The 144179-nt window shown below is 40.0% G+C and overlaps 1 protein-coding gene and 1 long non-coding RNA gene across 2 annotated transcripts; one reads left to right on the top strand and one right to left on the bottom strand.

The window, feature by feature from the left end:
* Positions 1-32549: 32549 nt before the first annotated feature.
* Positions 32550-42981, bottom strand: tbx3 (T-box 3). The gene is made up of 7 exons (NM_001032353.1): positions 42091-42981; positions 40485-40752; positions 39533-39679; positions 37989-38065; positions 36319-36476; positions 35390-36042; positions 32550-34490 (listed from the first exon to the last, which is right to left on the bottom strand). Exons 1-7 carry the CDS (start codon positions 42480-42482, stop codon positions 34080-34082), a joined length of 2106 nt encoding a protein of 701 aa, NP_001027524.1. The 5' UTR covers positions 42483-42981; the 3' UTR covers positions 32550-34079.
* Positions 42982-60382: 17401 nt separating this feature from the next.
* On the top strand, positions 60383-133865 carry LOC116406820. The gene is made up of 2 exons (XR_004219814.1): positions 60383-60494; positions 132102-133865. It is a non-coding gene; the product is annotated as an uncharacterized LOC116406820 (long non-coding RNA).
* Positions 133866-144179: the final 10314 nt, after the last annotated feature.

The raw sequence follows: 144179 nt of genomic DNA, 5'->3' as shown, positions 1-144179 counted from the left end.
AAAGTACCCCAAGGCTGATTTGAGTGCCTACAAAATCTCATGGCATGCTGAAATGACTATTATAAGTCCTTACCCATTTAATGCAATTGCCAATATGTATACAGTATCAGCTAAATGAAAGTAATGGCGCCCTCTATGTCAAAATGCATGGTATAGTCCAGGTTTCCCCAACCTTTCTTACTCATGAGCCACAGTCAAATGTAAAAGACTTGGAAAGCAACACAAGCATCATAAAAGTGCATGGAGGTGCCAAATAAGGGCTAAGATTGGCTATTAGTCAGCCTCTATGCACCCTATCAGCTTACAGGGGGCTTTATTTGGTAGTAAATCTTGTTTTTATTCAGCCAAAACTTGCCACCAAGTCAGGAATTCACAAATAACTACCTGGTTTGGGGGCACTGAGAGCAACATCCAAGGGGTTGGTGAGCAACATGTTGCCCCTGAGCCACTGGTATAGTCTAATCACTCAGCATTTATGGGGATACTTACTGCATCATATACAAATAAAGAATTTCTGCTGCCTTCACTGAATTATCCAAACACTCATTATGTAAATACAAATACGTCCATGAGATCCACCATAGACCATAGTTCATATTAAAGTGATCCTCATAGTGGAAAATATAACCATAAAGGTCCAACAATATTGTAAGTTATGTTAACTCTAAGATTCACCCTAAGAACATTCAGTGCACACACACATATCACTCCAACAAATAAATGTAAAATCCATTGCAGAAAAGGATTCACATCTCTTATATACCATTCCATCATGGGAAATCCAGTCTGCTTCATTATATCTGACAAAACATGTTTGGGCAATTGCCTGGCCGACCCTGTAAATCCTGTGCCTTTAAGTTCCTCATTAAACCCTTTGGAGACATCCTTTGTAATCATGCATGGTATCAAACATCAAACAAAATCAAACATGCTACGTTAAAATAAAGCCAGCACTTAAAGAGCCAACAAATACAATATTGCACAGAAATAAGTGTCATGTGAATGCAAACGGATGTTTTTCATATACCATTTTCATATACAAGGATCTGTTATCCAGAAACCCATTATCCAGAAAGATCCAAATTACGGAAAGCCTGTCTCCCATAGACTTCGTTTTAATCAAATAATTCAGATTTTTAAAATGGATTTCCTTTTTCTTTGTAATAATAAAACAGTCTTTGTACTTTGCCAACTAAGATTTAATTAATCATTATTGGAGACTAAACAATCCTATTGGGTTTAATTAATGTTTTATTGATTTTTTTTAGTAGACTTAAGGTATGGAGAGCCAAATTATGGAAAGACTGCTTATCCGGAATACCCTTGGTCCCAAGCATTCTGGATAATAGTTCCTATACCTGTACTGTATTCATATTCTACTGATGAAAACGTGATTAGATATGGCTTATGGCAAGCAGCGGCAGCAGAGGCATTCAGCCAGGCGGCTTATGCTGAAAGACACACGTGCACAAACATTTCATGATGGTTTTTTTGTGTTAGCGCCAATGATCATTGCTACAAACTGTCAAATGCTCAAAGCAACGAGACAAGTTGTTTGCTTAATTCCAATAGCCCTTCCTGTGTGATTGAAAACAGGTACTTGATAGCTTTAAAATATGCTACTTGTGTACATGCCCATGGCAAGAAGTCAAGGCACATGATTAGTTGAGTTTACACCAGACACATGCATCTACACTTGGGCACTTAAGGGGAAGTGAAGAGCCTGAGAAGGTGAAAGTACTGACATGATCATGGCTGCTCTCCATTCAATGTCTTTGTACAGAAATGACAGAAGCAGCAAGCGTTTCTGGCAGTTCACATGTTAATTCCGAGTGTAATTTATAATGTACACATGTGATGATGTTTAATATCTGGCAGTAATTTCTTTGGCTCAGACAGTATAACTACTACTTTCCTAGCATAGATTTTTTTTCTTCTTTTTTTCTTTTTTTTTTTTTACAATTAACAGAAGCAACCTTTAGAGAGACCTGCCAAAGTCTATAAATCAGATACATCAAAGCTCGCAGGAGCCATACACTGTTCAACTCACTTTGTCTATGCAAGAACTTGCAGCTCCTGGAATCTTTCTGAGCAAGGAATCCCCTGCTTGTTACAGCAACTTCCATCATCAAATGTGTGTGTGCAGAGCTATATACCTATAGAAATAAACATCACATTATGTGATTGATACATAAATGATATTGGTATTTTTCATTAAGATCCAGCGGGTTACCTGCAAAAAAAAGGCAGGCAACCTGTGGATTGAAGGTAGGATCTGCGGGTCGTGGGTCGGATTGTGGGTTGTATATTTATATATACAAATTGATTTCTTATCTTATATTATCTTTATTTTACTCCTTTAAACATTTTTTTAAAAGTTCTTCTGGCCCTCCCACTTCTGATGATGTCACTTTGGGTTTGCAGCAGCAACAGTGTCAGACTGGCCACCAGGATACCAGGAACTCCCATTGGGCCCCGGTGTCAATGGCCTCCCTGCTCACCCAACATTTGGCCTCGTATGCCTATACCATGGCCATTACTCAATTCTATATAAGGAGAAACAAAAGAAATGGAGGAAAGGATATATAATAGTATGTAAAAAGAAGTCATTAAGAGACTAAAAAAATTAGTAAACAGAGAAGGGGAGAGTGGGCCTAAGGTCTAAGGTTTTCTGGTGGGCCCTTGGCATCCCAGTCTGACACTGAGCAGCACCACTTTTGGTTTAATCAGGGTCGGACTGGGATGAGCGGGGCCCACCAGGGCTGCTACCTCAGGTGCCCCTACTCGTCCCCAGGCCCGGATTTGTGACAAGGCCACAAAGGCCTGGGTCTAGGGTGGCATAAATTTAGGGGTGGCATGCCACCCAGCCACAAGTAAAAGTTGCTCCCATACAGAGCACTGGGGACTGGACGCGCAAAAGTCTTCAGTTTGTCCCCTCTCCAGTGCAAAATGTGAGCGAAAAGGAAATGCTCCTGCACATACACGCAGTGGGCAGGGGGGTGCGGCGAATGGGGCAGCCTCTGGCCCACTCACCCACTGCCAGCCTCTTCCCCACCCATGTGTGCACCTTATACTTGCTTTTACCCTCGGGGGAGGGCAGGGGGAATCAAGAAGGAGGGCAGGCAGGGATCGGATCTGGGTCAGTGGCCAGGGTTCACCAGGTGTCCAGCTGGTCCAGTCCAACCCTGTATTTAATGGTAATGAGTTGGGGTTCTGGGTCAGGTCCAGGATTCAAAAATTGGTTTCATGCAGGACTCTAACACACACATATATATAGAGGGATATACAGTATTGAATATATTTAGTATTACTGGCGTAATAGTAAAGGTTTGTGCAAGTGGTGCTTAATATGTCAGTTCACATGTAACATGGCGTCAATAAATGCAGTGCACATGTATCCATGTAATTCAGTTTTATTAAGTTCTTTCCAGGAAATATAGGGTTATTTTTTTTCCTCAGCAGGGAAAATCTTAAATCATTATTCACTGCAGGACTGGTTCATGTATAATCTCAAACCTTTCACCATATCCATCCATCAGCCTTAAAACATCCCCATGAGGGCTCTCCCCCACCAGTTCCTTATCTGTCCAACTGAGACATTAAGGTTGGGCAAAAAAAAAAAGTAATAAATAAATAAAAGACTCACTCTGTTGTGCCAGGAAAATGAGTGGAATTTTTTTAAGAGTTCTGAGATAGACCAAGCTCATCCATCACAATTAAGAGTAGACTCTGGCCAACTTGCTTCATATGTAACCCATTCACTGACAGAAGGACCTGCAGCTTGCTGGCTAACTGATAGGCAGGCAGATAGACATAAGTTTTGGACAATACTACAACATTAGTATTAGTGTTTTCTCACATTTTCTTAAGAGCTCTGGCACACGGGGAGATTAGTCGCCCGCGGCAAAACTCCCTGTTCGCGGGCGACTAATCTCCCCGAGTTGCCGTCCCCTGCCATCCCACCGGCGAACATGTAAGTCGCCGGCGGGATGGCACACGCGGCGGCGCGATTTCGTGCAAATCGCCGAAAAAGACTCGCGAGTATTTTTCAGCGATTTCCCGAAATCGCCCGCCGCGTCTGCCATCCCACTGGCGACTTACATTGTCAACTCGGGGAGATTAGTCGCCCGCGAACAGGGAGTTTTGCCGCGGGTGACTAATCTCCCCGTGTGCCAGAGCCCTAATTGTCATGTAAATTTAGCTTACAGATGTGTGAACATACACAGTAGCCACACACGCCTTTGGACATTGTAGTGGTGTAGCATATTGGCAATTTTAGAGTGCCAAGAGCTTGAAAATAATGTTTATAATATCTTCTCAGTTTTAGATTTCCCATGCTATTTTGACTTTGTGGTTTTCTCATGTCTTTTATAGGGATGTAGCGAACCTCAAAAAAAAAGTTCGCGAACCTGTTCGCGAACTTCCGCCGAAAATTGCGAATATTCGCGAACTTTGCGAACCCCATAGACTTCAATGGGAAGGCGAACTTTAAAACCTAGAAAACCCATTTCTGCCCAGAAAAGTGATTTTAAAGTTGTTTAAAGGGTGCCACGACCTGGACAGTGGCATGCAGGAGGGGGATCAAGGGCAAAAACCTCTGAAAAATTGACACACGCCGTTTTTCGAAATGATCGGTAATTTTGCGACTTTTTCGTATTTTCCGGCGCTTTCGTAAAGTTATCGTAAGTTTTGCGACTTTTTCGGAGCTTTCGTACCGTTATCGTAAGTTTTGCGACTTTTTCGGATCTTTCGTAAAGTTATCGTAAGTTTTGCGACTTTTTCGGAGCATTCGTACCGTTATCGTAAGTTTTGCGACTTTTTCGGAGCATTCGTACCGTTATCGTAAGTTTTGCGACTTTTCGGAGCTTTCGTAACGTTATCGTAAGTTTTGCGACTTTTTCGGAGCTTTCGTAACGTTATCGTAAGTTTTGCGACTTTTTCGGAGCATTCGTACCGTTATCGTAAGTTTTGCGACTTTTTCGGAGCATTCGTACCGTTATCGTAAGTTTTGCGATTTTTTCGGTGCCGGCGAACCCAAATTGCGAACATCACGAAAAGTTTGCGAATTTGCGGACTTGCGAACACCCGATGTTCGCGCGAATTAGTACGCCGGCGAACAGTTCGCTACATCTCTAGTCTTTTAGTCTAGCCGTTTTCTACTGTTTCTTGGCATTAACCTGAAATGGTGTTGCTGAGTGTCCCACAACTAATTTTGGCTAGTATCTCATTCTGACCACACTCTTGCCATTGCTGGCCTCATGGTTATTTATGAATTTTATGCTGCCCTCTTCTTGAATCCCTGAGAAACTTGGAAACCTCTCAATCAGCCATAGGTACAATCTACCTCCAATTAGCTATTGGATACCCCAGTTCTCAACAATGGGTCAGTGAACAGGGCTTGTGCTACTTATTTTTTGACTATTCTTTTAACTAGAAAATACCTCTTGTTTATGCTATTTTTTGCTCCTCCAAACAGGACACACTTTAAAAATGAAACTAAGACCACATTCTACTTCCTGATTCCAAAGAGCAAAGTCAAACAAACCAGTAGCCCACCGAGAAGCCTCTGTATAATGAGCTTCTCATTATCTAAAAAGATAATAGGCTGTAGCTGGGTGAAGGGAGGGTTATTTATGCAGAGGTTTCTCAGTGGGCTGCTAATGTCTGACTTTGCTTGACTTTGTTCTTTGGTATCAGGAAGTAGATTGCATGTATGTATGTATTTATGTATGTATGTATGTATGTATGTATAATTTTATTTATAAAGCGCTACTTATGTACGCAGCGCTGTACAGTAGAATACATTAATACAAACAGGGGGTTAATAAGATAAAAGATAAATACAAAGTATAACAATAAATACAAATAAATACAAGATACAGTTACAGTTGCAATAAGTTAAGAGTCAAAGACACAAGAGGATGGAGGTCCCTGCCCCGTAGAGCTTACAATCTATATGGGAGGGTAACTTACAGACACAAATAGGCAAATGTAAGTGCTGTAGGTCACAGTGGGTGACATTACAATATAAGTGCCAGTTCCCAGATCAGGTGCTGGGCGAGTGCTCCAAAAGGTAGTCTTTAAGTTTAGTTTTAAAAAGACTGGGGGAGGATTCTCTCCGGAGGAAATCAGGGAGGGCATTCCAAATGTAAGGGGCAGCAAGGCAGAAGGGTTTAAGGCGGGAAACCGCAGTAGTAGTGGGGGGCGCAACTAAACGGTTGCTCTGCGAGGAACGAAGGAGTCGGCCAGGAACGTACGGAGACACAAGGGAAGAGATGTAGTGGGGAGCAGAGGAATGGAGGGCTTTGAAGGTTAAGAGAAGAACTTTGTAGGATATTCTTTGTTTAATAGGAAGCCACGATAAGGACTTTAGCAGGGGAAGGCCTGAACTCTCCTGGATGAGAGGAGGAGAATTCTGGCAGCAGTATTTAATATAGACTGTAGGGGGGAAAGATGGGAGTTAGGGAGGCCGGTTAATAGCAGGTTGCAGTAGTCAAGTCGGGATAGGATGAGAGCATGCATGAGCAGCCTGGCTGTTGCAGTAGAGAGACAGGGACGGATTTTAGCAATATTGCGTAAGAAAGAGTGACAGGTTTTGACAGTGGAGTTAATGTGGTTAGAAAAGGAGAGACTAGAGTCAAAGATCACCCCCAAACAACGCGCTGAATCGACCGGGTTGATGAGGGTGCCATCAATAGAGATAGAAAAGGGGGGGGTAGGACCAGGCTTAGGCGGAAAGATCATTAGTTCAGTTTTTGTTAGGTTCAGTTTGAGGTGGCGTTGGTTCATCCAATTGGAGATAGCCAGGAGGCAGTTAGAGATTTGAGTCTCAGTTTCAACTGTTAATGAAGGGGTTGACAAATAAATTTGGATATCATCAGCATACAGATGGTATTTAAAGCCAAATGAACGGATAAGATCTCCCAAGGACAGCGTGTAAAGAGAGAACAACAACGGCCCAAGTACAGAGCCTTGGGGTACCCCCACATTAAGAGGAACTGGAGATGAGGTGTTAGCATAGGAGACAGTGAATGAACGGTTAGAGAGGTAAGAAGAGATCCAGGATGCAGCCTGACTACGGAGACCAATCGAATGCAGAATCTGCATCAGGAGGGAGTGGTCAACCGTATCAAACGCAGCCGATAGATCTAGGAGGATTAGTACGGAAAAGTGACCTTTGGCTTTGGCAACCAGAAGATCGTTTGTAACTCTGCACAACGCTGTCTCAGTAGAGTGCGCAGGCCGAAAACCAGATGTATGTATAACTTTATTTATAAAGCGCCACAAGGGTACGCATCGCTGTACAATATTACAGAATACAAAATTACACACAGGGAGGACAAGTTATATAATAAATAAATACAATAAATATATATATATATAAGTGCCATGTGGTATGAGACACAGTAGGAAGGAGGTCTGTAGCTTTAGTTTCAAAATGTTAGAGCAAAACATAACAATAATCAGACATTTCGCAATTAAATAAATAGGCCCAATCCCTATTCATTGCACCAATATTGAAAAGGTTGTATACTGGTGATCACAGCGACTAATCACAATGACGGTCCCACCATAGGTTATTATAAAAGCTGCTGCGACTAATTATGCGCGGTTTTGCGCTGCACGGATTAGTCACTGTGACTTGTTTAAAAGTCGCAGCTACTAATCCCCACGTGGCCACTGAGGGGGCACAGCACAGGGTCAAACCCCATTAATATGATCTGTTTTATGCAATATCTTTTTATAGAGACTTACATTTTTCAGAGGTACAGTTTTTCTTTAATGAGGGCTTGAAAAAATATATTTATAGAAACTACTTGTGTTTCAGGCTACAACCTCTCAAAATCTATGTGGCAGAGTGGAAGGCATTTCAGCAGCGAAACTGAGCTGTATTACAAGTCATTAAGAGGTGATGGAAGAGACAAGAGTCCTTGCTTGTTTTCCCCATGGGCCCAGATTGCAAGAAAGAGATGCTTGCTATACCACTGCACGAGGCCACGCTGTATGTGCAACGTGTGCACCATGTTCTTCGTTAGGTTGGTGAGCATTTCCTACATTTCTGGGACTTAAAGTGCCTTATATCTGATAATCTGTGTAAGAGGGACTTTAATTCCAAGGATCCATCACTTCACAATGGAACAAGGTGAGGGAGGTGTTGCATTGCCCTGTGAGCCTAAAGCCGGCCATACACGTGGCGATCTGACGAAACATCGTCAGATCCGCCACACACCATTCAGGGCTGAACCGGCAGGTAAGGAGGTAGAAACAATAGTGAAGTCGTTTGCACATGGATAGAAAACTGGCTACAGGATCGGGTACAGAGGGTGGTTGTTAATGGTACATTCTCTACTTGGAATAAGGTTCTCAGTGGGGTCCCTCAGGGTTCTGTACTGGGTCCACTTTTGTTTAATTTGTTCATAAATGACTTGGGGGAGGGTATTATGAGTAATGTATCAGTGTTTGCAGATGACACAAAACTCTGCAGACCAGTCAATTCTATCCAGGATGTGACATCCCTGCAGCAGGATCTTGACCAACTGGCAATCTGGGCAGCTAAGTGGCAGATGAGATTTAATGTGGATAAATGTAAGGTCATGCACCTGGGATGTAAAAATATGCAAGCCCCGTATAACCTTAATGGGACTGCACTAGGCAAATCCATAATGGAGAAGGACCTTGGAGTCCTTGTAGATAATAAACTTGGCTGTAGCAAGCAATGCCAGGCAGCAGCTGCAAGGGCAAACAAGCTGTATTAAAAGGGGTATAGACTCACGGGAGGAGGGGGTTATTCTTCCCCTTTACAGAGCGCTGGTAAGGCCCCATCTAGAATATGCTGTTCAGTTTTGGTCTCCAGTGCTCAAACGGGACATTATTGAGTTAGAGAGGGTCCAGAGAAGGGCAACTAAGCTGGTAAAGGGTATGGAAAGTCTCAGTTATGAAGAAAGACTGGCCAAGTTGGGTCTGTTTACACTGGAGAAGAGGCGCTTAAGAGGTGACATGATAACTATGTATAAATATATAAGGGGATCATATAATAACCTTTCTAATGTTTTATTTACCAGTAGGTCCTTCCAACAGACACAAGGGCACCCACTCCGTTTAGAAGAAGGGAGGTTCCATTTAAATATTCGGAAAGGATTTTTTACTGTGAGAGCTGTGAAGTTGTGGAATTCCCTCCCCGAATCAGTCGTACTGGCTGATACATTATATAGCTTTAAGAAGGGGCTGGATGGATTCTTAGCAAGTGAGGGAATACAGGGTTATGGGAGATAGCTCTTAGTACAAGCTGATCCAGGGACTGGTCCGATTGCCATCTTGGAGTCAGGAAGGAATTTTTTCCCCTCTGCAGCAAATTAGAGAGGCTTCAGATGGGGTTTTTTGCCTTCCTCTGGATCAACTAGTAGTTAGGCAGGTTATATATAAGCATTATGGTTGAACTTGATGGACGTATGTCTTTTTTCAACCCAACTTACTATGTTACTATGTTACTATGTTCTACTAATATATCTAGATATGGGGGTCGGTACTGTAAAACAGTGACTGCTTGCTAAAGAACACTGATGCCAAATTCTCTCCCTAAGTGCTCAGTTACAGAGCATTAGCATTCAGGGTTGTTAGTGCAGCCATGCTTTACTTCTTGTGCTAAATTAGCTAAATACTGCAAAGCAGCCTTGCACTTCACATCTGCCCTAGGGTGGCATTAAGTACAGGGCTGCTGCACCTTGAGCCCATTGGCACCCACTAGCTTGCATTTCTGACCAAGGGAATGCCCACATACCACCCCAAGCCCAGCCTTATAGGAGAAGCACAGATATTTGCATTCCACAGTGGAGAGTCTCAGACTGGGCCAGCGGGACACTGGGAAAATACTCCAGTGAGCCCCAGCCCTTGTGAGCCCCACCGACCCTGACCCAATCCTTACCTAAAACCCTGGACCTCACAACTGGGACAGGTGGGCCCGGGGGGTGTGGGCCTCTGAGTTGGCAGCCCTGGTGGACCCTGCTCCTAGTCTGATGCTGACTTTGCTAGGGTGGATTCACTAAAGTGCGATAACGCTTATCGCATGCTTTTTTGCGTTAAAATTGAGACGAAAAAAAACGCATGTTTCGCTAAATTATTATCGCATAACGATAACGCTTATCGCATGCTTTTTTGCGTTAAAATTGAGACGAAAAAAAACGCACGTTTCGATAAAGTATTATCGCACCCTGCTCCTAGTCTGATGCTGACTTTGCTAGGGTTGATTCACTAAAGTGCGATAACGCTTATCGCATGCTTTTTTGCGTTAAAATTGAGACGAAAAAAACGCACGTTTCGCTAAAGTATTATCGCATGCGTTAAGTCGCTTATCGGGTGTGTTAAATAGCGCGTTAATTTTACCGCATTGTGTTAATTCTCACGCAGAAATAATACTAACCCATGATTCACAAACACTTAGACGCGCTAAATATCGCATTAGTCTATGCGAAAATTAACACCTACTTGGGGCAGGCGGTAATTATAGAAAAGTACAGTTCATGAGCTTTTGGCAACACAATAAGGACTTTGCAGTGTGATTTATTCAAGTATGTGTTGGCCCTAGAGTGATGCAGCCTCCAGTTTGCAGGGAAATAGTAATTTTCAAAAAAAGTAGTTTTACGATCGTAATGCTGTGTATGGCTAATATAGCGTGCGCGCGATAAGTAGCGCACGTGCGTTAATTAGCGCATGTGACAAGTAGCGCACTGCGTTAATTAGCGCGCGTTGCGTCAAATACCGCACAAAAATAGTCTTGCGACTTAAATAACGCAAACAGCATCGCGTCTAAATTAACGCAAGTATCCTTTTAGTGAATTGTGTGTTAAGACGCGAAAAATAAGACGCAATAAAAATTTTAATGCATGCAATAAATAGCGCTCGTTTTATCGCACTTTACTGAATCAACCCTCATGTGCATCATCAGCCTTACATTCCACATTGTCTGAACCTATTAGTTCCTGTTAACTTTGCTGTAGAACCTTTTCTGTGTTTTACCACTACAGCTCAGTCACTGATAGCATTGATAGGATGGAAATTGCACTAAAACAAATGGAGGACTAAGGCTGGAAACATAAGTGAGGACTACGCTAAGTCTGTTTGGATAGAATTTGAAGTATCTTACTAAATACCATACATTTTTTCTTGCACCTGATGCATTCATATTTTGGTGTTTGTAATGATCTGTGACGTTTTTTTCTTAGATGTGCGCTAGACCAGACTTGACTTATATAGTACATGGAATTTTCTATTCTCTGATAAACTTCATCTGGAATCTTTTTTAGAATAACGGTCTGCATTTTTGGAACCACTGCTAACAGTTAATCAACTCCTACAATGATAACCTTCCTATAGTAAAGGGGTAGCATTACTTTCAGGAATAATTATCAAAGGACATCTACAGAGTTTTTACAAAAGAGAGGACAGATATAGTGGGACTGCTTTTCTAAACTAGTTCACATAATACGTTTATAAATGGCTAACAATATGCAATTACTTTTGATTAATAGAAGTTAAAACTAAAGCTTTGATTGGTTTTTACTAGTAGCTAATAATATTCTATTCAATACCTGTGCTGGATACAGAACACAATTATCACAGTGTGGTTGAAACTTTGGTCACAAACAGCACTTGCTGCACAATGTAGGGGTAATTATATATCTTTACTGTAAAAATATAAGAATATGAAGTCAATAAAGAGTTCCATAACTAGAAAAAGCCAATACTTTTATACAGTTCATAAAACTCTGAGGGAGATGATTTTAAATTTTTAAATATTTTAAAAACTAGGGGTATTTTTTATAATAGGAAAGTTTCATGAGTAATGTGACACAAATTATATCACTAAGCACCATAATAACTGACGTCAATAAGTATCATTTATAATAATACTATACATTTTACAGGATATCCATTGCTTTTGTATTCTTTAAAAAGATTTCAACGTACCCCATGTCATGTGGGGGTTTACATAACAAAGCATTGAAAGGAAGGGTAAATTGGTGAAGAGATGGTGCTTTAGCTTCAGCATTAATAAAGGAGGCTGGTTGGGGGTGTTTAGGTAACAGATAAACTTAAAGGAACAGTAACACTAAAAAATGAAAGAGCTTTAAAAAGTAATAAAAATATAATGCACTGTTGCCCTGCACTGGTAAAACTGGTGTGTTTGCTACAGTAACACTACTATAATTTATATAATAAGCTGCTGTGTAGCCATGGGGGGCAGCCATTCAAGCTGGAAAAAAGGAGAAAAGGCACAGGTTACATAGCAGATAACAGATAAGTTCTGTAGAATACAATAGTGTTTTATCGGTTATCTGCTATGTGCCTGTGCCTTTTCTCCTTTGAATGGCTGCCTCCATGGCTACATAGCAGCTTATTTATATAAATTATAGTAGACTTTCTGAAGTAAACACACAACTTTTACCAGTGCAGGGCAGCAGCACATTATATTTTTATACACTTTCATTTTTTGGTTACTGTTCCTTTAAAGGGAAACTCTGGCTTCCAAATAAATATGTGTTAAAGAGCCCTGCACAACACAGAAACCCCTACTATACCTATCACTGTAATCTGTTCCTTATATAAATATATACCCTTGTATATGCTGAAATCCAACTACAAAACAGTTCTTCTCTTTCTGCATCATTTAAAATCCTGGCAAGGGACAGGGGCTAAAACATGCAGGAACTACATAACCCACAATGCATTGCAATCCAATATTCCTTTCTGCACAAGGTTGCAAATGAGCAGATCTTTGCCGCTGCCTGGGAATTGATTTCAGACATTGGCAACTTAAGGAATTAGTACATGGCTATGACATATGGCAGTCTCTCAGGCATTGTTTTCTATGTATAAAAAGTAATGTGCATCATAAAGGATTTTGAGGTCCTGACATGTGTACTCTATAGCAGGGGTCCCCAACCACCGGGCCGTGGAACAGTACTGGGACGTGGGCGGCTTTCAAGTGGGCCGCCTCTGTTCCTCTCCGCAGTAAAAATGCGGTGCACACATATAAAGGCATGTTATGTGTCGCGTATATAAAGGCGCGCATAGAGACACAGATAGAAGGCGCGCATGAACGTGAGAATGAACACCGTGCGCGCGCAACAACTCCTGTCAGTTATAGCACAATAATGCATTTTTTAATATAACTTAAGTTGGCCAAGGATCCAAGTAATCCAAGGGTTACTGTAGGGCAGAAGTCCCCAACCTTTTATACCTGTGAGCAACATTTAAATGGAAAAAGTGTTGGGGAGCAACACCAGCATGTTCCAGAGATGCCAAATAAGAGCTGTGATTGGCTATTTGATAACCCCAATGTGGAATGGCAGCCTACAGAAGGCTCTGCTTCTGCTTTGAGGCCACTGGGAGCAAAATCCAAGGGGTTGGGGAGCAACATGTTGCTCACGAGCCACTGGTTGGGGATCACTGCTGTAGGGCCTGCCTTACTAGTGTTAAACAGCTATGCAGTAGGCCTCTCCAGTAGTGAGCTTCATACATAGGGTGCTCATGTTTAAGATTATTTCTTAAATTGTCCATCACTGCTACTAAAAGGACAACAGGAAAAAAGATCTTCCTAACATTGGTCTATCCCACTACAGTTTGTGGGCACAGGCATTTATGTCACTTCACGCCCCTGTCCCTAATGGTTGGGACAGCTGAGGTGCCTATAGATTATCTTATTTTTTGGCCTTTCTCATCTCATCACACATATTCACCTACTGGAGTTGATTCCAGCTGAGAGGCCCACTTCCTCTGTGCAATTGCCAGTGTACAATTTGCTATCCTAATTCTCTGAACTTGCCTTTTGCAAAATCAATTGAAGCCAATAGGCGTTTTTTTTCACTGCATTTTTCCTGGGGCGACTTTTTCCAAGCAAAATACACTGCAGTCTATGGGCATTTTTTGTGGCAACTTTTTCACAGCAAACATTTTTGCAGCAAATTTTTGCTGCAGTTTCACAAAAATTTTCACCAATTCACCAAAATGCTGAATTTGCGGCAAAGTTGGTCATCAATAGCTCATCAATCGAGATATGTTGCCTTAGGTATTTATTCCTTTCTTTTCCTAACTGGAACAGCATCTAATCCCTCACATCAGAGGGGATAAGGCCAAAGACCTATATTTGGAAAAGGATTCTTGGACACTGATGCTGAGCAATCTTCCCCAGCTAAATGGTCCCAGTCAGAAGCAATAGGGCCTCCACTTGCTGTTATGTTACTTATTAGGAAACAAAGAGGAGACCAGTCAAAGCAGTGGACAAACTGTTTGGATCAGCAAAGAAACTCAATGGAATGTTTCTGGCCCATGAAACAGTGGAGATATTCAAAGAGGAATTGAAATCCCTGGTTAGAAAACTCTCCAGTACTAATGGGCTGGATATGTTATTTTCTTATAGCCACACTTATGAGGATAAATCGGACCAAATACCCAAAACTGATGCACCTGTTGCTATTCTCCCTAAACATACTACCATACTACTAAAGCACAGTAAGTTCTTTAAGGTTCCCATGGATTGCAAAATAGAGAAGCTTTTATACATATCTGATACATATCTTAAACACACCTGAAAGCAGTTCATTTCATATGTGATAATACCCTAGGTACTCTCCATCTACTGGAAAGATCCTCTTATTTATCCACTGAAGCATGGAGGGCCCTCTGTCTAAAGATTTGAAAGTTTGGTAATCTTCCCCTTCACAGATAGATCCCTCTTTGTGAGTGAGCTATAATCCATAAATTAAATTTCAGGAAAGGTGAATGCTGCTTCTAACTCTACTACATTCTACATTCCTTTCACCTCCCCAGCTAGACCAGATGATGATACCTTCAGGCTTCCAGAATCTCCACAGCATTGTCATCAATATTGTACACATTCTGGAGTCACAGAAAGTTTTCCTGGAACCTCACAATTGCTGGAGAGGGAAAGAGGACATTTCTTAATTTTTGAAAAGTCCTGGCTGTCTATCTCCACAGACAAGTAGTTCCTTAGCTTAATATCATATGGTTATCAAATGCAACAACATCAATTGATCCCTCTAACACCTACAAAGCTCAGATATTCCTATTCACTATGCAGGATATGGAAGAGAATATCCCAAGACTCACTCTTTTACACCACCTTAGATACCAATATTTTAGGTGTTTTATTCAAGTTTCCAATGAGAATATCATTAAGCATGCTTTAACTGCATCCAAAAATCTCCATAGAACTTGTGTGCACCTACTGGGACTCATGACATCTTCAACAAATAATGTGCCTTTTGCATAGTTTTGCTTGCTGCAACTTCAGTCAGAACTCATGTCTTTTGACTCCAGAATCGCCTATCTGACCAATACAATTTTCCTTAAAATGGTAAGGAGAGGAGTAAATCCTGTCCTCTGGGAAGCCACTCTCAATAAGTCAAATCCAGACACTCACCAAAGGCAGCAGCATTTCCTCCTGGGGGTGGGGGGGGGTGGCATATTGTGAAATAGGACAGTTCAGGCACAAGGGCAGAGACCAAACTTATAAACAGGTTTCTTGAAAAGACTGTTAAGTACTCTTTCACAAGCTAAAGAAGATAACTTCTACCGATCACAGCAGGACCTGGAGAGTTTTGTATGGGGTGTCAGCAGAAATGCAGAATTACCTAAACCTTTATTCCCACCATGTTAGAAGTCTTACAATATGGTGCAGGCTCCTTAAAATGCCAGTATTAAACTCTCAGTTCCTCTAAAGAAGCACCTAGTGACCCATCCATGCTACAACTGTTGATGTGGAAGGAAGGGTGGATAATAATGATGTCTGCAATTTATTTATTTATTTATTTTGGCAAAATAGACTGGTATGGTGAAATTGTAGCACATATTTGTTAAAAATGTTGCTGCTGGCAAAACTGCATATTTCACTACAAAACTGTGCCATAGGCATTTCAAGTTCACAAAAGCCCCAACAGCCCCCACCAGCCCAATAAATAGTGGCTGTCTATGGCATCTTACAGCAGCAATTGTTAGGCTTGGGTTCACTCACCAGTAAATGCTTATCTCTGAGTGGGGCATCACAGAATTTCTTACAAGCAATATTTTTCTGAGGTGGGAATATTGTAGAGAGGTGCCAGGAGACCACGCTTCCCCCGATAGTATGTTGTATACAACATTTAAGAACATTAGCTTATTTCTTGCAGTGGTAATCTGCAACAAAGTTGTCCGGTCATGTCTAATCTCTATTTAGAAAGGATGATCCACACAATATTGTTCACTCTACTATTTTTTTATTAACAGTTTATTGCTACAAATGTCTCTCTGGGTTCTTGGGCTTTTTCCAAATTCTGACTCAGATCAGAAAACTGCCTTGATAAAATGAATGGCAACAGCTACTCTGCTTCCAGCTGGCTTCTGTACAGCTTCTCTGGGGCTGGAACATCACATCATTTTACATACATATTAGTGCATCAATGCAAGTTTGAGTTGTTTCAGTGAATTCATGCACAAGCTGGTAATTAGATTCATGCCCAGATCTCTAGCTTTTAGACTGCAGGGTGAGAATCGATATAACCAATCCATCATCTGACATTGATGTCAGGCATTTATGAAGTAAAAATTAGACTTGTTTAATTGTTTGAGTTGGTAATTCTGAATTGTAAATCCCTAAAAAAGTAAGGAAAAAATATGTGCCATGGCATTGTATTAATGGCAAGAGAAATGTCTGCAATATCCACCCCTACAGTGGCTACTTCTGTTAAAAGAATGTGGTAAAAAGTGATGCTTAACCAGTTATCCTGTATAATCTTAATCCAAGCACATATTTAATATTCTGGATCATTTTAAAATGATAACACGGTGATCATTACATTAATTTTTTTTATGTTACATTTAACTTTCTGTGGGCTATGGATCTGCTTACAACTGATGGACCTGTTTGGGGGCACAGGACATGAAATCAAAAAGTGTTTTTTTGCAGGAAGTAGGGGGACTCGTGTGTAGGACTGTCTAATTAATTAGCAGTTTAAATATTTATTGGTAAAACCGATCTGGGCATTTAGGGAGGCCTTAAAATTAACTTGCTGTGGGACACAGTAACATTTAGTTACACTACATCTTAGATGAAAGAAATGAGCAAGCTACATTTCAATATTGTTTCTTTGTTTTTAACAAAAGGGATACTAAGAATCTAAAAGCTTGTCATGTTGCTGGTTAGCTGTGATGTATAGATATAGCGGTGGCATAAATAAGACCCCTGCAGACCCCCTAATGTGTGGGGGCCCAGAGTCCTGAAGGGCTGCTGATCTGAGGGGACCTATAAGAGCCTGCTGCCATGCCGCCACTACTGCTTCCAGGTCACTGCTGTGTGCACCCGGGAGTGACGTCATGCACCGCACTAATATAAATGATGGGGGTCCCTGAAAGTCCCCACAAACTCTAATTATGCCATTGAGATTTAGTAAGGAGTAGGTGAATTAAAATATGACCTTTGGAATTCGTAAGCATTCTTAACAGTTCAAATATTATCACATTTGTTAATACAGGTATGGGACCCATTATGTGGAAACCTATTATCCAGAAAGCTCAGAATTATGGGAATGCCATCTCCCACTGACTATCTTGAAAAGTATCTTGTACTTCATCCCAACTAATATATAATTAATCCTTATTGGAGGCAAATTTATTGGGTTTAGATTTTTAGCAGTCTTAAGATATGGAAATCTAATTAATAGGAAAAAAAAAAACCTTATCCAGAAAACCCCAGGTCCTGAGCATTTTGCATAACAGGTCCCATACCTGTGCTTAGTTTCCATGTATCTCTTGTGAAAGTCTCAGACCAAATGCAGTTTAAGATGATGGCATGATGCTCCTTTAGAAACTACCCCTGGCGGTGGATTATTTAGCAAAAAGGAGTGCTGGCCCAGAATCCAAGGTTAATAATTATATTTAATGGAGATCATGCAGATTTAATAGTTTATATACTTCATGGGTACTACATGTTCCCTAATTTAGCTATAAACATATGGACACACAACATAAATGCATCAGGTTTTTGAGACTAGTGATATTGCATTCAATATTTATATGGTATTGTTCTTTTAATGTATTATACTTATTTTAAACAGTTATAGATAATCACTAGGTGGCGCTGTGTTGTAAGTTTAATATAACTTTGAGCTTGATAAAGGGCCATATAACTAGTTATATATATGGGGTGCTGGTCCTCTTTCTTCTTGTATAATAACCAATTGAGCAAGCACTCAAGATTGAAGAGTCTGAGTGGGGACTTCACCTCACAACATTTGAATGCAAAAAAGATGAAACTTTTATGCACCATTTGTATTAGAATTAACACATGGTGCATTAAATCTATATTTTTTGCCATTAGTGCTTTCTAGTGCTTTACTATTGACTTTTTTGTGTTAGCATGCAGCTAATGCTTTATTGTAAGGTGAGTGCTGATACTGGGCCAATATACAGTGAATATACAAGTGAATCATCAATGCTTCCTGCTGATTGGTTGTTATGGTTACTGCTCCTGGGCTAACAGTCCCTTCTCTGCTTTTGTTGGTTTATACAGCGTCACTTTCAGTGCTGTGCAGTAAATTGTTCCTATGCACATCTTTTGAATCTGTTTGAAATAAGTGTGTCTAGTTTCTAAGAAAATTTTAAACCTTCAGATACTACTTCCTAATGCATATTTCCATCACACTGTTCACCACATTTACACAAAGTATTTCTTTACTCTGCGCCTCATGCTGTATAAAAAATCCAGCTCAAGGTGCAGAGCCTTTTTACCGGCAGGCACTAGGTGGCCCTGTACTTAAAGAAGAAACAACCTGTAAACTAATATGTTTGTAAATGCCATACTTTTTATACTGAACTTACTACACCAGACTTTATAACAGTAATGATCCCGGGACAGTGTATGACCATCTTGGTTTTTGTTAGAAGTCAGTGACAATGCACATGCTCAGTGAGCTCTGGGCAGCTGTTGAGGAGCTAATCTTAAGGGTCATTGCAAATTATCAAGCAGAAAATGAGGTTTATCTGTCATATAAGATGATGCTACAGGGCTCATTATTGAATTTTAATGCAGAATTGTTCATCTGTTATTTAAATGATACAAGTTAAAAGGTGGGATAGAGTATGCCTACATGTCCCCCTAATACTTCATGAATACAGCACTGAGAAATATAAATAGTGCTGTATTCATCTGAGATGTGCAGGTCTTTGTTCTATATTTTGAAGTGCAAACCTGCACCTATGGGCCTGAAGAAAGAGGCAGGTTCATAAAAGTGAAAAGCATTTACATTTATTAGTTTTCAAGCAGTAAGGATGGTTGGGGAGAGGAGGGCAATGATAGGAGGGGTGGGGAGGGGAGGCTTTTCCCTACCTGGGAGTTCTGTAGTAGATAATGCCTATTAAGCTACAAGCCACAAGCCACAATCACATTACACAGTATGTACAAATTTGACATTCTATATAACCATCACGTTATAATCATTTGAGAGGATCAATTCCCCTATATCAATCCAAGGTTGCCATATATTGTCAAACTTGCTATGGCAGCCCCTGGCTAGGTACCCTCCCCCCTCTCTCGCTCTCTCTCTCTCTCCCTATTTATATGTATATATAGAAATACATTCATGCATACTTTATACACAAACGATTGAGTGTTTCCTTGAGAATTTAATTGTCAGCCTTTTGTAACTGGTTTATCTTTGACACCCTTCAGGCAAAGAACTCTCCCTCCCTCTCCAGCAGTTATCACAGGCCTTTGTACCATTTTCTGCTTGTTTGACATGTTTTTTTGACCTATAAACACCATATTAAATATGTGAATTTCATTCTCCTTGTCCAGACCTGTCACAGCTGCTCCAGTCTGAGAACACAGAAAGAGCGAGGATATATGCACCAGGGCTTGTCAGCAGGAAGTGATTTAGACTGTCGTACAGCAAGTCTGAAATCAAACGCCTAGTACAAATATCCACTGATCTTTCTAATTTATTTCTAGGAATCATAAATTATGTGTTAAATCAATAGACATTGAAATGATTACAAAGCGCAAGACTGGGTGCCAGAAAACAAGACTTTCTAAAAAGTTATGTGCATCCCTCTCCTGAGACTGAGACTCGCCGATCAGACGTCTTTTAGTCTCTGCCTGCTCTAGCTAACCCTCCCTTGGAATTAGACGTTTTATTACTGTGTTGTGGGCCATTGCTCAGAAGTCAAATTTAAAAGACATTATTTGCAGAGGCTGTCATTTTCTTGCATTTCTTCATCAGAGTGGTTGTGTTGTGGTGTGTGTTTAAATGTTGGAAGCCTTTATTGAAAGTTGGGTTGAAAAAAGCAAGAGCTGCACCCATGGTTAGAGCCACATGGGCTACTCGCCTGCAAATCTGCTTGGGACCCACTGCTGCCTTGAGTCAAAGTGAGAAACTTTCCCTTAGGCACCAGTTTATGGCACTTTACCAAGGGGTGTCCCGTTTCCTACAGGGTCAAGGTTACTTTGTAAAGACCCCCCCCAAACCCACCCCCCATGCACTGATGCTTAGTATGGGTTTAGGTTACAGGTAAGAGGGAGGATGCAGGTGTCTCCCTTTAACCAATTATGTTTATAATGATAGGTGGGCTAACCGTGGGTTTAAAAGTGGGCCTTGGAACCTACAAGGACACAACTGCCTATTATTAAGTACCGGAAGGGTATGAAATGCGTAAGGCGGCAATTTGTGGGGGTCTGTATTTTTTAATATGGATATTTGAATAAAGATGTCATTTTTTAAACTACAATTTTGTTTGGAGTTTGGAATACCTTTTGTTAATTACAGATTATAGTCATATATTTATAGAGCTTCATCCTTAGTTGTATGTTTATATGTCCCTTGTAACTGGGAAGTATGGGTGAGTATGGATATGTATGGATGACAGCTCAAGGCCCATCTGTGGTGCCTGGGTTAAATTGTGTAAATGTAGATGCATTGTGCTTCTCTACCAATTTCTGCACAAATCGAACCCTCCTGTGCAAATTACAGTCTTGATGTCATTTTAACTTGTATGTTTTATCATTTTATCATTTAGAACCATCTGGAAAATAGGTATGTGGGTATTTTAAGTTTCTGGCCTAGAGGTCTTTTAACATTCCCAAGCTGATCTGTCCAGTCCCTGCCCCATTACTTCACCCCCTTCCTAGTTATGTCACCACCTGAAGGTTTGATGGTGAGCCCCCTGCTTGGTGGGACCTGGTCAATTGCCCCTTTTGCCCTTTAATTAAAAAGACCATGCCCCAAAGGATTTTAGGAAAAGCCATTTTGATGTAACTGGATCCAAAATGGAGGCAGCTGTTCTGGCAAAAAGCAGTTAGGTAGAGGGTGTGATAAATATAACATTCTGAATGTTTTATAATAATAGATATAACTAAATATATTCAGATAAAGTTTCATGTTTTTACCCCACCATGATTCCGAAGAGCAGCTCAGTGATAAAGAAGATCCTGCAGGTTGTATTGCAGTGGCTGCTCCAATTAGAACAGCAGCACCCAGATGTCATTAATATCTTAAATATCCTATATAAGATGAATACATTCATACAGTACTTTGGGCAGGCTATTGCTACTCTTGCTATTGGCCATGTTTTGCTCTGTGTAGAAAAGGTACAATGCCCAGCAAGCAACTGGATCACATTAACCAAGAGCCACAACAATATTGCACTAAATGGTTTGTTACATAAATATGAGAACAAACAATTCAGCCATGTTCTTTGTTTTGATATTGATTTTACCCAGAATGCACCACTCTCCTCCAGAATTGTAGAGTAACACACTCCCTGCACCTTGGGAGTGCTGTGTCAATCTTGCTGCAAAAACTGTGTCTGTTTCATAAATTTGACTGTGGCACTGATGATCGGGATGTTCCACAGTGTGTGTCACAGGTGTGGGGTCACCTAGAGATGCAACAAGCAGCACACTGTGCGTTATCCTGCAGTGCAGACACATCTGGCTTATCAGAAGTAGAGGAATTCACACAAGCACTTTGGGATTCACACAAGCACTTTGGGATTGAAGGGCACAGTTTTGCCCTCTGCCCACACTTTTGTCCCCTATTTTACTTCAACAAACTAACACTGGCGACTGAATTATACCATGACAACATTTTGTTGTGCTTTTTTTTAAACAATGTTTGAGGAGGCTGCTACCATGCTACACAGTACACTAGGCTGTTGCTCTATAGTTTAAGCCTGACAATGAGGAATATCTGAACAGCACTAAACAACACGCTCCTCTTTGTGTATTAAAAATCCATCTTTATTGAAAAGTCAAAGATTGCCAAGACAGTATACATTTCAAACAATCTCAAGTATTTAAAACTTACCAAATCACATGATCAGTCACATGTCACACTCATGTATTCAAAGCCTAATCTGAAAAATATTTTTCTACAACATTAATCTCTATGGGCCACGACACATTACAAAAGTCACCCACAAAATATAGTCATAGCATGAGCCATCTATTAGAACAAGTCACTAAGGGATTGCTTTAAACTTGGCATGGATGCTCTCAGAACATTGCTTCCTTAATAAAGATGGATTAGGAGGAGAGTGCTATTTAGTACATAACTTGTAGATAATTTAGGATTCAGCCAGAGCCAGATTTCTTTTTTGGGCGCTCATAGGTTGCCCCTTTTCTTCACCCCCCTTCGGACCGCACGCAGGCCGCCCCAAAATTTATGCTGCCCTAGGCCCGGGCCTTTGTGGCCTCGCCCAAATCCGGGCCTGGATGCAGCTTGCTCTTGTAGCCGGCCCCTTAGTAGAGTGAACTGATGAATGCAGTCAGTGTCGGACTGGCCCACCAGGATACCAGGAAAACTCCCAGTTGGCCCAGGTGTCAGTGGGCCCTTCTATCTATTTAGCCTGTTTCATGGTCATTCCCTATTTCTGTATAGGAACAAGGAAGCTTGATGGATGGAAAAATAGTGTATAGTATGTTGAGAAAAGAGACTAGGAGAATAAAGAGTTTGACGGAGGAGAGGAGGAATTAAAGTTTTTAGAGTGGGCCCATGGTCCAGGGTTTTCTGGTGGGTCCCTGTAGTCTCAGTCCGACACTGAATGCAGCTGTGCTATCTATCATCTATCTATCTATCTATCTATCTATCTATCTATCAGTATGTATTCATCATCTCCAAAAACAGCGGCTAAAATTGCCAAAATAGCGGTGCCTTTTTACCTTTAATTGGTGATGCAGACCAACACACATTCAATAACCCATAACGTAAGTTCAAAAGCATTAGACAGGAGCACTCATGGGACCAATAATTGAAAGGCCCATCTGTGGGTGGGGATGTTATTCATGCCCCCTTCCACTACTACTGCAAGGAACGTCACTGCTCCAGGAGCTTCACTGTGCAGCACCTTGTTATTTGCTGGCTGTCTCTGGCTCTTTTTACCTAGCGCTTCCTTTCATCTCCTGCCTGTGTGGCTGGGGGTTAGATTTATTTGTAGGACTCTTCACCACATGAGGCTACTAGAGTAACATATAGATATATATATATTTATATCATTCATATATTTCCATTTGCATTAGATTACATTATATATGCAATTTAAGACACATGGGTCGCATGTGACATCATAGGGTGAATTTTGGTGCCATTGCTCTACTACTAATATATATATATATAGAGAGAGAGAGAATAACAAACGCCCTGTTGTAAAATATAAGGATATTATAAGTTACATGACCATATAAAAGTACAAGGCCAAGGCTGAGTGTTTTTATACAGCTTGTGGAACACCAAGTTGAATTCTAATATCTTCACATGTTTCAACAGGAGGTACATTATTTATTATAATACACAAGTGTTAGTGAATCACGAGCCAGAAATTACATCACTGAAAACTGATAATAAAGATATAATTTACAGGATATTGATGGCTCTTGTGTATTATATTTATATTATTGAAGCACGTTGAGGTTTATGGCAACTTAATGGAATAATAAATATTTTGGATGCTTTTCCAAATGCCATGAGTGCTTTGAGATCAATTGTTATATAGTTATATAGTGAATAAAGTACCCCCTATTGTAAAATATAAGGATGTTATAAGACACCAAAGAGTTCCATGACCATATAAAGGCACAAAGCCGAAGACCGAGTGCTTTTATACAGGTTATGGAACTCAGGTAACTTCTGATATTCTCATATTTTTCAACAGGGGGTACTTTATTTATTATAATACACAAGTTTCAGTGAGTCATGTGACAGAAATAACACCACTAAGCACCAATTATAACTAATAACATCACCAAGCACCATTTCTAAGGATATAATTCAAAGGATATTAATTGTTTTTGTGTATTATATATAAATATATATATATACCTACATAAGTATCTTTTTCAACTCCCAAAGGTGTAAGGAGATCATTTTTTTTATATTATATGCAATTTTTAAAGAAAATAAATGCTAAAGACCTAAAATATACCTACTAATGATATATATTCTGCTACATCAGGAATTTTGCTATGACAAAGGAGAAATAGTGAGAAATTCAACAAGTGGAAGCATCATGGGGCTCAAGTTCAAGTTCATTGCTGTCCTTTGTTCAAGTTCACACAATGCAGCAAAATGTATAGCAGAGAGGCTACATAGGGACTGTGTGATCCCACGGTGCTGGGGCCTCTTGTAGGAGCAACTCTTTGGTGAGAAAAGGAGAACAAAATTATCATTTGCTTGGCATATATATATTATTGGAAACACAGTAGATATATGCTGGAACAGGTCTTTCCAATTAGAAGCTCAAGAGACCCATTAACCTCTTTCATGGCATCACGTTAAATTAAAATGTGTCCCTGATAAGTACAGTGGATAACTGCATAGCATGGAAACGTTGGCAGCACTGGGCTACAGTAAACTTCTGTGTTTATTGAGACTCGTCGTCATAAATATGTCCGGCAGATGGCGCCATGGGAACACGGTTTGTAAGAAGAGAAGCGTCTGTTGCTCTGCGCTTTGGCTGAGCTGCTCTCTGCATATGGAGTTTGGTGACACAATTAGTCATGTTTATTAACAAAAAGAGCCGAGCAATCCTGGGAGACAGTCATATCTCTAACGTGTCGGGAGTGGCTGTTCCTCGGGGTAAATAGGCAACTACTATTCACTTTTCTTTTGAGATACAAATGTTTGCGCCGTGTCTGTGAGTGCTGTGCCTAAGTGCAATTCTGTCGCAGCGTGTTCCCCGCTGGCAGTTTCTTAGGTATAAACCAAAACTCTATAATCGTATTAAACAAACATGGGCCTCCCCGCCCCCCACCTTAAGAGCTTCATTTTCCTTTCAGTTCCATTTTCTCTACCTGTGTACTATCCAGAATTTACTTTTCTCCCTCATCCTCCCTTGTTTTGGGATTTTCTGCTATATTAATAAGTAATGATTCTCTTATTCTACAACTGGGATATATATCAATATATAATAAGTGAAAGTTTTGGTTTAATATCTTAATGCGATATATGATGATAGCACACTCTTCAGTATTTATCATCGGTTTTGCACGGAATCCTGTTTCTCCCCATAGAGTTAAAATGAAAAATAGATTCTTGTTTCTGATGGGTGAAAAGTTCGTATCAAAAGTACAGTTTCTTGGTTTCTTACCCCCAAGGTGCCTCACTGAGAAAGGGATTTTGAAAAAAAAGCAAAACAACTGACCAAAAACTTTGGGTTAACGGTTTGCGATCATTTTTATTTTAAAAAATCGATTTTTTTTTTCTAAAAAGGTAATCAATATCCACAGCTCTCTAAGATTCTTAATTTCGAACGAGATTGACATAATTTAGGTAAAACATCCCGGATAAATATTTTATTGCAGTTACTAAACCGTTTCAAACGTCTCTTAGCAAATCTGGATTTGTAGTCATTTCTTTCTTCAGTTTTCCGACTGCTATTTTTTTCTTTCTATACTGTACATTTACAGCTATTATTATTCTCCTTTATTTATATTTGTATATATTATCTGCAGTATGAATATGCGTACATTTGCGTGCAACTTGCGAGTTTGTTTCGGTTTGATTGCCACAATATGATTTATTTAGAATCCCTAGAAATAGAGGAATACATGGAAGCTGGAAAGCCCTCCATGGCAAAAATATTTGATTCCCATGTAAATAAGACACAAGAGGGGTATTTGGAAGGGGGGGGGGGGGCAATTCATAGGGCTGGGAGAGGTTAGCTTAGTAATTACACTAAGACAACAGGTACCAATACAGCCGGTAGAACAAGTAGTTGGGTGCAAGTACATAGGGCTTGATTCTGTGCCCACTGGACTCACTTACAATCTAGTTTGTGCCTTAGCAGCCATTATCAAGGGACAAATCAGAGCTGTATCTGGCTTGGGTTCTGGAAATCTTTTATCCCCAAAACCCTTTGCCTTCCCAGCTCCAATACTCTTTCTGGAACTGTGTTGGGAAAGTCACGTATAGTGCCATGCCAGTCATGCCAGCACATTTCCATTTAACATCAGCTGCCGCCTCTCCTATTCTACAAACAGGAGCTATTTGACTTCAGGATCCCCTGCGGCTCCTCTTGTGTTACAAAGTGTTCTGTCTCCTCACTTTAACAAGCCCGCTGACTAAGAGGTGTTTTTGTGTATATATATATACACACACACACACAGACACACATACATATATATGTAATTCTGCTGTACATCGGTGCATATACAAATATCCCTGTGTTAATAAAACAATAATACATACATAGATACACATATATAATATGTGGGGGAGTGTGTGGTGTGATTGTGTAAGGGGCTTGCCTATTTGAAGATATTTATAGAGATCTATATAATCCTTCTGGGCAGGATTCCGAGTCAGTGTGAATGAGGTTAACTAATTAGCAGGGCTGGTTAAATAGATTTTGGAGTCCCAGACATGAAAGCGTGTTGGGAGTTTTTATTGGTGTTCGATCCTTATCAGCTCCCAAACCATTTCTGACATTCCCGGGGCCCTGATCTCTCTCACTGAGCCGGAGCCACAGGCCTGTCGCACTGATAGATCGCTGGTGAGGAGCCAGTCTGGGAGATTGTACCCGACCTGCTCTCCTATCTCTCCATCTGCCCCCGAGTAAGCAGCCTTCTGTCCCAACACTGCAAAATAGAGATTGATTGGCCTTGCAGGTTATGGCCTTCCAGCTCCCTGCCCTCTCCTCCCCATTTCATCATATAAATAAAATGATACTTCATAGAAGCAATTTAAAGAGCCCACTGCATGCCTAACATATATTGTTCACATAGGCTTATACAAAAATAGATAGAGTGATATATAGTCAGTATAAAATAGATAGCTGACCTGGTAACTCGATAGATATAGATAGATAGATAGATAGATAGATAGATAGATAGATAGATAGATGATAAATAGATAGATAGATAGATAGATAGATAGATTTAAAGAGGGATACATATACAGCTAAACAATTCACACTAGGCTAGCAGATTTATACAGAATAATGCAATTAATATCTCACTTGCAGTGTGTATTTGGTGAGGACTATGGGGGATGTGCTTCTGTGGCCCCTGTGTCATGCTGGGGGCTGTACTTGCAGCTAAGAGAGCCCACCAGATCATATACCAATATGTACAATGTTTAGTCTATAGTGCAGCTAAAACTCTTAGTTTTCCTGATGTCCTTAGCAACTCGCTGACGGAATTCATTTATTTAAACGAAGAATAAAGGGAACGAAGCAAAACAATTTACCAAACTGTATATTTTGTATATTTTATTCCTTAACTGAGGAGGTTTTACTTGATAACTTTCCTGTCAGATCAAAAGACTAGTTTTAGTATATTAGAAAGATCCCTAGTAAAGCCAGATGTTGCCTGCTCTTATACATTTCAGGGTGCCGCACAGAGCAAGAAAGGAAACTAACTTAGCCCTTAGCTCATTCATATATGTATACATAAACCGCAATTCTTATCCGCTCATAATAATTTCCCTTCGAGTCAAGAAAAAAACTAATAGAAGCTAGTAAGACTAAAAGAAAAATATCTAGTAAATTAAGTAATGGGGAGAGAGTCTCTTAAAGTGATTAATAGATAGATAGATAGATAGATAGATAGATAGATAATTAGATAGATAGATAGATAGATAGATAATTAGATAGATAGATAGATAGATAGATAGATAGATAGATAGATAGATGATAGATAGATAGATAGATAGATAGATGATAGATAGATAGATAGATAGATCCATCCACCAGTATCCCATTTAGAATGACAGCAATGAGATAGTAGGAATTAAGCTGGCCCATTAATGGGAATGTACACTACCAAAATACTGTGCTATAATCTTTGGCAAATTTTCCTCATTAATATCCTTGCTATTAACGTACTATTAGAGAAACATGTAAAACTTCACTGGCTTGTTGAAATAAAGTATATATTTATTTACAGAATGAAGCCAGAAAGAGGCATAACCGAGCTCCCATAAATCGCGGTAAGAATGTAATTATCGTCATTGAAGCAATCATCCATATCAATTATAACTGTCAGTTTGTCCAATCGCAGTCCTTACACAGAAGGAGTCTCATATTGACCTTGGAAAGGTCAGGTAGAGTATATCCAGTCTGAACAGGGGAAATATAGCATTTTCCCAAATATATCTATAAATAATGACACGCCGGCTATTAAATGCAATTATTAGTGTTTTGGTTAAGATTTTGTTTTCCTGTTGAAGGAGGGAATCGCGGATTTCCCAAGAATAACTTTAGTTCCAGAAAAAAATGCGCACGAATAAAGTTGAGATATTACTATTTATTAACATTCCCACGTTTTAAGTTAATGTTAGACACTTTGGTCTATTTATTTTATCAGTTTTGGTATTCATAACAGTTTAATAATATCATAAAATTGTTTTCTTGGCATTGCTAAACTTTCCTGTTTAAATTAGTGCTAATCTTAAAGAAGGAGTAGCCATAGAATTTGCTCCCACTTTGACGGAAGCTTTGTTAGAAAGTACCCTGGAATCTTGGCCATAATACATAACTGTAAATGTACTTTTAAATGTCGAATTTTAGATTCGAAGTAGGAAACAACATCTATAACTATAACATAACGCAAGTAAATATATTTTTTCTAAACGATTCTGATCCCTATTATTCACAAATAAAGTGATAGAATCCATTCGAAATAGCACAGGCCTTTACACTTAACGTGTGAAATGCGCCGGTAGAAGTGAAATGTGCAGCGTTAGCAATAACAGCGTTACCAAAGCTTAAACACTGCCAGTGTGTCCTGGGGAGATAACAGCAGTAACTGTTCAGTAGAGGAGGAGTAAAGAACATTATTATTCATCTCATCAGACCTTCATTATCCTCAAAATAAACATTTCATTCCAGTGACGGTGGTATCAATTTCCTATTAAGTAGAAATAATGTTACTGTTACTATTGCCCCGGTGCAATTGGAGAGGTGAAACTAACACCGAGCAGCCTCCCTATGCTGTTTAACCCCAGACGCAAGTAGCTGTATTTGCCGCAGACATTCGTTTCAGTTGCGACACACAAAAGCCGCTATTAATCTTCTCAACGCTTTTGTTAGTAGGGTGCGTTTTTCTTTAAAATGAAGCAACTTCCCAACTGCATGTTTTATTGTGATTAAGAACCAGGATATCAACGAACAGTGCAGATATTGAAATAAACGTCCGGTGAAGAAAATGTCTAAATCCGACAGCAATTGTGGCGCTAGTGTGCGTGTTGGAGCAGGATAGTCCCAGACAAAATGCTGTGTGCCCGCCGGCCAACCAGTAGGATTCTCCCAAGCGAAGTCCTTATTATGGCCACTAGGTGGCAGCAGCGCACAGTGCAATGTATACAAGTCCTTACCTAGAGCTCGGAGCCAGAGGAAGAGCCATAAAATGATTGTGGGTATCAAGCGAGGCGCCAGGTGAGTAATACTGGGGCTAATCCGGCGATATGGCTGCCTCTCTCACCTCTGCCCAACAGCGCCGCCATAGTTACTCATTAACCTTACTGTATACAAATAAGATGCGGGGAAGACGAGCTTGAAGCCAGTCTCTACCTCCGGGCCATAATCTCAAATAAATCTCTGTTTGTTATTAACCCCGTCTTGGCTGAATACTGACAGAGACTGGAACAGCCCTGAGTCTGGCTAAGTGCTATGTCTTTCATTATCTGTTTTTATTGTTATTGTTTTAACCTTTAACCAGAGCAGAATGACTGGTGTTAACCATATGTGTGCCGGCTCCGAGCAGAGGAGGGCCCTGTAGCGAGTAGGCTGCTCATTAATCCGCCAATGGCTGATGGGAATTTTTTTTTGTTTTATTATTAATGATTGGATGAGTACGCTGCCTAGACTAATAAGGAAAGCGCACATAATTTAACTAGCAAGTTAACAAAATCAATAACACTGCCGGTATCTTTTGCCTGAACTGTATTGCCTGTGCCTTTTATACTTGTTCTATTGGTAGTAACAATGATAGTTGATATGAAGTCCCCTGGCATTCCTTGGCCGTGTACAGAATGACGCTAATACATACATAAGGTGTGGGGGTATCAGGCACATCCGCTGAATATGGGGCAGAATGTGGCCTCTCAACAAATATACTCTCACCCCCTCATGATCTTGTACTGCTTCTGCTAGCTTTATAAAAAACACTGTAAACACAGCCCGGTACTATTACAGATCGTATCCAAATCGTATCTATACAGAAAGGTAGTAATACTTGACTTATTAATGACATTACCAACTTCAGCCGTTTCTTTGCTTTTTCATTTGATTTACATTTTCTATAGAGTTTTGCAATTTACCACTTTCGGTTTTTTTTTTTAATAAATAATAATACCCATATTTTCAAATTGTAAATGGTACAATTAATTTAGTTACTGTACGGTCAGTGTATGCTATATAGATTTTGGCTAACAAATTATTTAGGTTTCACTTCAATATACTCTGTCATTACCTCATCCAAATCAGCCCGGTATGCTAAAGGTTAAAATGGGTGTAACCCTAACAATTAAAATGTTGCCTAATAAAAGAAAATGAAACTCTAAACAAGGTTCTAATATACATAATATATGTTACAAATTAGTAATGGTTTTGAATTCATTTGTAGATCTAACTGCTACTGAAAGCGTGTTTTATCTCTCTTTCTCTCTGCCCTTCTGTGCATTCCCCTGGTGTTACTGATTTTTGAAACAATGTAGCAGAAGCCAGCTGATTATTAACAGACGTATGAAGAATCATACAAGATTGACTTGCATTGTTTCGGGGTACAGGATGAAGAAAGGGAGACCCAAATACCGCTTTTAGTAGCAATTACAACTCACTTTAAAACAATTTTAAACATGTAATTAATATGTATTGGGAAGTTGCTAAGAATTATGTTGTTTCAGTGTGCATTGTTTTATTTCTGGGCTTTACATGTCGTTTAATAAGTAGATACATTAAGATATCGGTAATATATTTTCTTTTTTTCTAATATGCCCAAACAGCGCAGTAAAATGTAGAAATACAAGAGAGCCACCATTAAATGTATGTGATTAATGGCATTCCCATGATTCCCGCTGATCTCACTTTTACCAAGTATAAATCACATCTCAACATACTTGGTGCTCAAAGTCAACACAAAACTCTTCAATTAACTTAGACTCAAAGAACATAAATATATTCGTTGTTTAATTTAGCAGACAGGTGATCTGATTGTATTTATTTATTTTTGTTTCATTTAATGTATTGAGAACCCGAATTCATCTTTTTTTCTTTCTAGGCAACAAACACCGAATAGACAAGTCTGTACCTTTCATAACCCCCTGATTGAGAAATTAGTCATGTTGCTTTTGCAACTTATTGTATATACAGGGATAGGAGGATAAAATAAATGATCCAGTTACATTGTTATCGATAACTAAACCCACATCAGTAAACGCTCAATAAACTGAGTCTATTCATTCATCTGCTTGTTATTTGGGGCCTGGCAGAGGTCCCCACCATCTGAGCCAAGTCCATTCCCTTAATCTGACTTTATGAACAGGAAACATTAAGTCTCCTACAAAATACAGCAATATCCCAATATTTCCTACACTCCACTTACTTTGGGCTCCATCCACACGGATTTTACATGACAAAGTTGCGGGTATAAAGCGACCCAGGCCCGGGGCTAGAGAAGGAAAACTAGTATCATATCACTGAGAAATCCCAGGCGTCAGCAGGAAAGCCCTAAACTAGGAAGGGCCGTTGATTTACCCCCTTTCCCCTGCCCCAATGCTGGGCTCTCATTAGGTAACATATATAGGGGGGAATTGATTTAGATATATACTATTAACCTAAATATGTTTCTGCTCTTCCATTAATATCTCTCCCTATAGATACACTTATGTGTGTGTAATTCTTAAGTTCTGAATTGTGTTTGTTCTATTGGACCAAAGTTACAAATTTTACAGAAACAATCATTTTACAAACATAGGACACATATATAAAAAAAATAAACCTATTTAAATGTCCTAGAACGAAATGCATACGTGTAGGTGTGTAACAATCGTTGGGAAAAATACAATGTATTTCAATAAAAAAATTTATTGAAACTTGGAGACTTTTGAAACAAACAAAAATACAAGGAGAAACGTTCTATCGAACATTCATTACATCATATATAGAGAGATAGATATTCAGACCTTCATATATTATTACTGACACAGCTAGGAGTCAAACTGTGCAGATAACAACAACTAGATTTAACCAAGACAGAGGTATTTATAAACAGAGTAGGTTTTCATTGTGAAACCCGCAGTGCAGAACTGAGATATTTGTATGGAGACTCTGGGATCAAACAAGCAGGTATTTGTGAGTAAACGGACTGTTAGTTCTTGGGCAAATTCTGCTTCAAGGCATTGGATGGGAAAAGTGTCTCTCCCCGTTCAACCTGCCAAGACTGTGAGTTTGTATGTTTATTTTATTTGTCTCATGGTTTTATAAATACAAAAAAAAAACAAACAAAAAAAAAATATATATATATATAAATTTTGTTTGTTTTTTTAATAGTTCAATGAAAATAACACTAATGGTAAAGGAAACAGCTTAACCCATTGCGTGCCTCCTGGTTTACTACTAATACACTGCCGTCCCCTTTGGCACCAAATCGGTTTAACACACACTAAAAATAAGAGCCTTATTTACATGAATATATACATTATAAATAAATTAAATTTTAATATTCAGTATTTTTGTTTTATTTACATAAGATATCAAATAATTACATAAATACTTTTTTTTAATAATATCCTCCCTTTTCGCTTTTTTTTTTTTTTTGCCCTATTCTCTAAACTTGTTATTGCATGAGGACTGTTTAGTCAATAATGAGTTTAGATTTCCCATGAACTAAATGTGTTCTCGTGTTTGTATGTGATTGGTATAAAGCCGCTTTGCTAGAGGGGAGCCCCATGTCGGTGCCATGATATTTCCCAGGCATTGCAGAGCTAACAGGGAAGGATTAGTTTGCATGCAGAAGCCAGTACATTGCTTTAAAAACACAGGCCTGTGAAAAAGACATATCATCCCCTAATGTACACAAGCAAGGCATTATTGTCCCTTTTCTTGCCCTTAATCAAATGTTTTATTTCTAACAGACCCTCAAGTTTTATTCCTTATGCAAGGAAATGATGGTTTATATCACCAGAGATCCTCAGCCTTTCCATATCCAGCTGTTGCTTAACTACAACTCCCAGAATTCCCGGGAGGGTTTTTGCGTGTGTGGGGGAGGGGATGGAGTTTAGTTCAGCAGCAGTAGGGGGGGGGGGGGGGGGCGGCAGAGTGTGGCACTGATAAGATAGATGGGCTGTACACTTGCAGGCCCCTGACCTGTTCCCAGTGCCCGTTAGGAGGCTGTAGAGTGCTAGTGGTATACATGATCCTATAGCAGCTTGCCAGGGTCCAAACTTCTCCCCCAAGTTTGCAGTAGATGAAAAACCTTTGTAGATCCCTGCTTGCAGAAAGTCAAGGATAGGAGGGGCTTTCCTGTACCCAACACAAAGTGCACTGCCAGTCTGGAACTGGAATGAGACCTTCAGAACTGGGCTTAGTGCTTCTTGGGCTCAATCAGGGGAACCGCTCCTTGACCGCTCCTGCTTGGAATCCAGCCCACTAACCAGCCGCTGAATGTTTTGGAGCTCACTGCTCGCTTCCTTCTCTGGGCACAGCTTTGGGGATAAAGAGACTGAACCAGAGGAGAGTGTGGGGGTTCTGCTGCTCAGTTCAGTGTCCAGAGCAGTGGCAGCCGGACTGGAGAGTAGACTCGCTTTGCCATCCAGTGAGTGCAGGGCGGTGGTGAGCAGGCTGCTGCCTTCTGCAAAGGGCATAGGGAACGAGTAGGGGCTGTACCTGAGCCTGGGCCGCACGGCGTTAAGGAAAGGGTGTCTGTGTACAGCAGAGGAGGCTGCGGCTGCCGCGGCCATGTAGGTGTAGGGGTAGGAGAAAAGCCCTCCGAACGGAGACATCGCCAGGCCCTGCAACACAAACACACAGCAACATTAGGAGCTAGGGAGTAGAAATATTACCACACAATAAAGTATGTATGTATGTATGTATAACTTTATTTATAAAGCACCACAAGGGTACATAATAAGGCAGAGTCCAGATTTCACCCCTAATATTACTGAGCCCCAACGTACCTCAGCAGCAGGGTGATTCCTTTCTACTCCTTCCTGCTACTTACAAAGTTTTTACCCTAACCTAAAACCCTAACTATAAACAGTCAGGTCCTGCCATTTATTCAGTATAAAAAATATGAACTTTTGTTTAATGGTGCTCAGTCATCAGTTATAATGGGTGTTTAGTGATGTCATATGACTAAAACTTTGTATAATATCAATTAAATATTTTAAAACACTGCACCCCTGACCTGGTGCCTTTATATTCTCATTGAACTCCCAACATTTTACAAGTATATTATTTCCTATATTGTTTCCTATATTGTTGTTACTATATCACTGTCTATATAATACCTTTATCAATATTCATGTGCCTTTGGGTGAAAAATTAATTTCTAAGGGACTCTTTTAATTTATGTGAACTAAAAGGCATTATGAAGGTAAGAGGAAGGAGAGGATGTGCAGTTCACTATAAGCAAAGATGCTGTTGGGTAGTCACTATACTGTATTAGAGTATCAGTTCACTATGGGCATTTTCTGGGCTCTGTATGTGTTAGTGTCAGGAGCTGCAGCTGGAACCATTGCTTCTCATCCAATATATCTTTTTGCACATTTAGTTATTGGTATAAATGACTGAAATTATTGTTGAATCTTGGAAGAATAAAATCTCAGCCTACTGTGTCAGTAGTGTAGAGAGAAAGGTGGCAGAAGTTCAGATGGGAGAGGTAGAGAATATATATATATGCCCATATTACCTGGGAGGCCAGGACTTGCTGCTGCAAATGGAAGGGCAGTGCAGAAGAGCCTGCCAGCCCTTGAGAGGAAGATGCCATGACGGTAGAGTCTATGCTGTTCACCCCAGATGATGCTCCTGAAACTGAAGCCAGAAGTGGGTTCATGCCAGCAGCCATACTGGAAAAAGCCCCTCCCATTGCAAAGTGACTTGGGTGAAAGAGCAGAGGATGCGAAGCGCCCAGCGGGTTAAAGAACTGCTGCCCAGTGAGTCCTGGGGGGAAGCCGAGGTTCTGCAGATGCCCCTGGCTGAGAAGGTGGGCGCTACTGTCTGTTTGCACAGTGAGAGGGGGGAATGCTTCCTTGGATCGCTGCGACTCCTCTGCTTTATGGGAATCTCTAGCGGGGCTTTTTAGCTCCTCGATGCTCAGGATCCTGCCGCTGCTGCTGGAGCTGATGTGGCCTGGGCTGTGCCGGGAGTCCGGGGAGCTTTTCCCTGTCCTGCTGCTCTGCTCCCTACTCCTGCTGCCCAGATCTGAGTGTGGGGCCCTCGGGGGGCTGGCCAACTCCCTGCAGTCCTCACTGGTTGTAGTGGAGATCTTGGTGGATTCGCCTGTGTCCGGCCCTCCTTCATCCCTACTCTCCTCGTCACTCTCCCCATCACTGGGGGGCACACCTGCAACAAAAGGGTCGGGTTATACACAGAGTCTGGCTCTTACCCACACCACCATGGTTCTGCCTGCCCCTTATCCACATCTTGGCTAGAATGTTCCATCCAGTCATTTTATCCGCCACTAATTCAGTGCTTCTGGCATACAACTTTGGGCAACGTTAAATGGGGCCCAAAGCCTGCCAAGCTTAGCCCTATACCATTCCCCCTGCACATAAAAAGTTGCTAGAGGGTAATTAGTGCAAATTATTGATGGGGGCGCCTGGCAGGTAGGGGCTGTACCTTTCAGGGATGAGGTGCCCACTGCAGGTGCGGTTGGGGAAGAGGTCTGGGCAAAACATTTATAGGCAGTCTGTTCACTAGAGGACTCGTCCGAACTCCCATTATCCTTCTTCTGGTGATCATCGTATGGTCTCATGGACTGCAGTGCAAGCTGTTTCCTATGGCGCAAAAATGTAAAATGCGTTAGTGAATTCTGTGCGTCACGACTCAAATAGTTATATCAAGGCTAATATGGCGTATGCCTTTAAAAGTATATCTTTTTATTTATCTCAAAAAAATCTAAATTTCGTTTAATTTCTCCTTACACAAACAAATCAATATTAGCCTGAGTGGGGCTGGTGCGCTTTTAGTTTAGCCCTGGCGCAGCTTTTATCAATGTAACTATGCAGCGCACAGAGCAAAATGTAACTGAATTATCTGCTCTAATAGAACAAACGCTCTGCTATCTACAATTCTCTGTAGAAAATACACTGTAAAAGATCTTCTGATGTATAAAGTGCACTGTTCTAAGCAACGATCTGCAGAACAAATGCTCTGCACAGGGACCTGCTGATTTAAGACTTCTGATTAACTGCATTGTATCAGCAGCAGCGCAAACGCGCTGCACTGCGCAAAGGCCTGATTCTTTATCAATAAACTGCAAGTTGCAATTATTCGCCGCTGTATTGAACTCTATGGGCTTCCCAGGGTTCTGCAGATGTGTGAATATTCCGTGCTTTCCAGACACACTCATATACACACACTTGTGCAAGGAGAAATACAGAATAAAGGGCAGCATTTAGGATCGCAGGCATGTGAGAGAGTTAAAATGGCAGACAAAGACATTTGGCAGAAGGGATCCAAAACCAACAGGGGAAAGGGCCGATATTGGGTGCCAGTGTGAGAGGCTACGGTATGTCACGGGAAGGTGTCACTCGGACTTTTCCATCGCAGGTGCAGGACATTCTGCTTCTGCTGCAAATCCCCCCCCCCCCCCCCCCCATGTTAAAGTGAAACTTCCCATCTCTCTAACAGAGCGAGTGCCGCAGCCGGAGCGATGGGAAGTTTCACTTTAACTGCAGCTGCGACTGCAGAAGGCTTTTATTAACTTCACCCCAACACACTTATTTTTACAAGCATTTCTATATATAAATATGAAAGCAGAAATGTTTGCGAGTCAGAAGCCTCCATTTCTTCTCCCTTCAGTTTATAACTGCTCAAACAGAGATTTTAAATGGCCATGGCCAAACCTAAAATAACATTTGCCTTCACATTACAAGAGCAGCCAACTCAATTACAAGCTTCCCTCTATTTTGTTTCATGACTTTGGCTTTTAGGAACAGATTTTTTTTTTTACTTGCTTCGTAGCAATAATCATTTCCTCGTAACTTTCATGAGGTTTACGTAAAACTCACAAGATTAAAAGTAACAAATATTTTGTAAAATAAATGTTTTACGGTAACCGTAAAAAAAAAAAACCCCAAACCAGGATTACACAATTCCTAAGCAGAAAGCAATGTAAGCTCAGCATGGCATATACTAATATATCGCCTGGGACAGGCATTCTGGGGCTCTGGCCCTAGCCGGAGTGGAAGGGGTTAACCCTAGAGGAAAAGATGGCAGGGGCCAGGAGCTTCATTCTGCCAACACAAAACAAACAGTAGAGCAGTGTGATCCTGCCACACACTCACCTCTTTTCTCTCCTGCCATTCCCAGTGTCACGGAAGCCTTTGGCAAAGGGATTGTTATCAATTTTTAATTGAGTGATCTGTGGAAAGTAAATGGGCAAACATCACTTTCCATTAACCGGTAACTAAATCGTTTTCTTTCATTGTACCTCCCTGCCCCTAGACCTACATTTCTAATAAACGCCGCATACTGAATTTCTGCCTCCCCTGCTGCTACAAAACGCTGCGATTCTTGGACACTTCAATCGAATGGAACAATAATCATTTAGAAACCTTCCTGCTGAGTATTATAAATTCGATTTTAGTCGCACTCATTCAAAGTAACGATGAGGGACAAGATTCCAGGAACGAAGGAGATAAATATCTTTTTGAGCCTAATGAAGCAGCTCCGGAGGAGGGCAGGCAGGCCCTATTTCATTAGGGAAGGCTTTTTCATCTGTGCAAATACTTTTTGAATTATAACAGGGGGACGCGGATCCTGAAGAGAACATTTGTTTTCATTTATCTAACTTTCTCTGCCCTCTCTTTCTCACTAAATTTAAGGAGAGCCAGGCCCAAATCAGTTGTTTACCTTTATTGAAAACCTCTGACATCGTGGGTCAATTAAATAAAAATACTATTTCAAATAACAGGACACCTAGGTTTTCTATTGCTAATGAATGCAGGCTGAAGTTAATCGTACTGTATATTATGGAATAATTATGCTGCAAGATCAAATTTATATTTTATTTATAAAGACACAGTTTATACATTTTCCATACTTTAGCCTACTTCACACAAAACACAGAGCACATCTCATCACTGTGGAAGAGTCAAAGTTCATCAAAATATTTAATTCTCACACCTACCGAGTTTATGTGTACTATATTTGATCTCACCCTTAAGTAATGTTGACTTAATGTTTAATTTATTTTCTGTCTATGTGAATGATGACAGGATATAATCATTATATTTGGTAGTTAAAAAAATCCACTTTTGTATTTTGAGGTGGAGAAACTACTAAGAATTGCAGAATGCAAGGTTCAAGAATAATAATATAATAATGTGTGCAGATTTAGTGTTCATTTCCTTAACATGTTTTATAATGGCAGAGGTAGGTACTTGTATGTGTATGTGTTTGTATGGGGGTTTATTGACTAATTTTACTTAATATAAAATTCTCCCACAAAAACAAGGCTTCTTTACAGATTGTATAGCTTATTTAAATTGAATCTCTTCAGCAAGGCATAGGAATCAGCTATTAAACAATCCCAAACGTCCATTATCTTGCACATACTTAAATATTAATATGCAGCATGTTATTTTACATCTCATTTTCATGGAGACCTAGTAATGACAGAAGTAGGGCACCTAGTAAAACCAGAATCATATTCTCAGGATACATTGATGATGTTTATTCGTACTTGGTTTGCAAACTGGAGGTGGTAATTAGGATCACATCACTTTTGATTTAACAATGAAGTAACAATGGCAATAGCGGCATACAGAAATAGAAAATAAGGGGGCAAAACCCAGACACATTGGTTAAATCCCTATAAGCTTCTTACCTTATCATTCTGGTATGCAGTCACTGCAATGAATTCTGTCTCAGGAAACACATAAGTTCTGAATGTGCTGTAGGGTAATTTCAGAATGTCATTAGCTCGCACTATGTGGAACCTGGGTTGGTATTTGTGCATGGAGTTTAAAATAGTCTGCAAGGAAAACAGGACAAAATATAAAATAACCCGTTGTTTTCTACAGTGCACACAAATAAAATGATTGTACTGACAGACAACACATCTATTTGATTGTTTTAGGCTTCACAGCAGACATTAACAAAGAGAACAATTCCACACAGTGTTAGTGTATTTATTAGAGGAGAGAGACTGGCAAGTCAGTGCATGAAATATTCCCTTCTGCAACACAGGGTTAAAGTTTGTAATATTTCCATAGGGTTATATAGCTGTACAATAAGAAATGAAAACATAGGCAAGTGAAAGATACAAGCACACAAACCCTCAGGTCCCAACTAGAGAACAGAAAATCTGGTATCACTTATTAGTTCTATCCTCCCTAATCAGCATGCCTATTTTATCTAATTAGTCAACTCCTTTCATCAACCACATTAAGAGGGCCATCAATTTGTGTGGAGTGGGCATTGCATTATTTTTTTTTATCCAACCTGAAGGAAAATATCTTATATAAGATGCACACTATATAAACTACAAGGAGCACACACATTTACATTACAAATTTAGACTTGTGCAGTTGTGATTAACCTTGTTATTTGTTTTATACATTTACAGACTTTCCTAAAACTACAGACTTGCACAAATAAACTGCATCTCAAAGTTACAGTATTAATAATGAATATTATTTACACAGATGCTGCTTAGTCTACAACAAATGTGATTTTTCCTAAACTGATTTAAAAACGGTACATTTCACTATAAGTGACACACAGCAAAAACACATACGTTAAGATGAGAGAAAATAAATACTGATAAAGATACTTACAAATCCATGTTTATCCGAGATATTATTGGTCAGTTTGAGTTTATGAAAAGTCACTACTTTGGACATCCATTGCTCCCCAGTGGCCGGGCTGTCTGGGTGGATGTACATTCGTTTGGGCATTTCGGGGTCGGCCTTTCCAGCCACCATCCATCGGGAGTTATGGAACTTGTACCTGCAGTCATCTGCAGCCACAATGTCCATCAGCAGAATGTATTTGGCTTTCTTGTCCAGACCAGAGCACCTCACTTTAAATGGGGGAAACATCCTCCTACACAAAACAATATATATATATACTTTTTCAATTCCAAAGTCAACACTAGAGCTTTTTTATACAAAATATACACTCCTCCATAAATATAACCAAAAGTGCAATTTACAGGCCCAAAGAGTTGCCCAAGTCATAGATAATCTAGTTTTCATTCAAGAAAAACTCCAGTTGGACGCCGTGCTTGTATGGCTCTTGGATTCCCAGGGTTTGGGGAGCCTTCCCTTCCTCTGGATTCATTTACCTATATACATTCTTATTTTTGTTTGTTTATTGTGTGTGTGGGAATGTTTGCATTGCTGTGAGTTCAGATGGGCCTAATCTATTTTATTCATTACTGATCACTACAGAATGAGGTTTTCATCGGAATTGCCACATTTTATTTTTCTGCTTGTAGTAAACTGCACTCTAACCAGGTGAAGTTTTTGTGTTTGTGTGTAGAGTAGTAAATTTGAGGCCTTTTATATACCTGCTATCAAAAATGCAGATTGCTGGCAGTATGGTTTGACCGTCTTTTTTGAATTATCCGTATACTATCCATATACTGTGACTGTGCGTGTATACACACATTTACAATACGCCACAGAGATATAACCACAAGGCATTTAACACCAGTGATAAGAAGCTGACTTCTTGAAATCGCCAGTATAACATGCCATAAAGTTATTTTGTATCTGTTATAAGCTGCCGAGATATGTTCAGCATTTCAGGAAATATATGTAATAAAGAGACAGAATTCTTCCAACCTTTGGTGCAAAACTTTGACCGCAGCTAACAGACAGGAGGGAGTGGGAGACGCCGCACTCAGGGCCTAAATATAGTAAATACAATTGCAGCAATAAACCTTTATACTGCTGGAAAGGAGATAAACGAGTTGGAATAAAATCATTCGTTTACTAAATGTCAGAAGAAAAGTGACGATTATATGTCACTTCTAAAATACATTGTATTTGTGTTCTTTTACCATTGATATTTGTGCGCCGAAAAGTTTTAACTTGTGTTTATAACCCCAAAATGTTCTGCTGTATTTTAGTCTTGGGGTTAAAGGTGTTTTTTTGTTTTGTTTTTTTTTGTCGATCTGACAAACATATTCCCCAACACAGATTTACATACAAACAAGTAGAAACACACGCATGATGATACATACAAGCATTGCAGTTACTGCAGAGTAAGGAAATAAGGAGTGCCAGGTGAATTGGAAATGGCACAGGAATCTGCAGATCTGTGCAATGATAGTGGCAGAGGATAGTGCACTTCTGTACAGGGGGGCCCCATGGCCAAGTCTCTAGGTGAGTTTAAAACCAGTTCTAATGTATAATGAAGACAAAGGCTGAGACTCACCTCCCAGATTTTGTGATGACCATCTCTGTCCCCCTTTTGTGGAACTGTTCCCAGAGATCCTTGCCTTCCAGGTGGACTTTTGGATCGTCTTCAACTTCTTCTTCTGGTTCAAGGGTTTTAAGAGGCCTCAAATGAGCAGCTGCCTGGTGACCCAAAGATGAAAAGGGGATGCCAGTCTCTGCGGCACCCACTAATTGATCCATGATGGGCTTGGCCAGGGCACCAGGAAGGGAAAGAGCAGCCCCATTGGGTGGCAGAGCCAGAGCTGGAAAAAAGGGAGGTTGGTGTCCAAGAACAGCACTCATTGCAAAGTCTGGTGCCCTGTGGGATAGGAATGGATGGTAAGCCATGGCTGACCCTGAAATCACTGGATCTCTCATGGGTAAATTCATTCACTTGCACCCTTTGGATCTCACAGCTCGGGGCTCAGTCCAGTGTGAGGGATCTTCACGGGCACATTAATGTGGCAAAACCCAGCATTGACACAAGAGACTGCCGGGTTATTCTCAGGCTTTAATTCGAATAGAGAGAGGAAGAAATGCAATTCCCCGCTCAGCTATCCTCCTGCGAGAGTTTCACTTGTGCGGCGATCGGAGAGACTGGGGCAGTCCGTGTTCTCTGGGCAAGCAGCAACTTCTCCGGCAGCCCCAGCGGCTGTCACAGCTCCAGGTAAGGATTAAGAGTGAAGATGCAGATGTCTATTTTGTACTGCACTCTGGTGCTTCCGCTGTTCCCCCAAATGGATTGCTTCCCTTTGTCCTCCTTTTTTTTAATAAATAGCAGCCTCCCTTCCCGGAGAATGTGCCAGTGTCAGAAGAGAGAGCAGAAAGAGGGAGATGGGGTTACAGAGGAAGAGGAGAGGGTGGGAGAGAAAAGACAGAGGAAAGAGACAGTCCCCGCTTCAAGTATCCTGTGTGTGAATGGAGCCTCTCCTTACACCATATCCCAGGGATGTGTTGTGGCAATGCGAGGAGCCCAGACCTACTTGATTGGCCCTTTGACGCTTTCGGACCAATTGTGTGGCTCCATAGGCGGGGTTTTGACAGGTCTACTGGATGGGGACAGGGCTGAGTTATAAAAAGAAGGTGTCGGAAGCTGTAGCGTTGCAGCAAAGCATCACTACTACATAATGCCGTGTGAATATGTCAACATGATCAGATGGGAGGGGACACGGCAGGAAGGTGTAGCGGGGGCTGGAAGAACACAGCCAGCTATTCAGCCGCTGCCTGCCTGGCAGGGAAAGGCACTTACCTCTAGGTGGCTTGCTAGGAAAGGGAGAGAAAACACATGCACCCAGGGGGAGGGGGAGGGCTGTGCGTGTGCACTGAGGCTTTTCCCTCACCCTCCATCTACAGCTCTGGCGCTGCTTGCGCAGCCTCTGCGGCCAACTCCAGCCCCGACTTATCATCAGCCTCTCAGTGGGACTCCCATTTCATCGCCTTGCCCCGTCACAATGGCCGGAAGGATAAGTGCGAGCGGCTCGGGGCATGTGTGGGTTGGACCGAGACCCAAGAACATTCCCATCATCCAACCCATCCCTGTGGGAAGCGGCGCACTGATTGCCCGGGGAGCGCAACCGCCCGCATACCCTGCGCTCATGCCAGCGCTTGCTACCGAAATTGGCTCTGTACTAGTCACTCCCGATCCCCTACATATTTGTCTATAAATATATCGGTGTTAATTAAATGTAGGTGGGAATCCTGTGCCATTCTGTTACTGACCTAAAACTATCGGTCTTTAGGAGTCTGATCACTTAATCCATAAAATCCTACCATAAAATGATGGAGTTATATAGATTTTAAATTGGCTACATTTGCGCTAGTGATGGTCACTGGACCGGTTGAGTAGTGTATAATCACATCGGCCAGACTGCTCTGTATAAAATACAGCGTTTTACATTGCGTCAGTGTGCGATACTGAGGTACATTCCTACTGTCTCTATTATTTTTTCCCAGAGCAAAACTACCCCCCCCCCCAGCCAGGCTGGGGAGAAAGTGTAATTTGCTGGGATAAAGCCTCTAATCTCCCAGACATCAGTGTTTCTCCTTTGCACTAATTCCGTGTGATATCTCACCCTGGGATCACATGCACAGATTGCCAGCCCTGTAGCCTTTCTCTGCCCCCAAGCCTATCTGTCCGGCAATCAAGACATCATTTGTAAGACAACCCGTGAAATGTCCACTCACTGGCTCTGTTGCTGCCTGTATTCCCCAGTCAATTGGGGGGGGGGGGGGTAGATCTGTTGAGACCAGGGGCCCAGCCCAATATATATATATATATGCCTGGGTGAATGCTTAGCTGTTAGTTAACACATCCCGTTTATAAAGTAAAAATCATTTTTCAATTCCCATATGTTAAGGACGCGTACAAAGCAAAACTTTCCCCTTAAGATTTGTGCCTGGGCCCCGCGAAGCCAGTGAGCTGAAAGGGTTAAGGCGAGGGGAGATGGGGAAGCAGATTGTTAGTGGCTGGAGGAAGGCGCAGCATTGTGAGCTAAATGCACTGAGATAGGAGCGGAACATCTGAAGTGATTAGCCCTCCCAACAGCGCATTTTTCACTCACATACTTAAGAGCATTCGGCGCCAGACTGGTCAAGTCTGTTTAGTGGCCTGAGTCTCGGATCACTCTCATTCACCAGGATATATTGTAAGGGAGGGGGATCGCTCTCTGAAACTGGGATCAAGGCGGTGGGAGATGAAGGGGCACATTCTTCCCTTCTCTGTATAGAAGAACAGTTATTCTATCGATAGATTAGATAGAAATATAGATAGATAGATAGATAGATAAAAGATAGAAACAACTGTAACGAGATATATTAAGACAGATACAGAGAAAGGCGGGAGAAAATATATTAATGGTAGACATAAGCAATGAAATACAGATAGAGAGATAGATAGACAGACAGCTAGATGGATAGGTGCTAGTCTTATAGAAAATAGATGCTTGGATTGATTGATAAAAAAGAAGATATAAAATAAAGTGCTGAATGGTAAAAAAGAAGCTGTTAACTAGAGATATACAGACAGTTGGAAGATAGATGATAGATAGATAGATAGATAGATAGATATAGAAATACAGATAGTTGGTTGATAGACTGGTTGTTTTCTGGCACCAGTGAGTCTCTTTTCCAAAGCTCTTGATTATTTAAAGAAATAATTAGGCGCACAAAACTTCCTATCAAATTAGCTATTGCCCACAGCACATAATAAATCAAGGGCAGGCATGCGGTGTTATTTGCTTCACCCCAAAACTACATTTCCCGACATCCACCCCAGACCTAGTGGCCATTGAATAGACCTGTAATTACATTTACTGAGAGTGAAGTAGTGCTAAACTGCGAATGTTTTCTCATTGGAAGCTCTATTGCAGTATGTGTATATAGCAGGGCTCCCCTAGAAGTGTGTCCCAGCCGGTGCCTCTGGCTGTGCATCCCTAATGTTAGTGCAAGCTGGATTTGCACAGCGTGAATAAACACACAGACTGATTGTGTTTGTGTTAGGGGACGGAGGGGGGGGGGGTGAGGGCTGGGGGACTGACAGGCCCAGTCCGACATATAAAGTAAGAGTAACCAATAGACTGACCTGCCAGCTGTCTCCTTGGCTGCATGTTGCTGTTAGTGTACTCAGCACATAAGTATACTGTACAGGGCCACTCACAGTAACATGGGATGTAGCCACTCATTCATGGGCCACAACCGCACATACATTAAGGTTCTAACATTCACTTAGTATTAATTCCCTCCAGCAATTATCCTGATTTAATAAACGTTTGTTTTAATGTCATTGACCTAATGAGGAGTCTTCGTTTGCCCCTGTGATAGAAACACAAATGAGTGGGACCCACCTAATCTTCATAAATAAAATGGTTTTCATAAAACTGCTTCTCAGTCAGAATCCCACTGGGCCCCCTATACCTCCTACCCTCAACCCAGCAGTCACAGGGCCTGCTTCCATCTATAGCAATGCCCTTGGTTCATGCCTGACCCCCACCCCTTCTGTCCCCTCCATTCTCCCCCTCAATATACTAATTGATTTATCAGTTATTTGTTGTATCATGTAAGGCCTGGAGCCAACAGTGCAACCCCCACAGCTACAAAGCAGCTTAGCTGGGAATTCCAGCTACTGAAGCAAAGTTCCGCAAGAAGAGGTCCATTAAGTTTAGAACTATAATAATAATAATAACTGTACGAAGCCCCTTCCTGTGTTAGTTCCCCTTAAGTTTCTATTTGTTGTTCCCTTAGTAAATGGCATTTCTCACGCGTGCCCGTAGCGCTGCGCAAACTCTGACCCCCATAAAGTTGGGTGGGGAAGGGGTGTCGGTTCCCTAATAAGTGACCTCCCATGCACAGCTCTCGGGAGACTCGTATTGTGTCGCATTGTGTCGAGCCTGCACTAATCTGGGATCAAAAGCAGGAAGGTGCGAAGCGGCTTTGTGTCCTGTGCCCGTCCCCACGCACCCTCCAGAGTGCGATAAATCTACACTGGCGCCGACTGTGCACTGGCTGATTAATTTGCAAGCAAACAAAGAAAGATCTGATGGCCATCAATCCTAGTTAAATATTGGCCTGTCCTTCCAGCTACTTGTTAGCCCCCTCCTCCCAGCCACTAGCCAAAGTCCAGAAATCTCCCAAACATGAGCACATCTCTGGCGATGACATCCCTGGAGCTCAAAGCAAACAGGTCATTTTGCTTCTAGGAACAAGTTCACTTTGCAGCGACTGTTGAACAATGCATTGCGGCATGGGAAGGCTGAGGGTGTGGGGATTTGTAGTTTTGCAACAATGAAAACATTGCAACATTTCTCTCTATGGCCGATCCAGAGATGGTTCAATTAATTGTAATAATAATAATAATAATAGTAATAATCACACTACTCTTTAACAGCAGATACATTCACTGGATTGCCTTCTGCTCTATTACAAGTATTTAGTGGGCAGAAATCTTATTCAGCCACAGTCATACAGTATAGGTATATATTCGTGCCATAGCACCTTTCCCCTCATTGTATCTGCCTCGACACTAACCTCTCACACAAGTACACAAACACACCAGCAAATCATTTGAATTGTTAACCCTCTCAGGGCATTATTGGTCAGAACCCTCGGTTATGTAAAACAAAGTGCTTGAAGGGTTAACAATGTTAACCCTTCAGTGCTGACTAGAACTTTCTCTCTAGTCTGGTGTTAGACAAGCAACATTGCCTTTAATCACAGCATAGAGAGCAAGCCCTGTGTCCATTTCCCTATGTCTGCAGTGGTGCAGGAGAGCTTACATTTGACAGTGCAGTTAACCACTATTTCTGGACTATCAAGTATTAATACCATACAAAGAAGACTATAGAGTCCTGGCCATGCTGGAAGCCATAATATTCTCTTGAGCTGCCCATACATGTTACTGATATTCATGCTAGTATTTTTTTTACATGCATTCAAGGGTCAGCACTGTACTCAGATAAATATTTATTCATCTATTGTACATAGCCATCCTTGTTGTTTTGGGGCTCATATGGCAAACTGTGTGCAGGGTCAAATCGAGCTGCTCTGTTTGTTGGCACTAGGGCCAATGCTTATATCATCCATTAAAACCTACAGAGACCTGCCGGATAAGGACTGCATGGGATTTATTAAACCTGGCCTTTTAATTTCCACGATTTTCAGCCACATATGTCGGCAAACTATTTAGTGGGCCCCATGCATGGACAGAAAAGATGTTGGCTCAGTCTGAATGGGGTGAATTGAAATCTTACATATGCCTGTATATGGTCACCTTAAAATTGGGTTTCAATTTATTGCTTTCAGTAGTCTACAGCAGTGATCCTCAACTAGTAGCTCATGACCAACATGTTGCTCCCCAACCCCTTGGGTGTTGCTATCAGTGGCCCCAAATCAGGTGCTTATTTTTGAATTTCTGGTTTTAGTTGCGTAAAAACCAGTTGCACAGCCAAACAGAACCTCCTGTAGTCTGCCAGTCCACATAGGGGCTAATAATAGAACTAATCATAACTGTATTTGTGCTTGTGTTGGGGTTGTGGAGGTCGAGGATCCCCACTCTATAGCTTTAAAGTCAGTATAAACACAATCAGACATGGATTGGTTTTGGGGTAAATATGGCATTGTTATAATAGGCTGTCACCTGACAAATGCTGGCACTAGTACATGTGGTAATTTTGGGGATAATCTATAGAGACTGTTTGGGACACTTTAATACCAAATTTTGAGGTTGGTAAAAATGCATGGTTTAAAGCAACTGCAACAACCCTGTATGATAGCACCCCAAGGGTTCTGAATCCAGTTGGTAAAACACCAAAGATTCATCATATTGAATCCTCTAAGAAGTGGCACTGTCTTTTCAGTCCTGGATCTGTCCTAGGATTAGTATAGAATGGTATATTAAGTCAATGTATTGAAGGGTAAACTACCTTTGGTGCAGAAAGGTCCAAATGTAACACATGTTATAGTTATATTCATTTACTGTGGCCCTTTACTGTGCTTTTGGGAGGGCCCCAAGACAACTGCTTAGAAAACGTCAAATAAAATGAATATTCATGAGAAAGGTATAGTGGATGGCCATGTATCACGTCTCAAAACACTGAATTAGATGGCCTGCTTGCTATGACTTGCTTTGAAAATGATGAATTTATATCAGTTCGTTCATTGTAGTTTACTGTGCTGAATGTATTTGGTCTGGTTACAGCTCTAAAATTTAGAGTCTAAATGTTATTAATGGCAGCCCCCACTTTCCTGTGTTCTTGTGCTTATATCCCAGCTACTGAGCTACAGATCACACAGCACAGACAAACATACTGGATGGTTTCACTTTGTAAACTGATGCAGTATGAAATGCAGAGGTGATTCCTCATATCATGGCTGCCCAATAGTTTTCTGTGGGTCAAGAAAAACTCCCCCACCCAACCCTAACCAGCAAAACCTTAACCCGCACCGGACCCTAACCAGCAAAACCTTAACCCTCACCGGACCCTAACCAGCAAAACCTTAACCCGCACCGGACCCTAACCAGCAAAACCTTTACCCGCACCGGACCCTAACCAGCAAAACCTTAACCCGCACCGGACCCTAACCAGCAAAACCTTAACCCGCACCGGACCCTAACCAGCAAAACCTTAACCCTCACCGGACCCTAACCAGCAAAACCTTAACCCGCACCGGACCCTAACCAGCAAAACCTTAACCCGCACCGGACCCTAACCAGCAAAACCTTAACCCGCACCGGACCCTAACCAGCAAAACCTTAACCCGCACCGGACCCTAACCAGCAAAACCTTTACCCGCACCGGACCCTAACCAGCAAAACCTTAACCCGCACCGGACCCTAACCAGCAAAACCTTAACCCGCACCGGACCCTAACCAGCAAAACCTTTACCCGCACCGGACCCTAACCAGCAAAACCTTAACCCGCACCGGACCCTAACCAGCAAAACCTTAACCCGCACCGGACCCTAACCAGCAAAACCTTTACCCGCACCGGACCCTAACCAGCAAAACCTTAACCCGTACCGCACCCTAACCAGCAAAACCTTAATCCGCACTGGACCCTAACCAGCAAAACCTTTACCCGCACCGGACCCTAACCAACAAAACCTTAACCTGCACCGGACCCTAACCAACAAAACCTTAACCCGCACTGGACCCTAACGGCAAAATGTTGCCATTGTAGGAACAGTACTCACGTTTTCCATCTCCCTATTACACATTTGCGCGTCTCTGGTTCCCAGACAGGCAATCTTGGTGAGTAGGAGTGAACTTCCCCCATCTCACCAACACCCAACTTGAACCACCTGAATTTACGTAAAATAACAGTGTAAAATCTGTTTGGAAGGAAAACTTCTCCATTTATTTTACACAGCTTTTTACACCATTTTTTTGGCAAATTTTATTTTACAGTGTATAATAAATAGGCCTCAGTCTAGAATATTTGTTTTTCAGACTTGAGGCATGTTGAATGCTGAAGCCTTGGCACTGGCACTAAAGGTGACCATACACGTTGAGATCTGGTCATTTGATGAGGTCACCAAACGAACAGATCCCCTGGTATGCCCACCTAGGGTGGGCGATATCGGGGTAATTTGATTGATCAATGTGGTCCCCCATCTGATGGATCAAACTTGTCCGATCGAGATCTGGCCAATTTTAGGCCAGATATCCAATGTTGGACTGGGGTGCCAGGGGGCCACCAGAAAACCTTAGAACTGTGGGCCCAGTATCTAAACAATTTTTACTTCATATAGAAATGAGGAATGACCATGGAATAGGCATCCAATGAACATGTGTGGGTGAGCAGGAGGGCCCACTGACACCTGGGCCAACCGGGAGTTTTCCCAGTATCCTGGTGGGCCAGTCTGACACTGCACATATCTGTCGGATAGGTCCGTCAGGGGTTCCCATACATGGGCAGATAAGCTGCCAAATCGGTCTGAGGGACCCATATCAGCAGCTGAAATCTGCCTGTTTATGGCCACCTTAAGCAAGGTGCAACCAAGTTCTGTTTATTTAAGAACCTTTCCCTAAAATGTTGGTGTTATATAAGAGACCTAGTACAGGCTTACTATTCACTGTTTCCTTTTTAAGATATAGTCTTCTGCAGGATACTGTGTCATAATAATTTCACTAATATATTTCACCCTTTCAATTAGCAGCTAAGTGTCATTTTCGGCACTTTTAACCTACAAGTTTTAGTGACAATAATGCAGCCCCTCAGTTTTAGTTGCACTCTACTTGTTGGAAGGAGCCAATAAAACAAAATACCATCTAAACCTCCCTATAGACAAAATACTATTTTAAAATTAAAAATAGATGCACATTAATATTTGTTGGCACTTGACAGATAAACAAATTGAACATGATAAAGGGTTTAGATGTGCTGTGGCCAGGTGAGCAATAGTCAGCTGAGATGTTTGCAACTAAAGGCTATAGGGGGCATTTCCCAAACAGCAATCACTTGGAGCTCAGGGAACCCCAGGTACTCATCTCTTTCTCAAGTCAAATTTGTTGTAAGGTTTCTGTGTAAAAGTTTGTTTTCCTGTCACTGGGACCAAGATTTTTATATTTGTGTTTTAAGATCTCCTGAAAGCCTTTAATGTTTCCCATTTAGAGAAGATCCTGCATTCCTTCCAGTGCTGTGAAACAGGAGCAATTCAGTTCTGATAGACTTTTAGCAGCCACATTTCCAGTTACACACATCATTATGCTAAACTACATTTACTTTTATTACATTTATGTTTCCTTCAAAGTTTGAGGAACAGCCAGATTTCATAATGGCAAAGTATAGTAAAATGTTGTAAAGTTATTCAAAAGACAGGGAGCTAATGTTGTTACAGCTTGATAAATAGGCCCTTCAGTTTCAATAAGCAGCCTATTGTCTCCAATGCCATCAGAATAAGGCGGTGTCTTCGTGAAGTTCACAATGACCTAGCTAGGCTGGCTTGGCTTCCTAGGTCTATTGAGATACATAGGCAGATGTTTGGCGAGATTGAACCTCATCAACCCCACCCGGCCCCAGACTGGATAATAGTCTAGCAGAAGACACGTCTTTTCCTAATACAGCCGCATTAACTGCTTTACTTCCCACCTTTCTGTGTGTCTGTAAAACCATACCTTCTCTAATCTGGTTAAGACCGGGAAGGGTATATAATATCAAAGCTTAGGAGGACAAAACAGCTCTGCTCATTATTTTAATGGTGTTTATCTGATTTTCTTTCTCGGAAAAGGCAGGATGGGGACTTTCCTCTACAGTTCCTCCTTCCTCCTTTGATACTTATTTTTTTTCCAGGCTGATGTTAAGAGTAGAAAACATTTTAGTGAAATTCATAAACCTAATCTGTTATACAATATATTCTACTCACAGATATTAATTATATAAGTAAAAAGCTTTAGAAGGAGCAAATACACATTGTTTTCCAACAGTGTCAGACTAGGCCAACAGAGAACCTAACAGTGAATGCCCATTCTCACAACAATTAGGCATAGACAGCGCTAAATGTAATAGGTGTCATGTTGACACCTATGGTGGAAATTAAAAAAAGGCTGGAGCTATGTATAATTTTCTTGGCTGGGGCCAAGAAGTAATACATGGGGAAACTGTTATATGTCCCTAGGAGTAAAAGCGGATCTGGACTGGGATTCAAAATAGGCCCTAGCATTCAAAGTACACAGAGGCACAAACAGCCCCCCACCAGCCCAATAAATAGTGACTGTCTGTGGCATCTTACAGCAGCCTATGTGGCCTAAAGGTGGCCATACATGCAAGGTCGCCAAGCAAGCGGATCTTCTACCAATATCCCCACCTACGGTTGGGTGATATCGGGCTAGTTGGCCCTGGGGCCAAATGATCAAATTAGAACGGCAGGTATAGGCACCCACCAGTTCAGGGACCGCATCAACGAGCCAATGCCAATGCAGTCCCTGATCCAATGAAAAATCAAACCTGCCTGATCGAGCTCTGTCTGATTTCAGGCCAGATGTTGGTTGGGCAGGCCCGTAGTTAGTGCCCATACACAGGCAGATAACCTGCCAAATCGGTATTAGGGGCTCATATCAGCAGGTAGAATCGGCCCGTGTATGACCACCTTTAGTAGAAGAGACCCTCAAAGGCTACTATTTCACAGTCATCTTCTTCTTGTAATGCAACAAAACCAACAGCAGCTCACATTATTTTCCTCTGCCGGTGCTTCCTTAAGGTGGCAATACACGTCAAGATCCGCTCGCTTGGCGAGTCGTTTCGGGGACCACATCAACAAGCTGATGCGGTCCTCGATCCGACTGAATTTTTTAACCTGCCCGATTGATATCTGGCCGATTTTTGGCCAGATGTCGGTTGGGCAGGCCCGTTGGTAGTGCCCCTACATGGCCCGATAAGCTGCAGAATTGGTCTAAGGGACAAATATCGGCAGCTAGAATCGGCCCATGTAGGGCCACCTTTGCACTTAATTTCAAAATACATTCTGTCAGTGTGCATAGAAGCCATATAAAACAGATGTGTTGCCTTATTTAGGGACCTAAGGGGGTCACCCAGGTGGTCTGCAAGGATCATTTGTTGCATACTATTGATTTGTACTCTACAGAATATAGTTACAAGTAATAACACAGGAACAGATGGGAGGAAGAATGGAAGTATTTGCTGGACTCTTCACTGACATGCATGTCAGTATTTTTATCCATTAAAGGGATGGTTTGCTCTTGTTAACTTTCAGTATGTTATAGGATGGCCACTAGAAAAGGTTTTTATTTTCACTACTGCCAGGGTTATTCAGAACCAATGATATTGCTTAAAAGTGGTACAACAAGGTAAAGGGATTTTTGACCCTGAGAGAACCATGGAGGTTAAAAAGCTGCAGGGTCTGCTTCCTCTAGAGTTAAGCCCCTAGGCCTAAGGATCATATCACACAGGGAGCTTAATCAGCCTTATTGTTTCCTGTGTGGGCATAAGACACCACTTGCCCTTAAGAAAACAACAAATCCTGTTTCTAGCCAATTACAAGTAGCAACCACTAATCAGCTTGTATGGCTACAATCAGGTTTCAAGCCTTTTTGTCAAAGAGTCTTCACTTGCTTATCATGGTGATCAGCCTGGTGTTGCACATTCGGAACATCACTACTGAACTGACAAATACGCAAACGTTTCTGTCTTGTAGTTGTTTTACATTAGCCCAATCAAAACAATGGGAAAAAAGGATGAAGTTAAAAGAAATATTTTATGTTAGAAATACAAAAAGTGCAAACGTTGAAGAGACTGGTGCTTTATACTATATAGAGTATAGTAGTAGAGTAATCAGTTGTCAGCAAGGGTCCACTTGGACTCGCTGGACTCACAAAGTATATGTATGGTGGGAGATAAGGCAACCAATATCGGTAAAAGCCTTGGATAACATTTGCCTAAAAATTTTGATTGGGCGCCTTTGAAGGTGCCCAAACATCGTAATGTTAATGCTGAATTGTCAGATAGGATTAAAAAATATCTTTGTTTTTACCTGCAAATCTGACAATTCAGCTCTTGACATTAATAGAGTGGATGAACAATCTTTCCAACGACCAATGGTCATGGGAAAGATCATAATTGTAATGTGCATGGCCACCTGTAAATGTGCCTTGAACTTGAGCCTAGATCCAGTTTGATCATGTAAAATGAGGGCTACTAAACATTTAAAGGTAAATTCAGGATTATGAATAATATGGTGGTTTAGCTATGTGGCATAGTTTTATGGCATCTCTCTGTATGAGCTATTAAGCATTTAAGCAAGTTTTGGTGCTTTTCATTAAAACATTTACTAGCTACAACCTCAATGACATCTGGACCTGTGCCCCATAACCTATGAGGCTCTGTTATGGTATTTTGCTCAGTAGGAAGGATAAGGGATACTGTGGCAGACATTGGCAGTTTGAATTGGCCATGCACAAAATGATAATGTCATACAAAATGAAGTTTCTTCATGTTAGACACATAAGATGCATAAGAAAGAAACTAATGTAAAACTGAAATGAGGCAGAAGGTTTCTATTTATGGTTGAACTTCCTATGGTAGTCAGGGGTTTCTGGGACTTGTAGTTAATAAAGCTAGAGAATACATAGGAAAAATCTCAGGTTTTTATACTACTAATTTCATGAATACTTAGGCCAGTGCCACATGGGGTGATTCTCAGCCTGCAGAAATATGCAGGCCTAGAATTATCCCCTACCCTGGGCTTCAGCCTTCTTCTTGCACCTGGAACCACTGCGGCGGCCTGGGCGCAGGCACGTGTTGATATCGTGTCTGAAATGCGAACTCTTGCATTTCTTGACACATAGATCTAATAGTGTCCTTCACTTGCCACACAGCAGCCGGACAAGCCGATGGTATGGCTACATATCACTGCACAAATGCTAAGCAACAAAACAAACAGTGAGACAGGGAGCTAAACAAACAACACCAAAAACAAGAACGAGCTGCTCCCAAGAGCATGTAGGAAAGGATGACCTAGCTGATAAAGATGATTACATTTTTAAAAGTGATTCTTGAATACGTAAAAATATGGTTCCTTGGCTGATGGCTAACTGCTCTGAAATGCCTTTCCACCGGTAACAATAGGAGTAGCCGGTGGAAAGGCCTGCACATTGCTTCGGCTTTCCGAAGTTGCCTTCAGGAGGAAACTGCATGACTTTGAAAAGCCAAACCGATGCGTAGGCATTTCCACAGGTGACTCCTAATGTTGCCGGGTTAAAAGGCATTTTGGAACGGTTATTCGCTCACGGTAGAGATCTATAGCGGCCGACTAACTTGCTCTGTGGGCCATTAGCCTTAAAAAAACATTTTCAAAGCATTACAGTCAGAGAGAAAACACTTATTTTCACATAACTACTGAAAAGGGCTGCAAGCTTATTCTACTTCTTGTATTGTACTCTAACTACAGAATGATGCTATATGTATGTGTGTATAAAAAACTTTATTTATATGGTGTTACTGGAATAGACAAAACTGTACAATTTTGCAACGTAGGAAAGTACAGACAGAGAAGACAAATATTATAATAGTAAATAAATAAGTACAACATTATATAATAGAAAATATTTCAATGGGGGTATTTAATAAAAAGCACTAAGTTTGTTCAGAAGCAGTAACCCAAAGCAACCAGTCAGCAAGTAGAATTTACTGGTCACCTGTTTAAAGAATAATATACTACAAACCCTCCTGTAATGCTTACCAGTGTATGAATGTAACATTTATTTTCCCACGAGTTAAAATATGGACACAGGCACTTCCATATGTATTGATAACATAATGTGTTTATAGGGTCAGTGGCATTTATTTCAACATTTTTAGAAGGGTCTACATTACAAAAAGGGCACTTACTGGGAAAAACCCAGGTATCAACCATTATGAATAATAGTTTCCATACCTGTACACAGGTCTGGACTGGGATTCAAAACAGACCCTGGCATTTCAAGTACACAGAGGCCCAAACAGCCTCCCCATCAGCCCAATAAATAGTGACTATACCGGTGATCCCCAACCAGTGGCTCGTGAGCAACATGTTGCTCACCAATCCCTTTGATGTTGCTCCCAGTGACCTTAAAGTTGGTGCCTATTTTTGAATTTCTGACTTGGAGGCAAGTTTTGGCGGCTTTCGCAATGCCACCCCCCTCAGACCCTGTGTAGGGGGCCCCATCGCTAGTGCAGAGAGCACAGTTGTGCTCCCTGCAGTAGAAGAGCCAATTTCCAGTATAAAAATTGCCTTTTTGCCTCCCTTGGTAACTTGCAGACTGCTGCTGCCTGAGGCAAGTTTCTATACTCGCCTTATGGCAGCATATCCTGATGGGGTCCTGGAGCAGCATGTGATATAGGGGTATGGATGTATTGCAATGGGAAAAATCAAATTATGCGCAGGGCCTACTGGCAATCTGTGAATTCTGGCAAATGCCAGAGGGAATGCTACAAAGTGGCATAGACAGTCACTCTTTATTGGGCCTGTAAGGAACTGTGTAGGCCTGAATATGCTTAAAATGTCAAGGCCTATTTTGAATCTCAGTGTAGTTATGCCCATGGGTGTTTAGTTCTACCGCTGAACTCCCCTCAAGCACAACTATCACAGTTCTCTGAGATTTCATACTCTACTTCAATACAAACATTTTCCAGAAAAAAATATAACATTTCCAAACTACTAGAGCTAGTAAAACCCTTATCAGTCTACTTAACACGTTCCACACCCTTGCACCAAGCAGTTTTACAAGAGCTTGACAATAATAGACAATAGCTATGCACCAGTAAAATCAGTTTCCAACACCTCATGCCTCTATCTCCTTTTCATTTCAATTTTAAATTATTGAGACCAGTTTCCTTATTCCAATTGTTCCTCCGTATCTTGTAATTGTAATGTTTTTCTTGGTGTGCTGTAATTGCTGGCCCTTCGAAACTGGCCAAACTTGCACAGGTATCTGATACAATCTAGTCAGTTTTTGGCTGGTGCAATTTCCTCATTACCTATGATTACCTGGGGCCCTACACAAGGGTGGTTAGTGGCACCATATTTGCCCCCCAATATCACTTAGTTTAGTGTTTGTAATACAAAAAAAATATATAAACATTGGACAAATTTCCATCTGGGCTGTAACCAATAGCAACCAATCAGTAATTGCATTTTTCCAGCCAACTGTAGGTATAACAATGAAAGCAGACTTCTGATTGATTGCCATGGGTTACTGCCCAGGTGCAAATTTGCCCAGTGTTTATAAATTCTTTTGGGCAGGGCCCTCTTCACCTCTTGTATCGGTTATTGATTGCTTTATATGTTACTCTGTATGTCCAATGTATGAAACCCACTTATTGTACAGCGCTGCGGAATATGTTGGCGCTTTATAAATAAATGTTAATAATAATAATAATAATAAATGGCCCCCAGTACTGAGAGTAATTCTTCTGAGTCTTTAGTGGATTTCCTCCTTCCATCCTCATAAATGCAGTAGATGCAGTTATTTCTTCTTTGAGCTTAATCCAAGTACATGCCAACTGTTCTCTTTATTACCTTTTATGTGGAGGCAAGATAGAAACGTTTCTAAGGGGACATTGAGCGTTTTGATCTCCGCTATAGGCCGCTGTTTCAGGTTGTACTCTGCTATTTACCCTTGATGTCAGAGGAAGGTTACCCAAAGCCAAAAGTGGGCATTTTGATCAATGCTATAAGCAGAGTGGGCAAAAATGTGCCAAGAGGAAGAAGAAGAATAGGCCTGTGTAAATAGGATTCTGTCTGGCACTTTTCCCTAGGACAGGCTGCCAAACTCTAGCACTGGCTCTATGTGTGATTGTGAAGGGGACACTTATTTAGTAGAGTTATGATGAATGTTTATTTAATGTCCTGGCCCTGGAACTGTAGCAGAGCAATTAACTGCTATTTTTCCTGAGCATAGGTAATTTTGTTATTAGCTTGTTTGTGTTGGGGGTCATGTCATACCAAAAAGTTTAAAAAAAAATACTCTGGTTTATGTGGCCCTTAATCCTACCCACAGCCCTTCCTGGTGTTTAGCTTGGGGTTTTTCCTATGGATAATTTAGGCATGTGTGGCTTAGGGGATGGTTTGCTCTGGCACATTGGCTGTAAATATCCTGCAGTATGTGTGAGGTCTGCACAAGGTCCATTACACACTTATTCCTACTTAAACTCTCACCCTCATTTGCAGCCCATTGCAAGTCAGAAAAAGCTGACACCAAATAGGAGGCAGTGTTGACACAAGCACAACACCTCTCCCCCAGCACCCCAGTGCTAATTAACAGAGTCCCCCAGAGACTGGGCCGGAGGGACACTAATCAACCCTTTCACTGCCCGGCTAGACTATCCTTCATCCCTTGCCTAGCACAACAATGACATGGGCGGGGTGGTGGAATGTCCTGTTGGAGTATGGGGCAGGATAGACATGAGCTGAAGGGTAATTATGGCTGCTGCAGGGGAATGGTGCATATGGCCCTCACTATCGATCTCTTCCAATTGCTCTGCTTTGCTAAAGTCCGGGGTCTACACAATAGACTGACATTGATCTGCGGTGTTTAGACCTTTGAGCATTCTAGTGTCACCCGAAGGGTTAAAATAGGATATCACTTCTGCCGTTTTATTTTCTCAATGAGAGCATCTGGCCAGGTTAAGCCACCCAGTGACACCCAGCTCTCTAATTTCTCTCTATCCCTGCTGGAGCCCAAACATTGTTATTTTACTAGTATTTTGTTTTTTTGCACTATGTAATCATCCAGTCTATTTCCACGTATTTATATGTATAGCAGGGTATAACGAGGTGCCCCTCCTGGGGTGGTAAAATCTCACCATATCCCCAATATTGCTGGTGTCCCCGGTGCTTTGTCAGTGCAAATTGGGTTGTATTCATATCAGGGTGACCCTCAACTCACTAAAAATCTATATCATCTATCTATCTATTTTACATTTACATTAACATTTATTTATAAAGCGCCAACATATTCCGCAGCGCTGTACAATAAGTGCGTTACATACATTGGACATACAGAGTAACAAATAAAGCAATCAGTAACCGATACACAAGGTGAAGAGAGCCCTGCCCAAAAGAGCTTGCAATCTACAAGGAGAAAGGGTTGAGACACAAGGTGTGGGAATGGGCATGACAGAGTTGTGAGAGGTGTGGCACAGGGTATTGCTAAACTAGATTAGGGTAAGCTTCTCTGAATAAATGTGTTTTTACAGATCTCTTGAAGGCAGAGAGATTGGGAGAAAGTCTGACAGTTTGTGGGAGCAAATTCCAGAGAAGGGGGGCTATATCTATATATAATCTATCTATCTATCTATCATCTATCTGTCTATCTATCTATCATCATTATTATTATTATTATTATTATTAACATTTATTTATAAAGCGCCAATATATTCCGCAGCGCTGTACAATAAGTGGGTTTCATACATTGGACATACAGAGTAACATATAAGGCAATCAATAACCGATACAAGAGGTGAAGAGGGCCCTGCCCAAAAGAGCTTACAATCTACAAAGCATCTATCTATCTATCTATCTATCATCTATCTATCTATCTATCTATCTATCTATCATCTATCTATATCATCATCATCTACCGGTATATATTATCTAAACAGCGACTTAAAGCTGCCAAAACAGTGCATTTTCCCTTTTATTCTATCTATATATCAATTTGTGTCTCTCTATCTAATCTAATCTAATCAACGATCGTGTCATCCTTTCGATCAGTGCCCCCATAGCCAGCGCTAGTTAGCTTATTAGAGGCCATTATGTGTCGGTGTGGGTAGAGGTTGATGTCTAGCCCATAGAGGTTCTGGGAGTTCCAGGCACGACTCTCCTGACAGGGTCTCTGAGTTATTGATGAGCAGCAATGAAGAGCCCCAAGCACAACAGCACTTTGAGCAGATCATCAGCAGATCATTCCCGGCGCCAGTAGGTTTAGGCTGCCCTTAACTAAACAGTTTAAGGTACACTCCTGCCCACTGACTGCCCTTGTTCCTATCACTCTCATGAGGAGGTGGATAAATGATGCCCCAGTGTATATGGCACATAGTTTCATACATAGGTAGCAACTTTGGGAATACAACAGACGCCTGTCCAAGTCAGTACAATTTAATTATGCCAGGAAAATGAATGCCATGTGTGTATATGGTGCCATGCTTAATATCTGATCTTTCCAATACACGATATATTAAGATCTTTTGTCTCTCTTAATCTCCGAGAGGGTGTGTCTCTGAAATAAAAAAATAAGGATATGCGGAATATTTATGAGTATAGGTAACCCGATCATTAAGGCTGTGTCTCCTTCCCAGAGACTGATCAAAGCTGAGATTGTATCTGCTGAAAGCATCCAAGTGTGCAGAGTGCAGCCAGCCCCGGATGGATGGGAGTCCCGCACTCTCTGGCTGCACCCTGCAGGGATACAAGGTAAGCGCTAAGTACCATGCCTCTATCTAATCGCCACATTTGTTTGCTAATTTGCTTTTATCAGTGTATGTGAAAGTGGGAGGGCTGTGGGGGTGTCACTTGTGTGTCACACTTGGCTGTCAAAGTGGAACCGTACTCACACCCCAAAGCAGCGCTTGATATGTATCAGCAGCCACAGCGCTGCGCCCACTCCTGTCTTCTAGGCATTTGATCCAGTGGCAGATGACATGGTTAAAGCAGGTTTCAGATACCATATTGTACTTAGGCGATCGATTGATACATAAGGAGAATGTAGGAGCTTTGCAACAAAGGAAAAGGTTAAAGGGCCATCACTAGCAGAAGGGCACGTAGAATGTAATATAGCCTGCTGTCAATAGCAAAATGACAAGAGCAAGAAGTATTGGCCCTTAAAACTGCTGAACTAACACTCATAATGCTGCCCGGGACACGTTTTCTCAATTTGGTGCCAAGATCAGGTTCCTCTGTGCTGCTAAGTTTCATCTGGAGAGACACAGGCATGTGCATGGGGGCAGGAGTGCTGGGGGGGCAGAAGGGCAGCAGCAATAACACCACAGGGGCATTACATGGATCTGCCAGCTCACTGACTCCATGTGCCTAGCTTAGTACTACTGTATGCGTGCTTTCCTCAGGGACATCCTTGTAGAGAGAGGAATAGATCATTTAGATAGATGATAGGAAGAAAGAAAGAAAGAAAGAAAGAAAGAAAGAAAGAAAGAAAGAAAGAAAGAAAGAAAGAAAGAAAGAAAGAAAATGATGATGATAGATAGATAGATAGATAGATAGATAGATAGATAGATATATAGATGATATATATAGATATAGATAGATAGATGATAGATAGATAGATAGATAGATGATATATATAGATATAGATAGATAGATGATAGATAGATAGATAGATGATATATAAAGATATAGATAGATAGATGATAGATAGATAGATAGATAGATAGATAGATAGATAGATAGATAGATGATAGATAGATAGATGATAGATTGTTAGCTAGACAAGCAGTTTTACACAGACGCATTATATGTTACCAATATTGATATACTGTAAGACTGTATATAATAAAATATATATTGTGAATTGTATTCATGTGGTCCTACCAAAGTGGTCCTTGCCAAGCTTGCTAATTGCTCATCTGGGGCAGATACATAGACACATAAATATAAAAAGTTTATTTGTGAATTTGTGATTAGGAAAGTGAGAGTGGATAGCCACTAGGTGCAGGTGAATCAGAATGGATATGAGCGATTTATTTAGGCATTCCAATAAAGATTAATGTTAGCAGCTCCCAGGAAAGCAGAATGTTACTGAGGCATCATTTCAGAATTATTAGTTATTAGTGGTGTAACCCCGGCGGCCCCGTTGTGGCATTGCGTGCAGCAGCCCTATCCATTAGCAGCCATTCCTCCTTATCGATTTGGCTTTGGGCTTCCCGAGCTGCAGCACAGAAACCAGCGCTCTCTTCCCTGGCACTTACGGGGCTAATAATCATGTCTTGCTTTGATTAATGCCCTCTGCTTTGTGGGTGCCCCACAGTAGCTAATCTCTAGCACTAAATGGATAAAAAACAAAGGAGGTGGGATTATCCCAGGACCCCGGTCTGCGTTTATAGGGAGGCAATTATCTACCTAATGCCATTTGGGATTAATACAAAACTGGGCCCTAATATACCGCACCCCAAATCTGTAAATTTTATTTCCATAAATCTTCTGCACAAATGGGGACTACACATCTTACTTTTTTTACCTAAGTATAACCTTCCTCTTTTCCTGAATATATGCACTGTTTTAGTGAATTCTTGTAGTTTGAAATTAAAAATATGTATCGATTAAAGCTTAGATGTACTAATCATGACTTTTTTTGCCCTCCCGCGCAGTCAATACATTAAATAAAATTGGAATAGGTCAATAGGAATGATTTTTTTTTCTTTTATATTTCAGGACTAAAAGAGTTAAATTGTTTTTTGCAGAGATTTTTCGTTTTCAGACAACTTTTTATGGTAGTTTTCTCAAGTGCTATACGAATATTATATATATGTGTGAGATATAATACATACATAGATCTACACACGTTTGGTTTATATTATACATTTCTCCGGCTATGCTTTTACAGTAATTTCCTTTGGAGTACAAGGACGTCTCATGTCTTTATTATGTTGTGTATCCCATCAGAGAATACCCCAGATTAGCAATGAAAGTGCCCGGCTGATGAATTTATCTCGCCTTATTTCTTTATCTGCAGTGCAGAATGTATCGTATTTAACGAACTTCCATTAGCCGCAATTATTGGGGAGCTGGTATGGTAGATCCCTACTGCCTATACTGGGATTCCTCCTGTCTGTATATAACATTAAATACACATTTGGGCAATTATAGTGGTAACTTTAGCAGGTTCTAACTCTTTTTCTGTAAGTGTCAGTTATTCCCCACCCCCCATCCTCCCCAATAATTTGGGAGGCTTTCCCCCCTGACCATGCGATGACAGATAAGGCAATAAAATGCGAGCAATATATGAGCTTTCAGGCCCCTTTAAAGTAAGCAAATAAGGTGACGTGTTAGTGAGCAAGGCTCCATTACTGGGGGGGCCCGCACGGCTCAGAGCCTGCTGGGGGGGGGGGGGGGGGACATTGCCATTCCTTCCTAGAAATCTAACTTGGCAAAATCTGATCCACGGATTCCCTTTCACTTTATTTATTTTTTCTTTTATGGGGAAATGGAAACAGCTTTTAAAGTGGTTATAAAAGTGCTTTTTATTTTCCCTACAAGTGTTTGAAGATCTCTCCTTAAAAAAAGAAGAAAGATAGATAGAAAGAAAGAAAAAACAACTATTAGTACAGTGAGCAAGTTGTGACCTATTAGCGTGCTTGGGATACCGAGCGCCCCGCAAGCTATGTTTGGGGAGAGACTTACACTGCATTCTAAAGAACAGAAATATAGTATTAACCCTCTTGTTGCTGGAACCCCGGGCCAGATAGACACCTGGCAGTGAAATGGTTAAAACCTACAGTGAAAAGAAGCTCGCCCAACCTGCAGCGATTTTCATATTCTAGGAGACATGGGACAGGCGATATTAATAACTGTGTAATGGTCCGGCTTCCTCCCCTCTCTGGGCCTGGGTGAACTTGTGGCTCCCCTTATCTTTCTTTCCTATGTGTGTTTGCATTCATTAACCACAGGAGTACACTTAAGCTTTCATTTACTTACTCAGGGCTCGCATAAAGCTGTTCGATTACAGTAACTATATTAATATGTTTAACTACCCTGACCTACAGTGACCTGATAGGGTAACAGCTGATACAGCACCAAGGAACTATAGAAAGGGAAGGGTGCTTAGCCTCTTGGGGTAGTCGTGAATTGGTGGGATGTTACATGTATGAGGGGATCTAAGAGAGAGGCTCATTTATTCCTATATTCCTTTTTATCTATATAATCTATCTAGTTTATCTTTATCCAGCTATCGATCTATATCACTTGTTCGTGTTTGTTTGTCTTTATCTCTAATTTATCTATCGATATCCATATCCGTCATTTTGCATATTACGCACAGTTAGTTACATAGATCGGTATGATATATATATATATACAACGATTGTTATTTGTAAAAATAATATTCTTTTATAACACTGCCTGTTTTTTTTCTCATTATACACCTTAAAATATAAAATTTGCCGTCGGTATTTAATTTTATAACAAAATGTATTAAAAGCGCCGGTTAATCAAGCGCGCAATATTACGAGAGAATAAGCCGCAGACGCAGCGCACTTAACAGCATGTTTTTTGGAGGAGAGAGGCAAAACAGATTTTTACTCTTCTGGAATTAATTATTCCATATTCTACGACAGGAAACCTAAGATCTCTAAATCAAAACGTATATCCAGCTTAATAAATTATTAGCTAAACCTTTAGCATTATAGCCAAGCGTTCCTATATACTGTATGCAGTTTCAGCTGTTTGCGTGTATATATATATATATATAAATATATCAGCTTGCAGGTATGCGCAGTGACAGCCGCTGAGCCTTGGGACCTCTGCACTAGTAAATATATCACTGGAAAACATTATTTTAACATACAGAAGGGGAAATTTGGTTTGGAAAAACAGCATCTTGTTCTGCTAAGATTTTAACCTGGAGAGGGATGAAGGGAAAATAATTCCAGTTATATCTCTGAGAGCTGAGTATCAGGTTGATAGAAGTTGCAGCATCTGGCGTTTAGTAAATGTGGCATATATTCTCTTCCTTTCCCAAATCTGCTGAAGTGTCTGAGCACTAATTACAAATCGCACCGATTCAGTTCCCTCCATTTTTCTATATTTTCATTTGTTTATCTTTTAATGTATACAGTGATTTCAGTAGCATGTAATTTCACAATGTAAAATCACATTTGAGATATTTTCTCAATGTCTTATGCATCTCCCACAGCTCTTTACTTTATTACAAAGGTATCTTATCTGTCTTCTATATTCTTCTTTGCCTATTCGGAATTGTATTTGGGGGTCACATGCCAAGCATATTAGCTGTTCTACATTAGTAATATGTGTACCCAGCAAATTCTGTTTGCAAATGTATCAAGTGGCCATTTTGCCCCAACCAGTCATGAACTCTAAACTGGTAACACAATTGCACATTTGCACCAGTGCAATAATCAATAACAAAGACAAGTTGGTTCGTTTGCCATAGTTCAATAATGAAAGCAAATGCCACTTGTCCTACATTATTAATCAAATTATCAGTATGATGTACAACAGTTTTGCACCTGTGTGGGTAAATGAGCCCCAAAGTGACTTTCTTTAAAACATTGTAGTTGCTTTTAAAAAATATTGGGCTGTTGATTTTCCATCCTAAACTTATTATGTTACTTTACTAGCTACATTGGCTAAAATTCAGCACCTGGCTTGTATTTATTACTGACACATCTCAATTACATTTAGCCTAGCATTTTACTCAGTCATGGCATTGATAGAAGGTGATATAAATGAACAATCTCTTTAAAGAAGCACATAAAGTATCATCACTACATCTACAGTATATATCTATATATTTGTGTGTGCGTGCGAGAGCTTGTGTCTGTGTCATGATAATAATTACTGGGCTGTTTGCAAAGAACAGGCGTTAGCAAGAAGGGATCATTTCATATTTGAAAAAAATGATGGCATTAAGTATAGGGGTTATACACTTCAGTGGGATAATTCCTGAATTTGGCATCCTAGGAAATGGTTTATTTGGTTTTAAAGAATAAAATATTAGAAGAAACATGGATATAGCTATTATTATTTTTATTTAAAAGCGTATAAAGTGTGAATCCTTTTAGACCAATCCCCTTCTTTCCAACACTATAAGAGGAGGCAAAATTTCCTAGTCTGCTCTCACCAAGTACTATGAGGCATAACTAGTCCCGCATAAGTGGCTACTTAGTAGCAGCTACTTGTCACGGCTACTAAAACCCAGAAAATACCCTGCCATAGACAATACTGAGAATGGTCTCTGCTAAAACACACATAGAGACAATTATCAGTAAATGATCAGCATTGTCTATTTCTGTAGCCCCAACAAGTTGCTGCTACTAGTAGCTCTGTGTGACTTCACCCTAAAGCCGGCCATACACGCACCATTATTATCGTTTGAAACCTCATTTTGCACGATATTTGGTGCATGTATAGCAGCTCGACAAGATGACCAATATTGCAAAGGCTGCAATATCGGGTGTGTTAAATGATTAACGTAGCCCTAGATCTACGTTTAGGGCTGAATTGGCAGGTGGAGGTAGAATTTCTATTGTTCTACATCAATATCTGACGATTCAGCCCTGAACGTCAATGGAAGGTGGGAACGATCTTTCTGCGACCAATGGTTGCACAAAAGATCATTATTGCTATGTGTGTAGCTACCTTAAGGGCAGCGGCACACAGGGAGATTAGTTGCCCACAATAAATCTTTGCTACTGCAGGCCAGGGGCGGGCCAAGCCGTCCGGGCGCCCTAGGCAACCTGGTCGGCCAACTCCGCCCACCTCCCCGCCCCCCGAACGGCGCATACGCGCCAAAGCACAGGAGGAGGTGCATGGGGGGGCGGGGCGATTAGATCGGTCATTGCCTCCACCACTAATGACAAGCGGCAGAGGCAATGACAAAGTAGCACTAGGGGTAGGCAGGAGAGGCTCTTGCTTGGTGCCCCCCAATCTTTGCGCCCTAGGCAGCTGCTTCTTCTGCCTACCCCTAGTTCCGGCCCTGCCGCAGGCAACTAATCTTCTAAAAATCCCATCCTATCAGCAAGAATGTAAATCGCCGGTGGGATGGCATACACGTCACTTCAGTTTTCCAAAATCGCCCAAAGATTCCTTGAGAGGCAACTTTGGGAAACTGAAGCAACGCATATGCCTTCCCACCAGCGATTCTTGCTGCTGGGATGGCATTTAGGAGAGAATAGTCGCCTGTGGCATCAAAGATTTATTGCAGGTGACTAATCTCCCTGTGAGCCAGTGCCCTTAGGGTGAAGACACACAGAGCTACTAGTAGCAACTACTTGTCATGGCTACTAAAATAGACAATGCTGATCATTTACTGATTATTGCCTCTACGTGTGTTTTAGCAGAGGCAATTCTCAGTATTGTCTATGGCAGGGGATTTTCTGACGTAAAAGTAGTAACTGTGACTAAGTAGCTCCGTGTGTCTTCAGCCTAAGGGCTGTGACACACAGGGAGATTAGTTGGCGCGCAACAAATCTCCCTTGTCGCGGGCGACTAATCTCCCCAAAATGCCATCCCACCGGCTAGAATGTAAATCGCCGGTAAGATGGCATACGCGGTCCCACAATTTGCCGAAGTTGCGGAAGTTGCCTTGAAAGGAAGATCCACCCTTAACTTCTGAGCTGCCTGTGTCTCATTTATAATAAAAATTGATTTTATTGTACAGGGGAACAGACTTGGAAGGGAAGACTATTTTGTGCTGCAGAATCAAGAGACATAGATATATATTGGGTTATGTAATAAAAGACACTAAACCCAGGTGCAGTAGCCTTTAGCAACCAATCAGCAGGTAGCATTTACTTGTTATATGTTTAAAAGCAAACATGTTATTGGTTACTAAGGGTTACTGCTACTGGGCAATTCTAGTGCCTTTCAATACATATAAGGAATAGAGTTCATGTTCCATGTACACTGCTTAATAAGCAGTTGACATTAGTACTTTATGAACAACAACAAGCAGGTCTCCTGGGACACACCATTTGCAGTATTCCGAATGCAATACTCTTCTTGCTGGCACCCATTTCTCTGTAGCCTAAATGCAACTGTAAATGATCACTACAGAAGTTTTTTATGTGGTGGTTAACAAGGAGATTGACCGAAGAGTTAGGCCAGTTTGCTCAACATGCTTTCTTATGCAGTTAGCTACACTAAGGAGCTAAAACCCTACAGAAATAGCTTAGCATGGGGTGTTTTAAAGGAACAGTAACACCAAAAAATTAAAGTGTATAAAACTAACTAAAATATAATGTGCTGCTGCCCTGCACTGGTAAAAGTTGTGTGTTTACTTCAGAAAGTCTACTATAATTTATATAAATAAGCTGCTATGTAGCCATGGGGGCAGCCATTCAAAGGAGAAAGGGCACAGGCACATAGCAGATAGCAGAAAAAACACTATTGTATTCGACAGAACTTATCTGTTATCTGCTATGTAACCTGTGCCTTTTCTCCTTTTTTCCAGCTTGAATGGCTGCCCCGTGGCTACACAGCAGCTTATTATATAAATTATAGTAGTGTTACTGTAGCAAACACACCAATTGTACCAGTGCAGGGCAACAGTGCATTATATTTTTATTACTTTAAAGCTCTTTTATTTTTTGGTGTTACTGTTCCTTTAAGTGGGTGGGGGGTTGAGTAAAATTTATGTATTTTCTGATTGGTTGCACCTATAAGTATCCTACTGCTGCACCTGCTAATGGGTTTTTATGCCATCAATGAGCATAGGACATTCACTTTGTGCAAATAAGCAATTGTAGCATTCGCAGATACTGTGCTGGCTGATACTTGCCTATTGGCACTGCATAACTAAACATGTTTATTAGCCCAATAAATGACAGTAGGTAGGGCAATGCTTTTCCCTAGTAGGCCGGAAAGCACTCAGAATATATTGTAATTGTAGCGCTGCACAGCACATGGAATCACATTTAGCAATCACACTTGACAAGCTATCTGGGTGCCAGCGTGAGTTGTGTGATGCATGTGTGAGCAGCGCCACTCACTCCTACTGCACTTGCAGAAAATATCAGGGTGTATTAGGCCGCAGGCTGATTCCCCTGTGATTTGCTTGTGCAGCCCATGGGCCCAATAAGCCAATCATGTGCAATCTCGCTACATTTCGCAGCTCATATCTGCTTTTTAGGACTTTTAATTTGCAAAATGCCACAACACTATACTGAGTTATGTTATGATTCTTTATGTGGCAACTATTATTAAATTATTGTAGATTAAGCCTTTGTGCTCCAGTGTTGCCTTTGAAGAGCACTGTACAATAGGGAATGCCTGGGGATAGTAACTCCATACAGGAAAGAGCAATGTATAGAAGGACTTTTGTTCATTTGTCCAGACTTCCCTTGATTTTGCTCCAGTGAGAAAGGGTTAATAAGCAGCTGTACCGCTGGATTAGAGCAGGACTTTATCATTAACATTGCGTATTTGCTTCCTAAATGGAACCTACTATTTGTTTGGCATGTTTCTTGGAAGCTGTCAGGGCTGCTTTCATGGCTGGAGATGGGTTAGTGAGACCTGCCAAGTAGTATAATCCATACAAGCGATGGCCAGGCTGCAGTATATAAAATACTGAGCATCATTATACATGATCACCCGCTTAAGCACCTTGGAGCCCAGACAAATCTCTGCTCCCTCCTTAAAAAGAAAAACACATGATTGGGGCTTCTGAGTTGCAGGTTTGACCCCTGTGCTCAAAACTAATACCTTGTAATCCAGTGTAAACAGCAAGAGAGAAGCTCCCCGGGGAGAAGATCTTTCATTACATGTGAGGATTACAAGCAAAGTGGGTGGATCCATGAAAACAAGTTACACTTGGCAGAGGGTGTTTGGCTGTGCCCATATTACATGCAATGTTTTTAGGATTGAATGGAAAGAGATCTTGGGTGTGTAGTGGTGGTATGTACTGTAGGTTACTACAAAAGTAGTGCCAGTTAAATTGCTGCTTGGGCCATGAGTGGGATATAATTTAATATCCTTTATTTTTATAGCACCTACATCCTTTACTTTGCAAAGGAAAAATTGATTATTATGTTGGGTTAAAAAACCCAACATACTGTTCTTCGACTTCAGCTTATTCTTCTTCTTATTCTTAGTGCCCCCAATTTTCTAAATGTTACTCCTCCTACAGTTTTAGGGGTACAACACCCAAACTCCCCACACTTCTTCACCCTATAGCGGAACAGGTTGCTTTTGCTTTTCTAAACAATCCCGCCCCCCGTCTTTTTGTGGCGCTGCTCCGAACACCCCAATTTTTCCATTGACTTTGACAGGGAAGAGTTTTAAACTGCAGCCACACTTACAGCTTTGAAGCTACATCCCCTAAACTTGAATAACATAATAATGGGGTCACCCCGAATGAAACAGCAAAATTTTTTGGATGACCCCAAAGTGGTAGGGGCCAACAACAGCCAATCAAATTTCACCCCTTGACTTTTATGGGGATATTGAAACTTTTCAAATTTTACCTATTGACTTTCAATGGGGAAATTCAACCTGCTGCCATTCTCACAGTATTAACGCCAGGGTCCCCAAACTTTTCACAGTTGGTCACTAGGGGACTGCAGTTTTAGTTTTGAAAAGTGAGCAGAGGCACCAACAGCCAATCATATTTCACCAATAGAATTTTATTGGTTTGATGCCAGGGTGAGTCTGGAGGGGAAAGTAAAGTGAATGGTATGGTCCGATCTTTAGTTACAGGGGGTCATGAAACTGTATCATTATCACCCCCTGTCCCCCTAAAATGGTACGGTCCAACCCACCGTCAAACAAAATGGTATGGTCCAACCCCCCCCCCCAACAAAATGGTATGGTCCAACCCCCCCAACAAAATGGTACGGTTCAAGTTCAGTGACTTCACATTTTTCAACCCAACATGAAGTATGTTCTCGAAGTTCCCTTTCTAGTTAATATCTATCCTTGCTGTAGTGGAGCTTACAGTAGCGTAACTGCAGAAGAAACAGACCCAATGGTCTTGGGGGGGCCTGCATTGTGGGGTCTGCTTCCTCTATAGCAGCTCTCCTTACTGAAGTTATGCACACCCTCTGCAAATATTAAGCCTTGGCCACACATAACTTCAGGCCATGTTAGAGCAAGCAGGGAGGGGGTGACAGCCTATGTGTGCTGGGCCCCTCCAAAAACTTGTTTTGATACCTATGGATACACAACCCCACTGTTACTGTCATCAGAAATCAGTAACTACCAATATATCACAGGTATTAACAGCAGACCTGGAATGGAAGATACCAGCAGGCACTAGCCAAAATTGAATTGGTGAGCCCTCACTGCCCCAATGCCCCTTTGTTAAAATAGCCCTGATAGACAGTCACTATTTATTGGGTGGTGGAGGGCTGTTTGGGCCTCTGTGTACTTAAAACACCAGGGCCTATTTATAGCCTAGTGCAGTTCTGATTAACAGACGCAAGCAATAGCAAAAATGACCAATTCACAGATAAAACCCTGACCATAATTAAACCCCAAACCAAGTTTTTCTCTGTTATATTTTATATTTGCTCCTCTCCTCCACCTTTCACTTATTAATATACAGTTGTATATCAGTACAATGCATACACAGCTGTCAACCAACACCATGTCATGAGGGAGATAATGATCCATTCCAGGCCTTTTAGACCTTCTGATCATTAAGTGTGAAGAGGAATTCAGGCCTAAATAACCAGGACTGGATCATTATCTCCCTCATGACATGGGGTTGGTTGACAGCTCTGATGCACGAAAACTTCAAGGCTCAACCAAAGTGATCAAACTGAACATGATGCAATGTTTGTGAAATTGTTTATTGCATTGTACAAAATATTGCATGGAAAATGACTGTTCTACATTGTAATTTAAAGAATCCTGTGTTTTGGTGTGTGCGAATACCCAAAAAAAATATGATATGGGATCCATCACAATGTGCAAGGGTCCTTAGACATAGACATTTCTTTATGTTTTTGGAGACACAATTTTTGAGGGAACATAATTCTAAGAGTTAACTGATTATATTCTTCTTGGTTGTACCCTCAAGCGTTCAGATCTATTTTAACACAATTGTATTTTTCAAACAAAACATTCTGTGCTTTATGCATTTAATGGAATAGGCTAAAAAATGCACTTAGACACATATGCTAATGCCCAAATGAAATCTTGTTTCTGCCCCAACTTTAGGATAAAGCCACATGGTTTCATTTTTTCAGTATAGGCCATCACAATTAAACAGGTAATTGGCCCATGTATGGAGTTAAACCGATGACCTGTTCAGCCAATATCTGGCCCAAATCAGCACAAAATCTATTGATGGAGCCTATGCACAGATCTATGGGTGTAGATAGGCCCCACTATGATCCAATTTTTGGTCCGCCATGTGGGTGTGGGAACCTTGCTGCAGAGCAGATCACTATTTGTATGTCCCTGGCTTAAATCCCAGAATACTCACAGTTGCTGGTGCAATTTTACAAAAAAGAATTGGGTTAGGGCAGACTAGATTTTAGTAACAGCTAGTTTTATACTAAGCAATTGTAAAAAGAAAATGAAATGTTTCCTTATACACAAAGAAAAAATACGGGGCAAAGGGTCATATTTAAGATTTTGAATACAGTTTGCCACTGTTTACTAGAACATAACCCATTATTTCATTTTTTAGAGTGAATATAGAATTTTCCCCTTTTAATGAATGTGCCTGCATTTATAACTTGTTTTATTCCATATTCATAACTGACCAGGTGTTTTGAGATGCCTAGTTGTTTGTGCATGATCTACATAAATCTATGTGTGGCACAGGGTAGGTTTAAGGCAGGCAGGGAAATTGCCTCTGGCAGCCACTTACTTGGCCATTATATCATTAAAAATTGCGCGTAAATATCCCAAGTGGAAACTGTTGTGCAACTTACACACGGACAAACAGTAATTAAGAATCATTCAGGGAGGAGGGAATTTTGTGTGATATTCACAGTCCTCACGTAAACTCTGCAATACAAATAATTGTACTTGTTTATTCAATTTTGCATAGGTTTTTCCTCCACCTGCACTATTAGCCTAAAAACTGAAAATACAAAAAATTCCTCCCAAGGCTTATTGAGGCTGGGGAATGGAATCAACTTGGCTTCTATGGAGTCTACAAGAATGGTCACATGAGGGTCACATGCTTTTTGGCACGTATTATGACTAGTTGCAGAAATAATAACATCACTTTGCTTATCTGCAATGCTGAAAAATAATGGCACAGACCTTCAAGTCAAGGTATTCAGATTATAATAAACCATAACCCTTGGATCCAGCTGGATCAAACAATTGCTTTTAGGGCACTGACAGAGGCAGCGGCTTCTCTCCTTCAGGGATCAGGGCAGTGTCAGACTGGGATGCCAGGGGGCCGCCTGAAAACCTTATGCCATGGGCCCACTCTCCAAACAATTCTTCATCCACTTCTTACTCAGTCTCTATATTTTCCTAGTTTTTTTTATATTTACATACTATGATCTATAACTCTATATAATTAGTTGCTTTGTTCCCATAGAAAAATAAGTAATGACAATGAATTAGGCCAAATGTTTAGAAGCAGGAGGGCCCACTGACACCTGAGCCCACCGGGAATTTTCCTGGTATCCCTGCGGGCCAGTCCGACACTGATCTGGGTTAATCAAGGAAAAATGTAGAAAAAGGAATTCCCTGGACTAAGCCAGAATGCCCATGGAAAGTGGTTTACATGCAGCAAACACTATTTTTCCAGATGAAAGATAATTTTGGTGATTAGGCGATTACCAGCAGGCAGCAAATTGCTACACGTGCCCCTAGAGGGTCACTCCACCAAAACATTTTTTTTGCATAATGAAAGAAAATGTAATTCTTAGCAAAATAAAGTTATACATACATACATACATACATAACTCTCCTATATACATTCATTTTTTTTAAAAAATGGATGGTTTTAAAATTGTTTGTAAATGTAATTGCTAGTGAAAGCAGTATGTTCCTTCTGCTTCACTGTTTTGAGAGAGCCACGGAACGGAACGGAATACATAAATGCTGCTTTTAATAGCAATGACATTTACAAACAACTCTGAAGGAGCAAGGTGAACCCCCAGTGATTATAACCACTTACTTGATATCCCAGGCCTATACTCCTGCTTTTACAGTTATTTCTGTAGGAGCAGTATACAATGTTTTTGAGCTTCTTTTTTTCTTCCAGGAGAATGCACAGTAGAAAGAAAAACCAAACTATAAGTGCCTAACATTTGGCACCCCCCCAGTGACCTCACCTTTCCTTCTCCTTTAAAGAGACACTGACACCAGAAATGAAACCATTTTTACATCTGTCATAACATTGTCTTTGCATGCTATTTATAATTTTGCCATAAAAGTATTTGTCCATGCTTTTACATTCCCTATCTGATCCCCCATGTTCCTCTATGAGGGGGCGGCCATATTTGTCCAGCAGGAGGCCGTTAGCATTAGAAGCTATAACTGACAGGCTGAGAAGAGACAGTCAGGCTGGCAAAACAGTCAGGTTTTGGGATTTCAAGTAACAATTACTTACAAAAGCAGCCCTATCAGTAAAAAATGATCAACACGACCTATAGGCAACTTTTTATGTAGATTTATATTTTAAAAAGTTGTTTTTTCGTGTCAGTATCACTTTAAAACAACTGGAATTATTGAATTTGTATACATTGGAACGTTTCTTACAACTGCATCCTCTTTTATTATGTAACAAATCGTTTTCCACTGGAGGACACCTTCAATAAAGATAAAAGGATATTTATTTAGTTTATTTCATCCATCACTGGATTTGGATATAAATAAAATCAAAAGTGGTCCCATTCTCCAAAGTGTAGTATTAGACATCTGATAATGGCCCTTGCTATTTGTAGTATCTTGATAGTTATAAAAATATTGAATATTTAATATCCAGTCAGACAAACTGACTGGACAGTAACTCATGGTAACCAATCAGTTATTGGCTTTGTTTAGCTACCTGCTGGTAGATTTTTGAAAGCAAAACCTGATTGGTTGCCCTGATTTACTTCAATAGTACAAATATGGCCAGTGTTAGCAAACAATATCCATTATATGACTTACCATGCTGGGAACAAATAAGCCTTGCAAAGTACACTTGTGGTACTATATAATACACACATTCTTATATTGAGAATTAAATTGCATGTTGAAACTACTTATTTATGTTTTAATATGCTTCATTGTATGCAAAAATTGCAGGCTCTTCCCTGTAATCATTTGCTTGGCTACTTAAAAATTAATTTATATGCCTACTGCTTGACAGCATAGTAAGGGGCCTATTATCATACTGTTTATAAAAACAGTGACCAAACATACCACACATCATCAGGCATCTCTGCGCATTAAACAGCATATTTATCAAGTTGTGTATTGATTTTCAGTGTAAAATCCTGCATAAAAGTGAGCAGAGCAACTTCAGCTGGGACTCACTTAAAGCTTGATTTTTTCCCATTGACTTTAAAGGATTACTTAAGGTCTGAAGTGGTGTAAAATAATGGCTGCAAATACAGTTTTTGGGCAGTGGAAAATGAAACACCGTGATAAATTTGCCATTTATTTTACACAAATTTTTACCCTTGTTTTTGGCATTAATCTTTTTACACAGTATGATAAATAGGCCCCTAAGTGTAGTTGGCAACATACAAATAAATGTGTTGGTGCATAGCCATGCTACCTTTGGGTGGGTTGCAGGCCTGGACTGGGATTCAAAATAGGCCCTGGCATATCAAGTACACAGAGGCTGAAACAAACAGCCCCCACAGGCCCAATAAATAATGACTGTCTATGGCATCTTACAGCAGCCCCTCTGGCATTTGCTAGACCCCACAAATTGCTAGTCTGGGTCTGGTGAGCTGGCAAAACTACATATTCTAGTTCTGGGTAGACTAAAGCAATTCTTGACCACAAAAAGAAAACAAAAAAAGAGAAGTTTACATGACAATGTATCTGTAGTAGCATTTCCTCCATTATTAGGAGTTATTATTTTGTTCTGAGTGCATTGTGCTGCTAAGAAGGTGTGGGACTACACCCTAAATCACATTGCACAGAAACACATCACCAGTGCTAAACATTTTGACATGATTGATGAAACAAAGCCTGCAATCTCTTCTAAATAAAAGCACTCTATTGAATGCCAATGTTGCTGGGATGCCTGAAGAAATGCCAGTATGCAGTACAGGTATGGGACCTGTTATCCAGATTGTTCGGGGCCAAGGGTATTCCGGATAAGGGGTCTTTCTGTAATTTGGATCTTCATACCTTAAGTCTACTAAAAAATCAATAAAACATTCATTAAACCCAATATGATTCTTTTGCATCCAGTAAGGATTAATTATATCTTAGTTGGGGTCAAATACAAAGCATTGTTTTATTTTTACAGAGAAAAAGGAAATCAATTTTAAAAATCAGAATTATTTGTTTAAAATGGAGTCTATGGGAGACAGGCTTTCCGTAATTTGGAGTTTTCTGGATATCGGGTTTCTGGATAACAGATCCCATACCTGTACTGTGCAGTGCAACCAGATAGCAGAATAGAATAGAACAGAATTTATGGAAAGCATTATGTCTGTAGATGAGAATGATTTTATGAATGATTTACATTGTGAGGCAGCACACACACTTACTCTATAACAGGGGACCCCAACCTTTTCAAATATAAAAAAAGTTGGAGAGCAACACAAGCTTGAAAAAAGGTCCCGGGGGTTCCAAAAAGGACTGTTATTGGCTATTTGGCAACCCCTATGTAGAATGGCAGCCTACAGGAGACTCTGTTTGGCAGTACACAAGGTTTTTATGCAACCAAAACTTGCCCCCAAGCCAGGAATTCAAAAATAACTACCTGCTTTGAGGCCACTGGGAGCAACATCCAAGGGTTGGTGAGCAACATGTTGCTCGTGAGAGACTGGTTGGGGATCACTGTTCTATAAGTTGCATTTGTGCATTGCCTTTCTTTATATGCCAAATGAATAGCCTAAGCTGCACAAGACACAATGAACAATAGACAGATACAGAACTGAGAAGGTGCCATCTTTTGTGCTGAAGTCCTCTGCCCACAGTCCTCAGAATCCCCAGGCACTTTGTTAGTGCATAAGTGAATGGAACACACAGCATGCTGTTTTTATACAGCCAATTGGCAAAATATTACTTTTAACTTTATTTACAGAATGTTTGGCTATTTACATCTGTCCCAGTGGCCACAAAACTGGCATTAGGTGTGGCGTTAAAATTATATCAAGCTCTGACTGTGTGTTACAATTTAAATACATAGCAATAATTAACCAACCTTTTTTCTGGATCCTCTTATTATTGGATTTTACGATAATCCCTGTAACCCAGGACATATTTAAAATCCTAATGCCACATTGCCAATGGTTTCAGATGTACAGGCCAGACTGGAAGTGACAGCTGGAATACTGGAACCCAGTGGGTCTGCCACTATACTTTTAATAATGCTATTATAATCATGGGGCAAAAACTCTAAAATGTGCATGTACCAGCCCAGAGCAGTGCAAACATAAGCAAAATATAAGCAAAGGTGAGGCGCACCTGCCCAGGGACAAAGGGTAGCTATTAGATTTACTGTGATGCCTGGCAAATGCCCACTTGTTCTTGCATATATGTACTGTATATCAATCGCATGCCCCCCCCTTATGGAGGCCCATGAGCAACCCTCTTTGTTCTACCATAAAACTGTCACTGTGTCCACCATTATAGTTTTTGTACAGATCTGTGCTAATTTATGGTGCCCAGAATAATCTAAGGCAAGCACGCCGTGCCATCGCAGTGTTTCTTATAGAAGCATGCAGCACATTGAAGGTTTTACAGTGCGTCCCATTCAGGATTAACGTGTAGTAACGCTACAGGCTGCATGACCTTTTAGTGGATTACTGCCTGACAATATCCTGGTACAAAGTCCAATATAGATTGCACAGATGTCTCCTCTGGATGATTTTAGTCATAGGGAAACAAATAGCATCTAGGTGAAATCTGACAATTAAATGTTCAAATATATTATCTAAGATATAAAATAGAGACAATGTGCAGAATGGCTGGAACTGTTAACTGTCTCAGCCTAACTCTGGCCATTGCATCCTCGTCTATTATAATACCCTGCTAGGTCTCTTGCTCTTGTCTGAGCTAAAAGCTTTTACAATAACAAGGCATTTCTCCATGGAAACCCATCATGTGCAATAGCTGTTTAGTGTATAACCCTCTGGTGCAATAAGAGTATTACAGTTCAGTGACAGTCACTTTCTACTTCAAAGAGCGTCCTGGATCCCCTGGGAATGGCAATAAAACTTGTGGGACTGTGGCCAGGTAGCCTGGCAAGTTAGAAAATCACACGGTGGTGCTGTAGCCCTGTACTAAAGAACTAAAATGGAAACTATATTGGGCACTTGTATCCATACAAACACTAATGCACCCCTTAAGCCTCCTCTGATGAGTTATAAGGTCCCCATACATGGGCAGATCCGCTCGCTTGGCGATGTCGCCAAGCAAGCAGATCTTCTCCCGAAATCCCCCACCTACGGGTGGGCGATATTGGGAGAATCCAGGGTAATTCGATCGTTTGGCACTGGGGCCAAACGATCGAATTATTATGGGGTCATAGGCAAAGTTGGTCTGGGGACCGCATCAAATAGCCGTTGCGGTCCCGATCCGACTAGATTTTCTTACCTGCCCGATCGAGATCTGGACAATTTCAGGCCAGATATCGGTCGGGCAGGCCCGTCGGGAGTGTCCATACAAGGGCCGATTAGCTGCTGAATCGGTCCAAGGGACCGATAGTGACAGCTACTATCGGCCCGTGTATAGGGACCTTTAGAAAAGGTTTGGAATCATGTAAATTCTTGTGAATACATTTTTGGAAAAAAAAATATTGCTTTTTAAATATTTATCTGCAGCACAAATTGGCACTTCTACACCATTTTGCTGCTGCAAGGTTCTGATAGAACCCCCTTAATGAAGACAAGAGTCAGACAGGAGCAGTGTAACAGTCCTGTTTGTACCCCCCTCCCATCCCTAGGCTTAAACAGCCACATGGTAGGCTTTACTGTAAAGGGAAGAAAGCCTGGCAGAAGGCAAGCAGGCAATCAGTCTATTTTATTAGTGTGTATTTTATTCAGTACCAGACTACATCCATGTCCATCCATTTCCCCCACAGTGCTAAGTACTGTGCTATATCCCAATGTTATTCTATCAGTGCAAATATTGAAAGAGGGCAGACTTTTCCAGGCTCAAGGTTTCTGCTGTTATCAGTCAGCCTATGTATAATGTCATTTACAATGTATAGAAACATAAATGTACATTTGCATTTGTAATGGTCCATATAGCTAAAAATAATGCAGCTCTTGTGTTGTAACAAGTATATCTTATGGAGCATTATGGTGCCAGCACAGACTACAGGCAGGCAGACATGGCAGAGTACAACATTTTGCTGAGATTGAAATGTTATAAATGCTCAGTAGACTCCAGACAAGCCACATGAGAGAGGAAGGAGGTAGGAAGTGGTGGATAAAATATAGTCATGTTTCAAACCTCCTGTTCCAGCTGTTATACATAAAACATTTCATAATGAGATGGGAGGGACTGAACGCAATGTGAACTACTTTAGGGGAAGATTCGAAAGCTGGGAAAGCAGCCAAATTCTCATCTGTAGCTATCTCCTTAGGAATCCAGAATACTCTCACCACAAGATGGCTCCACCCATCTCTTCCTTAATCTTAAGAGATATATATATAAAAAAAGGCATGGGCAAAAAAAAACAATTAAATAAATTAAAAAAAGTACCCTGGGGCAGAACAAGGCCCATCTAACAGTCTAAGCCTCTAAACAACTGAGCAAATCTGGTATTGTTGGCTCATTTACTTCCTACACACTATATTATTTGCTGAGGTCACTACTTTGACACAAATATTGCTATGTGCTTGCAGTAATACAGAATTGCCTCCCTTGTTAAAATGATATTCCATTTGAGATAACAAATATCTTAGGTACAACCAGTAGCTCAACACATCACGAGTTTCTCTCCCTGTATTACTGCATAGAATCTCCTTCTCAAGAGGGCTCCATAGAATAACACTGCTGTTGGTAAGGTTAACTCTAAGCATCCCTACAAAAGCGAATATTATAGAACATCTCTAAGACTTTTGTTGACCCAGAGTAGGTATAAAGTAAATGTAAAACATGCAGTTATTTTCTTTGTCTAAACTCTGCGAAGAACTAGAAGTGAAATAAGGCAAATCATATCTATATCAGTAAACCTTAAACAAAAGTTACATACCATTTTATCTATTAAGCTGTAGTGGGCATGGCCCTTTTCACGTTACTATATCAGTTCGTATTGGTATGTAATGTTTGTGCTTTTTAAATACTATAATACTGTAATAATAATTATTCCTTAGTTATATAGTACCCACATGTACACACAGAGATTGTTCATTAACAGTTTCCCTTATGGTTTCCCTATGGTTCCCTATCACATAACATGGTCAGTTTTGTCAGGAGCCAGTTAAGTTGCCTTTGGAATGTTTTGGCATGTGACAGAGAACACAATGAAACTCATGGAATCAAACTCACAGCTATTGTTTGTCCCTGACATTGCCCTGTACTGAATAATCCCTGTACTGAATATAGTTTATATGGTGCCATATGGCATTGTGAACATTGCTCTATGACTGGTTCATGTTTCTGCACATTGTAGTAGCCGGTGACAGGAGGTGTCATTGCATATAGAGAATTGGCAGAATGGTGGTGCCTGCAACTTATGGAGGAGAGTTGGAGGTGCGTGACTTTATTCAAATCATTGTTTTCTGTAGTACTCAATAAAAATGAAACTCTTTCACCCACCATGGCAACACTTGCTAATCACTTGTTGCTTCTTTTGGGCAACAAGCAAACCTGCACAGTATATTTAGCCAAACTCTTAAAAGAAAATAATTGTTTTTTGCTTTTTTTCTAATAGAGTGGGAAAGCAATCCTATTTGCACCTAGGGAAGTCAGTCAGGAAACTGTTACTATTATGGTAGCACAAACCTTGGTGTTATATCATTTTGTGCTGGCTATTTCACAATTGTATGCAAGAGCATACAATAACAGTAAAGCCTTCTAAAATTCAGTGTGATTTGGTTGTCAGTTATATACCCTAATATGTATAATATCACAACCATAACGCCACTTTATAAATCATGTTGCTTTTTCATTTCCTGCCCTGTGGCACCACCCTCATCAATGCCATTCTATCCCTTTCAGCAAAGTGACATAGAGATTGTACTAACATATGTTGATTCAATAGCAGATAAGGGTTGTGTGAACTGATTGGCCCAAGCCCCAAATGATCTGATGAGCCCATTTGACTGACAGATTTAGTGGGCATATCAGGCAAAAGTACTGTAATTAGGCAACCTGGCAAAACAAGGGGATCTTACTGTGTATGGACAGCTTTAATTGTACAGCCGGACTGGTCCATTATAGGGTGGAGTCTTTAACACTAACATCTGTATTTGTACTAGCTCTGATAAATCAGTAAATATAATTTAATTCACTTAGAAGGGGCATTGGGGGGGGGGGCTTGCAATACTGTCTTAAGGAACCTTTCAGTCATTTAAAAAGTGGACGTTATTATTAGAATTATTGACTTAATCCATCACACCCTGAATGAATATACTAATTCCAGTGTAATAACCAATGTATTTTATTCATAGGCTGTAATTTTGTTGTGGTGGCAGTGAAATTAAGATTTGGCTGCAATTTGGCAGACCAGCATATTCATGTATTCCCTTCCATTATTTATATGTAGTCTCTGAAGGCATTGACGAGGGTCTGTGCATATATATATATATATATATATATATATATATATATATATATATATGTGTATACACAAGGAGAGGTTAAAGGTGGTAAACATTCTCACCCTTCACTCTCCTTTATTGGTGTAATTTGGCAGATCAATTCAAAGGTCACCTGCACTCTAGTTTGGTCACTTAAATCAATGTTTATGTCTCCTTTGGCTACAAGCTAATAAATTTGCCTTCCTCACTGTATTCTGTCTGCTTTTTTAGGTTGAATTTGTTACTACCTTCCGTTTTCAATACCCCACCATCATAATGTCCTTCCTGTCAAGAATACTCTGGAGCAGAAAATGCCAAAATGCCTAAAAATTTATTGATGTTATTCCAGTTTGCGCAATCATTTTTCTCCTTACTAATTTTATTGCAGCATTTTACTGGGCTCAACTCTGCATATAGGCATGCTTGTCCTGTTTCCCCAAGAGAATTTTTCTCAGGTCCTATAAGTGACATGGGCCCAAGAGACCTACAAAGTGAAAGTAACAAAATAATTAAAAAAAATGTCATGTTTTATATAAGCGGTTCAGGCACCTATCTATACATGCTGAACACATTTCTTGTTTTGTTTTCAATTTGTTATTGACTGCAAAAATTTACAACCCCCATTTTTAAACACAGTCTAGATGAATATACATTTTTTCCAAGAAGCTGAGAACACAAATGATTCCTACTTAGATAATATTAATTAACCCATTGCAGTCCAGATGTTACGACTTAATGTCAGACTGTAATTAGGTTAAAAAAAGAGACTTTACCTCACCCTTTCAGGAATTAAATCCATCAATAATTTGTGTTTCTTTTCAGTGTATTCAGGGTTAGGATTTACAATACTTACACCTCTCATTCCGAAGATTTCCCATATATAAATAAATACATCTCATTCAGTGGGGTTTTTAGATGCTTAAGGGTTTGTATTTGGAGGGCCATAGAAGCAAACAGAGTTTAGGAGGAAGAGAGGTTACTTTAAAATCCTATTAAGCTTTGTGAGGCAGGTCTGTTAACACAAAAAATAAAAAGAAAACCCTCAGCTTACTTGGTGCCGACTACAAAAAAAAAAAGTAAATCTAGTGAAGGAAACTGTAGTTAGATCAATACAATTCCCAACAAAGCCTTTCAGAGACTCGGAAAGCTGAAGCCCTCTGACATGCATTGCAAATTAATTGGGCACTGTATGGAGGAGAGTGGGGGATTCAAGATAATTAGACTCAAAATGAATAAAAACTAAACATTATACGAATTGTCTGTAGTGACCGGTTTGTTAGTGGGGGATTTGCTCGATCAGCTTTTGTCCGGGGTAAATTGGATTTGAGCGGGGCGGCACTGTGTCTCTCTGCGCTGGCTACAGGTTTGGTGTATGGGAAAAAGCGAAGGCTGCTGCTAAGGAGCCTGCCGAGGCCTCATTATCTCATGTCTGATCCTATGGAAGAAATGGGGGGAGGAACATAACCAAGCAAGGCAATGTCCCTGCACTCTCCGACCTCCTATTAACTCCATGCTTGCCAACAAACCAGCAACAGTTTAAAAAATGCAATTTAGCTTTCAGTGAAACTGGTACAAGGGACGGAGGGGGGGGCAAGTCTTGCATCAGGGGCTTAAATATAAAGGAGGCAGACTATGGAACTGCTTGGGGTCCCAGAAGCTATTGGGTGCCCAGTTGGTCAGCTGCAAAGCACATTGCTGAAAAATGATTTATTATCAATGTTTTGGGGGCCCTTTCTGTTTTAACCTGGTGTTAACAACAGAAAAAAAGATAAAATCCCTGCTTCCTACCTTTTGGTAAAAAAAAACACAACTGGGGCTATAGACTGAATTTAACTTCAGCAAATTCTCTTACATGGCTTAATATGTGTCATTTATGCTTCCAGTAAAATCACTTTCTAACTGGGACAATTCTGTCACTCAATTAAAACTGCTTGAAGGTTAATATTTCTAAAATTATCTTTAAGTTAAGACAACTAACCAAAAATAGTACATAACCCATGCATTTTGTTTGCTGTTGTTGTGTTTTTGTTGGACAGCAACAGGTATTTTAAATCAAATTTGACACAAATATACACTTTTGCAGTTTCTATTCTGAGATGTTTATAAAAGTTATTAGCACTTTACAGTTTAAGTTTAAATGAATATGCAATATTCAGCAATCAGATGAACAGCACTATCCCAGTCTGTTGCTATTGTCTACGGGCACTGCCACTGTTCCAATAAAGACTTTTACATTTTCATACTGGGACGGTGCTGTTCATCTGATTAATGAATATTGTGTGATGGATTGTGACCATAAACTGGCCAGTCCCATATGGTATTATCTGCTTGATTATACCTCCGTATAGTAGGATTTTTTAACCATTATCTCTGGAGTATACATTTATATATATATGAGATAATAATTTGGCCAGCAATCATATTACAATTCAGGCCTATGTAGACCAGTTGGGAGAGGAATCAATGGCAAGTAAGAGAGTAAAAAAGAAGTGTTGGGCAAACTGGTGGTGGCCATTCTCTGTTGAGTTGGGTGGTAGAACAGCATGGATTGATGCTGCTTAAAGGGACCATGCAAAGAGACCAGCATTGGAAGCCACTTTTAGGTAAGAATACCTGGCTTATAAGTAGTTTTGGGCTTTGTTTACCCTGACACCTTTGTTACTGTGCTGGAAGCACTACATTAAAAATGTATATTATGGAATGTGTTATACAATGCAATATGGTTAAGGTATCACTGGAACTGAAAGACAACACGTGTAACTGTCTCAGCACCAGTTTCAAAGTTTTTGCTATGATCTAAACCCAACCCTCCTTACCATCTTTTCTAGCCCTCCTATAGTGTTATGCACACAAAACAAGCAAGCAAAGGTATAACATAAGTATGCCTTATTTCAGTATTAGATTTGTTTTAACAGCCCCCCTTCCTTTAAAATTAATATTTAATGTATATATCTAATGCCACGATGCAAAGATTTCAGTACAGTACCTGCTTATATCTGTCTGTTCTACCAATATGATCTAAAGCTTCTGAGAATGCATCACTCAGAATGCTGTGCTCCAAGGTTAATATCTTTTGTGCTGTTATTTTTAAAGACTCCGAGTCCCATGACACACACCAAGGCTTTGCTCATTGGAGCACTTAAGTAAACAGCTCCTGTTGTTGTCTCATATCAGCTCAAACTGCTTATTCCGAGTGTAGTTTTCTCTTAAGGTGGCCATACACGTGGCGATCCGACGATGTTTCGTACGACCATCGGTCGCACGAAAATCATAGGATCCGCCACACACCATTCAGGGCTGAATCGGCAGGTAAGGAGGTAGAAACAATAGGATTTCTACCTCCTTCTGCCGATTCAGCTCTGAAGGGAGAATTTTGGTCAGGCGCCTTCTATGGCGCCCGATCAAAATTTTCAAACTTGTCCGATCGGCGAGTCGTCCGATATCGGCAGCTTCCTGCGATATCGGTCGACTCGCCGACATGCCATACACGCACCGATTATCGTACGAAACGAGGTTTCGTACGATAATATCGGTGCGTGTATGGCCACCTTTATAGAGCTGTGCAGGAAGACTACAAGTATCATGAACTGCTTATTGCTTCCTTCATATTATTTATATAGTGGGATGTGCAGAAAGACTACAATTACCAAAGTGAGTTACTTATGTTGACTTTTGCTGGCACTGTTGCATCACTCACACAACTGTCCTCCTATGTCTGTCATTCCAAATGCCTATGTAGGAGGCATTAAAAGCACAGAATGTAGCTATATTCAGCAGGAAAGGTACAAAAAAGGGAGATATCAAGCTTAAAGGCAAGTAGAATCCAAATAATGTTTGCACTTCTCTCATGCAAATAGATAAAAATGAATGTTTGATTGAAACTAATATAGCACTGAAGCTGTGTACAGAGATGACAGTAGAAAAAGGGAAAGCCCTCTCTAATATTATGATGAATAACCTTCTTTTCCTTCTGTCACTCTCCATCTGGTCAATCAGGTAGATTAGTGCAGGATACTCATTGTGGGTGCGGCCAACTTCTATGAATATATGACCAAGGAAACATGAGTTGGATGTTCCAAACCATGCCATGTTTGTGGTCAGACTAAAAATGCACATATAAGGACAAATATTTTATGGCACCATAGTTGGACCAAAATAGGCCCTTGAAATTCTGAAACACAGAGGCTCAATCAACCTCCACCAGCCCAATAAATAGTGACTGTCTATGGAATCTTACATCAGCCCCTCTGGCATTTGGCAAAATACACTGATTGCCAGTCTGGACCTTAGACCTTCTTGACAAAGTCAGCAGCCTGTTGGCAACACAATGAGCTTAATTAAAGAGCTTAATTATATACAGTGACCTAGTAGCAGCTAGTCCAAACAGATGTTGCTAACTTGCTACCTTGCCTCGTGTAATATGTGCCTTATGTTTATAAAGAGCCATTCTGCTCCTCTGGGTTACCAGTGATGCTTTCTATGCCTTGTATCAGTTTTTATATGTAGTTTGTGTTTCTTATACATTCACTACATGAGATGTTTGGTGCATAGTTAATGAAAGTCGTTTATAAATATTGTAAGTGTTTCAAGCCACAGATTTTTCCAGCAGAGGGCTAAGGAAAATGTCAGCTTTGGCTTGGCCAGGATCCAGACAGGAAACTCCAAAGACCGCCTAATTCCCACTGGATGGCTAAGGATGAAATCAGGGATATTTGGAGGCTGAAACAGCATTACATGGCCCTGTTTTATAAGGAATGCATAGAAGAGATGACTTGATGCATTTGTTCGTACTGTGCTTGTACTCAGGTAAAGAAGAGAAAAAACTTTAAGAAGTGAGGCATCAAGTTATATTGCCAAGAATGTACGTATGTAGGGATGCCATTGGGGGTGCAGGGAGTATAGCAGTCAGGTGCCCCAAGGCAGAGGGGGCCCCAAGAGATATAAGGGTGTGATTCACAGGTGACCAATAAATTGATAATTGGGGACTCCTAATAACTTATTACTATGGGGCCCCATGATTCCTGGTGGTGGCCTTGTATGTGTACATGTATGTATATTTGTATTCATATGTCACTACTTGTATACATAATGCTTTAAAACATCACAGTAATAGAATGACACAATGAACATAAATAAGAAAAATACAATTACATTCAAAACAAATGCTAAGTGACAGGAGAAAAAGGAGGCCACTGGTCCATACAGCTTGTAAAGACCATACATTATATAGAATGCACCTGCTGTTCGTTTTATAAATGAATAAAGGAAACTATTCACATATGTTTTTTCACAACGTTCCTTTAAGTGTGAGAGCAATGTATATTGTAGCACCTGTCTCTTGAGATCACTATTACAAACATGACTTTAGTGAATAGGGCTTGTGCTGGCACTAAAAAGGAAACTGAATCCACTTTCACTTTTCAACTTCCTGTTTAGTTTCGTGTTAAAATTACCAGTCCACAGACAAGTCTAACATATAATAAGAGTATTATAAAGTTATTATGCAGCTTAACTAAGGGGTTGTTTATACAGTGCCCATCACAGTGCTCATCACAAACAGGTACAGATTGTTGTATATCAATGAATAGAGATGTAGCGAACTGTTCGCTGGAGAACTAATTCGCACGAAAATCGGGTGTTCGCAAGTTCGCGAACTTTTAGCAAAGTTCGCAATTTTGGGTTCGCCTTAGCTGGAGCCAAATTTTGACCTCTCACCCCAGAGCCAGCAGATACATGGCAGCCAATCAGGCAGCTCTCCCTCCTGGACCCCCCCCCCGGACCACTCCCTTCCATATATAAACCGAAGCCCAGCAGCCATTTTACATTCTGCCTGTGTGTGCTTGATGAGTTAGCATAGGGAGAGAGCTGTGCAGGGGTTTGAGGGACAGTTTAGGTAGCTTTGCTGACTAGTAATCTACTTTCTACTGCTCTGTATGTAGCTGCTGTGGGCAGCTGTCCTGCTGATCATCTGCTGTAACCCAATAGTCCTTGTAAGGACTGCTTTTATTTTCTGATTACTGTTACTCTTCTTTTCATTGTGTACTGCAGCTCCGTCTGTGTGTGTTTGCTACTGTAATTTATAGAGCCCAGTGCTATTAGTCTAGCTGTGTTGGAGACTGGTGTGCTGCTCCTAGTAGTTCACCCCCAGCACCAACCAGAAATTTAAGTTACTGTTCTTTAATGTGTCCAGTGCTGTTTGCTGTCGCTGAGCGATGTTTTTCCACCAGCAATAATATATTCCGTATCCACTACTGCGGCGTTTTGTCTTTGCGTGTGAACCGGCTGTAACCTTTACACGACTTGATTGGCATGTAGACGCCGGACATTTTAAAGCAGTTTATTACACAAGTTTAGAAATGTAGTGTGATTTCTGCCCTTTACAGCACAAAACGCAACGCTGTGTCAACAACGTATTTTTCAGAGATATTTTTGCCCTTGATCCCCCTCCTGCATGCCACTGCCCAGGTCGTGGCACCCTTTAAACAACTTTAAAATCAGTTTTCTGGCCAGAAATGGCTTTTCTAGTTTTTAAAGTTCGCGTTCCCATTGAAGTCTATGGGGTTCGCAAAGTTCGCAAAAGTTCGCACTTTTTGGCAGAAGTTCGCGAACGGGTTCGCGAACTTTTTTTGTGAGGTTCGCTACATCTCTATCAATGAACCAGCACCCAAGGGCAGCATGCTATGTATTCACTACTCTGGGGCTAGGAGAGAGAGGATCTGCAGCAAATTTTTACAGCAGTTTCACAAAAAAATGTGCCATTGGCATTGCCATTGGCAAAATGCGGAATTTCAAACCATTATTGTACTACCTGCACAGAGCAGCCTTAGCCATTGCCGCAGTGGTAAATATGCCTGGGGCCTCTCCAGAAATAGCAGATTTTATTTTTCAGATAGCTGAGGGAGATCTATAATATTTTCATTGTTTTAAAAAAATGTACGTTTGCAATCACAAAGATACCAATTTCTCCTTGGGTTCATTTCACTTGGCTGACCTATAATATGTTGCTTCATGTAATTACTGCTTCAGGGGTTTGCAGCGAGTACCATTTGTTGCTCTCCTTCCCACTCTTGTAACCACTGGTTCAGTTCAGAGTCACTAGACAGATTAGGGCATGACCCAAGCATCCACCTACACTCGCTCACCTTACTAACCAATAAAAACTGCGTGATGATATCATTTGTTGGAATGATAGTGGCCACAGCTTTATTTATAAATACAAACAGTGCAAAATTGAATACAAACATAACATATTTAAATATAACAATACATCAATGTAACAAGTGCAAACATTACCGAACTGAAATACTGACCCCGAGCCCCTTGCCAGTCTGCCCTTCCACAACCACCTTGAGCCGTGCTATCCTCCAGCCGCCAAATCCCTAGCTCGGAGGATAACCGCCGCCACTCCGGGACCTAACTGGTCCCCTTTCCCAATTAGCCACATTCAGTACCCACCCAGCGCTTTTCAGCGCACCTTTCTTATTCCATCCGCCAATGGTCACCCACCTTAGGGGTTAAACCATCCACTCTACCTGATCTGGCATACCAGAACAAGCTTTCCTCCCCGGCAGACTGACAAGGACCCACCAAAGCTGTGACAAGTACCATGACGCTACTCATTTGCGTCCTTTCCTGCTATTCCCCATGTCGCTTATACTAGCTAGCTAACCCGTGTACCCCTGACCCTCCAAGGCCACATGTGTAACGTCTAGAATCAATGGCATAACCCAATAGAACCAACCCCCAACTAAGGGAGGGTGGGTGGGGATCTTTCCTCTGCTGCTATCACCTAAAATGGTGGATAGCCAGCCCTCACTACCTCTCCTATATACCCTTCTCCTCCCACCTTCTTCTCCCTCCCCTTTTAGCTTAACTGACTTACCCCCACACTAGTGATGCTGGGCTGGGTCATGCAGCCCCTCCTCCGACCTTGCTGCTCCGGGGCTCTCAATAGCTATGTCTTCTTAACTCTATGACAGAAAGGTTGCAGGTAGTTTCTTCTCCCTGGATAAAGTATTTTTTTTATGTTATAACCGAGTCTATCTACAGTACTTCCCTTCTATTAAAATATTTTATTGTAAGTTACATTGTGCAAACAGTGTGTGGCATGCACAACCTTTTGTGGGACTCTCGCCTCAGTATAAATGTGTGGCATGCACAACTTTCGGGGGACTCTCGCCTCAGTATAACTTACCATAAAATGATTTAATAGAAGGGATGCCTGTATTCTATTGCATGTGGACATTTGCTTAGGGAATCAGGCTGTGAGAGGCTTATAGCACCCCTGCAACAACTGCAGCAGAGTTCCAAGTCTGTGAGTGCGGAGAAGTTTCTTTAAAAGTATCTACAGTACTTGACTGTCAAATGTAGCACTTTTGCTCTGGCTTAATTGTACATAGTTGCACCTGGAAGAAATGAAATAGCCTAGCACCTAGCTGAATGAGATTAAAGAGGACCTCCACCCAAAATAGATTTTTTGCACAATGAATTAAAACATTCTAAGCAATGTAACAGCATACATTTGACTGTTTTTTTTTATATTGGTGTTTATTTTGCTATAATCAACACTGAAAGGTTACCCAGCACATGTAAGTGATCATTTGGTTGTCATTTTTAGTGTTAGTAAACAGTTTTGGGCCCAGAATAATTAAACTGGCTGATCAAAACTTGCAAGTGCTTTGGGTTCCAAGTTCAATCCCAGCCCGGGTAGTAGTTTGTATTTTCCCCTGTGTGAGTTTCAGGGGCGACTGGGCACCCAAGGAAACCTCCCCACGTGCATATGTGAATGACGCATGTGCCCATGTTGCTGAGGGTAGGGAGGTAAAGGACATGTGGGAAATGGGGGGATAAGGGCCTGGACTAGGGATTGGCAAAAGAAGAAGTATGTTCCTAGTGCCCCCCACACACTGTTGATTCCTAGGCACGTGACTCTTCTGACTACCCCTAGTTCTGGACCTGGTGGGTTTCCTCTGGGTACTTCAGTTTCATCCCACACTCCTTAAAGATACAGACACCTTTACTGGCTCTTGATAAAATAGACCATAGTGTGTGTAAATGTGATAGGGACCTTAGACTGTAAGCTCAGCTGGGGCAGGAACTGATGTGAATGATAAATAATCTCTATAAAGAATGCCCATGTGAGTGAGCCAGGAGCTGGGGAATGACAGGGCCATGACAGGGCTAGGAAGAAGGGACCAGGGCAGAATGGGGGGGCGGGGTAGAGTCCCAGTAGGTGCAGCCAGGGTTGGACTGGGCTGTCAGGACACCGGGTAAAAACCCAGTGGGCCCCACTGGCCCAGAACCAATCCCTGATGGAGCCACGGTGGGCAGTCTGACCCTGGGTGGAGTTCCCTTGGGAGGAGCTGGTGATAGGGGTATAAGGTGTAGGGTATAAAAGGGGTTAGGCCTGGGGCCAAAGTGATGGAAGGGGCCCAGTGGAAGAGGCATGAGTTATGGAGGAAAGCCACGTCATGGAGTGGCAAAAGGTGGGCCCCTTACTCTTGGTTATAAGTGTTTGCAGCTTTCAGCAGCTATTGGAGGTTACAAGAAAGTTACTTGCTAAATATTATATAAATTAAATTGTTTACAGTGGCTTTACACATAACTGACATATGTTGTTTGTTTATGTAAATCTGTTAATAAACAAGCTGAGGCCTTTTTCAACCAAAGTATTTTATGTAGTCTGATATGTTATCTTAATGTAGGGGGGGAAGTTTGGTGTTGTTGGGAGGGGTCTGTCAAATTGACACTGCTCCTGCATAAATGTGTCAGCTCTATATAAATAACAGACAATAAATAATTAATAAAATAAAGAATAATAGCATTTTCGATGGTCACTTAAGTTTGAAGTTGCTGGCCCCACAGAAAATCATTTTATGGTCCTTCTTAATTCTGTGAATAAGACATTTTAAATAAAACTGCTTGTTAGTGAAAGCCCCTATATATCCTGGGCCCCTAGCAGTCACAGGGTCTGCCTTCCCTATAGTTACAGCCCTGCATATAACCGACTGTCTGCAGCCTTTAGCTAGCTGCATCAAATTGACCCTGTGATACATTTGTTTTGTGTGTATGTGGTGATACTGACATACAGCAATCAGGCTAACCAGCTAAATTTATAGGAACTATTATCCAGAATGCTCGGTACCTGGAATACTCCTTAAGTATAAAAATGATTTTAATATTAAATAAACCCAATAGGATTGTTTTGCCACAGTTTTATTATTACAGAGAAAAAGGGAGATTGTCATTTCCTATTTTGGAAATGACAATCTAAGTAAGAGATCCAATACCTGTAATTATATAGGCTGTTCTATATTCTTTATGTCCCTGGTAACAAAAATCAAATTATATGAACATATAAAAAAATAGGGGTCATTTATATCTGCAGATGCAGTGGGCAACTTGTGTCTTTTCCCGAAGTGAGTTAAATGTATGTATGTATAACTTTCTTTATAAAGCGCTATAAGGATACGCAGCGTTGTACAATCTTAATATATAGAAAATTACACACAGGGAGGACAAGTGTTATAATATACATACAGTACGTACATACCCATAAGTGCAATGCCACATGAATTATGGGAAAACACCCGATAGTATTTGCTATTTCTTATGAGACAGATATGTATTAGTGTCAAGGATACAAAAGTACCGGCCTTGACTTCCTGCCTGAAGATCCAGTTAAAGATCAGAACATGAATTTCCAATACTGCTGAATGCAGTATTCTTTCTATGGAGCAAATATCTAGCAGGTAACCATTGCTGAACTCTCCATGGCTGGCCTCTAAATTATATCCAGAACCTTGGCAGCTCTGCGGCCTGCAGTACTGAGTAGGTTACAAGATCAGCCCTAGTGTATCATTTTGTGCATCCCACATGTTTATTGCATTGTTTCCTCCCCGTTGCATTCGCCTGCCCATATGTTGGAAGCTTCGATGATATATACTATTAATAACTTCAATGTGAGTAAAATAAATGTGGTGTCCAGAATCCTAGCACAATATTAGCATTTTGTGTTGTGTCCAGCACGTCAGCATCCATAATATCATGGCGCACACTCTCTGGCTCACGCCTGACATTTTTGCGATCTCTCCGTGTATAGTGCCATAGTGATTAGCCTCGCCATAAGTCATAAATCCCAAACTGAGTAGGTTTAAATTTTATGTTTTACTACATCTGGTTTCAAAACCCATTACTTATCCTGTTTTATGACCTCATTTTGGAAGCAAAAAGAGTCACTTCAAAAGAGAAATATATGGAGTTATTTATATGGAAAATACAACAGCCTTCCGTATAAAACCATCTATTACACACAGCTCACAGGCTGCAACTGCAGGAGGAAGAAAGGACTTTGTTAGGGAAAAGTCTCGCTGACCAGCCTCACAGTAAAAGATTTAAATAAAAACGGATGGTATGTTAGCGTGCTAATGAAAAGCCTTCAGTGGTGGATTGGTGGAACAGAGGCCCAGCATTGGTACTACTAGCCATCCAAAGTATTACATTGCCAGTGGGCAATGAAGAAACTCTTTATCCTACATCTATTTGTAAAAAGTCCATTCTGTGCCTGCCTACATTTGTGAATGTGGATTTTGCTGGGTTACAGCAATAGTACTGGTAAAAAAAAAATAAGCCTTTTTAAATGTTTCCTTCAAAAAAGGCTTGTTTTTTTCTGTCTTTGGCCAGTCCTGGTATCTGCTTTATATTCTGATTGGGTTTTTGTTGTTCACTGTGGTTATAAATATTTATCAACTGTAGCTTATAAACAGCACATTTGGTACATTTGTATGCAAAACATAAGTATCCTGGAGACAAGTTCCTTTCCATAGACTGAAGCTCATCCACTGGGTTTTGAAGCACTATCAGGGTAGCCATTGGTCAGGTCAATTTTGCCCTTATTGGGGCTCCTCAGCATATTGCAGGGTTTTCTATTTAGCATGAATAGAACCAGGAAAGTGGATCCACAAGGGCAGTACCCTCTCCTCACTGTAACATAACAGTATGTTGTAATATAGCAAACATAGATACACCATATAATAATAAGAAGTGGCTTCTGCTTGTGAGACCATGAAATAAACACTAGAGACAAATAGGGGACTTCCTAATGTCCATTTTTGAGTTATTTTGTTCAGCAGCCTTTCAGATTAAATGGAACGTGCCATGATGCTTGTTATATTTAATATAATACTGTCATGGAAAAACATGTTTTATTCAAAATACATCAGTTTAGAGCCCTGTGGAGGGAGGGGGGGCATGGCCCTGTGGGAGAGGGGCCCAGAAAAATTTGTTGTGAGGGGCCACGTGATTTCTGATGGCAGCCCTGGCTTTACTGCTGTGCTGCAAGTTGGATTGACTAAAAGCAGTTCTATGTGTAGCGTTGGATGCTTCTGAAAGTTCAGACTCAGGCACAATGCACTGAGATGGCTGCCTACACACCAACTAAAACACAATACATTTGGTGGTTCAAGAATTAAATGGCCGAGATTATATGTATATATTTCCCTTATATGAGAACAATGTGAAATATTTATATATTTATAGATAGATAGATAGATAGATAGATAGATAGATAGATTGATTGTGGGGGGAAGTGAATGAAAGAGAATGAAAGATTCTGTATATTCTCTCTTACTTAGTGGTGAGGCAGAGGGAAAACCCAGCAGGCTGGGATGACATGACATTAAGAAGGAAGACCAACACAGTGTATTATTGCCAGAGAGGTGATATCATGAATTCTGTATGTATCAGTTTGCAAGGGAATATGGTGTAGACTGACAGTTCTAGGGAGCCAAGATATAGTCTTATTTCATTCAGACAGGTAAGGTAAGCAGTATGGAAGAAATCTCTAGAGAAGAGTACCTTGAAATAGTGATCCACAGGACAAGATTCTAACCACAAAGATGCTGTAGTGTGGAACCCAAGAGAGCAGAGAGTCCGAAAAGCAGGAGATGTTTGACAGTGATAGACTGTAAGTAAGGAGAGATCCAAGAAATAAGTGGGTTTCATACTTACATCATTTTCTTAAAAAGAGAATTACATGACAGATCTCAAACAGTTCACCCTTAAAGGGATACAGCTGTCATATAATTAGTCCTTTTGTTTATAATTAAATGTAATTTGTTTATAAGCTTTTAATGGATACTGTTACCATAACACAAAATGTTACTTTTACCTAAAGAGCATGAGTAATCCACTTCTCAGTTCTCATGTGGTTAATGGCACACATTGCAACTTTATGCACCAGCAGAGAATACAGAGTCGGTCTCCTACTGGCCAGTATGTATGTGAATTGACACGAGTATGAAAATGTAATATATTTGTGGCTCGTGGATAAAGTATGTAGCGTACTATTGGCCGTAGGGAAAACCACAGCATTCACATTCATTTAAAATGCTGCCTTTTGCAGCCACTGGGGCTGTCAGGTTGGAACACTTAGTAATGATCACTTGAACCTAAAGGTAAATTGAACTTATTTTGTTAAATCCACATAGGACACTGCCAGCTACTGCCATAACCATAACTTTTTTCATTCAAAGGAATAGGTGTGACATAAATAATATGCCATTATACTTCTTGCCCCTCCAGCAGCCACTAGGTCAGCTTCTGCATGAATGAATATTACAATATTTCTGTTTCTTTAATGGAACCCTATTATATTGTAGCTTGTGTTGCATTTCATTCTGGCATTTCCTTGTAGAGATTTGGGAAGGGGATATCCCTGCCGAGTATAAGCCCCCAAGGGGAAGAAGGAGCATTCCTGGTACGAAGTGTTTCCTTATTGAGGAGCTCACAGGTAGCCCTACATTTTAAATCTTGTATAGGAATGCTATAAGCATCCCAAGGCAGGATAAGGGGACTGAAGTGCAGCTGCGTTCCGTCTTTTGTTGTAGGATCAGAGCCTGATGTAAGTGGCATAAGTGACAAACTGAAGTAGTTTTCTCTATGAGTAGGATTCATTGGAGCAGCATATGCTTCGATGAAGAGCAACCCAATGGATCCCACCTGAATAGGTACAAATGGTGGAAGGTAGATTAGATATCACCCTGAAGAGTCTAAAAGACCGTGTATCTCCTAAAGAGCTTAATAGCATGTATCATTGTGCTTAGGGAATATGCACTGAATTGGACATGTGAGTGCAACTACATATAGGATTTGCAATACCCCTGCCTGGGCAAGAGGTGTTTAAATGTTACAAGGCATGGACTGGCAATCTGAGGAATCTGGCAGCAAATGCTAGAGGGGCTGCTGTAAGATGCCACAGACTCAGTCACACAGTCACTATTTATTGGTTCTGTGGGGGGCTGTTTTGGATCCCAGTCCGGACCTGAATGTAACCCATGCCCCAGCTGTAAGACATATCTTCAAAGACAATAGTAGAATACCTCATTAAGGCCCAGTTCCACACAAATGCATGCTATTGCCTTGTATATCCAACTATCTGTATTCTATAGAGCTTATAGTTTCATCAGTAGTAACGCTTTAGGCTTGGGAAGATAAAATGCCTTGGCTCAGAGAAATATTTTAGAAGCAGTTCCTTTAATAGAGCTATATAAGATCTCTATGAATAAATGTTTCAAGATGTTTTCCTGCACTACATTTCCCTCCTCCTTCTCAAATGTTTTTCTTCACAAATTCATTAAGTGCAGTTTAATGTTCTTCTCTCTTCCTCCTTCCTCATCCTCTTTTTCACCCCTTGCCTGTTTCCTGTCTGTCTTTCTCCTCCTTTATATTTCCCTCTCTCTTTGTAATTAGACTCTTCACTTGGCCCTAGTTATTTGAATGGGGCCTGCCTTTTTCCATTCTCTGTCTGTTACAGATGCTGTATCAGTGCTGACAGGCTCTTGGCTGCACCTATATATTGCTGGCTTTTCCCAGCCCATAACTTGGCCTATGGAATGAAACCTTATTGGCCAGACAAACTTGGGACAATGTTGTGCTGGAAATTGTTACTGTGAACATTATTGCCATTTTTTAGATTATAGGCTCATTTGGGCAAGGACCACATTACCTCTTGTACCAGTTATAATTGTTTTTTTGTTTATGTTCAGTGTAAATACCAATTTATTGTATATACGTTTATTAGTATTTTTTATTTTTTTATGTGCATGCTTCTACCCAATACCCCAGGTCTGTAAGGTCCATACCTCTTCTGTGCCCTGTATTGTATGCAGTGGGCAGTGGGCTGTACCCTCTCATGAGTCAGCTTGTTTGTTCCCCAATATCAACAACATATTTATTTTCTTCCAGTACGCGGCTGACTCATCCCTTCTACAATACTGCAGGACTTGCTGCCGTTTTATAAATAGACATAAGCAATAAAATAATAATTAAATATAATACATTATTGGAGGACATACAGTAAGTATTTACTATAATATGCCTTTAAAAATTAACATGATATGACTTGATAATTACATCTCACATATTTCAAGTATAAACTAGTCAGTATAATTTCCATAGCTATTAAGAGAAACAGAAAATGGCAATCCCGAAAGACTTCAGGCAGTAGAAACAGTTTGCCTATGTAAACTATGCCATGAAGCAGTGTAACTAGCAGACCCTGCAACTGCTGGGGGGACCAGGGGTATAGGGGGCTCAGGTGTGTACTGTCTGAGCAGTGTAAAAAAAATAGCTTATTCCCGCAATTTTAAAAATTAATTTTTAGGCAGAATTCTGCAGATTGGTGAGGAAAATATGGGGCCCAGTAGCTTCTAGTTATATTGCTGATCACCAAGCTACACAACATAAGTACCGATGATGTCTTTTATCTGTTGTTGCCCCATACACGGTAAACACCCCAGGTCAGGCCTGGCAGGACTGTCAATCTGTGGGTTCTGGCAAATGCCAGAGGGGCTGCTGTAAGATGCCATAGACAGTCACTATTTATTGGGCTGAAGGGGAGCTGTTTGGGCCTCTGTGCACCAGAAATACCAGGGCCTATTTTTAATACCAGTCCAGACCTGCTCTGGGTCTTTGTATTGGTGCTTTTTTTGGAATTCTATAGAAGATCCATCCTGCAGAGGTGCAGAGGGGTGAGTTCTAAGCACATCATATGTGTAGTATATGTTCCTTGTATGAAAGTGGGGGTCACCTTCCCTGCATATGCATGCTGTTATTACTGCTTATAATACTTCCATGCTTTTTGCAAATAAATGAAAACCAAGTTTCCATATAAAGGTGCAATGTCATAGACTTAACCGTTTGCTTCAGCTTAGCAGAACAATGGAGGGCCTGTTCTTTGAGAAGGCACTGAGGGTGTTTAAGCAAACATACAAGGTTATTATAATCACACCTACACATAACAGCTTGCCAAACTCAATTACTTTAATAGCCGTTAATAGAGTAGCTTCCTTTATATGTATGTGCTCTAAAGAAACTCTGGAGCTGGAAAAGAAACCACATTAAAATTCAGTAAGCAGTCTTAATATACATGTTGGGTGATAATTCAGGTTTTAAAGGGTTAATTGAGTTCTGACTTTTATAGCAAAATATGACATGAATGATGCAACTGTGGCATTAAAAACTGGCAAAGCTTTGGGCTGCCAACATTTTGAAATCTAGCAAGTTTCAAGGGTTATGAAACAGAAGAAGCTATATTGATGAAAAGATACATTAGGGGGGGCGGTGTGCCAAACACTAAGCACCTTACCAAGAGCACATTACAATAACAAGAATATTAAATATAGCCAGTTATTATGAGCTTACATATTTTAAAACTGCTGTGTATTTGTTTTCTTTGTCTTGCTAAGCTGCCTTATCTCTATTGCTTGGCATTCATTTAAATAGCTGTTGGGAAAACATGTGCATTGCCTGTGCTTCATGTAGTAGCCCGAAGTTGCCTTGCCTATGCAGTGCATATGGTTTCCCACCAGTGATTGGTAGGACATTGGTCTCCCACAATTAAGTTTTGACTGAGGGTTCAAAATAAGCCCTGGTATTTCTGCTACACAGAGGCCCAAACAGCCCTGACCAACTCATTAAATAGTAACTGTTGATGGCATCTTACAGCAGCCCCTCTGCACTGGTGCTCAATCTCAATGTGTGCTATCGCCCTTATAAAAGTGAGTCAAATTTTAGCAATAAGGCCACTTTCAGATGCAGGCCAAGAAACAGCTGATCCACTGGTATCCGCTCTGTCACATAGAGTGGATTTAGGCACCATAGAGCATGAGTATGCAATTTCCTGCCAAAATGTGCTCCTTGTGTCTGCACCTAGACCAACGTAGTGCCTCTCCATGCAGACACAGGACAGGGCAGTGAATTGGCCTTCATATGAGATTTAGCCCATTAAGCAGTAGCCTAAAGGAGAGTGATAAAATTGCAGCTTCGAGAGAGAAAGGAATGAGACTTAACCATCTGATTGTACCTCCCTTTGCGAGGACCAAAGGGGCTTTTTAAAATATAAGGAAATACATTTTCCCCAAGATTACTCAACTAGACATTAACTATACTCACATGCAAACTTTATTTTTAAACTCTGCTCCCTACGTCAGTATATTTTACTAGTGAGCCTATAGTTTTATTTGTCTCTGGTGCCATTGCATAATAGCAACAAACAGCTTGTGGCACATCTCACGCTATTTAAACATGTCCAGGCGTGGTGTCATGTCCCGTGGAAGGCTGCAGGCAGCACTCCCTTGTTGCTGAGGGAGTTTAATCCTCGCAAACTGCACTTCTGGCTATGGCAAGGCAAAAGCACATGTTTTGCCACATACATAGTTAATAGGGGTTGGTTCACTAAAGTGCATTAAAACGAGCGCTATTTATAGCACGTGATAAAAATTTTATTGCGTCTTATTTTTCGCGACTTAATGCACGATTCACTAAAAGGATACCTGCATTAATTTAGACGCAATGCTGTTTGCGTTATTTAAGTCGCGAAGACTATTTTCGTGCGGTATTTGATGCAACGCGCGCTAATTAACGCAGCGCACACAAATTGTCGCCGCGTACGAAAAAACCCACGCCATATTAGCCATACACGCCATTACTTTCAGAAAACTACTGTTCTGAAAATGACCATTTCTCTGCAAACTGGAGGCTGCATCACTCTAGGGCCAACACATACTTGAATAAATCACACTGCAAAGTCCATATTGTGTTGCCAAAAGCTCATGAACTGTACTTTTCTATAATTACCGCCTGCCCCAAGTAGGTGTTCATTTTCACACAGACTAATGCGATATTTAGCGCATCTATGTGTTTGTGAATCATGCGTTAGTATTATTTCTGAGCGAAAATTAACGCTATGCGTTAAAACTATCGCCTTGCGATCATGCGTTATTTAGCGCATGCGATAATACTTAAGCGAATCACACATTTTTTTTGCGTCAATTTTAACGCCAAAAAAGCATGCAATACCGCTTATCGCACTTTAGTGAATCAACCCTATAGTCTGTTATTTTGGTCAAGAAACACTGCTAGTACTAACCATTTATTGGCACTTTTAACAATGCCACATGACTGAATAAATCAGTGAAAAGAAAAGAACCAAAGAGTGGTTACATTTAGGGCTCTGGCACACGGAAACCGCCGAAAAAGACTCGCAAGTCTTTTTCAGCGATTTGCGCTAAATCGCGCCGCCGTGTCTGCCTTCCCGCTGGCGACTTACATGTTCGCCAGTGGGATGGCAGGGGGAAGGCAACTCTGGGAGATTAGTCGCCCGCGAACAGGGAGTTTTGCCGCGGGCGACTAATCTCCCTGTGTGCCAGAGCCCTTAAAGTATCATTGTATCCCCTCAGTAATGTTGTCTTTAGCTTGTATAAAGAGGAATTATTTTGAAGGTGGGATGGTCCTTGGCTGTGAATATGAATTGCTAGAGATACTGCTACAATAAAGCCAAAACTATTTACTGAAGTATGATCTAGAATAACTCATTTGTTAGCACTTTTGGTAAATCAGACCAATATGGGTTGCTGATTGGCTTTTCATATTGGATAAAACATAGAGAAACACCGAAAACACAAAGAATGGCTACTTTTGCTTGAAGTATAGGGATTGCATTTTTTATCAGCAGTTCTTTTTCTCAACACACATAACGATAAATACAAATACACAGTAAGGTGTGCAGAACAGTCAGTGCCCATACTGAACATTTACAGTAACATTTAATAATGAAACACTTCTTTTAATATACGTTTCATTTGGCTAATTCCATATTATGTATTTTCTCCACCAGCGTGTATAGCAATTGGGATGAATAAGAATGCGTCTCTCACTGCGCACATAGGGCTGAATTCAACCCAAAAGTGTGAATTTTCTAGCTAAAATCTGCCCATGTGTGCAGGGACAGTCTGATCCCATTAATACCAATTATTACACACATAAGGCAACATTGGCAACATATGACATTATTCTTAATGGGTGGACCACTATATTTCACCCTAATGGAAAATAGACTTATAGTCAACAAGTCTTATCATCCCCTTTCTTTGGATTTTGGAACTGATCCTCTAATCATGATTCCTTCGGCTCTTTAGGTGCCTCTCAGAAGGATCTGCATCATGGAAACTAATTTGATTCAATAAACTATTTCTGTCGGTAATAATCTAGAGAGCACGGATATAACTCCCCAGTCCGTAGTGTTCTTAAAAGGTTAATATGTCTTGTACATACATATTAGTATGTTATAGAATGCCCTATTCTTAACAACTTTTCAATTGGTCTTAATTTTTCTCTTCTTTATCATTTTTTAATTATTTTTCTTTTATTTCTGACACTTTCCAGCTGTCAGGCGGGGGTCACTGACCCTGGCAGCCAAAAAATGATTGTCCTGGGAAGCTATCATTATCAATATTGTTTTTATTACTTATTTTTGTAATGTTTTGTAATTTTGCACTTATATTGTAATGTCACCCATTGTGACCTACAGCACTTATATTTGCCTATTTGTGACTGTAAGTTACCCTCCCATATAGATTGTAAGCTCTACGGGGCAGGGACCTCCATCCTCTTGTGTCTTTGACTCTTAACTTATTGCAACTTCTTGTATTTATTTGTATTTATTGTTATACTTTGTATTTATCTACTATCTTATTAACCCCCTGTTTGTATTAATGTATTCTACTGTACAGCGCTGCGTACATAAGTAGCGCTTTATAAATAAAAATATACATACATACATTTTTTTATTACCACCCTCCCCTAACTTATCTTCCAGTCTCTCATCCAAATCAGTTCATATCCTTGGCCAATAATCGGATCATAATTGCAACTATACAGGGAATCAAATTGTGGACATACCAACGCATAAATGAGGCCCTCGATCCGCTGGGAAAATCAAACCTGCCCGACCGATATAGCCGTAAGCATTGATCTCAGGCAGCAGCCCCAATGTCGCCCCCTCTCTCTCACTCCATGCTAATAACTTAATAGGGTTCATAATTATCAGAGGTGGCTTTTTGCCACCCCCAGTAACTGGCTGCTCCCTGCCACCTGAGGCAAGGTTCTCACCTTGCATCATGGCCGGAGCGGCTCTGTCGCCCATGTATGACTTCCTGTACACTGTAACACTGTGACTGGCTAGCACAGTGCCACACTTTTATCTGCATGAGAAAAAACCCCAATGCAGAAATAGCTTTGGCTTTCCCTACACTGCTCTGTTGCCATATATCTCCCACATGCACAAACTCTGCTTTCTGTAAGAGCTACAGCGCTGAAGGAGAAAAAAAAAAGGCATTTTACAGACATCAAATAAATGGATTTTTTGTCAAGTGGAGTTGCCTTTGTTTGCTTTTCTTTAACAAACAGCTGACAGCATTTTCTTTAAGGCCACTAAATTCAGAGCCAAAGATGTTTAACTGCTTGGTGTGTTTTGTGAGGCAGGGCAATTGTGTTGGCTATTTGCTTTCTCTGTAATAAATGAGATTGCTTCAGGTGAGGAGTGCTCGAAGGGTGGAATGTTAGGACAGATTTACACCTGTCCCGCAGCTTAAATTGACAGCACTATAGCCTACAGAGATGGCCAGTGGTGCCAGCCAGTCTGGAAGTCATCAAGGAAACTCCTATAGAACAGAAACAAGATTACAAACACATCCACAACACTTTGCTTTCTCATTCAGCCCCAGCACCTTACCTACTGAGTAGAAGCCATTGTGTGGAGCCTTTATTTGTATAGCCATGATGCAAAATTTTATGGAGATTAAAAGAAACAGGGAGCTACAAAACATACATAAGTAAACACAGAGAAATGTCTTTCCTGTTCTAAAGCATTTACGATACATGGGTTGAGTGTGAGGGTGGATCAGGAAGAAAATCATGCTATTATGAAGGTCGTATTTAGCTCTGCAATGGCCATATCATAATGAATCACAAGAGCTAACATGAAACTGTAACTTTCAGCCGCCTCTCTCTGTCTCCTACTGAACTCCCAATCCCAAGCAATGTTCTGCTGTGGGGAAATGCTGGGAGTAGGTGAGGATATCTAGCATGTGGCATTTAAATATTGTCCTAATCTGTGTCTGGGAAAAGCTTTGTTTAAAAGTTATTATTTTGTACTGGTATGAGATCTGTTGTCCAGAAAGTTCCAAATGACTGGAATATTTTCTGCCATATATTTCCTGTTAGGCAAATAACATTTTTCTCTGTAATAATAAAACGGCGCCTTGCTTTAGACCCCAGCTAAAATATTATAGGAGGCAAAACAATCCTATTGGGTTTATTTGATGTTTAAATGATTATTAGTAGATTTAAGGTATTGAGATCCAAATTACGGAATGATCTCTTATATAGAAAATGCATTCCCTGAAAGGTTCCTGGTGCAACTGAGTCTGTGTTGATGATTACCTCTACAGCGTAATTATAGCAGCATCTATGACTAAATACATACAGTTCCTATGTGGGATAATCTGTGCCAATATTTTTACTAAACTTCTAGAGAAAAATGTAAAATGTTAAAAAGTAAATGTAAATCCTTTAAGATAAATAGGGAATAATGATAAACCATTAACAATTCATTTTACTTTAATCCAGGATATGGGGAGGTGAATTAATTGTGCACATAAAGTGTGTATATATATATATCAAAAGAAATATAGACTCAATTTTAAATGAATATTTGTATTTGACTGCAGACTTGGGTATACTCACTAAAAGCTGCTATTTTGTAGATTAAAGTAAAAAAGAAGCTTGAAACTAGTTTGATCGCCTCCGCCTTTCTTTAAAGAGTCATCAGCACCTCTTCAGCAAAGCAGAATAAACCTTCCTCTCCAACAGTTTTCCGACAGACACTGTCCAGACACCTTAGGAATCCGGACTCCATTTTTTCTGATCACTCCATATGCTGTAGCAGAAGAGGTCACACATTCCCACCATGCAAGGACCTGTTGCCACTTCCCACCGACTGTTGAAATTAGAGCTACCTTAGCCGGCCCACTCAAGAGAGTGGAGCCAGTGGCACTCACCTCCTGTCTTAACACACACTTATATGTCATTGAATCCATTAAGCTTCACAGACGGTGTGGGTCACTTGGTGAAGGAAAGTCTGCAATGCTAAATGAGGGTCTAGGGAAAACCACTTACACAGCTCTCTTCTCTCAGAGGTCTTTATCTGGACAAGGACCAAGTAATGCTTGGCGGCACAACAACATCTTTGTTCTGTCAAGGGCATGGTGGCTAGCGGGTTTTTTTTTTTAACCCATTGACTGCTGACTTGTGTGTACACATTTAGCATGTGACTAATAAATGGGACATGGTTTCTAAATTGGTGCTGTGAAAACATTTAGTGTTATATAAATCGATAAAAATCTAGTATACTGGACTGTTTGCTTAATTTCTGTAATGTTTAGCAGCTGCTTCATGTTCACAACTTGTGAACCACATTCAAATGTATATAAATTTGGGGAGCAGCACAAGCATGACAAGCTATGATTGGCTATTTGGTAGCACCTATGTAGACTGGCAGCCTGCAGGAGGTTCTGTTTGGCAATACACCTGGTTTTTATGCAACCAAAACCTGCTTCAAGTCAGGAATTCAAAATAACGACCTGCTTTGAGGCCACTGGGGGCAACATCCAAGGGGTTGGGGAGCAGCATGTTGCTCACGAATCACTGGTTGGGGATCACTGGTCTAACCTAATGCGCCAAGATATATGCCATGAAAACCTTTAAAACAACATAAAAGTTGTATCTCATTCCTATAAAAAAACAAATCATTAGCCCTGTTATAATGCCCTGTTCCTACTGTCAGGAAAAGGACAAGCATTTTTGTGCCACATGTGGTGATCAGTTCTGGGACTGGCACTTAGGCATTCAGATCTACTCCAGTCTAAATAATGACTCTCATCCTAATGCAAAGCATTTATTTCCTAACCTGTGGTAACAATTGCATAATGACCATAAATGTATCCATGGGAATAAACATGAATGGTTTGATACCCATACAGTTATGTAAGCCATATGCCATGGGCATCCCAGTTATTCTAAAGTGAAATATTGGGGCTCATTTAAGTAATAGTTGCGCATATTGGCACTTTCACCATTACCCTGGAAAAAAACACTCCATTGTGACTTAAACATGGCAAAGAAATAGCTCTTTGCACACTGCACATCCCTTTAATTGATACACGTCTATTAAGACTTTATGGAGATGTTGCCTTCATTTTTTCAGTGAGCTATAGCATAAACAGCTTTATATAATGATATCATGCGCTCATCATTTTTATTGATTCTTACATTGCTGCTCTAAGCATAAACAACAACATTATATTTCAAGCACATGATCATGTTTTTCTTTCTTTTCATTGCGCCAAGACATTTTTATTTTGCTGCTTTCATAAATCCAGCCAACACACTGTCCCCTTCAACTAAAGCAAGCGTAGAATATATATATTTACTTATATACACACCTCTTTCACCAGATATTACTTTCAAAGGACTGTGAACAAATTGATTGCTTCCTTAACACCCAACGTTGGTTTTTCTAGGAAGTAACCTTCAATTATTGCAAATATATTATTTTCCCAAACCAGACAGTGAGTGACAGGCAAATTATTGGTTCATATTCCCTGCAAATCTACTGGGACAGGTGCAGTTAGAAAGTGATACTGTATGTTTACATTCAGCCTTCATCCAAGTTAGGAAAGGAGAGATAAAGCTTTAACATTATGTGCCTATAGGATCGTATGCTGAGCATTACACAATAACATTATCAACAATATCTATCAATTTCTCTATTTTGTGAGAATTATCTTAATTAAAAATGATATCTATAACTATATTACTGAAGAAAATATAGAGACTTATGAATGAAAATGAAAATTATAGAAAAAGTTAATGCTAAAAATCAGGGTGTGAATATGGAAAAAAAGTTTTGAAATGTTTTTATTTGTACACTTTTAAAGTTCCAATATCTGGTTCTGCAGGTGGAGAACCCACCGCCGTCCCATGGCAAATTATAGAGCTAATGGTCTGTTGCTCTCTACATTGTCCTGCTCCCCTCTAGCTTTCACACTGGGAGAGCAGAAAATAGTGTTGTTTCCAGGTACCTCTTTCTCGGCAACTTGACTGCTGTAATAGGGAACTGAAAAATTGAGTTCCTCCCACATATGTAGGTTGTCAAGGGAATTCAGGTACCAGGGAATGGGGTAATTGTTAGGCAGAATTTATTATTTTTAAATGTATGTGGGGGGGGTGTTAGGCATTTTGTTGTGACTCCCTTGACATCTCCATAGCCACCCGGTATTGACATGGCCTATCTTTGGCAGCTATTATGTGCACACGCAGCATTTAATATATTGGCACAATTTTAGATGATGTAGTGGCACATACATAGCACTAAGCTCAGCTAATTTGCTTTGCACAGGATAAGCGCAGCACCAGTAAATATCCACCACCCTTGTTCTACTTGAACAGAGAAATGGAATTCCTCTTAAATCACAATGTTCCACTGTTCTAACATAACAGAACTCTCTTGTTTTATTGGAAATACTTTTTTCTTCTGAGACTTTGGACTTGGCCAGTAGATTTGTGTAGTGTCAGTCCTGGAATTGTGTTGTTGATATTAGAAGAACAGAGCAGTCAGTGATACCTTTTAATTGGCCAGCATATGGTAACTAAAAGATGGGATATTGAGTTTTTTAAACATCTTAGTTTTCCCCTGGGACAGCAATAACATAATGCCTTCCTCAGAGCATCTAAATCAAAGGGCTCTAATGATATAGTTAAAGGGAAATGAAAACCTTGGATGTGCTTTAGGGCAATGGCAGAAAGTGCAGTTTGAAGCATTTTATCTGTCAAGTTTGTTCTTTGATAAAAATGCAGTGTTAAAATGCCTGAAATCACCACCAGTCTCACCCCTCCCCATTGCTGCCATGAAACTCATGTGGGAATGCCAACATAGTCATTTTTAGTTGATTCTAACCTGAAAGGGGTTGCTGTGTGTAATTAAAATGCCAGAAAGTGTTCATGGGCCACAGAAGCCCAAACGTCTCCTGGTTAATTACCTGTGCTCTGTGGCTTCCATTCTCCATTTATCTGGGATTTTAGGCAGATATGCAGAATGTGCAGTTTCAGCATGCTAACACAGGCACAGGGCCTGCCCATAAAATAGGGCAGATTCAAGGGAGATATGTTTAGCACCACACTGCATGTCTCCCATTGCACACAGCAGCCCCATGGGAGACACATTTTGATCAAGTCTTTAGTTTTACTTTAAACTTTTAATATCTAGAGTGTCCATACTCTTCCATTTCCTCCTATAGCAAAATGGAACACCTTTCACCCAGACCTGTACAAGTACTTAGCCACTTTTGATCTTTTTTGTCTCAGAATCATGTTGTACTGGTGATCTAATAATTAACTAATACTCAGTATGATCCGGTTCTTTCAGTTAAACTGCTCCATGGTACACACAAGACATGGGTATTTTTAAAAACAATAAAATAAAGTAGCAGCGGCACTCAGAAAAGCATGTAATGCACTTATAATTGTTTGGAGATTTTGCACTGTCTATATGTGTCGCCCACGTTAAACATGGCCAAGCAGGTACTTTAAAGGAATTGTTTAAAAGAAAGGACACAAATTACATTAGAATCTTAAGGCCCTCTACACTGAAATGGGCAGGACTCCCTGGCCCCAGGTAGCATTTTACAAGGGGCAGAAAAAGCCCCAGGCAGGTAATTTCAAAAGCCGTCCTTCCTATTAATAACAGGAAGTTTGTCTCTTTAACTGCACTCTTATTATTAGGGGTTTCCCTGCTTTCCTGACAGGAGAAGAAGGACTTGAAAAAAGGGAGTCATGTACAACTGGGAAGGCGGTGTGCAAATTCCAGAAAACAGGTTCAATCTGCCATCATACCCACAGGTTTACTTGTGCGTCGGGCGAGTTCAGGCTGACCTCGGCACACCATTTGTGGATGAGGAGAGCAGGCTGAAGAGCTCAACCTGAACCCTCCCACAACCTTGCACTGCCAGCTTGCGAGCACAGGTCTATAAATAGAGGATAGAAGCCAAGTTGGGTGGGTTAGGGTCAGGTGCGGGTCTAGTTTTTCTCAACCAGCACATCACTAGCGGGGGGGGGGGGGTAACTTACTAGTTTAGTCACACAAGTTAGGGGGCAGAAATGGTGAGAAGTGCGGAACACAGCCAAACCCTGGGCTGAAGTATTCTCTGCATGATCACTAAGGGTAATGGCACACTGGGAGAATAGCAACTAATCTGCACAAAATGCCTTCCCACCAGCAATAAAGTGAATCGTGGGAGGGCATACATGGCGCTTCATTTTCTCGAGTCGTAGGAAACGTCAGACGACCTTGGAAAACAAAGCACCACATATGCCTTCCCACTGAAGGTGATTCACTTTATTGCCAGTGGGAGGGCATTTCAGGTAGATTAGTTGCCCACGGGAGCCAAGATTTAACTGTAGTTCTGGGTGCAGGCACAATTAGAAGAGTATTTATATGCAGGCCGTCCTGGTGGGGCCTTACCCTCAAATGTATAAAGAGAAAGGAAACAACACAACCATAAAAAAACTTCCTGGGGGTTCCAAATAAGAGATGTGATTGGCTGTTTGATAGCTCCTATATAGACTGGCAGCCTACAGAAGTCTGTTTGGCAGTACACCTGGGTTTTATGCAACTACAACTTGACTCCAAGTCAGGAATAAAAAAACACCTGCTTTGGGGCCATTGGGAGCAACATCCACGGGGTTGGTGAGGAACATGTTGCTCTCGAGTCACTGGCTGGGAATCACTGGTCAAGGGAAAGGTTTTTCCAGGAGATCCATGACCTGCGGTAGCGCACATTTATCGATGGTTTGCCATCACCTTTAAAGTCTTTATTTTCCAAGCCACGAAAACCTACGATTTGCCAGGGTTCCTTACTTGGAACAGTTACAGCTTTCCCCCACTTATTGTAACCTGCATTTACTTTATGTATAGCATGAATGATACACACAAAACAATGTTGACACAACAGTTCATAAAGCAAATGTCAGATTGTCAGAATTTTTCAGTTCAAGCCACCTTCATGGCTCAACCTTGGTCCGTAACAAGGTTACAAACATTGGTTTATCAGTTCTTCATCTATAGTTTTCTCTCCAAATCTCACTGTAATGTACTTTAAAGATGGGCTAGCGTGGGCTAGGGGGTGGCTGTGGGAAACTTTTACCTTAAAAGCTTTCCCAATGTGTATGAGCAGCCTTAAGGTGGTCATACAACTTACAGTTATGATCTTTTCTGCGACCATTGGTTGCAGGAAAGATTGTTCCCACCCTCCACTGACATTCAGGGCTAAATCGTACTTTAAAGATGTGCTTTCTTTTGTGTCCAGGACTCCAAAAAAAGAGTGGACTAGGGGGAGGCTGTGGGAGACCTGAAAAGCTTTCTGTGCCTCAACCATTTAGCAATACTGACACGTTACTATGGATTTTCATAGGAAAGTGTCTGTATTACTTTTGTTACTGACATGATGTTAGCCTGGGTGCAGACACATGGAGCTGAACTGTATCATGCATTCAAGCTTATGGTAAATTATATGTGTGTAAACAATTTCCTTTTGTGCCTTCAACAATTTGTTGTGTGTCCTGGTGCCAGAACTTGTGTGTGTACAGTAAGTAGAACATTGGTCTCACAGGTATAAAGATATAATCCAATACACATGAGTTCAGTAACAAGGTTACATTGGTATCTCACAGCCAATTAAATAAAAGCAGGTGAGAGGAGGTGTTTTACTGATGTCGACTGACAGAAGAATAAATACAGTATATTATACAAGATCCAGTTCTGATCATATTATCATATTATCTCAGTGTGTATGAGCAGCCTTAAGGTGGCCATACAATTTACAATTACGATCTTTTCTACAACCATTGGTTGTAGGAAAGATTGTTTCCACCCTGCACTGACGTTCAGGGCTAAATTGTCAGATATGGAGGTAGAAACAATAGGGATTCAACAGTGCGAACCTTGTCTTATATAGTAATATTGGTGGATTGCCAGGTTTATTCACACAAGCACAGCCAATCACAAAACAATTTCTCCTCTCCCACTAGGCTCTGGGCCTGGGTGGAATTCCTGTACTTTCTAGTATGCCACCACTAGGGGGAAATTAAAGGGAATATGCTAAACTGCAAAGACTGGGCAGGCAGGGAAAGACTCTGGGCCTGGGAATCCTCCCCATACCCAGAAACAGGGTGGGGAGACAACGTGAGAAACTAACATAAAGAAAAGCAAAGAGTAGAAGAGACTACAGCATGAAAATGATAAAAGACAGAGGTGGAAAGAACAGAGCAACAGATAATGGCTAGGAAAGAAGGGATGAATAAAAATAGAAAAGGGAAGGGGTTAAAAGGCAATAGCATAAAGCAAAGGGAAAGGGGGAGATCCGCACTGGCAGCAAAAACAGGAATATGAACACTTCTGTTCTACCCACTCAGTAACCAGGCATCTGTTTGTTAGTGTTCTCTAAATTAGAGAGCTGTGAAAACCCTCAGCACCAGCTAAGCAAATGAAATACATAGCTCATTGGTGTCAGTGTAATGCAGAAATGTATGGAAGACAAGAAGGCTCATTCACAATGCCCCATGCAGTGTGCAAAATGACCCTTAAGGAAAACAGATGGACTGATAGAGGCCCTGACTGATCCTGAGCCTATTATCTGTCCAAAATTCTAATTTTTAAGGGTCTTCCCCTCTATTCCTATGCATGCACAAACCCTGTGGAGTAAGTAAACTGCCAACCTACCTGACAATAAAGAGAATGATAAACTGATGCACTTGATGAGAAATCAAATCAATATTACTGTAAAGACCTGTGATTGCACCATAGTGCCTAATATTCTACCTAGGGAATATAAGCACATAAAGATATGGTAGTTATAATATTCAAGATAAGCAGTCTGTTAGCTTGGGAGCTAAAATGCAGTGGCTGAAGTTTGCAAGCTAGATATACTACTGTTCTTTTTCAGTATTATTGCACTAAAACTGATCAAATTTCAAAACCTTTCTTTGTTTTAGTCCACACTTTGCTAAAAAGAAAATGAAAGTGCTTGACTGAAAAGAATGGTTTGATGGTTAATATATATGACTAAAACTGGGAAAAATTATTTACTTGAAAATGTAATAGCATCTTCACTTCAGATAAATATCCTGACACACGTGGGCCTATCAGCTTTTTTCAGGCAGTTGATCAAGCTCAGTCTCACACAGAAAAGACTTCCTTGTCTGAAATGCCACTCATGTTGTGTAACAATACTGCAGCTAGGGGCACTTGGTTCTATAGGTGGAAAAAATCAGACCAGACTGGCAATCTGTGAAATTTGGCAAATGCCAGAGAAGCCATAGATTGTTACTATTAATAGGCCTGTTTGTGTAGGGAGGGGTTGGACCTCTGTTAGAAATTCCAGTATGGATCTGGAAAATAATACAGCATTCCTACTCCTGTTATTTTTTCCCCTATTAATACTTGTTAAATAAAGTATCATTTTTACCAGCTGACACAAATGGGCCAAATTTAACCCCTTTATTCTATGCCAAGCCATGATCTATGCCAAGGTATGAAGAATGTATGGCACTGGCACTCTACTACTTTGTTGACACAATAGCTTTTTACTTTAGAAAAGGGATATCAGGTACAAAGGGTTGGGAATGAGAGAACCTAAGACAAAAAATGATAAAAGAGAAAGTGAAATGTGGGTTGAAGGATGTAAAGAGAAGAGAAGAAGTAGTTAAGAAGGGGTATAATTTTGAAGTCATTGTACCATTTGATGGTGGAAATCATTTAAAGCTTGGCGTCACTGTACCATTTTATGTTGTGCACAGGCTCCGACTGGGATTTAAAATATGCTCCGGCATTTCATGTACAGAGGCCCAAACAGCCTCCCACCACCCTAATAAATAGTAACTGTCTATGGCATCTTGCATTACATTTGCCAGAATCCACAGATAGCCAGTCAGGGCCTGGCTGCATTTCAATGTAAGGCTTGGAGTCACTGCCCTTTTTCTGTTGGCCCATCAGTCAGGGCTCTGCATTTATCTGCTTGTATACTGCTGATACATGCGTCTGACACTCATTACTGATATTAACCTTTTAATGCATCAATAGTTTGTAAAATGTACTGTCATTTCTATGGAATAAAAAAAATAAATCTCTGGAATTAAAAAACCTTAAGGTTTTTGGATGACCTTTCACATCCTTTTCTCTGTTGGACCATGCTGCCCACACCTGACACTAGTTAAATATACCTAAATATGAGTTCTAAAGGAGTATACAAACAGTAATAGATCTGTAAATGAAAATGTGAAATGTGAAATTCTCAGTTTCTATAAGCAGTACCGTGTCTGGTCCCATATTGACTAAACTTTTGCAGCACCTACAAGCCATTCAGCGTCAGGCCATTACTGATTAGAGTCTCTTTGCCCTGTCCCACAGCCTCAGAGAAGAGTACTTTGAAACCAAATGCCAACATTATATATTACATAATATTACACTAAACAATCCTTTTTAGATGTATTTTTTTTTTAAGTAGGTAGGCAAAATTGTGTATAAAAACCCTTTTTATATTCTGTATGGCTTCTGTCTGCAATTGCGCTTCTATGGCATTGAAAGCAGTAGATCCTAGTTGTTAATTAAGCTGGACACAGATCAGTCCTATGGGCCATACAGATCACTATGTTAGATGAATGCAGGGATGGTGTGTGAACCCCTTTGTTGCCATACACCTAGCAAGGAGCACAGTTAAACTTTCTGGAAGCACATGGGTTATTTTCTGTCTGCACAGCTAAGCAAGCAATGCTATTCTCTTTTATTATTATTTTTCCCTTCTAGTCAATTTGCAATATGATTGAGTTTGAACAGCATTATGGACGGAAGGACATTAATAGGATTCTCAGCAGAGCAGGGCAAGGTTCCTGGGAGACTGCACTACTTGAAATAAGAGTTACTAATAAAATCAGAGAGCAAATGAGTTGGCATTCTGGAGTTTAATAAGAGCATCTCTCTTTTGTCAGGGGTAGATGTAACAACACATACGCCTCTCTGGCAAAGTTAAACAGCATTTTTTTAATGTGGGCACTCGAGTGCTTCCAAGTTCAACCCTTTCCTTTCCTAGGAACTAGCGGTACTGTGACTGAAACGCCACAGCCTGCCACAAATGGACGTTGTCACCTTACAGTTTTTATTACAAGATGAATGTTATTTAAATAAATGTTTGTGCTTCATTGCACATGGGAAAGGCTCGGCTTTGGACGGGGAAAATACTCGCACTAGGGTTTGGCTCATAAATAGGCGTCTGGGGATTCTGTAGGTCCATGCTCCATAGGAGCTAAATAATAGAAAAAAGCACATGCATGCTTTGCCACAACACTCTCTGCCTTCCTGCAATAACAATATTGTGGCTGAGCTGTACAAGTCACAGATTCGAAACTGCAGTAAATTTTATTCTATACAGGCACAGCTTGTTCTCTGCCAGGTGACTGTTCCTTACCTTACACAGTTTCCCCCAAACACAGAAAAAATAACCATATGTACACGGATATGTGTAACCGTATATATACTGGTTGCTGCCTGGTATAACACCTAATTGAAGATAAAGACTATAACTCCTGTCTGTTTGTCCCTATTTATCTCTTAATATCTTTAATGCAGGTAAAAGAACATACAAGACAAAAACATAGCATTTATAGTAAATAATAATTTGGTTATATCAGCATGAGCACAAAACACATACAAATCACTGCCTTTATGATATGGCTTTAACCTCTAGAAAGAAAATGTGTGAGGCAAGAGCCTATAGTAGCCAAAGGGTTAAACTGATTTATGCTTCATAGGGGAATAAGTGTAATGCAGATGAGATTATATAATACATTAGCCAATGAAGGCTTAAAAAAAAAACATAAGGCGGGTGTGGGATTTATGTCACATGCAGGATTCGAAATGTGCTATCATTTCCACAGTAGAAAAAGCACACAGCAGAATGACAATTTATAGTATTTAGCCCTCTTTTAAACAGCCAAAACGAATATCAAAGATAAAAGTTTAAAGTTTATTAATCAATGACATTGCTACACCCAAAATGCAGATGTAGTCACTATCATGCATATTAATAAATGAATGTGCTATTCCTATTATACTCTTGATACTGCTGTATGGAGATGCCTGGATGATTATACAGGTAGAATGGTCGATAATCAGAAATTGCTCAGACAGAGGGGGTTTGTTAACCCTGTGAGCTATCATAGTGACCCACAAAACACAAATATTTCACTAAACTCATTAGATTAATTCATTCTTTACTAGATTCATAGTTACACTGCAATACGCAGCAGATATATTAACCCAGAAAAGATTCTAAATAAAATCTAGAACATTGTAATCTGTGTTGGAATTGGAAGGGCCCCAGCTGAACATTTTTCCTTTCTGTTAAAGAAATCAACACTGTAAAAATCACAACAATATTACTCTTGCGGCACCAGTGATAGTTCCACACCCATTCTAACAAAGTAATCACCCCAGACCTTATTGTATCTACTTCTCCTTTATTTTAACCCCCTAAATAAACAGAGCTTTGTGTGATAGAAGATTTTTTTTTAATTGGAATATTTTTTGTCATCAGTCTATTCCAATATCATGATTAAATTAGTCCTACCAAACCAAAACAGAAATTAGAATATATCTATTATATAATTCTACAGGGCGTAGTATTACGGTAGCAGATGTTATTATATGGTAGAGCATCGTTTATACTGTCCGTGTAATAATTAGATTTTTATTGGTTTCTGTAATTTTAGAAAATTGCTTCACTTTGGATAATGTACAGTCAAGTCTCCATTGATCTGACCAATGCCAATTATTAGTTTTTCACAAAATGAAATTGTTTTCTCTCAAACAGAGAAGAAGAAATCATTTGGCTGATTGCAAAACGGAGCTGCATTTCTCAAAAGCTTGGACAGCCTGCTGCTAGGAACAAATTCATTGAAATGTTTGTGCCTATAAATTACCAAATGGATTGTACTAAGTATCTGATACAATGGAAAAATTACATTTCCAAAGTCTGTTGCTTATACTGACTGGTTCATATAGAAGAGAAGTAAAGTAAAACTGAGTAATATATATATATATACACATATTGAACAGGCAGAATTCTCTGAAAAATACCTTTACAACCAATTTGTTTAGGAGCTTTTGGGGTATTTTGGTATTTTTTTTCGAGGGTTTAGCCTTCTAATGCAAGTAAGGTATTCTTAATTTCACGTGTAAAATATTTCTCTCTCTCTCTATATATATATATATATATATAGATAAGTCCCAAGAGGTGCACTCCATAACCACATGGATCAACTTGCCTGGGTGCAAATGAAGAAAAACTTTTTGCCCACTAATGTTACACCAATAATTTTTTTCCTCGATTTTGACTTTTGGAGTGCAAATATATATATATATATATATATATTATATATATAAAAGGACAGAATGCCGCACACACAGGGACTTCAAGAAAAAACAAAAAACTTTATTAATCCAACATTTCGATCACTAAATGTGTTCTTCTTCAGGGACAAACCAAAAGACTGTACACAAACACCCCCCTTAAATAACCCACTGCAATATCTATATATATATATATATATATAGGTGTGGGACCGGTTATCAAGAAGGCTCAGGACCTAGGGTTTTCCAGATGAGGGATCTTTCCATTATTTGGATCACCATACCTTAAAAATTATTAAAATATACAAACTATAGGGGAAAAAATGTTGGTTATTAATTAGTTTTCCACATTATATATGCCAGTGGAGTTTGTTCAATGAGGACAGGAAATAGTTAATTTTCGGTACAAAGAAGGGTCGAAACTATGTATCATCATGCACAATAGATATATTAATTAATACAAAGCCAGAAAGTATTCTATGGACTGTAGCAAGATAGATGGCAAAGATGAAAACAACTGTCAGCACCAGGATTTAAGCAGTCGACACATACAAACATACATAGTCAGGCTGAGGGCTTATCTTAACAGATACACCACGTGCTCCTGGGTTATGTCCTTGAATGAGTCGAGGATATAAAATCCTTTGGACAGCCATATTTGACGCTATACCCTACAGATGGAAAGCCTTAATCTAAATCTTTGTACAGAAAATATCATTATGTACCGGAAATGAAAGGTTTTGGCTGATTTACAAAAATCAGCTGAAGAATAATCCCTATATCCAAAGACTTTAAAAGTGAGGATGTTTTCTTTTTCATGACGCAGACTATTCATCATTCTGCAACAAAAGCAACAACTCCCAATCCATAATATAAAGCCAATGCAGTTGTGTGGATGATCAGAGAAATACACATCAGATGTAATTTGCAGAATGACAGAGCTTTTGACAAGCTGGTAATTATCAGGGTAAAGAGGGCTCAGATATGTTGTGAAGGAGATATTTGGCTGTGGCTTGGAGAATAAAACAGGATTACAAGGCATTCGGAGGTAAAGAGGTTTGAGTGCAATTTTCCAGCGTTTGCGGCTAAAATTGGGAACCAATTAGATGTACTTGTCAGTAGTTCTATGCAAAGAAAGAGTTCAGAGTAAATAAATACAGTAACAATGCCATGGAATAACAGGGTTATAGGTCAGGGAGAGAGGGGAGTTGAGGGGTCTTCAGCATGGAGTGTTCAGGAGGAGAAGTGGGATGCAGGATTAATACATAAAACAGCATGCTCTCAGCTAGGATAAGTGTGAGTACTGAGAGCTCTGTGTGTTTCTGGGGATTCGGCATCCAAGCTTTTCATTATGATTTCTTAGGTAAATGAAATCCTCAGAGGAAATCCATTTAGAAACCCCTCAATAGGACAAGGAGGGGGGTGGCGAATGGAGGAGGGGTGGTGCTTTGTTGTGCAGATCTGAGCTTTAACCGAATTTGTTTTTCTTTGAGAAGTTTGTCCAATTAGCCTCCCAGCCATGTGAAGTGTATTGACAGGCAATAGATCTAATGAGGGGTGGGGGAGAAGGCAGCTTTCACTGGTCAGCCTCCTCTTTTCTCTAACAGGTGAAAGGATTGCAGTGATCCAGGAGAAAACATCTGCATTATGATGTGGGCCTCGGCATTAGTACATGCTAGCAACATGCTTGAATACAAGGTACAGAGTGTATGACGATCATGTGGAAATACACACCAAACAGATATAGCAAAGGCTCCAAAAACGATGAATACAATGTAAATATTAATAGAAGGATCACAGAGAAATCAGCTGAGTGGGGAGAAGAATATACTGGTATAACCATTGCCAGTCAGATTCTATGCATTCAGGTAGACTCTCATCTTACAATAGAGAGACAACTTAATACTAAGAAAGCATTGAGTTAAAAGGCAATATACAGCCTGGAGCCAGAAGATACTGGGAGATATAGTTTAGTGGCAGGGACATCCCTGAAGACTGGAATAAATGTAACCTAGTTCTCCATATAGCAGATAGAAAGCCCAAACTTTTCTTCTCCTGAGGTAAAATAGATTGCATGCAGAGCAATGCAAGATTTAACATGATATTTGTTCTTGTTCTACTTTCCATGAAAGCAAATCTACCATTTATGGACACTGGGCATGGCAGGAAAATACACGGTAGTAACAGCAGTATTCCTCTAATTTATCTGGTTCCTAAAAAACAAACATGTTTAGTTGATTTTTGATATATTTTCCGCCCAATACAATGGCATACCAACATACTTCATGTCAAGAATATAGGAATGCTCTTACTCTTACCCACTTAAAATATAACTTTTTCTGACCAAGAAGACATTTTGATGCTGACCTCATTCCACAGCTCTTAACCACAGCAGCAAATGTCCAACTTCCCCTGAAAGCAACTGCTTTTAGAATGAAACTGATGGTGCAAAGGTTGAGACTGTACCAGTCCAGCCATCAGCTTCTTACTGATGATGAGCTGAGTGGCATTTTCCTCTCAGTTTGCAAATTTGCAACTCTCTTCTGTTAGTTACATTATGTCAGCAACCTGACAGTATTTTAAATATCAGAGTAGCTACACACAGGATTGATTAGAGAATCTACAGAGATTAGGGAGACCCAATAGGTCTGAGGCTTTAGCAATTGCTTAAACAGACCATGTGATTGGTTGCAATTTTTTAAAAAAGTCAACTTTTTAGTCCAGAAAGTGTCCCATGACAGCTATCACCAGGCCCAGACTGGCAATCTGTGGGTTCTGACAAATGCCAGAGGGGCTGCTGTAAGATGCCATAGACAGTCACTACTTATTGGGCTGGTGGGGGGTTGTTTGGTCCTCTGTGTACTTGAAATGCCAGGGCCTATTTTGAACAACCATAACATTATTTTATTTTATAATTCCTTTACTGGAGTTCACATGATTACAAGAAATATGTGGTATAATCACAATTAAAATAAATATGACAAACAGCAATAGCAGTCCTTTTTTATCATCCTTTGATAAAGAACCTTTGGAGACTATGGCAAAGAAGCACATCTACATCCTATGGGTCTTATCCATTCAAACAGTCACCCTTTGAAAAAAAAACATATATTCTGGTAGGACTGGAACACAAATGTCACAGCCTGCTCACAGATGGACAGCTGTTTTGGTCTGGCATAGTCCAACAGAGCAGGAAGACTGTTATTGCATTTAAACAGGCAGAATTAAGGTCCAAGATCACTATAAACCTCATTTCTGTCTGCCACTAAGAATATATATTAATATTAATATATTAATGCAATATACAATAACATCTGCCTTGGCTCTGTTTTACTAAAACTGGCCATATGTTATAGGACCTGCTTGTTTGGTGATATTGCCAAACAACAGATCTTTTCCCGATATGTCAACCTAAGGTGGGCGATATAAAGCTGGTCCAATTGTTCAGTACTTGGACCAAATGATCAGATCGCAACAATGGGGATACAGGCCCTTGGGGTGAGGACAACATCAGCTCATTGATGGAAAAATCAAACCTGACCTTTAGAGTGAAATTTCATCATGATTTAGTTTCCACAAAACTGATTGCAATATATCTTTCTGAACACACGCAAACTGTTTTTACCACTGCATATTAATTTGCACACCTCAGTATAGGTACCAAAACGGTGTGACTATTTGCCAGTTGGAATTTCCACACATTTGGTGATTATGATAGTATATACAATAGTGCACATTAGGTTGTCCATGCTTCTCTTTGTAAATTTGTGGTACTACAGTGCTCAGAGACCCTGAAGTAACATTTTAAGGGGGGGAAATCCTTTGTTGATATCCTTAATCCTTGTTGACACAGATGTAAACTTTTCTTTCTGTTCAGCACTGGTTTAGGAGTCACAAAAAGTCACTGCTCTTGTGAACCCCAGCAGAAGGTCCTAACCTAATCAGAGCCATGTAAGACAAGGGGATTGCAAAATAGATTAGTGCTACACTAACCCTCTATTAGCACACAAAAGGGTACAATTGTTTCAATTCACTGTGGAACCCTCGTCAGGATCTGACAGGAAGAAAAAAGACCTAACAAGACTGGGCCCTCTGCAGAGACAATTGTGACATTTTGAAACGTTAACAATGTAAAAGCCGTCTCTACAGAGGGACAGTCTCTAGTAATTCAAGTACAATTCCTTCTGTTCTTTCAAGGAAGGATCTTGCCCAACTAAAGTACTGCCAGTACTTAAACTTTTACAAATATTTTGATGAAGAGACGGTAAGCTTAATATTTCTCTTTCAGGGAAATATAAAAGGCTTAGTTCCAGTTTCCTTTTAAAAGGGAGGCTGAAGTAACTGACTGATCCTGTATAAACTGACTGATAAATATGGAGCAATCACTGTTATAGTATAAATAGAAATCTTGTTTGTTGGAAACTTATTGTAAGCAAATAAACAAAAGCAGTTTATGAGGCCCCACAATACTAGTGACAATGACTTTGGGAGAAGAGATTGTTGCAGAAAGACTAATATTGTGAATTATTAGTAAGCCATGGATGTGCATTGGGAAATAACTGCACCAAGATAATACAAGTGCTATTTAGATTTTAGTTTATAAGCTCTTTTGGAAAGGGCCCTCTTCACCATAGTTATTAGTTGCTTTGTATGTTCAATGTATAAACCCCTTGAATTGTAAAGTGCTGCAGAAAATGTTGGCTCTTTATAATTTATGGGATCCCTTATCTGGAAACCTGTTATCCAGAAAGTTCCGAATTACAGAAAGGCCATCTGCCATAGACTCCATTATAAGCAAATTTAGATTTGTAAAACTGATTTCCTTTATCTCTGTAATAATAAAACAGAACCTTGTACTTGATTCAAACTAAGATATAATTACTCCTTCTTGGAGGCAAAACAATCCTATTAGGTTTATTTAATGTTCAAATTATTTTTAGCATACTTTTTTTGGAGTTTTGGAGTTTTGGAGATCCAAAATACGGAAAGATCCCTTATCCGGCAAACCCCAGGTCCAGAGCATTCTGGATAACAGGTCCCACACCTGTACTGATAATAATTTCTTTTTCTCACCAGTCCTGTATAGATCAATTTCTAATTGTTTCTGTGGAATATTTAAATAAAGACTAATAGCTGTCATAATAAGAGTACCTGCTGGGCTGACAGGAGATATTTATCCAAAGCAAGAGCAGACTATTGTTTTTCATTAAAAGGGTATAGTTATGAGTCAAATGACTGCCAGTAAACAAATGCTAAAAATGTTAAAAAAAAGAGAGCAGGCTGCCTAAAATACAGTAACATTTCCATCTTTTAAATAAAAGAAAATTCTGTAACATAAAAAAACTGTAACTTTACACAAAGATCTATGTAGTTATACTTATTCACTGTATTTATTATGATAGTTGTCCTCCCTGTGTTTACTTTAGTGCACTGTAAGATTGTACTAATAACACTGCGTATTCTTGTAGTGCTTTATAAATAAAGCTATACATACATACTTCAGGATTCTCACAGAGGGTTTTGTTAATAGGCGCACCAGGTGAATTGGATGCCCAGTGAATTGGATGCAAAAGATATTTAAAACACACACTCAGTGACACAACCCCGACCCCGAAAATGTTAGGAACAACTCACACCAGATTTTCATCAAGACTCAGGTGCAATTGCATCTCTTTGAGTGCAATTGGTGCAAATGCAGAGAACAAACTTTGAGTGCAGCTACAATTATGCTCAAATTATGGGCAAAACTCTGCATTATGGTTAAATACAAAATGGTGATTTGCATCTAAAATTTTACTTTGCGCACTGCATACATGTTCATAACTGCCCCTATAAAGTATTAGAATGAAAGATGATGCCTCTGATCTATCATGCTTTCTTCTAGTTCTTTGAAGTGAAGGTTTCTATTCATCACACTTATTCATTTTTGCACATTCATTTTCCTGTTGGCAGCTTCGCCACAATTATCAGTATAGTAAAGCACACTGTAAGCAATTTCTATGGCATTACAGAGGGGCAATTCAGTCCTGTGTTTGTTTTTAGGGGAGTGGCTGTGGTCTATTTCCAACTTTTTTTCCTTTTTTTGACACTGTTCTTGGCGACACATTAAATCGTTTTTCTCTTTCTCTGACTGACACATTTACAATTCCAGCACCAAACATCTGGCCTCTTTGAAAGTCTGGTAGGTAACTTTAGAAAGTCTCATTTTAAAACATGCAGACGCTGTAGTTAGGTCTATAGAGTTTCACAGTAACCAAATCTCAGGTAAAGAGCAATCTTTTTGTTATATATTTATTTACTTTAAGTTTATTGCCATGCTAGGAAATGTATCAATGCCTATAAAATAAAAACAAACTACTCAGAAACAGGATTTATCATGATAATGATGATGATTATTTTTATTATTACATAGATTACATTATTACATAGATTCCTATATGTAGGCTTCAAATATATATACAGGTATGGGATCCCTTATCCGGAAACCCGTTATCCAGAAAGTTTTGAATTACGGAAAGACCATCTCCCATACACTCCATTATTAGAAAATAATTCTAATTTTTAGAAATTATTTCCTTTTTCTCTGTAATAATAAAACAGTACCTTGTACTTGATCCCAACTAATATATAATGAATCCTTATTGGAGGAAAAACAATCCTAGCGGGTTTAAATTATTTTTAAGTAGACATAAGGCATGGAGATCCAAAGTACGGAAAGATCCCTTATCCAGAAAGCCCCAGGTCCCAAGCATTCTGGATAACAGGTCCTATACCTGTATATCTATATCTAATCACATGATTTGTTTAAACCCAATTCTAGGACAGGGTGAGTAGTTTTGCAAATGTATAAATTCTATAGAGAGATAGACAGAGAGAGATATAGATAGATAGATAGATCTCTCACTATTTATCTATCTATCTGTCTATATCTCTCACTATATATCATCTATCTATCTATCTATCTATCTCTCTTTATCTATCTATCTATCTCTTTCTATCTATCTATCTATCATCTATCTATCTATCTATCTATCTCTCTTTCTATCATCTATCTATCTATCTATCTATATCTATCTATCTACAGTATCTATCTATCTATCTATCTATCTATCTATCTATCTATCTATCTACTATCTATCTATCTATCTATCTATCTATCTATCTATCTCTCTTTCTATCATCTATCTATCTATCTATCTATCTATCTATCTATCATCTATCTATCTATCTATCTATCTATCTATCATCTATCATCTATCTCTATCTATCTATCTATCTATCTATCTGTCTGTCTCTCTATCTGTCTATCTATCTCTCTTTCTATCATCTATCTATCTATCTATCTATCTATCATCTATCTATCTATCATTATCTATCTCTATCTATCTATCCATCTATCTATCTGTCTGTCTGTCTGTCTGTCTGTCTCTCTATCTATCTATCTATCTATCTATCTATCTATCTATCTATCTATCTATCTATCTATCTTTATCTCTCTCTCTCTCTATCTTTATTAGCCATAAGTAAGCATACGGTGACCTTTGACTTTAATTATGTCACAACAATCCCTGCCCCATACAAAGCAACCCTTGTAGAACCATTCGATCATATAATCCTATTTCTGTTGTCTTTCTGGGAACCCATCCAAATATTGTTTTAGTTCTTTCTCTCTTTCCAATCATGCATGGAACTACCTCCGGGTGAGGAATCCTGGCAGCACACTCACCTGCATTATCTCCTCGACAAGTTTAATGCCAACCAAATTTCCTTTAGTTACTTTGAGATTAAGTGACACAGGTTGATGTCATTGGGAGAAATGGAGGGGAAATAAAGGTAGATCTTTTATTACCTGTGCATCTGGGCCATGTGTGTGTGAATTAGCAGGGAGTGCTGACTAGACAATCTGACCCCAGTGTAAATAAACCAGGTAGAAGTATGCCCCAAGGTTTAAAGTCAATGATCCAACAGTAGAAGAATCTCCGAAGCCTTTAATCTTCTGCAAATATTTTAAAAAGCTCGGAAGCTCAGATTTATCATAAAGGAAAAAAACCCCACAGGTGATATGATTTACCTTTAGGATATAGATCATGTCAGCTGCCATCAGCTCAGACGGTGTACCTCCCTCTTTCAATTATATATATACATATACACACAGGGGTTTATGTTACACACCTTGTCTCATAATTTTCCATACATATGTGTTATGTGTTTTTTTATAATTTATTTTTCACTGCTCTGCACAAAACCAAGGAAACAAAGCTAAAATAGCTGAATATTTATGCTATGAAATACATGCACACATGGAACAGTAATGTATATAGCAATAAGAATCATGTAACTATAAACCCGCACACTGCTATAAATAATGTAAGAAATTAAAAATCCAGAACAAGGTGCAGAGCACAGTGCTGGCAAGATATAACAGTGCTCATTTGCACCCTGTTCTGCCTTTGCTGTGTAACTTGCACCTCTGAATAACATGCAAGTTATGGGACAGGTAGGGGATAAGAATGGAGAAGGCCCACTCCTTGTGAATACAGAGCAGGCAAGTGGAACGTGCATTCTGGAGCACCCAAAGGCTGAGGGCAAAGTGCAAATAATATGGCAGTTTGCGTTCAGTACACGATGAATAACCCTTTAAATGTTGAGTGGCACAGTGGCCAGTAGTGTTTGGGTTTTAAGCAAAATTAAACAGTAGGACCGTTACAGGTTAGGGATGTCATATAAACAGATCAGTTTAAATGTCCATAGAAAATTGAAGAGGAAGGGTACTACTGCCGTTACTACTTTATCCCTAACATGATAGGATTATCATGATAGATTTATATCATTGTTGAGGGCCTCACTGTGGCCTATTGATTAATACATAGGCACCAGTATTAGATGGTTTTATTTCCAAAAGAATCCTGACATTTTTTAATTCATTGTGGGGAGATTGAAAGGACAGACTAACTTCTATAAGAAATTTTAGAAATATATATATAAATAAATATAGAGATCTATATACAAATACATATGCTTGAGTGCAGCATCCGACTGGGCCGCCGGGGCATCAGGAAAAAACCCGGCCCTAGTGGGCCCCGGTGGCCTAGACTTGATCCCTGCAGGGCGCTCCACTGATCCGCTGGTCTCCCTCCCCCGACGTTCTGCATGTGGGGGGGGGGAGTCAGACGGGTGTTAGGGGCTCCTGTGGGGGTAAAGTGTGTGTGAAGGCAGCAGAAGCCACCATTGGGGGGTGCAGGGGCGCCTGAGGCAGAAGCCGCAGAAGCCCCAGTGGGCCTTGCACCCCCCCCATTCGACCTTGGTGCAGTGTAACTAACTGTTAATTTTTAATTCTCTATTGTAACTCTCCTGACATTGAAATCTTTTTTCAGATTTTTGTGGCCAATTTTTGCATGCTAATGGTGAAAAGTGTAATTTTGGTGTGAATCAATGCCTGGTGAATTTCACTAAATGCTACCTGCTGTAAGGTTGCTAGTATTTATTAGAACTTGCTAAAACTTTGCACCATTTATTACATTTTGCCTACTGAGTTAATGACTGAGATACAGAAAACAAATATTCATTATAAATAATGAATATTCATAATAAACATGTGGATCTGTGTCCTCTTCCAATATCCTTTAGTATCAGTTGGTTATTATACACAGCGCTGGGTCTAAAAACAAGAACAAAATGTTAGGGCACTATAATAGTATTAATAGTAATAGTGTCAATAGTAATATAATTATTATAATAATATAATAATTTAGTTTTACTGTCCTAAAGTTGATGAGAGTGTATATGTGTATTTTATGAGTGTATCTCTTTGTACATATGTATATTTTTATGTATAAAGAACTATTTGTGTTTGCAGCACTGAACAGAAGAACAATAACCTTGGTCAATAATACAAAAAAAAAAAAAAAGTACAGTTGATTTAAAGATTAAGGGCTGAGTCTTAAGCTGGCCATACATGCATCTATAATATTGTACGAAACCCCGTTTCGTACAATATTCGGTGCGTGTATGGCAAGTCGGCGAGTCGACCAATATCGCAGGAAGCTGCTGATATCAGTCAACTCGCCGATCGGGCGGGTCAAAAGATTTTGATCGGGCGCCATAGAAGGCGCCTGACCAAAATCTGCTGTCAGGGCTGAATCGGCAGAAGGAGGTAGAAGTCCTATTGTTTCTACCTCCTTATCTGCTGTTTCAGCCCTGTACGGTTAGTGGCCGATTGTACGATCTTTCGTGCCACCGATGGTCGCACGAAAGATCAGAAATCGCCACGTGTGTAGCCACCTTTAAAGTGACAAGGGGAAGGAGGACCGTGCCCCACAAAGCTTTAATCTAAGTATATGTATTTGTGAGTATGTGTATATATAAATATAGGTTTGCCCCTTAGTAAGGTCACAGGATGCACTATGAGCCTATGAGTAAGTGGCACAAAATACGTTAAGCTTAATATGTCCAAATAAAATTTGTACTTTTTAACTTTATTTCACTGCTGCTATGATTTTTTGATTTTTTTTTTAATTTTTTGATTATTCTCAGTCTATTTGTATCTATGCCATAAACTATACAATACACTAGGAATGCTACGAATCAAGTATTCAGTTTGGGATTTTCAAGATTCTGCTTTTCTCAGCAGGGTTTGGATTTGGTCGAATCCACGCTCCTGGCCGAATCGAATCCGAATCCTTAAAATCACATTCACTTTGACCCTTCCTTATCCTAATTTACATATGTAAATTAGGATTCGGATTCAGTTCGATCTTCAGTCGAATCGTTCATGAAGGATTTGGGGTTTGGCCGAATCTTTCATGAAGGATTTGGGGTTCAGCCGAATCCGAAAATAGTGGATTCGGTGCATGCCTACAATATACACTATATATCGGATTCTTTTAAATACTTAAAATTTGGCTGTGCACCCCACAAAGCTACAAGCTTTGGAGTGCAGACACTATGAGGACTAATATATATATATATATATATATATATATATATAGATATACAAATATATATATACAATATGTATACAAAAATCAGTTATGAATTGCCAGTATATGTAAATACATTAAACAATGATAACATTTTCTGGTTTTGCAAAGAAACCTCTTTTCTTTATAAAACAGAAACCACGTTTTTGCATCATTTTTGCAGTCATTTATATAATGAATATATAACATGTAGATTCCAGCAATATACTTCTGGCAGATGATAGAAATTCTCTGTAGATAGTAGTGCAAGCATATACACATCAGCATTTCAGCTGCTACAGGGTACAAAGCATCAAGAGCACTTCCTTCCTTAATTCGCAAATTTGGCCGCGAAACCATGGTTTCTGCGAGTTTATAGGTTAAGAAGATTATAGCAGGAGCGACAGGCCAGATCACACTGATTTGCGTTAACCCCTGCTGTGCTGTGGCAGAGCACATAACATGCAAAAGAGAAAGATTTAAGATCACAGCCCAGCTTACAATAGAACTTAATGTTGTGCTTTATAATAAAGTGACACAAACACTGGCAATAAAATAGTGATGCTCTATCTAGCGGCTTGATTTAATCTTCATTATTATAATTTCCCCAAAGCCCCGAGCCCCAGTAAAACTCGCTTTTAATCTAGATTTCCCAGACAAACAGGAAAACAACCAATTACCTAAAAGTCGCCGCAGCTTGCCTATTTCCCGACCTTACCCCTCAATCACCAATTCTAACCTTGTACTTTCAATGCCTTTTTTGTGTAGAAAGTCTGCCTATAGATTTATTGACAGATAATTAAATAACTGACGGCACATTTTCTTAACGAGAGATTGAACGAGTGATTTCGAAATGGAGAGGGGGGGAAATAAATTCTTTTAGGGTCAGTCTGCTGCCTATTTAATGCTCAGCCTATGAACACTTAGATTTTCATGACATGAAAAAGATAAATATATAGACATATTTATAAACAACCGAAGGGAATGGACTTTGATGGCATCTCAGGGGAATTTAATCCCCCTTTCCTATATGACTACCAGATGCTTATTTGAGAGAAATATATTAGGTCTCAGGGTTAATGCCCAGGACTTTTCTAGAAGGTGCAGTTTGGATTACGCTGTGATTAAAAAAGACTTACAAGAATACTAAATGTCACTGATTTAGTTTGGGGGAATAATGCTACCCCACTAAACATTTGTGTGTTTAACATAGTTTGATTTATTTCCACCACTGAATAGACCTTTTTCGCCACACTCCCATTTAATGTGACCTTTCTATGCTCCCTGTGTTTTCACAAGATTACCCAAGAATTAGAGTACTTGCCCTTGTTGAAAGCTTCAAATAAACAAGGGGGGAGAAAAAGCGAGATGTTAATGTAATGTAATGTTAATATTACAGAAGAGGTGGGTGGCCCTTTGGAAGGGTCAATTCTATTATGATGAGTCCAGTTGGACAGCAGCTCACACTGCACCTTTGTTACCTGGATGAGATGAGCCTGTCCTGCATTCTCAAGCTTGACCTGATTTTGTGCATTAACCCCTGACATCTTTATTCGTGCAACATTAAAGTGATACTGACACAATAAAAGTACTTTTCAAAATATTAATGTGCATAAAAAGTTACCTATAAGTTGTGTTGATAATTTTTCACCAAAAGGTTTGCTTTTGTAAGTAATTGTTACTTGAAGTTCCTAAACCTGACCTGACTGTCCCTTCTCAGACTGTCATAGCTTCTAATGCTGACGGACTCCTGCTGCACAAATGTAGCAGCCCCTCATAGAGGGACATGAGGGATCTTGAAGTTCCTAAACCTGACCTGACTGTACCTTCTCAGACTGTCATAGCTTCTAATGCTGACGGACTCCTGCTGCACAAATGTAGCAGCCCCTTCATAGAGGAACATGGGGGATCAGATACAGACATATTGCGAAGAGCTGATATTATTGTGTATTTGCTAATTGTTCTTTGTATCACTAAAAACCACAAAGGTATTTATTTTATATAACTGTATTAGTACAGGTATGTGATCCATCATCCTAAAACCCGTTATCCAGGAAGTTCTGAATTACAAGATGCCCATTTTAATCAAATAGCTCAAAATTTTGAAAATGATTTCCCTTTTAAGAAATCCTTTTTCTCTGTAATAATAAAACAGTACCTTGTACTTGATCCTAACTAAGATATGATTAATCCTTATTGGAGGCATAACAGTTCTATTGGGTTTATTAAATGTTTAAATGCTTTTTAGTAGACAAAGTATGGACATCCAAATTACAGAAAGACCCTTATCTGGAAATATATGTATAAAAAGGGTTTCCAATCTTCTTTTAAACTCATGCTAAGTGTTTTGGGGTTTAAAACACCTAAAGAAGGCATACTGCAATGAAGCAGGCTTTAAGCGGCAGTGCCAAAAAGGATATTGGCAGAAGTTGGATTTTATGCCACAACAGCCCAGGTGGGAAGTACACGTATATAGATACACTGTAAACTATAGTTTTTCTAACTGCCGGGCTTTCTTCTTAAAGGGAACCTATGCCAGTATGACAATTAGGGGGGCCATTATTTTAGCGCTAAAAGTCGTTGAAAAAAACCTACAACTTTTTTGAGATTTACTATGCGTCAAAACAGCAAAAAATCTGAAATTGCTTGCTAAAACTTGCCAAGATCATGTAGAAGTCAATGGCAGATATCCCTTCCCTATAGGAAGGAAACATTAGAAGTTTTGGATTTTTGACTTTGTTTTTTTGTGTGTCAATTCAAAAAGTTCTGAATTTTCATTACTCTTCTGCGAATTTTCCCACTGATGCTTTCTCATTTCAGATTTTTTAGTAAATGCCAGACATTTGTGGAAATGAGTTTATTCAAATTTAAAAATAAAAAAAAAAATGTTAGAGTTTTAGCCCATTAGAGTAAGAGCTGTGTTTAATACCTATCTTGAATTCGAGTTATGTTTCAAAAACTCAAAATGTCTGGTATTAATTAAACGAGTTTTCCATATTAATAAATAAGTGAGGATTCGATATGCGAGTTTATTAAATTTAGAAAAAGAAAACTAGAATTCACAAACTGAAAAAGCCTATAAGTATATCTATAACATCATTATTAGATAAGCAAAGCCTGACCTAATGTTGGACTACAAAATAGATACTAGAAACCCTGCAGCGCATTGCAATAATCTCACACACTAGCACTATTGTCAATATATGCATCATTGATACCCATACTTTAGTCATCCATCTGTTGTCAATCCATCGCTCATACGCTGTCACTGCATGGAGAGTGCTGTTGTTTAACACCTATCGGCTTTGGCACAAGCTGCGGGCTGATCATCACTACTTGTGAGAGATTAAAATGCCACATCTACAGCCACAGGTTGATCAGCATCTTGATCGATAGTAGCGGGTGCTGAGTGATGTGCTGCTTTTGACTGAAGTAGCAAGATCAAAGTGCTGCATGGGCTGTAGCCCTAAAGGACAAAATGTTGGGAAACATTGATCTAAATTAGCCTGTGGTATGTATATATCATATTGCCTTCAGTGTGAACAGTAGGTATCTTATGGGTGACCCACAATACGATTAATGCACTGGACTTTGGCATATGGCATTTCATTTTTTCCTTTAGGAATAGCCCACAATTAATCTTCAGCCAGCTTTACATATAAGGGGTCATTTATAAATATCCCAGAATGAATCGTAGGAGCCTACATGCCTCCACCTACCCCTAATAAGGGCAGTGCTGTATTCATGGGGGGGGGGGCAGCCAATGGTCTCTATGCAAAGTGCAAAAACATGGAGCATTACCCCTGTTCTTTCCACTTTGCCCACTGCTTTTCATCTGCTGCATAGTTTGTAGATGGGCAACTTGCTTTCTTCAGCAGTGTGGTTCTGAGGTGCAGCTAATCCCAATGACAAACAGGACGGTGTTTGATTATGATGCTGCTAAACTATGTCCAACACCGGAAACAAAACCAATGAACCAATGCCAAATTCACTAATGTACATTATAAACCATTATTTGGCAGAAACTACCAGCTGCATTCAGGTTTATGTACAAAAGGAATGTATTTAATAACTTGACATTTATTTAAAGTACATAGAATTGAGGAGTGGGAAAGAATACAAACTCTAATATCATAGAGAAAAACAGCACAAGCTACAGCACAACTCTTTGTTCTATAACCAGGGAATTATAACTTTTTTTTTTTTAACATTAAACAAACCAAATATGGTGTATTTATATTTGCAGACCAGCTATAAAGGGGTCACATACCTGTTCTTATGCAATGTAAGATGCTGGCTGAATGGCAAATCCTGTGGGAAAGGAACATTTTGCATCCTACAAACAAAAAACAAAAAGTACCCAACACCCTTACACTTATATATTACTAGATTAACTGTATTCTGGTACATTCGATGTGCTCCAAAACAGAACGTCTTCTATAAAAGAGATATATAGTTCTAATATATATTTTATAGGATGATTACAATAACATACACTTCCTGAGCGGCGAATGCTTGCATTGATACTAAGCTGTGTGCGCCAGACCCTAAGCAGCCTGATACTGATGCGTTTCATCAGATTTGGTTTCCAGAACATCAATCAATGATCAATGCTCTAAACATCTGCACTTCAAGAGCATCAAGTCTAAGTGCACCAAAGATAGGGCTACTTGCTAAATAGGTTTTAAGCAAGGAAAGGCAGGATAACATATAGAAAATAATAAATAACTTCCTTCTTTTTTCAGCCAATTTCATTATCAATTAAATATTTATTTATTTCCTCAAATGGGCCCCAAAAAAATGACTGTTCTAAAGTAGGCGATTTTATTTTATTTCATTTTTATACTTTTGTGTTAACTATATCTGTTGTACTCTATAACCTGCTTTATGTGTTCCAACATCATTGACTCATAACTCCAACAATCCTTACTGGGAAACCAGAATGTTTTAGACCACACCCCAGTCCAGTAGAATTGTCTTGGGTCCGCCATAAACAAACCCCACTTTTTGGAAAGTCCTCTATCTTTTATATGTTACATACATGATAACCATGGGACCTGTTGGACAGAGCTGTTGTAAGAGAACTAGATAGTTGGGATCTGTACTAATTTTTTAGTGACACCCCCAGAAGAGTCAAGTTTAGGACTATGGCACACTGGGCATTTTTCCTGCTGGCTAATTTTAGTTGGAGAAGAAGGGTTTAAAACCAACTTTGCTGCCTCCCATTAATTCTGGTAGAAACCACAACAAACTGCTTATACAGATGGTTTTTGGCCAAAAAATACTCTAACACATGTCTTTGGACTGGGAATTGCCTGTACCAGCAGTGCCAAGTGGTTTGCACTGAGGCCATTTATAGAATTTCGTGTTACTATTCCCTGTATATTGTGTGTTTCACACCTAGAAACTGTAGTAATAAAAAAATAGTTTTTCTTTCTAACATACCCTTTCATTATCCTTAGGAGCCACATATGTGATGGCTTACCATTCAGACCATTCTTTCATAAGAGTGTAAAAATAAAAAGTTATTGACTTGCTACTGGTGAATTTCTTTACAACAAAGTAATTTTTGCAAATGTATATATTATATAGTGTAGTTTGTTTTCTAATCTATAATAGATCATGTTTCATTCAAATTATTCATGTTTAAAAGTATGGTTGTTTTCTCTGTCTTTTTTAGCATTCCTATTTTTACCTACTCTGACTCTCACGGACTCTCTGTGCTGCAGTGGTGTTAGCAGAGGATCATGCAAGGGTGCCATGGCTGCTTTGGTTTGGTGCTAAGTGGTAACATCACAGGGCTTGTGCAGTTCCATAACATCAGAATCAAAATGTGGAGAAGAAGCATGCCCATCAGATGTCAGGGGTTTTGAAGGGATACCGGAGGTGATGACAGCACTCATGTTTGGTGCTAAATTCAGACGTTTAAAGCCGATTGACACCAATGTTCATGGCCTCATTGTCCATTTCTTGCTGGTCACTCTGTCCCTGGTAGGTTCTCCTTTGCTGTTTCTAGATTAACCCTTGCCTGCCTGACCTGAACTCTGCCAGTCATGACCTGCTGTCTGTAATTGCATTTAGCCTTACTGTGCCATGTCTTGTACTTTCTCCCTGCCTTGCCTTAATGTGCCAGTGCCTACCTTCCATTAACTCATTCTGTGTCTATGCTCCCTCTTTATGTTTTTCTGCTGAATAAAAGCTACTTTTGTTGTAAACTCTTGCCTGTCTGTTTCCCAGCCACCTCTTTCATCCCTACTCCAAATATTAAGACCAATAGCCCCTGAGACACTGCTGTGGCCCCCTGGTGGTCATGACAATGGTCGAGGCTTTCTGTAAAGGACGATCTGTCATGTAATAGTGATAAAATGTTCTTTTGCTTGAACTGACAAATTAAAGTGGGGAAAGTTCAGGCCCAATTAAAGTGTGTGTACATTCCCCCCCCCCCAAATTTTTTTTTACCTAATGAAAGAAATTGTGTCAGCAATCTGTATCTCAAGCAAACTAGTGGCGATTTTATCCAAAGTCTATTTAGACAGATGATGATAGATAGATAGATAGATAGATGATAGATAAAGCCTTTTCAGTTTTAATCCAAATATCCATCTGACAGTGAGTGTGTCATGTTTACTTTATTCGGGGATACAGACTTTGTTACATTATTTTTAAAGAAAACAAAAAGACTGCCCCTAGAATGCTTATCCCTCCCCTCCCCTGTACCCCTGTTAGCCTTTCCACTCAAATGCATTCCTACTAAATGCTAACCGAGTTTCTGCAGTCTTAAAACCTACTCTAGTCGCTCACTCCTTTTATGTCTGATTTGTTACATCTAAAAGCTAATTTAACCATCTCTTACAATAAGCAATGATCTTGATTTCTCTGAATTAGGAGGGTTGTGTTTTCTTTGTGTCTAGATTTCTTTCTCTGACTTGTTTGTTTTGCCTGTCAGTGTGCTTAAAAGAGACATACAGTCCCTATTGTGTGAGCGCGCTATTACTAATGTTTCCTACTGGTAGGAGCTGAACCGGCAACTGGGCATCTCAGAGCACAATGGGAAGGGAGAAAATAAAACACAGCATGTTACAAAACAAGGCCGGGGGTGAATGGAAGCATGTTCCTCATAGAAAGGTGTTAGAACAACAAGGTCACACACTGTGGGTTGTGTCCGGGTCAGGAAACGCAGAAAATTATTACATAAGGTTAACGTACTGGCAGAAGAACTGTGGAAAAGCATCCCCGGGGGAATTGGGAAAGTCTTTATGTGCCTAAGAAGAATGAGTGGCAATGTATACTTTGTTCTTATTTTATCTGTATAAATAGGTCCTAAAATTTTCATTAAATTAATATTTCTGCAAAAAAACAACATATTTATAACTGATACAAAGTGATACAAACTGATACAAATTTCAAACTATTTTTCACAAATAAAGGCACAATAAATACACAATGAATGTATGCTTCTTGGAATTATTGATTTGTTATTATTATTATTTTGCCTTAACTCTTTGAGAAAGCAATCTATCATGCCTACAGCAAAAATAATGCCCCTGTGGCAGTCAGGCATCGCAGAGTAAATATAAGTATTGCAGCAACACATATTTGCAGAAGTAAATTCTTTGACTATCACATTCTCATTGTATACTAATAAATGTTTGCTGAAAACTGCAGCAAGGAGGCTTGCTCCGTTGGCAGGGGGCACAACATTTCTCATCCTTGCTTTTAAAACATTGCATGTAATGTGTGCTAAGTACAGCGTTTGTGCATCTGAGCAAGTGATGCATTTTGAATGTACACACAAAATTTTCTAGAAAATATCAAAACACAAATAAAAAGGGGACCATTTACATAAGGTTTCACCACTTAAACATTTTTGTGTAGCAGCAGTGAAATATGAAATAATGTGGACAGTCTTTACTATTTAGATGGTGTAGTCACTAAAACAGAGTGAGTTTGGTCTCTGCAAGGAAAAGCACCAAAACTATACAGGAATGAATACCACAGTGCTTATTTACAAAACTCACACTGTATAATATGTAAAAAAAAGTTGACAACCCCCCCAATTCCATTGTAATAACAGGAGGACCCAAAATAGCAGGTACCACTACTTCTGCATAAGGCCCCTGAGGCTTTGTGCTTTAGGTTTGCAGTTGTAAAATTATATGTTTGGAAAAAACTTGCAAAAATGTTAAAATGTTTGCGAGAATGGACCACTAGGAGCCACTCTTTCACATTAGAGCCTATAAATGTACTACTCAGTGTAATCCCTAGGCCTTCCTTTATTCACAGGAACAAACACACATATTTATATAAATCTAGCTTACTGGGTGGATTAACCTATGCCACCATTTTAACAGAATGCTAAAAATTCAAAAACAGAAAGTGAAAATATATAAACTATATTGTCCTTCTATATGCTATCATCAAAGGAGGACTGCATTTTTGAATACACTTTATGGTCTCCTTTTCTTTGCTGGCACAAACATGAAAATGCATGAAAACAAGGGGATCCTTTACAATTCACTTTCATTCTAATGGGCCACCCAACATACTATGCATTAGCTATCATCCACCTACTGCAGCTTTTGCCTATCCTACCTCAGACTGAATGGCTAAACTACTCGCATGCTGAAAAACTGAGTCTAGTTTGGTGGCAATTTACTGATGGATTCCTTAGTATTCATTTGTAGCATAGTAACAGGAAGAGGGCAAGGATTTGTGGCAGAGGAATTTCAAGAGGGAAGGTATGACTTTCCCAGAATGCTCTATGAGACATAACAAATATGGAGAATTACAGGTCAGATGTCGAGTAGGTTTGGAAAAAATTTGTTGGGGTGAGGACCACAGGCAGATACCTTCTTGAAATTGCCTTGGATGTCACTGTGTGTGTTATTACTTCTGCCATTTGAATGAATAAATTAAATATGTTCTTAAAAGCACATCCCAATAAAGTGCATGTTGAAATATTTCAAAAAGGGTGCATATAAACAATTCATACAAGGAAACACAAAAGAGTTTGGACTGGGAAATAGAAACAAGCAGGGGTCTTTAAACCTCCTATATCGGTCAGTATTTGCACGTAATGTATATGTTTGATGCCCTTCTATTGCACAGATCTACAAAATAATTTGTCTCTTTATAAAGATTAGTTAATAACAATAATAACAAAAACAACAACAAAATCAGGGGTGAAATGTCACATTACCAGGTAAATTGCAAAAAAATAATACATGTGTAAAGTCTGATATTTTTGCAGTGCTTCAGTTTTCATATTTAAATTTGCTTGGAAAATCTCTGTGGTTAGGGGGATAATAGTCCTTTAATGCTAATGCTATTGTCTCTGCTCTTAAGTCTTAAAAATCTGTACATTGCAGGATCAGTGGCAACTTTCCCATGGAGGTTCTAACCAAGGCAAAAGATAAGGGAAACAGCTTATATCTACCCACTGTTTGTCTCCCCCTTTGTGGAACCAGTCTAAAATATAGGGAACTGCAGGTTTTTATACCCCCCATCCTACCCTAGAGCATTACCTTTAGTAACAACAGCAACAACACTTGCATGCATTTAAGGCATTTCGTATAATTGACTGACTACACCAAATAAGGTGGCTAGACTGTTTTAACATGCCCCATACCTTTGCCCTCTCTCATTTTTACATAATTCCCAGTGATGGCATGTCAACAGCAAATGGGAAAAAAATATGCAGGGCACACAGGCTGATTATGACATCAGCACAGCAGCTGTCTGCACATACAATTTAATGGGCCCCTTGCAGGCAAAGATTTCTTAACCAGAGGCCTTATTCAAGGGCCCCCGCCCCCCCCACACAAACAGTTTTTAGGCCCCCAGCAGGAAATCATGGGTGACCCTCTACCCCACTGCACTTCTGGTCCACCAGGTTCTGAACTCAAAACTTTATGGCTCTTTGGCTTCTTTCTTATCTCTTATGTATGTTTGTATAACTTTATTTATAAAGCGCCACAAGGGTACGCAGCGCTGTACAATCTTACAATACACAGAATTACACACAAGGAGGACAAGTGATATAATAAATAAATACAATAAATATATAAATGCACAGGCAATAAGTGCCATGTGGTATGAGACACAGTAGGAAGGAGGTACCTGCCCCGCAGAGCTTACAATCTAAGTGGTTGGGTAACATACAGGCACAAATTGGAAAGTAAGAGTGCACCAGGTATGGGCATTTGCCCTTAAGCACAGAACTAGGCAAAATAAAGTTTTAGTGCTCGAGAAGGTAGCATCTGAGTTTAATCTTAAAGAGAGTGGGTGAGTCTTATTTAGCATTTTGACTGTCAGCTCTTTGAGGCTGTACTAATAATAATAGCTACATGACCGCAGAACTTTAGAACAGCATTTCTGGGAGACCCTTTGTAGAAAAGTCATTACAGATACAAGCGCCAAGATCATTGGTTACACTTTTTCACTAGATCAGGCCACAGTCCTATTTTTCCTTTTGGCTTCAAAAGAAGATCTGCAGTTTGGGTTATGAAAAAGGTGACACAATCATTCTGAAATAAAATTGTTAGCATTTAAAACAACATATGCTTAGCTCTCTATGAAATCTTGGTTCTAAAGTCAAACACCAATATATTTCTGGTCTTCTATGTGTGCCTTCAACTCTTGATATACTGGGTGTGGCCAGTTCCCTTGCATCTTCCATGATAATTGATGTGTTCAGAGCCTCCTCGATGTCGGGAGTCCCAGTGTACATGCTGGAGTACAGCTTGGCTAGTCATTGGCATGGGGCAACTTAGATGAACAGAAGCAGAAGTATGTTTGTAGGAGTTTAATGTGGCCTATATCATTAATGGCGGGCTACACAGAGAAAATCTCATAACAGTCCTGTGTAATAACATAAAGACTGAATGTGAATATTTGTGGCTTTGTATGCTCTTTACCAAATACAGTTTACTGTAAAATTGTGTTCAATAAGTTAATCTATTCTTCTTTTGCAGAGCTCCTTGTTTATCTGTCTTTAGTTTATAGATGGGATTTAATTTGCAACCCTTAAATCAAATCCCTTTCATATTCACATTAACATTTTATTAGCCTTTATAGTGCTTGTCTGGCGCTAATAGCTGCTACCAAATTTGCTATCTACTTTTTTTTCCTCCATCGTTTTCAGTCCCTGACCTGCCTTAAGTAATTCAGTTCCTTCTATAATTAGCATACTTCTTAGGTCAGCATAGGTGCATGGCTTTTTATTAACCACTCTATACCATCTCCTGTCTGGGTCTCTACACATCATCTCCTCTATAAAGTCTTTGCTTTTCTGTAGCAAGGAACATGCTATGATAGCAAAAGATTTTATAATATATCAGTACATACAGGACAACTTACTTTCTAAAACGCATTAAAGGTGATTGGCACAAATTTTTTTTAAAATTGCTGAGCCTCATATTATACCATGTAGTACTTGACTTAGTAGTTACAAAATGTGATCATATCTATATACAACTTACTATATTACAAACACTTTTCTACTCAAGTACAATTTTATTTGCATAATATTGTGCAACAGCCACAACAGTACAATGCTCTGCCACTATTCTGTAGTACAATACCCAGTCCATGGTAAATCACTAAGTAGTACAATGCAGTCCCATGTTGTCCTAAGCATTACCTATCATTGCCATAGAGATCTCATTGCATTGCCCACTGACCTGCATTGTATTAGAGCTTCTCCAGTGCTCCTACATTGCTCCTACATTGCTCCTACATAGCTATCTCACAGTCCTACACTGTACTGTATAGAGACCACTGCCCAAGCAGAACACTGCACTGCCACCCCACTTATTTTTATTTAAACTTGAACCCCACTAAAACCAAACTCATCCATATACCCTGCTTAGCCAGTCTCTGCTCTCACATCACCTTTCTAGCCAACCATTTCTAACTCCAAACATGATGCCTTTGAGTTAAACTATTTCTATCACTTCTTCCATACAAGCCTGCCTCTAAATCACAGCAACATTGACTGCAACTGACCTCTTCTTACCCTGCATTAGCTAAAAATCTCTCATCATTTCCATATGTTTAAGGTAAGCTTACTGACAGCCTCCAAATGTGATATGTGAAACATCATTTAGATCCATCTTTGTCTCTCTTACCACTCACTTTCAACCCGGCCCAACTCTCACATCTTTCTTTCATTTCAAACATACAGAAGTCCACCTCTGCCTTCAGTACTTCTAGATGCCCATATACCACCTTCCAATTACCTTCAATTACCACCTTCACGCTACACGTAGCCCATCTACTCATTATGAACACCCTTTCTAGGTCTTGCAAGCATTGTATGATCTAGCATCTAGAATAATAAGAACATTTTTGCAGTATTGCAGTACCTTCAATTAGCTGGTCATATCTGGAGAAATACAATTGAGGAAGCTTTATTTTTTTACTATTGCATTAAATGACATGTAAACCCTCCACACGAAAAATGTGAACATCCACTTTGAAATCTTTAAATGCCTAACACTCCTGTTGTTCAAATGTTAATATTAAGGCTACAGCATGCCCTTAATCACTTGGGCTTCCGTCTCCTTCTCTAACTTTCTTAGCCCCCTCCTTTAGGAATTTACTTTGGCTGCTGGCTCTTGAGCATGCTCAGTATTTCTCAACTCAAGTTACTAAACTCACTCTACAGTCTAGCAGCCAATGAATGTCTTGCTGGTTTCCATAGAAGCTCTACTCTAGTTGCTGGAGAAACATGCTTATGTGTCAGAAGGGAAAATAAAGCTGCTGCTATTTGTTTTGTGTGAATGAAGGGGATATATGCAGTACAAACGATGCAGTTTGGGTGGGGGTGATGTGTCTAACCTTTATACATGGTAGGAAAAAGTAGGGTTTACATGGGCTATTCTGATGTATGATCCCATAGGAGTCCCTCCAAATGAAATATGGAGGGACTCCAACACCCACTAATAGAACATCGAGAGGACAATCCTTCCTTCTCATGCAGCTCATCCACATGTCCCACACCAAGGAAACTGGTAAAATCTGGCTATGAATATTACTCATCACATTCAATCCAATCTTATTTTCCGATGGTCAGCTGCCATACAGCACCTTTATGCACTAAGATAGCCTGCTATGAAATATAAAGAGAAATTACGTCTTCCAAACTGCTAAAGGGAGATGAAATATTTACATGAATTTTACAACATGCCCTTTCATTTATGAGCAAATAATAATGTTGCTATAAATTTCCACTTTGAGTACTATATAGGGCTCAGTGCTTCTTGAGCAAGTCAGAGACATCAGACTGACAAGGAACAAGTGAAGACATAAATCTGACTGTATGGAGATAATGTAACTTTGTGCCGTTCAGTACAGAAAGTAGGGAGAAGCTTTGAAGATGATTTACCTTGTCTTATTCTTTATGGTTCATTCCCATAGAGACTGATGGCAGGCAGCACCTGTTTATTCCCTTTAGCATTGTGTCCTATAATACTAATTCTGCTTATAAAGGTAGTATATTCTCCTTTTCTTCTCAGTATAACCAGGTTTTATATGACAATCAGGAAAATAAATCTTTTTTGTTCATGTAAATTAGCATGATCCTTAGAATAAATTGAAATGCTTGTGAGAGCCACAGTTTTATCTGTAGGGGCCACATCTTCTGTGCTAGAAAGCATCCCCTAGTGGGCAAAAAGAAATAGTTTTTGTCATTTTTGTCAATTGTCATTTAGGAAGTGGAAGACAGGGTGCAAAGTGCAAAATATGGGCACAATCCAACGTTTGCACCATGCATCCTGCTTTCCACATTATTTGAATTGCTGTTCTTGAACACAGAGACCTGCAGATGCCAGTATTCGGCAGTGCTGTATTCATGCATGTGGTTTTGACTGAGATAGGTGCATTTTGAGAATCTGGCCAACACATTTTGCCATGGCATCATTTTTCCAAATGTTCCCATGAGGCTAAGCCTAATACATAAATATTGTATGTGCATATAATTCAGTTCAGTTTGCACAATATTATTATTTAAACTGTGCACACCACATTCTGTCTAATTTTCTCCCAATCTTCCTTTAAAAGATCTCTGAATATGCATATACTTAGAGAAGCTTACCCTCATTAAAGGAACAGTAACACCAAAAAATGTATATATTTTAAAGAAATTAAACTATAATGTACTGCTGCCCTGCACTGGTAAAAATTGTGTGTTTGCTTCAGAAACATTACTAGAGTTTATATAAACCCTGGTGTGTAGCCATGGGGGCAGCCATTCAAAAGAAGAAAAGGCACAGGTTATATAGCAGCTAAGATAAACCCTGTAGAATACAATGGTGTCTTATCTGTTATTTGCTATGTAACCTGTGCCTTTTCTCCTTTTTTCCAGCTTGAATGGCTGCCCCCATGGCTACACAGCAGCTTATTAAACTATAGTAGTGTTCCTGAAGCAAACACCCGAGTTTTACCAGTGCAGGGCAACAGTACGTTATATTTCAATTACTTTAAAACACTTTCATTTTTTGGTGTTACTGTTCCTTTAAAGCAATACCCTGTGCTACATCTCTCACCTTGCTTAACTCCATTCCCACACCTTATGTCTCAACCCAGTCTCCTAACAGATTGTAAACTTTTTGGGCAGGGCCCCCTTCACCTCTTGTATCAGCTATTGGTTGCTTTGTATGAAACTCTGTATGTCCAATATATAAACACACTTTTTGTACAGCACTGCGGAATATGTTGGCATGTTAATAATAATAATAATAATAACAGACTATTTTTGTGCAGACATCCTCAAAAAAATAAGAAGAAATGCATTTTGCCTTTATTATTTCTTTTTAATCCATATATTGTAGAACCCCAAATGCCAGTTCTAATTTTGTTTGAGTCTGCCATCCATGTGTAACATTTCCATCTTACACTAAGTTAAACTAATTCCTAATAAGACAAAGAGCAAAAAAGTGGTTAGTGAAAGGGTGAAAGAATACTGTATCATTAAGTCTATAACAAAAACCTTTCAAGCAAACATGCAGAGCAGGGAGCCAAGGATTAGGGGGCCACTGTTTCCACATTAGCCAGGGGTAAAACAGAACCAGTGTACACAGCTTGGAAATGATAAAAGGAAGTAAATTTATCAAGGTAAATCCATTTAGGAATACAATTACGCAGAGACTGGGGAACACAAAGGGAGCCAGATTCTAAAGGCCCCCGTCGTTGATTGACAATGGCCAGGCTCACAGAGCCAGAAACAGCAGCGGACAGGGAAAAGAAATGAAAGGAGTAAATGTGATTTGTTGGAGACTCAGAACAGGAAAACAAATCAATGTAAATTCATTTCAGCTTGCAGGGATTCAGACATTTTCTTCAAGTCCATGGGAGAGCTGGGAATTCCAAGCCCCAGAGCAGCAATTTGGCCACTTGTGTCCTCTATATGTCCTAACTAGTACAGTACACAGATGCCAACAATTAAATAGTCTGTGAATTTAGAGATTGAGATGTGTGTACAACCAGCACAGACAGAGGCTAGGCATGTGACATATGGGCAGACTTCTGTATTTTGCACAAAGGCAAAGCCTTTCACTGAGTATTTACTATCTTTTTCTAAGATGATTGGAAAAAATATGTGCCAGAATATTGGGATTTGGCACATTTGTTTTAAAAAAGCTATTCTTTTACATACAGGGGGCTTTATGTATCCATGATGTCCATTCAAATCAATGGGAGTATAAGCATGAGAATTAACTGAAATATTTTCTCTCTCCTCATAATGGCAAATTCCCAAGAGTTTTGGAGAATTCTTGAGTCACTTTACCATGGAAGTCCATAAGAACCTTCACGCCTTATAACGTTAATGTAAGAAATTATAAATGTGAGAAATAAAAACTTAAAAAGGTAACCCTCTATGAAATACAAAAACTACACAGGGCATCAAGCTAAGTTAACTTATATTGTTTCCTCCATTATAAGAGCAGTGGCACAACATGGGGTCATCCACACAATATCAACTCTTGCCTGGGAGTCAAAAGGGTTAGATTTATTATTTATTTAAGTGTGAAATTAGAGCTTGCCACAGTAAAATTGCCCTACTTGCTATTCATTGCTATGGGATTTTAGAGGTGTATTTATCAATGGGTTAAAGTTACAGTTTCTGCACCAAGAAACCCACCCACCTTTACGCAGGACATACAGTACTTCTTACATACGGAGCAGTGGGGAGAGGTCCCCGTTGCTCCATATGTGAGCAAAATTTCAGTGCGGCTTGGGCGGCATGCCACCCCCAAATTTGTGCACGTTATATTTATTATAACTGTCCATTAAAATATATTACATTGGAATATTATTACATTTCCCTTCTCCTTGCTCCCTTGACGTGATGCACTGAAACTTGTTAGCAGTTTGAACACAGTATCATATATGGGTGCATGGTCCACCTTCCCTTAATAAATCCCTTCCCTTATTCCTTGAAATTAGTGCTAGTCTATTTCTAGTCTACTTCTATTAGTGGTAGTCTGCTTCTAGAACCCTTAGCAGAGGAGGAAACTTTCTGTCTAATATCTATTATACCTCCAGCAAGTAATTCAGATGTTCTTTATTCAAGGATTGTGGAAGAGCTACACATTTTGTTTTATATAGTTTTTTTCAGACTGAAAGATGATCTATACATTTCCACATGCTACTGATGGTTTGGAATCTGCTCAGTCTCTAAAACTGCATGCACATACTGACTTTGATCAGAATCAAACCCTGTACTCTAGCAGTTCAATGTAGCAATGCTAATCACTGTGTCACAATGTTGTTATTTTTCAGCTGTGGAAAGAGAAAATTATTGGACAGAAATACCCCCATGGTGCACCCTCCACATGCACAAACTGAAGGACTGAAAGATACTTCTCTCTCTCACCTAGTTGTTTTTCCTTTCATCGTAGGAGTAGGTCTAGGCTTAGGGAAGGGCTAACAGCCACAGCATTTAGGGCAAAGTCACTTGTTGTAAGAAACCCAACTGGCCTAAGGCCAGCCCAGATTCAAGTTACCCAACTAATACATCAAACATTTCTATCAAGGTAAGCTTGTACTCACTCCTACTGATGCCACATACACTGTCTATATAGTATATCATTTTGCTGTATACCTCCTTCAATGGAATGATCACACTCTTTGAATTAAAAAAACATATTTCCATTACAAAATTCTAGATTAAAAACAGTCCAAGACTGATTCTTAGGTCCAGGCCAGAAGGGCCCATGCCTCGGGCACTACTGCTGGCACAATAAAGTGGGAGTGATTAGTAGGGGGGAGTGGTGGGGAGATTATTCAGGCTGAATAAATAGGTATTTGTGGCATGTGGACCAAGCAGTGTGAGGAGGTGGAATGAGTGAACAGGGGTGGCAAGTCAACTAGTAGTAGTAGTTTTTTTTTCAATAATTTTTATTTTATAATTCATGACAGGGTCAGTGAGTGTGGTGCTCCCAGGCTGCACAACTCACAGGCACACAGGTCAGGGGTACTTGCCTTGGGTGGCAATACTGCTTGGCCGGCTCTGTTTATGGCAATGGCACACACAATGATTCTGGGCGATTTGTCTCCTGACCTGAACACAGGTCAGGGGATTGTCAGTTCAAAATTTGGGGTTAAATGTTTTCAAGTAGCATTTTTCTGACCAGAAAGTGCACTGCATGGGTCCAGGGAATTGTCATTACAATAAATGGAAAGTAATTATGACATTTTTTTACCTGCTGGTGGAGACTTTAAAGGTTCTGGCTAAAGAATTCAAAAATTGCTGTGT

Source organism: Xenopus tropicalis, chromosome 1 (assembly GCF_000004195.4).
Source record: "Xenopus tropicalis strain Nigerian chromosome 1, UCB_Xtro_10.0, whole genome shotgun sequence".
Taxonomy (NCBI): Eukaryota; Metazoa; Chordata; class Amphibia; order Anura; family Pipidae; genus Xenopus; species Xenopus tropicalis.
Note: the sequence above shows the minus strand (reverse complement) of the source record. Positions and strands in the feature narration are given on the sequence as shown.

Excerpts from the sequence above, each read along its gene's own strand:
- tbx3 (NM_001032353.1), bottom strand. The coding sequence starts at position 42,482 with ATGAATTTACCCATGAGAGATCCAGTGATTTCAGGGTCAGCCATGGCT. Across the intron at positions 36,477-37,988 it reads AATGGCAGGAGAGAAAAGAG|GAAACAGCTTGCACTGCAGT; the intron begins GTGAGTGTGTGG and ends TTTGCGCCATAG. Across the intron at positions 34,491-35,389 it reads AGCAAGTCCTGGCCTCCCAG|GGCCTGGCGATGTCTCCGTT; the intron begins GTAATATGGGCA and ends TTTGTGTTGCAG.